Source organism: Chelmon rostratus, chromosome 22 (assembly GCF_017976325.1).
Source record: "Chelmon rostratus isolate fCheRos1 chromosome 22, fCheRos1.pri, whole genome shotgun sequence".
Taxonomy (NCBI): domain Eukaryota; kingdom Metazoa; phylum Chordata; class Actinopteri; order Chaetodontiformes; family Chaetodontidae; genus Chelmon; species Chelmon rostratus.
The window spans coordinates 10658289-10781832 of NC_055679.1; the positions used below are offsets into that span (position 1 = coordinate 10658289).

At 41.8% G+C, this 123544-nt stretch overlaps 5 protein-coding genes across 11 annotated transcripts in view; 3 read left to right on the forward strand and 2 right to left on the reverse strand.

The window, feature by feature from the left end:
• LOC121625933 (oocyte zinc finger protein XlCOF22-like) overlaps positions 1–624 on the reverse strand; it is a 5425-nt gene extending 4801 nt beyond the window's left edge. For all 3 annotated transcript variants that reach the window (XM_041964260.1, XM_041964261.1, XM_041964259.1), the window contains exon 1: positions 420–624. In XM_041964260.1, coding sequence (XP_041820194.1) covers positions 420–435 — 16 coding nt within the window. In that variant the 5' untranslated portion in view covers positions 436–624. The remainder of the gene's footprint in view (positions 1–419) is intronic.
• Positions 625–2299: 1675 nt separating this feature from the next.
• On the forward strand, positions 2300–18159 carry zgc:113263 (uncharacterized protein LOC503753 homolog). Of its 2 annotated transcripts, XM_041964169.1 has the most exons (24): positions 2301–2693; positions 4424–4626; positions 4847–4951; positions 5238–5333; positions 6683–6793; positions 7793–7916; positions 8253–8688; positions 9422–9489; positions 9579–9825; positions 10006–10184; positions 10487–10709; positions 10804–10952; positions 11945–12036; positions 12374–12531; positions 12621–12766; positions 13477–13729; positions 13830–13945; positions 14039–14270; positions 14377–14516; positions 15124–15373; positions 15615–15736; positions 16535–16778; positions 16983–17089; positions 17324–18159. In XM_041964169.1, exons 1-24 carry the CDS (start codon positions 2654–2656, stop codon positions 17329–17331), a joined length of 3849 nt encoding a protein of 1282 aa, XP_041820103.1. In that variant the 5' UTR covers positions 2301–2653; the 3' UTR covers positions 17332–18159. The 2 variants fall into 2 exon arrangements, with proteins under 2 accessions (XP_041820105.1, XP_041820103.1); XM_041964171.1 differs by lacking the exons at positions 16983–17089; positions 17324–18159 and adding an exon at positions 16146–16191 and having other exon boundaries at positions 2300–2693; positions 16535–16669.
• Positions 16148–23889, reverse strand: LOC121625870. 2 transcript variants are annotated; one of them, XM_041964175.1, is made up of 10 exons: positions 23695–23889; positions 22737–22820; positions 22250–22375; positions 22078–22152; positions 21772–21900; positions 21243–21335; positions 21057–21089; positions 20710–20781; positions 20426–20500; positions 16148–20336 (listed from the first exon to the last, which is right to left on the reverse strand). In XM_041964175.1, exons 1-10 carry the CDS (start codon positions 23785–23787, stop codon positions 19818–19820), a joined length of 1299 nt encoding a protein of 432 aa, XP_041820109.1. In that variant the 5' UTR covers positions 23788–23889; the 3' UTR covers positions 16148–19817. The 2 variants fall into 2 exon arrangements, with proteins under 2 accessions (XP_041820109.1, XP_041820110.1); XM_041964176.1 differs by having other exon boundaries at positions 23066–23854.
• Positions 23890–29981: 6092 nt separating this feature from the next.
• ptpn12 (protein tyrosine phosphatase non-receptor type 12) lies at positions 29982–73354 on the forward strand. 3 transcript variants are annotated; one of them, XM_041964173.1, is made up of 18 exons: positions 29982–30539; positions 45616–45724; positions 46696–46772; positions 46958–47053; positions 47584–47622; positions 48283–48354; positions 48525–48584; positions 48864–49006; positions 50354–50420; positions 50550–50627; positions 52294–52392; positions 55112–55197; positions 60599–60773; positions 61309–62269; positions 67704–67775; positions 68799–68852; positions 69859–69946; positions 70789–73354. In XM_041964173.1, the coding sequence occupies exons 1-18, from the start codon at positions 30438–30440 to the stop codon at positions 70796–70798; spliced, it is 2388 nt and encodes a 795-aa protein (XP_041820107.1). In that variant the 5' UTR covers positions 29982–30437; the 3' UTR covers positions 70799–73354. The 3 variants fall into 3 exon arrangements, with proteins under 3 accessions (XP_041820107.1, XP_041820106.1, XP_041820108.1); XM_041964172.1 differs by having other exon boundaries at positions 69859–69942; XM_041964174.1 differs by lacking the exon at positions 67704–67775 and having other exon boundaries at positions 69859–69942.
• A 4544-nt stretch (positions 73355–77898) lies between these two features.
• On the forward strand, positions 77899–120104 carry LOC121626004 (lysine-specific demethylase RSBN1L-like). Its single transcript, XM_041964345.1, has 9 exons — positions 77899–78567; positions 88891–89040; positions 94955–95520; positions 95614–95772; positions 106814–106951; positions 109629–109771; positions 115028–115198; positions 115296–115404; positions 116429–120104. Exons 1-9 carry the CDS (start codon positions 77922–77924, stop codon positions 118250–118252), a joined length of 3906 nt encoding a protein of 1301 aa, XP_041820279.1. The 5' UTR covers positions 77899–77921; the 3' UTR covers positions 118253–120104.
• Positions 120105–123544: the final 3440 nt, after the last annotated feature.

Sequence of the window (123544 nt, forward strand, 5' to 3'; positions counted from 1 at the left end):
CCGTTGCAACACAAAAAAATAAACAATAATAATAATTTTATCTATAAGGCAATAAGGTTCTACCCCTTCTGGATTTGAACCATAAAAATAATTGTTTTGCGTGCAGTGTAATTTAGTTTTATTAGACAGACAGGATTAATCAGTACTCCGAAGCAGAAGGTGGCGGTAATGAGCCTAATACACTGGTTGCCAATCGTGTGTCTTCCTGGCCAACAGGGGACGCTGTTAGCTTGAGGGGAACAGCTGTGACACAACCCCACCCCCTGTTTTTGAATTTAACGGTAGCTACGTTTCGACCTAATTCAGCTCTAGTTTACTGCTGCTAAGCAGAATTACTAACAACCTTTTAACGTTACTGAATGTACGACATGACCTTTCTCAGATACGCAAATACAAGCATACCCGGTATCGATACAGACCTGGACTTTCTGCCATTCCAGAAACGCGTTCGTTAGCTTAGCCTTGCTCACCGTTGCAGCAAGTTATTTAGCTAGTAGCACAGTTGCGAGCTTGTCAGTCAACTTGTTCGTTTTATTCATAAGACTATACATCCCTCCCAAATGGTTTTGAGGATAGTGAATCCAGGTTCACGTTTTAGGCAAAAACAAAGAGTCGTTAACTGGCACTTCCGGTTCCCTGTTTTCAAAATAAGAGGCTAAGTCAGTGAGCTTGTCACAAGTTTGCGTCTTGTTTTCCTGTCTTGAGGAGAATGGAGAGCGAGGGACTTCTTGGCAAGTAGTTACTTACATTTTTGTCAAGCATAACAACTTTAGATTTGTACACACACACACACACAGATAAGTGACAAATTAAAGAAAAAACATACAGTGTCTTGTCAGATAAGCAAGATGACACCTGACATCTGCTGAGGAAAACAGTTTTTGAATGACATCCTCCTTCAAAAATTTAATGAACAGGATTTTGTGCCGAATAAAAATCCTCATTTTATTTATTCATATATAAGTGCTTTTATAAGAAGCAGAACAGTGCTCCTTGTGCTCTCCAACGCTGATTTGGTATTTTGAGGCCCATAGCAGTTGATTCCCATCATTTTAATACTCCTCAAACCTTTCAGAGGCATCTTGTATGGGCTTGTTATTACTGCTGTAATTAACATCAGCAGTAATAAAACTCAAAGCCACTCTGGGCACATTTTAGGTGGAGAGAATGTGTTATGACAAAAGTCAAGCTAAACAGCAATGCTTTGATTGACCTCACAAATGGATAGGGGGTTCTCCATTGAGTCCCAGGTCAACCTGCACAGGTGTTTCAAATCAGTCATTTACTAAGATGAATGCAATTCTATGAATTGTTACATGTGAGCATGAACATGCAAAACAAATGTTGAGTAAACATTATAGGCTACAGTTTTTGTTTTTTTATTGTCTAAAAAGAAGTAACAGGTGCTAGGTAAAAATGAGAGAATAAAGAAAGACAAATGGGGTCATCTTTGACTTGCCATCCTGCTGTGAAGGGGAAAAGAAAATGAGCAGTTGTCACTTGTTCAAATATTTTTTAACAAAAAAAAAACAAGGAAAAGACATACAGCACTAACAAAGTATGCAACACATCAAGATAAATATTTAACAATTTAGACAATGAAATTTACAATGTGCAGGTATTTATGTTGACAGTAAGTGATGAATGTATGAGTTAACTGTGCATTATTGGATGATGAATGGCCAGTCAGTGGAAGTTTTTTTATAAATGGCCAGTCAGTGGATGTTTTTTGTGTCAGAGGGTTAGTGTCACTATATGTCTGCTATAGTATTATAGCTATAACAGCTTTACTTTTTTTTGTATCTGGTTGCTTTGGCAGTCAGTGGCACTGATTTTCTCAGGGGTCTTGATAGTACTTTGAGTGTGTTCTTGTCCTGTTTGGTGACAGCAGCTGTTGAGGCAGGTTAAACTTCCTGAGCTGATGCAGGAAGTACATCCTGTTTTGTACCTTCCTGACGATTGAGCCTGTGTTTGCAGTCCACCTTAGTTTCTGGGAGATGGTGTGTGTCCAGCTTGGTTATACAGGACTCTTCTGCAGTTCTCCTCCTTAGCCTGGCAATGCTGCCTGAGTTTAGCTTCCAGTCATGGTTTATTGTTGTGGTATGTGCAGAAGGTTTTAGTTGGTGCACACAAGTCCACACATTTTTCTGTTTGTCATTATGTGTATGTAAGTTAATTTTTGAATGCAGGACCTATACTTGTAATGCAGTATATTTTAAATTGTGGTATTGCAATACTTGCAACACTTCTCCCACCACAGCATGGATGTCATACACACAAACCTCACCTTTAGCTCGTCAGACCATTGTTGAATGTAAGACAATGGCGCCATCTAGTGTCGCGAGATCTGAATTGCCGGGTTGATCCGGTCTTCGTCAGCCAACCAGGAAAGAGGGCTTGCCGTGATCTGGACTGAGGCGGATGAGACCAGAACCCTTTGTTCTGTGTCTCCTCCCAGCGCAAGAATAAAATCCAGAGCCCGTGAATGCGTCTTTCGGAACCGCGTTTTGTGGGTTGGCGATCGACGATGGGTGTTGTATTGATAAGAAATTAGCAGAATTTATTTATCACGCTTTATCTATTTATTTTTATTTTCCCGATCGCTGCAACCCGAGAGAAACATCTGGACGTTTTTCTTTCTGTCGGCTGCTAAATGGAAGTGAAACGCGGGGCTGAAAGTGGAAGCAGTCGAGGTGCGTGTAAATCAGTCTTATAATCCCTGATCGCTGTGTTGACACCTGCGAGTTTACACTGACCTTAACACAGATCGAGGAGATTAATCGCTCATATTCTGCATAATATTCCTGCAGCGTTTCTGTGAGGACTAACTTGATTCATATTGGGTTTATCAGCATCTCAAGTGCTGGCTTTTCTCCATCACTCCATCAGGGGCTCGTTGATGTGGTAGATTAGTTTCTTTTTATTTATTATAGTTCCTTTTTTCCCCTGTAGCTTCCTCTATCCTGAGTCTGTCAAAAATCCGATAGGCTGCTCGGTTGTAGATGCGAGTTTGTTTGGAGTTTGATGGATGTTGTTGTTAGTGGAGAAGCCGGCAGCTTGCCACTATAAATCAAGCTCACTCATACATACTGAGCTCTCAGCCAGCATGTAAAGTGTCCGGTGGATGCCTCAGATTGCTTGTTGAAGTGATGATAAGTCATGTGAACATGCATAACCTTGTCTAAACAACAGAATTCATCTTATCTGTCTCTTCCCGGAACGGACTGTGGTGAAGAATCCTTTCAGACTTAAAGCAAAAACACACAGTATTAGCAAATCCAAAGATTGGTAGTAAGAACTACAAAACAACAAGCAGGACATATTTTAAAGCAGGTCCATTTTTTGGACAGATGCTGTACATGTTTTCTTTCTGCCCCAGTATAATAATCAAAGCAAACACCTGAAAACTCATGTGCATGTTAGAGAAGCTACATTATTTAGCCATCACTCTTCATGGGAGTACCATTGGATTTGATATTTTCTTGAAATAGTTTTTCACATTGATGTATAGTGGGGCAATCGCAAATGTCTACCTATATTACTGATGAGGGGCTAACTGGTGAGACACAGACACACAGAGGCAGGTATGAGATTTGGGGGGCTAAACTGGGGTCTGGGCCGGGGCAGGGCAGCCATAATTGCAGGGAGAGGACAAAAAGGGTTAGTCAGACAGTAACTAGATGCAGAATGACAATACCGGTAAATAGCTGGCTCAAAGCACAGCAACGGTAACTGGTAGCAGAGTCTAAGATGTGGCAGATCTGAGTCTTGGTTGGAGTCCTGATTACAGGAGAGGATGCAGCTGGAGAGGCTCTGCTCCGGCACACCTGTCTCCACTCAGGCAGTCACACACAGAGAGAGAAAGAGAAGGAGGGACACAGCAGGTGACTGCAGATCAGATCATAGTGTCAGGGGGAGGTTTGACAATCACACCGTATATAATTTTACTCTGCAATATTATTATATATTGTGATGCATTTCTGGAAAATCATTTGAGAAACTGGCTGACAAAACAGTCTCACCACAAGGGCCATTTATTAGCATTTCCAGGGCTGATACATTGATTCAAAAACTATATTAAGAAGCAATATTGCTAATTTTCCATAAAGCAGCCCCGCTCATTGATTTGCAAAATTGTGTCAAAGGGATAGCTATGATTGGCGCTGCAAAATCAATAGTGTTGGCTCTCAATTGAAAGGCTTTCCTTATGAAACTGTAATGCAGCCATTGGAGGTGTGAGCAGGTGTTTCATGAAACGGTTGGGTCGCCTGTCTTGGGCTGTTTGGAGTCATCAGATTGTCCATAATTTGAAACACGACCTGTTGGTGCGCGGTGATTCTCTGTGGAAAACAGGCCTGATCAAAGTGTTTTTAAGTGTCAGTCACATGAGACGTTACTCATACCTCGCTCACTTTGTCTACAGGTAATGTTCTTCCAGTCCACTATCTACGCCTCCTGGCCCCACCCTTGCAGCTTTTATCAGCTGCAGTGTGGCAAGTAGTGCAGCAGGGACTTGTGGATCACTATGGGATGCTGGAGGAGTTTGTTACCATGGTGACCGAGCTGGTCCCAGAGCTGATGAGCTACAGTCAGAGGGCTCAGCTCATCCTGGGACTCAGGGCCAGGGTGAGTAATATTCATTGTTTGAGGTGCTTTTTTTAGGTGTTTTTCTCTTTTTAGTAAAAACTAAATTAAAGAGGCAAATTTCGAATTAATAGACAATCTTAAGTAGCTAATAAGTAGATGGTAACCCCAGTGTTGCATCAGATTTGGGATGTATTCCCTCTCACTTCTTTCCGTGTGTGTGTGTGTGTGCGTGTGCGTGCGTGTGCGCCCACGCATTCAGCTGGTTCTGGAGATGTGTCGAGGTGAGCACCCAGTGGACATGCAGACCATTCAGCCACATCTGGACAGAATTAAAGCTCCAGTCAGCACTGCCAAGGATCACCATGTATGTAACCATGTCACCATGTTTCTTTGTGGTGTGGAAGTTCTCCGAGTCATTAGCAATTGTTGAAGTCTCGTGACTGTCGGGTCAAAATCTGTTTTTTTTAATGCAAAGAATACACTGTTGTTTTCTTGAATTTATCATCTCTAATAAAAGAGATAAAACAGATGTTATTATTTAGCCTTCTGTAAAATGTGGACTACAACACAGCACCCCTGTGCTCAAATGTTTGTTTTCCTCTCCCTTGATTTGAGCATTTTTGTACCCACATTGTGTGTGTGTGTAACAGGTAACCATTAACCAGGTGGAGGAATCTGAGGTGAACTTTGTGGAGTTGGTGCATTCATTACTGGAAGATCCTTCTGAGAGAAAATACTTTTTCCAGGTGATCCAGCACTCACTTCTTAATGTGTTGTTGTACTTTCCTCTAGCTGAGCAGGAAATGCTTTTTTTGGACTTCCATTATGATATGTCAGAACAAATTGAAATAACTAATTATTGTTAATACTACCATAAAAACAAAATTTATACAGACAAGGAAATCCATCAGTACTGCAATGTATTATATGTTTTATATACTCTATTATATTGTGTACTATCAGTACAAACAGTACAGAACATTCACCATTCATTCAAAGGGTTTCCTCTGATCTGATAATCATTCCAGTTGATGCCAGTTTTTAAAATGATGACTGATTTTGGCCTGGGGTTCTCTGTGGATTCAGAGAGGCTGATTTCAGAAGTTAAAGGTTTTGAAGCGTCTTGTGTATCCAAGACACACTATTAGTACTATAAGTACAGTGGTGCCTTTTCCTGTCACTAAAAAATATGAAGATGATGATTAGATTTTTTTCTGGGGTCTGTATCAAACTAGCATGTTCCCTTATGGATTGATGGTATGTATATATATATATATATATATATATATATATATATATATATATATATATATATACAACAGTATATGTATAGAATAACAATAATGTGTATATAATAATGATAGAAATATAACAGTAATAAAAATAACAGTAGCAGTGGGTGTAAAGTAGGGCCACGGCAGGAAGTGCAACCATAATCCACTATCCAGGCACCAGACATTCTGGATCAACTCCAAAGTCTTAAGCAAGTTATTGAGGAGACTTGATAATAAGGAATTGCAATAATCCAGCCTGGAAGTTTTTTCTGCATCAAATTAAAACAAGATTTTTTGCAATGATACGTTGGTTGAAAAATTCAGTCCTTGAAATTAGTTTTATGTGGGAGTTAAAGGACATATCCTGATCAAAGTTAACTCTCAGATTCCTTACAGTCACAGTCATATGCATAGCAATGAAAATTTATGGAGTTTCCTGATAATTTTCCCGAAAGGAAGGATATATAAGGTGAATAGAATCGGTCCAAGCACAGAACCTTGTGGAACTCCATGACTAATTTTGCCGTGCACGGAGGAATCATCATTAGCATGTACAAATTATATGTTAGAGAATTAAAGAATATGTTCGCTGAGTTGGCCTGGATGCACGTGACCACATAACATTTGTAGTCCTCTAGCTGAATTGATGTAGGCAGTGACAAAATCTGAACACAAGTGGTCAGCTGGACACCTTGGAGACGTATGATAGACACAGGTGTGAACAGCAATGTGTCTTGGCAGTCCACTTGTGATCGGATCACCCGAGGCGCATGTTGATGCCAGGTGTGAACAGGCTCTCTGTCTCTCTTTCTCATTTACAGGAAATCTTCCCTGTATATTTTGGCTCAAAATATGATGCAACACTTGAGATGCTGGTGTGGGAGTTCATATCAAGACTGGAGGAGCTGCTGCCAGTTCCAGACTTCACACAGGTGCCATGCTTCTTTGAGCTTAACACTTATTATCTGCCAATTACATAATAAGTTATAATGATAATAATATGCCTCCTTTCAATAATTTGTGTTACACGTTTGTAAACCGATGTAATTCCAATATGTTTATTGCTCTTAATTGTGGATCTGTTTATTTGAATGTCGCTACTATATCTGAGAAAGTAATGGCTGCATTGGCATGAAATATGTTGTGCACACTTGTGCGCACTGACAAAAGAAGCTGATTTTGGTGACCCAGTGAGTTTTCTCTCGTGCTGCTATCAAGGCATTTTCAAATGAGCATAGGTCCTTTCATAGCCACACTGCTGCTAACATTCATGCTTATGTAACAGGTCATGGTTTGGCTACCGTTCTGTACTGTTTTGTTAACCTGCCCACTGCAGTGTTGATGTGAGATGCGCTGCTACCTGGGGAGGTTATCAGGCCCTGTGGGAGGTCCGCACTTGTTTCGCCTCTGCCTTTTATCTCACGATTAAAATAAACCAAACGCAGCACAGACAAGTGTGTCGCCAGGAAATGGCTCTGCCATTATTCCAAACTGAACAGCTTTTTTCAGGCACACTGTGGCCCATAGGCTCAGTGCAGGGGCTCATCTGTCTGCACCACTGACCCAGAGACAGATATAGAGAGGGGGGGTTAACAGGGCACAGGTGCAACGCAGCATCCCAGTGGATTGCTTCCCCCTCCCCTCATTTTCTGTATCAAGCAGCAGCAGAATAGCAACAACAGTCAGACTATCACATACTATAAAATAAAAATGCTTGTTCAGCTACAAAGTTTTAATTTCCTTACACAGCTATTATGTTTCACATTATTTCTAATGTGGGTCAGCCTCATATTCTCATATTTCTGGAAGTAAACACAAACTAATGTATGCATGTGGAGGAGAACGCATGACCCCTCATCAAACTAATGTATTTTAATTTGAACTCACTGTGGGTCACTTGCTAAAGCCACAAACTTAATGTTTCTTCTCAGCTGGCAGCTTTGCTCAGAGACACGCCGTCATTCCTAGACGATTGTTTGCAATCCTTTTTCCCACCAGAGGACATGAAGGCTGTCCTTGAACACCACAGAAACCTTGGCCATTTTGAGGAGAAAGGTACTGTCAGCCCTCGATTGTGTACTTTAACATTGTAACCGCAAGTCAACAAAATGAAACAGAAGTCAAAACATAAAGCTGCAGATGCAGACACAGACACAGACAGAGTCAGGTTGTACAAGGTTAAGGGTGTATGTAGGGCAAAGGGACAGGATTTGAGTCAGGGTTGAGTTAAGCATTTCCCATTTTTTCTAAATAATGAGTCCCTAAGCAAAGATTATTTACCATAAGTAAGTTAAATCTAAGGTGACAGTTCAGAGAGAGCAGCCATTTTTGTTGTTACAGTTAGCTAAATTTAGCATTTTTCTAATTAATCATCTTTTTTCTCATTTGCAGATCCTAGATTATTACCCATGGATGACTGCATCCTCTCCTCCCTGTCTCTGCCTCCTGGGACCAAACTTGGCATGAACAACACCTCTTGCTCACCCGCTCTCAAAGATTCAAGCTCTCCAGAGCACAAAGGACGTCCCGACGCTCCCTTCAGCACGAGTGGCCTTGAGAGGGCGAGCAGGAGAAGCTCTGAGACGGCGAGACAAAGACCGGTTAGAGGTGGGACCGTTTCTCAGGAGAGGAAAGTGCAGAACGCAATTAGTGCACGGCCATGTGATGAAACCATAGACCTCACTGCATCTAATGAGACTGCGGACACAGACTCAGCAGCCGATGACGACAGCCAAAGCTTGAGGGGAGGGCGTGTGCTCAGGAAGAGAAGGCTGAGCGGAGGTGTGGACGTTCCCGCAAAGCAGCCTGCGGAGGCGACAGCTTTTTTGTAAGATTACCTGAAATGTTTTGTTCTTTTGTTAAACACAAAGACATAACATTCCCATCAATTCAGCGGGCAGGCAGCACTTAGTTTTTGATTCAGATATCCTTGATGTATTGCGACTAAATTTTTTTTACGGACATTCATTGTTTCCAGACAATTAAGCCCAATGACTTTGGTGATCCCCTGACTTCTATAAATGCTCTGTTATTTTATCTGACTTACGACATTCCCATCAGCCTCAGCTGTTCCTTGTGTTTCGGGGTAATCAGGAATTGTTGGCACGCTAACATACTGAAGATAAGATGGTGAACATGCTAAATATCTGACCTATTAAACAGCAGCTTGTTAGCAGCCTTGTCACTGTGAGCATGTTACATGCTGACGTTAGCATTTAGCTCCAGTAGTCTTGCGGACCTGCTCATTTCAATGTGCACAGGAAAAGTGACAAATTCTGCCTAAATCATTTTTTTAACCTGCTGAACATCAGCAAATTAGCATGCTGAAGTTAGTATTTAGCTCAGAGCACCACTGTGAAGCATGCTGTCCATGCTGTGAATATTTGTTGCAGTTCACATGTGTTACTTCTTGTCATTCAGTCTTCTGAAAATACTGTATACCAGATCCAGACACTTTTATGGGGATCACAATGTGAGAGAAATTACTTCAGTTAGGTTAAGAAAAGGTGTTTGAGGCAATCTATCAATTTTATCTATTAAATGTCTCTCCACCTTTGCAGAGATTCGTCCATGGATGATGAGAATTCAGGTGAATCTCCTCTAATCTCGATATGGGGAGAATATACAGGTTTGTACAGTTAATGCAAGGATCACTTGAAACTTGGGTCCATATGTCAAAGCTCAGGGCTTTGACTAACTCTATTGGTTTCATTTTAGACTCTCAGGAAGGTTCTTTCCCAGTTGTAACGGACACAAAAGTTCCCTGGTCGGACGAGGAGACACTCAATCTGCTCGACATCTGGGGGAAAGACTCAGTGCAGCGAGCTTTGAAGGGCTGCTTGAAAAACCGTCACATATTCACACAGATTGCACAGAAGATGGCAGAGAGAGGCTACATGAGAACAGTGGAACAGTGCCAGACCAGGATCAAACGACTGAAGAAATGCTTCCGCCAGAATAACAAGTGGGTATTAAACGAACCACTGTCTGTTCTCTCTGCTTGTCTTTCTGTCCAATCATCGCCGTCTGTCAGATAACTAGTATTTCCATCAGACCTTAGATGTCACAGCTGTAATTTGTGAAATAATAGAGATTTTTAAAAAATCAGCAAAATGCCTGTTTCCTTTTCCCTGATCGACACCAGAGGGAACTCCAGGCCGGAGTATAAATTTTACGAGCAGCTGGAGCGGGTGCTCGGCTCCTCAGCTCCTTCAGCCGTTCCTGAGGTCACCTATGACGTGGAAGAGGTCATCGATGAAGAAGAGTCCCAAGACGGCGACGAGGACCTGCAGTTTCTCGGCCAAACAAACCCTCTGGAAATCGGTACAGTGACGCATTTTCCACACAAGAAGAAGCTGCAAGCAGAGAATGTTTGCCGCTTTTGTGAGAGAAATGACGAGCAAAATGTCACATCTCCACAAACATCTTCAGAAACAGACATTTTCGATTCACCTAAAACAAACTAAACAAAAATCCAAGATGAGTAAATGCCAATGCAGCATTTCTGTTATTTTGTCTGTTAAATATGTATCCATATATGCGTCTCAAAGCATGAAAATGAATAGACATTAACTATGATATATGGTCAAACTTGACAAACAATGTGGTTGATGGTTTTGTTTAAGGAACTCGCAGCGTTCCGTGGACAGATTTTGAGACGTTGGCCCTCATCAACACGTGGGGTGAAGACAAGATGCAGCAGGAGCTGAGAGGAATGCACAGAACCGGACACATTTTCTCCGTCATATCCAACAAGATGGCTGCACAGGGCTTCTCCCGAACACCAGAGCAGTGCCAAACAAGGCTTAAAAGGGTGAAGTCAACCTTCAGGCAGTGCTACCAAAACAAGTATGTATGCTTACTGCAAGACAGAGTGAAAGGGAAAAAGTCGGGATGCTGTTGATTTAAAGTATTTGTCTGCCCTTCTTACTCCTCAATGTAGCATGAAGGGACGGGAGCAAGTCGAGTGCAAGTTTTACAACGAACTCGGACGAATTTTGGTGAAGGATTTCACTTTAGTGCCGCAGGTGGACGAAATGCCAGGAGAGCCTGAAGACAGCGACTTTCCCGCCTTCTCCCATCAGGACGTCGGTAAACTCAAATGTTCTCTACCGACTGCCAGAAGAGTGGGAATGTAGCTCAGATAACCAGCTGAGGTGTTTTTAAACAAACTGTGACACTCTGACACGTAATCCACTGAGTGATCCCCGATATCTGCTGACAAGAAATTCATTCAGCGATATTCTGTAAAACTAAACTTTGTGGAAATATATAGAAACATGAAGGTTTTCTGATGACGTCCCAAGTTATAGTCGGAGCCTTTAGTGAAAAAGTTTTTAGACCATGATTCAGTGGGTTTAATACACTGGTAAAATGTGTTTCTGAGCCCAATATGCAGCTAAGCAAGAAATCTGAATTAACAAAGCTTTAGGGCACACAGTCCTCAATCCTTGTTCCTCCTGTCAAGTTGCTGAGTTGGAGGTTTGGAAAGCTGAGCCAGAATTTTGTTGTTGTGGAGCAGGCAGAGAGAAGAGTAATAGGCTGGAAGGCAGACTGGCAAACACTGGCCAAAGCCGGCAGACAGAGACGGCAGAGGGACAATGAACCTGAAGCACAGGAAAACACAGAATTAAACAGGATTCAGGCAAACACAAGGAAAATACTGACCAGACTAAAACTTGGCCGTCGCGTCAGTATCATGTTTGCAAGCTGATAAAAGTGGGATCAAGTATTGTGATTCCTAAACTTTTGTGGCATGGAGTAAGTGTGCAGAATTGAGCGATGTGGCAAAGACTGGATATACTGGAAGTCGATTGGCCACAGGAGGGAAATGGATCATCAGACCACAACATTTTAATATCAAATTGACTGTCATCATAATAATAATAATTAATGATGTAACTTTAATGGCATGAAGAGAACAGGACACTTAAATTTATCTTTATTGTTCCAAAACTTTTTGGCTCCACATCACGGCATATTCAGAACAAAAACGGTCAAACGCAGCAGTAACGTAACAACAGTGAAGGCAGAATTCAATAAAGTAATCAAATATAAAGTGTCGTCTATTTGTGTTTCTTCAGAGTCTGCTGTGGGCATTCAGGAAGACAGGAAGAAAGTCCCCTGGTCGGACAAAGAGACCATCATCCTTCTGGAGATCTGGGGCGACCCGCAGGTAAAGGACAATACCATCATGGAAATTTTGCATTTTAATTATTCCGTTAACTTTCCTGAAAAATCCTAAATATGAGCAACAGTCCAGAATTCTTAAACCGTGATAATCTTACCTGCACACGTCCTTTAAAGATGAAAAGCTTTGTCTTCTGTTCTAAAGCAAAGTGAAACTCTTGAGTGTCTGCAGCAACAGAGAGCTCCAGGAGCACAAGTACCATTAAATCATCTTCACTGATAGATTTCTAGCCTGAGGAAACAAAGGGAATTACATGTTGGATGCAGGTGCAGGTCTTTTCTTTATATGGCCACCTTTTAATAAGAATTTCATCTATGTTTAGGTCCAGCAGAGCATGAGACGTTACCCGCACAACGGTCACATCTTCACCGAAATATCAGAGAAACTCGGCGCCAACGGCTACTCCCGCAGCGCAGAGCAGTGCCACACCAGGATCAAACGGCTGAAAGCCAACTACCGGCAGTGTCAGGAAAACATGAGGTAAAACCTGCACATGAATATTCAGCTTGTACGCTGTGCTTTTGGTGTGTGTGTGTGTGTGTTAATACAGCTGCCTTTACCGTCTGCAGCTCGAGTGGGACTGACAGAGTCGACTTTAAATTTTATGATCTGCTGGAACAAATCCTGGACAAGCAGCCGTCGACATCCTCCACTGTGGTCACGGACTCCATTGAAATATCAGAAGACTCCAATGGTGAATCGGTTACTGAAACAGGTAAATATCGCCTGAGCTTGTGGATACAACAATCATACAGGTTTATGTTATTGTGACTGATGTGCAGCATTCAAAATGGGTCCAAAAAACAACAAAAACTAAGAAGGCATTTCCTGCCAAGATGGTGTAAGTAGTAGATTAAATGTGGATAATAAATTAATTGTTAAAGTAATTTTTCAATCAAAAATGTGAAGCATTCTCTCGTTCCATCTCACCAAATATGATGATTTACTGTTTTTCTCTTTATTATATTTTTGTAAATCAAATATCTTTGGGTTTTGGACTGTTGGTCTGATGAAAGTAAGTAAGTTGGGTTTTAAAGCTTTAACACAGCTTATAACTTCCACTAATTTACTGTAAATGTCTTAATAACCATCCATAATTGTTAGCTAATGTTGGCTAGCTAGCAGTATCACTGTAAGATACTGGTCAGACCAGACCAAGGGAGGCTGTTGAAGTAGTGCTTAAAGTTAAGAAGATGCTTAACTTATTGATTTAAATTTACATTTGTAAGAGGAGGAATGTTTTGTTCCTCCTGCTTTAATAAATCATAGCACATACTTGTATGGTATATTTCCATGCTTGACTGTATAGGAATGTCCTGGATCACTGCAAATGTAACAGTATTGACCAATCAAATGTCCTGGCTGAAAGACCCAATCAACTAAATCCAGTGCTGACGATGTCAAGTGCTGTGTCTTTATTATAAGATGGAGAAACGAGCATGTCAGCAGAAAAACCTGCACCAGGCTCGTGGTCAGACGAGGAAACCCTGGCGCTTATGGAACTCTGGGGCGAGGAAGACGTCCAGAGGGCGCTGAGGGGTTTTGTCCACAACGGACACGTTTACGCCGAAATTTCGGAGAGAATGCAAGACCTCGGCTACTCAAAAACCCCGGAGCAGTGCCGCTGGAAAGTCAAATCGCTGAGGAACAACTTTCGACAGTGCTACGACAAGAAGAAGTGAGATCAGCCTTCCTGTCGCTATGCCTGTTTATCTGTTTCCAGAAATAATCCAGTATGGCAGTAATGGTTGATTTTTTTGTCTTTTTACGTCTTGTAGGAGTGGGAAAAGAGTAGATTATAGATTCTACAAGCAGCTGGAACAAATACTTGGACAGGAGGCAGTTTCTATTGATGAGTATGATGAAAGGGACGAACAAGCCGACCCGGATCCAGGTACAATCACTTCACTACTTCACACAGCAGTAGAAGAGATGCTCCGTTTGACAAACATTCAGTCAATCTGACTCCTGCATCCACCTGCAATAGGTACTGATGGCATGAACGCAGCGTGGACGGGGCAGGAGACGGTCGCTCTGGTTGAGGTGTGGGCGGCAGACGACGTGCAGCACAGCCTGAAAACCTGCGTCCGCAACGGGCACATATTTGCCGACATATCGCAGAAACTGGCCACCGTGGGATACCTGAGGACGGCGGAGCAGTGCCACTCCCGCATCAAAAGGCTGAAGAAGACTTACAGGCGATACTGCAACAGCCGGAGGTAAAGAAAATGGATGGCCAATGGTTTTTGTTCAGTGGTCGTCGGGTCCACCACTTCCACCTCAGCAGACGTGTTTCCCAGCTTGTCTTTGATTTCCGTTTTCCAGAAGCGGAGGAAGGCCCGCGGCGTTCCGATACTTCGACCTGCTGGCTCCGGTGCTCGGCGATAACTCGGTGTATGCTGACGTGGACAGCACCGCTGCTGATGCCACCCTGCAACCCATTATGGACGAGGATCCGGACATGTGTAAGTTTAAATATGATCAGTTTGTGCCATCGCACCTTGTACACTGAAGGTTATTAAGTTCTATTGTAGGGTTGCTGGGTTTATTAAAATGAGAAAACATGTTTGAACATAACCAGTTTGGGGGTCAGAAGGGCAGACAATTTATCAGACATAGCAGACGAGGATGTGGTAATAACAGATCTCCTGATTTGTAGGAAAACAGAACGGGTAAAAGTGAAACTGTCAACGTCTGTCAATGTGTAAAATAGGATGTATGTGGAGCAAGATGTATTTTAAAGCATAAAAAAGATAATCAATATATCAAAACAAGTCCTTATAAGGTGGTGAGCAGCCAGAGCGGGGAAGGCACACAAGGACAGTATAAGAAGATTGTATTCGCTTTTAATGTCAGATCCTCTGAGCAGTGTAATACTTAGATATTCTCTGTAAGGAGTGATCTCCGCTCTTTGCAAACAGCGTATTAAAGGCTTTTGATTCAACTATCGTCTTCTGAGTACTCTTTTCCGCATCAACCAACTCGGGGAAGCAACAAAACACTGCTTCAACAACACACTGTTACTGTGCTGATGCTACAACTCAACAATAAATCTGCTGCTCCTCCACTCAGACGAGCAGCCCTCATCCAACCACCTCCTGGCCGACCTGAGCAGGAAGATGCCCTGGTCGGAGCAGGAGACTCGCACCCTGCTGAAGATCTGGGGCGAAGACACCGTCCAGCTCACGCTGAAGGGCTGCCTGAAGAACCGCCACGTGTTTGAGTACATTTCTGAGAAGATGAGTGACAGAGGATTCATAAGGACCACGGAGCAGTGCTACTCCCGCATTAAGCGCCTTAAATATGGCTTCCTCCATGAAAAGTAAGTGGTGACGAAGCTGTGATTCTGTTGCTAGCTCATTATCTGTAGCCATGAGTAAATGAATGAATGATGATGTCTGAATTTGACCAGTTCTTCTCTTTGTTATTTAATTGTCGTGGACAACGCGGGATTCGGGTGGGATTAGCGTAGCCAGCTAATAACAGGCTACACATTTAAATGTAACTCTGTCTGCTGGTAACTAACCTGTCAGGTCTGTTTTTTTCTTCTCCTTTGAATTCAGGGAGGATTTTAAATTTTTCAGCGAGATGGATGAAATCTTCAGGAGGGAGCCCAGAGTGGACAGCTCAGTCCCAGACATGTCAGAGCCGGAGGACTACACCCCAGTGCCTGGTCCGATGAAAGGTGAAACATCAGGTTATAACACAGGACTGACCTGTGTGATTGGCTTTATTATAATGTGCTTCTTTGTGCGTCAATGTGAATGCAGAATATGTCTGACCTCATCACTCCCCACATGGAAGCACAAAGCTCAGCACAGCAGGGAGTGATGGAGTAAGGCAGAACCTACAGGTGGAGGCTGAGGTGGAGGTGCTCATATATGTATTCATGCTTCTGTGTTAATATGGAGCTGCAGACAGAAGGTAGTTATCTTAATTAGCCTAGCATAAAGACTGGAAACAGCCAGCCTGAGTGTCTAAATCTGCCTACCAGGGCCTCTAACACTCACTAATTGACACAAAAAACATGAAAATCTTTTGATTGATGTCCTGTTGTAGTATTTCTTTTTTTATTTTCAGTTTTTGTTTTACAGATTGAACAAGATATCACATATTAAAAAGGGAGCTTTAGAGGTGCTGGTAGGTGGATTTTGTTACTTTGCACAGACCCAGCCTAGCTATTTCCTGTGTGTATGCTAAGCTAAGCTAACCAGCTGCTGCTTCTACCTACACAGTTAGCATACAAACTTGACAGAGGCGTCGTGTAACTCTTGGAAAGAAAATATGCAATATTTTCTCTCAAAACGTCTAAATATTCTTTCATATTTTAGCTGAAAAAGTTTCAAAACTGAATGTAAGAAATTAAATTAGGTTGCGGACCAAAGTCAAAGTGTATACAATCGCCTGTACAGCTTTTCTCATTATTGTAATTACGCTACATAGTTTTTTCAATCTGAGACGTCCGCTCTGTTGTTGGCCTCAGGTAATCAGTGGGTGGCTGACAGCTCTAAGCTGCCTTGGAGCGACGGGGAGACCGAGGCCCTCCTGGACATATGGGGGAGCGAGGAGATCCAGGAGAACCTAAAGGGCTGCACCAAGAACAAACACATCTTCATCCAGATCTCTGAGGTCATGGCCAGTCAGGGCTACATGCGCACTTCCGAACAGTGTCAGACCAGGATAAAGAGACTGAGGGCTAATTTCCGACACTTCCTCGAAGGCAGAAGGTGATTCCCTCCGTTCGTTGTTTGGGGTTGAGCAGGCGAATAGATCATGCTGCAGGTCTTAACATCTACATTCTTTAAAGTTTTATTCTCCAAGGATGTTTTAAACCTCGTAACATTTGATCCATCGCTAATGTGCACATTGATTTGTGGCAAAACTTTCTGTCTCCTTCTAACAAACTCTGAAATTCTGCTTCCTGTTTCCAGAGGAGACAAACAGGAATGCAAGTTCTTTGACCAGATGGTGCAGATATTTGGCAACAAGTATGTAATAAACTCTGACCCCCTGGCCGACGATACAGCCGATGGCGTAGGTAAGAAGTCTCGTTGTTGTCGTTGTTGCCTGTATTGACATGTTTGTCATGTAAAAGGTCCTTCAGTTATTTTTAGTTTAAAACGTTAGAAGCCATGTCAGAGCTTTACTCTCTTTACTGAAGAGTAAAGATCACGAACTTGTTTGCCAAACCCACTGTTTGTTTTGAAAGTGCTGTACACACCATTTGTCAGTCATATTCATAATTTAATATCGACACTTTTGTCTGATGCAGAGACCTGAAACTGTCCGTCATCATAGAGTGAAATCAAGGAGACACAGCAGCCGCAGACTGACAGAGGACCATCCAGGAGCGGAACATGCAGAAACTGTGATATTAACGGCTGTGCTCTGCGGTAGTTTACAGATGACAGAGGAGCGCCTGTCCAGGCTCACTCAGATCTGCGTTTGCCTCTGTATATACTTCAGATACTTTTACATACTTTGTACACACAGGCCCGCTGCAGTTCTGTGTGTGTGAGTGTGTGTGTGCGAGCGTGTGTTTGTGTGTGCATGTGTGTGTTTGCGTTCCTCCACCAGAGTGTCTTCGGGATTATTACGATAGAGCCATGACACTAAAACCGGGAAGCTCAGGGCTCGATTGACAAAAAAAGGATCTCTGATCTCGACTTGGTGGGAGTCACAAAATGTCGTTCTCTGACAGAAACCGTGTTTTTACTCGTATTTAATTATTTTGTACTGGAACTGGAAAAGTGAGTGACTCAAAGCACACGCAAAAAGAAACACACACAATGCCTCTCTTACTGTAACCAGAGTGTACATTTGCTTTTTCGTCTTAATTCAGGCCTCACATGTTACATCTTCTGTTGCACTTTGTTTATAATGTTTGGAACCTGAATGGTGAAAGTTTAATTCATGAAGTTTAATCTTATTTTTTACATGGTATGAGTTGATCTTTTCCAGAATTGTATTTATTTAAATTATTATTTATGTGTTTACCAATTTACCTTAAATATGTCGCACTTCAACAAACTTCATTGAAGCACATTTTTCCAGAAATATGTAGGGATTTGTCACAGCCGATAAAAGAAACTTGAAATGTTTGATTGAGAATTTGTTCCCGCGGTTTGTTTTGTATTTTGTGTGTGTGTGTGTGTCGAAGATTGTCGACTGAACTCTAAAGCCTCAATGGAAATAAAATGATAATAAACACAAGTAAAATAACACAATCAGAGCATGAAATCAAAGCTATGGTACATTCAGTGTTTGATAGGAACCACAGAAGCAAACAAATTCACCATTTTATCATCCCTGCAGAACAGGCGAGAGGTACAAATCTGCACAAACTCTCTGAAACTGATCTCTATCTGAAAGTATATTGAACCTCTCTGCAGTAACCTGAGAGGTGATACAGGAGAGGAGCAACGGCACAAGCAGTTTCATCAAAGTGTTGTGTTTCCTTACAGAATCTTGGTGCTTTGACAGAATTAAGATCTAGATTAAATGACTTTTAAACTTGGATAAATGCTGCAAGTGAGGAGATCTGGATGATTTGTGGTTATATAATCCAGGCAGTGTGGTGGAAAGTAACTCAGTAATATACTCATGTACTGTAAAGTACACTATTTGACCTCAGTCCTACATTTATGTGACTTTATATGTCAGCTCCACTGCATTTTAGCAGGAAACTTTGTAATTCTTACACCACAACATTTAAACCATACGATAAAAGACAGAAAACTGCATAAAATATGCATAATAATATCAATACAGGCTGGACGGTTAAACTATCTGTCTCACCCACACAGACTTACTGATTTACTGCTGTTTACATTGACAGTCAGCCAGAGGTTCCTGCTCTGTTTGTATAAGATAAGTGGAAGTGTAATGAAGAGAAATCCGAGGGGGGGGTTGCCGGGAAACAACTTCTAAATACAGCACAGTTTCCCCTCACAAGGCCATGAGCTTGACGTAGTGTAATTTATTTTGCTGAGACGTGACAGTGTAACTGAAGCAGGAAAGTACAAGCTCTTCATTTACGACTTCACGGTCTGCAGGTTCATCCAGCTCAGAGAGGCGGAGCCGAGCTGGGTCCTGGTGGGAGTGTTACTTTCTGTTAGCCTGTGCTCCTCTTTTAAATTTAGTACAGACATTCATGGTCCCCTGAGGATGAAAATTCATTTCACCAGCAGGTCTAAGGTTTCACTGTGAAATATCTCAACATACATGAATGTATGTACGTATCCTAATGCATTAGACCAGATGAAGATTACAGGGATTGTAGTTTTTACAATCCTCTGGTGACCATGAATGTCTGCACCTAATTACGCAATAGTCCATCCGATAGCTTTTGAGATATTACCATGAAAAGTGTCAACCTCATTGTGCCAGTGGAGGAAAAAACCAGAGGATCACCAAAGTCAGCAGGATTCATCCTCTGGGCACCATGAATGTCTGTACAAAATATACTGGCGGGGCAGTCCAGTCCAGCAGGTGTTCAGATATTTCAGTCTGAAAGCTGTGGACGGACTGACTGACCAACAGGATGATACTGTCATCCCTACAATCATGGCGCTAGCAATTTATATTGAATTGAAAGACTTTTGCTTACAAATATCCGCACATAACTAAAATCAACCAGTGCCCCCAAGTTTTTTTCCAACATTTTAGAATAATTAACACTTCAAAAATCTTATTAGGTATGAATTGTGTGAGATTCAGTAAATGCATCATCTATTCTTCAGATTTGACAGTGCTGCGTACTGACGCTACAATAGTGGATCCCTCTCTCTCCCTCCTGGCCAAACAATATGTTCAAAACTAAAAATGTGTCCGTTTGCCCAGAAGGTCGGATCACTGTGTTTGTTGGGATCCACCAGCACGGCACCACTGGGCAGCAGCGGCGACCCTTCCTCCAGCTGGACGGTGTACAAGGTCTTGGGTTTACTGGGGAGAATGCACCAGCACCAGACCTGGTGTTGGACGGGGGGCGGGTTGAGCTCTTCCTGCAGCCTCCTCAGCTCTGACAGAGGAATAACTGTCACAGGGTTGACATTCAAGTCCTCCTTCGCCGCCTCTTTTCCCTCTCCCTCTGCATGTGTGCCTTCTACGTCTAAGACCACACCGCCATCCCCGCCGCTTTCTTTTGCTTCCTCGTCTTTCCCGTTTCCCTCCTCTGATTGGTTGTTATTGTTCTCTTTGATGAACAGCACCAGAACCATTTCCTCTCCCCCACGCAGTCTGTATATGCAAGCATTCAGCTTATAACAACACGTACTGATAATGTCCTGAAAACACAAGAAAAACATATTGCTTTGTTGGACGGTTGCTCATATGCGGTATGTTTATATGTGACAATAAATGTGACAGCACTCACCCAGTAATCACAAAGGAAACACAAGGCCATGATCCACAGCACCCAGACGGCAACGGGAACAACAATGATGGTGATCTGAAGAAATTAGAAAATAAGGACATAAACAAAACGGAAAATAACTTTTCAAACAATATGACGTTTATAGAAGACTTAAAGATATTTCTCCAGCACTGTGAGATATTTAGGCTAGAGAAACAAAGAAGGAAAGCATCCTGGATGACTTCATCAGGTCTTTAACGAGTATCTGAGCAAGTGAAATGATCTGTGACGTAATACTCACTTACCCAAACTATCATGACGGTCCGAAACGTGGAGCTGCGCTTTTCTACAAGGGATAAGACTGTAGGAAGACAAGGCTACACACACACACACACAAAATGTGTTATTGCCTGATTCAACCCAACTCAGCTCCACCCACGCTCCACCTCTTTGTCCATATTAGGACTGAAACCTTCCATGTTTTATACACTCCATGGTCCTCACCATATGGTCTGTGCACACCCGATTGTGTGACACAGCTCAATAAAAGTGAAAAACGTTTGTGTTGACGAAGCTGATTGAGAAAAAGCTTTTCGGGGCCTTTTATAAAGCCTTGCTGAGACATGAAAAATCTGATCTCAGTTCATTTTACCTTTTCGTGAACAAAGCCATTTCCAGCTCCAACCTGAAACAGAGGTAAACATCAAGCATCAGTTCCAGACGATGTCAAATAATGGAGGAATTTAAATTCTGAGCTACAGCTGTTTTATATCTCATCTCGAGATGTAAAACCAGCACAAGTGCAGTCGCGTGGCTGTTTAATGGGTGAACGACTCACACATCCAGAGCTGTTGTCCACTCCGTCGCACGAGCAGGAGTCTGGGATCGACGACTCCCAGTCTTGGTGGCCTTGGAGTCCACAACACTTAAACTGGACACAGCACATACTTAGAAATGTGCTGTGAAACATCAGTAGTTAACAACTGCCGCCTTTTAGGGCGATGTGACGAACTTGCGAGCAAACACTTGCACATTTCGACATCCAGCGACGTTAGCTTTCATTTCCAGAGCTGCTTTTAGCTCTGTTTTTGGTCCCTACCAACTTCTGAGAGAAAATATCTGACTGTTTAGCTGCTAAATGCTCCACTGTGCTCGCCAGCTAATCACTAGCTGCTGTTTGTTGATCAGCAGGAGCTGATCTGGAGCTTTTTCGCAGAAAACAGCTGCCTGCAGGTAGATTGTAGATTCATCACAATTATTGTTTTTCTGTTTTTGGAGCTGTCTGCTCTCGCTCCCTCACAGCACCACCACTGTCCACATTTATTTCTCTCGGTCCGGTCAGACAAAAGATTGATTTCCTGTCTCACCTCAGCCTGCCAGCGATGCACATTGTTGAGTGTATGGCAGGTTGTGTCAGTCAGCCAGTTTTCTGTGTTTCCTGGTGTATCCGTCAAAGGCAGCAGAGCCAGGTATCGCTCCTCAAACTCCTTTATCTCCTGGAGGCGAGCAGAAACAGGAAAAAACTGCAATCATTCTTCTGCTGCAGATCAATGACAGTCATGACGAAGACAAGGAACCCTGCTTTATTTCCACTGCTCCCATTTCAGACACATGCTCGGTTTGACAAAAAGAAACACGTTAACTCGAGGTGCACCTAAGTTGGATTTGCCCACCTGAGCCTCTTTTTTCTCCAGATGGCTGAAAGATACACACATAATCACCAACAGGACAGAGGTCGTACCCATTACCTGTGGAGAGACAAGAGAGGAGAAAGAGTTAAAGTTTGGCAGTTTTCCACATTAAACATATATATATATATAAATCACATCTCACACATCCACATACCACTTTTGCAAAGAAGCCCTCCTTTCTCCAAAATTCCAGCAGCAGCAAGGTACAGATCGGCAGGCTGAGCCCTGACCACAGATACACCAGGCGGGCCTCGTTCCTCAGCCTGGACGCGACAAGATCCTACAAGAATAATACCTCGCGGTCACATCGAGGTGGACTCAGCAGGGCTGAGCACTGAGTCCCAGCCAGAACCAAAGCTCAAATAGAATATCCATTTCCTGTTCTATATTCTGCAGATGACACTCTGATTTATTTGAGTTCTGGTTGTCATGTTCCTACTGATTGGTTGCCAGATGGTATGAGATCCAATGAGTTGCTTAGAGGCGTCATTTCACAGATTACATCTCTGTTTTTATGGGATTTTAAGATCATACTGACTCCTTTTAGAGCACACCCTACATTTAGACATACAACTGTGACCAAAAAGAGACTGAACATGCCATTTCTGTAGAGTGCTGAATGTATGATCGTGTAGTTTTACCTCCTCGCTGTTCCCACATTCGAGGCTCTGGCTGTTCAGAAGGTGTCCCGATGCCGTCAAGATGAGCAACAGCGCACACCAGACCTGCAAAGTAACACAAGCTTTGGTGCACAGCTGCAAGCGTCACTCTTTATACAAACCACAAGTGGTGGAAAGTACCTAAGTACATGTGAGCGCAAGCACAGTTGTACTAGTTAATAAAATGCAAAGCAGATCTAAATGTCACACCGTGGTGAGGTTTGTCTCGTCTTGGGTTTTTCTGTGTTGTCATCTATTATTATAAAGGTCTAACTCTCCTCTCGTGTCCCCGGTGTGTCCGCCCTTCTCACCTGTTGTTTCCACCTGTTCCCCATTACCTCCACGCGCTCAAATAGCCTGCTTCTCCCCTGTCTTGTGCCAGTGTGTCTTTGTCCTTTGGTCGATTCACCCGAGCCCGTCTTTGATCCTCGTCACAGCCGCAGTGTTCTTGTCATCGTCAGCCTTTGTTCCTCTTCGTGAGTGTTTTTTGTTTGTAACTTTTCATAGTCTAGTTTTGATCCTTCTGTCTTTATTTTCATAGCCGATTTAGAGTCCTCTCCTGGAGTGTGTTTTGTTTGTTAGATTTGGAGTATTTGTGATAGTATATCCTCCATGTTTTAGGAGCGAAGTTTATTTTGTTAACTAGCCTCGTGAGATTCTTTTGTTCTGTTGGTCAAATTTTATAGCCTTTATATTCTTTATATCCCTCGGGAGCGATTTCTGTTCACTAAGTTTTATAGCCTTGTTGATTTTCCTTATCCTCCCATTCGGAGCGTTTTCTGTTATTAGAGTTTTTCTTTACTTACTAGAGCGATATCTCTAGATAATTTCATAGCCAATTGTTTAAACGCTTGAATAAACTTGTGAACTTTGGATATCTGCATTTGAGTCTCGGCCTGACACTAAATTAACACCATCTAATCCTGAAATGAACACTTACTGCGTATATTATCACCACCGATGTTGCGGTCCACAGGAAGGAATTGGGCTTCCTGAAACATTTCCTTTTGTTGGCATCACTTTTAGCAACCATGTCTTCGCGATTTGACTTCTCCAGCTGCTTCAGGAGGAAAACCACCACAGAATGACAGCAAACAGATGTTTCATCGTGAGAACAGAGAGGAAGAGGAAACCGAGTGGCCTGACCGTCAAGACTCCGCCTCTGGACGGACGGGAAGTAATCTCAAGATTCAAGTGTTTTATTGGGGGGAGAGAAAGGTCAAGATTGTTCCTGCACTCCTCCGATAGGCCACTCTGCTCACAGTGTTTCTGCGCACTTCTTCACGGGTTTATGCATCTTAGCTGCTGTGTGCAAGTCAGGTTGTCCATCGGGTCTTCAGTAGCCCAGTCTTTTTACGGATGCGTGTTTGTCTCCCTCTAGTGGTTCGAAAATGCGTCGATCCGTTTTAAGATGCACCAGGCAGCCTGTTCATGACTCTCTTCATCTTGTTCTTAATTTAATTTCTTTGTGAATACTGGACTCTCAGATCACTTTGGATCATTCACCACACCATTATTTTGTCCTTTGTCTTAGGTTGTGTGAACTTTCACCAACACAATTCTTATCATACAGGCATCAAAACTCACCATGATCAAACCATGCCAATGGTGGTGAAGATTATGAGGTCAGGACTCGTCTAATGCCTACTCATGCATTGTGTTGTGTGAATTAGGACACATGACTTAAAGGTTTAATTATAACCATCCAGCCAGTTCTGGGGATGGACCCTGCTGTATTTCTGTCTCTGTCTTGCCATACAATATAAGCAAGACTTAATAGGTGAAATGTTCGTAATCCGCAAAAATATTGAGAAAATAATGACAGTAAAACAACCAATAATAAATAACTAATGTGAAGGAAACAAGTGTGTTCCATTTTACCCCAAAAAGGCACCTAATCAAAATGCAAATGTAATAAAGTATTAATTGATTATTAAAATTTTAAACATCAATCGGCAATCTATCAAGCAATACAGTAGATTCCTCATCTATAAAACAGCAATCTACTCTGTATTATTCTTTTCTTTGATGCACTATAGAATCCACAAAGTGGTCGCCCCATTTTTTGGGGCTCTACATGAAATAATAACAAAAATCAAACACAATTTCAAAGCTCATACTGCATCGACGACTCAGGGAAAAGGCAGAACAAGCAGGAAGTGAGTGAACTGCGAGAGAAATGACTTCATGCATAAGCAATAAAATGCAACAAAAAGAAAAGAAACAAGAATGAAAGCAAGGAAGATGTAACTATTCTATGATGTTTGATCAGATATTGTGATTGTGGTTCAGTCAAGGATAAATATTTGACCACTATGATACAGTATGTACCAGCAGGTTATGCTTGAACTCACTGAGCCAACTGATTTTCCCCTCAGTGCCCTCACATTTTCTTCATCAAAACATCAGTTCGAAGTGATGTTTGCGTCACAGCTTGCAAATGTTGTCCACTTGATGGCGCCAGTGGATAAGAAGCTACTCTGCAGCACCTGAAATCGCATTAAAACAGTGTTTCTAAGCCACACTGTCACATTTAAAGTCCTAATTTTAGAAATAGACGCTCACTTCAGAATGATTGAACATCTACAGTCTTTTCTCACTGTCCACCGTCTCTTTGGGCTGAGCATCAAGTCCTGCTGGCTACGATAACGAGTCAATATGCAAGAAGGGAAACTGCAGCGGTGTCACTGAAACAAACACACTCCGTGAAAAAAACACACGTTTAATACATTTAAATAGACACAGACACAGAGACAAACACACACACACAGCTCTCAAAAGCTAGGACAGTAATTACGTGTCTAAATCTGACAGAGCGTCCAACCACCAATGTCTGGCTGCCCGCCAGTGTGTGTGTGTGTGTGTGTGTGTGTGACATTGGTGAGGACAGAGACAGGCTGGCTGGAATCTGTTGAGGGAAGGGTTATAGTGAGGGTGTTGCTGCACTCAAGAACACACACACACACACAGGCACACAGGAAGGCTGAGCAGTGCCACATCACCCACCTCACCACTCGGTCCACTTTGCGTTTGCATACACTCTCACCCTCACACACTGTTTTATGACACCCACACACATAATAAGGCCAAGCTTTACCACTTCTGTGTGATACAGTTAAGTTATACATCTATATTTGTATATATCTGTGTATATTTATATATATATATAGGATAAAACCACGCCAGGTGTGTCAATAAGGCAAAGCAAAAGATGTCCAAGTCTCTGGATGACCACCATTCCCCCTTCCTTCATTAGGTGTATGGATGATGGATCCAAAGGCTGTTAGCATGTAGTATGTTGTCATGGCGCCTCACAGGGCATGCTAGGATGTTAATGTCACATGTATGGTGACATCTGCCTTGTTGATGCTTCCCCACTCTTTTATTCTGCTTCTTCTCTCTGTGTATGATTGAATTCTGAAGCCTGTAAGAGATAGAGGCACGGCGGGCTTGTGTAACTTACCACTGAGTCATTCCTGCACCCTGAGGGCAGACATTTTCACCCTACTTCATTACTGCAACAGGCAGGCTCACGTTCTATGTGTGTGTGTGTGTGTGTGTGTGTGTGCGTCCAGACCAGATAAACTCATCCTGCTGTGTTCTCAAACATGCAGCTTCATGCTCTGCCCTCCACTGCAGGAACACGCGTGTGAAAGACACGAACATGAGGGAGAGGAAGGAGGGAGCTCATCGCCTAGCAGCGAGGAGGAAAGTCAACGAGCAAACGTCATGAGGAGAAAGACAGTGTGTGTGTGTGTGTGTGTGTGTGCGTGGGGAGCCTCCCTCCCTTGGGGTTGTGCATGGGCTTGTTACAGCAGCATTCCTTCACTCAGCTGCTTCTGAGCAGCACATTCCAGAAAGGGAGAGATGGAAAGAGAAAAGAGAGTGAGTAGAAAGAGGAGAGACGGAGGAAGAGAAGGAGAGAGGAAGGTAAAAAATGGGGGCAGTAAGAAAAAAGAGGGAGAAAGAGAGCAGGAGAGGGGGAACAGAGGAGGTGGGAGGGACAGTAAATGATGGACGGCGCGAGTGCTTAAGGAGGAAAGAGGGAATATTAATGTGATATGTAATTGATCCCTGTTGTCTTCAGCAGACCTCCGGGTCTTCTCCACCGAGAGGTCAGAGGTCAGGGTCAGATACAGTGCAGAGAAACCAGAACCAGCGCTGAGAAAAGGAAGTGACTAAGAGAAGGGGGTGGAACTCAGGAGGCTGCAAAGCCTTTTTTAAATATTAATATTAATATTATCTCCCATGCAGCCATAACACACCCACACACACACACACGTCTTTCCATCACTTTTGGGGACAGTACATAGACTTACATTCATTTCCTGGAGACTAACCCTAACCATAACCATCACTCTAACCTTAAACCATATCTTCACCCTAAAATTTAAAGATTTACTTTATAAGGACTTTGAGGGTTTTTGTCCCATAAGGAAGGCGAGTCCCCACAATTTGACTGTGTAAACAGATTTATGTAACACACACACACACACACACACACACACACAGGCAGAGTCAAGTAGAGTACTCTTTGGTCTGGTCCAGTCTGCTTGACCTGTTTCCACTGAACTGCGGAAGAAAGAAACAAATCTCACCACAAACACAGACACACATAATGATTCAGCCACATGATTACACTCCTCTGTGCAGACACGGTGGAACAACACACACACACACACACACACACACACACACACACACAACAGATGCAGACGTAAATAATATTACTGAGCGACAGTTTCGGGGCAAATATGCAGCACAAGCCTCTAGTGCTAGAGAGTTTCAAAAACTGTAATTAATGGGATTTTAAAGAATTAAAGATCATTTAGATTGATGGATAATGAAAATCATGAGCAGCAGCCCTAATGCTACGCATATAACGAGCATATGTTCAATGCACAGCTAAGGGCTTGTTGACAGACTGCATGTTGCACTTTATCTTGAAGGACAGAAGAAATGCGAGTGGGACAGAAAAGAGAAAAGCAGTCACAAAGGCAGGACTCTGGTATCAGACGGGGAAAAATCGACTGTGTCTCCCATGTCTGGAAGATGAAGACGAGGGCAGGAAAAGAAACAAGCGAAGGAAGCATTAAATATTTACTGAGGATAACAAGCAAATAAGTTTAAAGACAAAAGCAACAAAAAGCAGTTTGTGTGTGAAGGCTTGCTGGCTCTGTGACAGCGTCCCCTCTCCCTCATGCTCAATAGACGGGTTTGTTTGTTGTCACTGGTAGAACGAAAGGAAAACAAAGTCACTCGATTCCCCTTCTCTCCGTGTGTGTGCTTATCGGAAGACAGTTAATCATGCATAAGTGTCTATTGAGTGCAACGACGGCTCTCTCCAGAATACCAATTTACCATTTGTTCCACCCTGTTCTTCTCTGCATCTCCGTTGCTCTCTCTCTCTCCCTGTTTCTCACCCGATTGTCAGTTGCATTAAATTTTAAATGAACATTATGCTTAAAATGAGCATTACTTAATATGTTATATAAGACGCGTGTAATCTAACCTCTGTGTAGCCGTTCCTAGCACAGCTGATGGGAAGGGGACTTACAAACGTGTGGCCATTAGTGGAGATGCTTCATGATAAATTTGTTTCTGTTTCTGGCTGCATCTTAATCCAGATTATGTATCTGACCCATTAATCTGTTGGCTGTTAGCTGCTTCTTCACTCTGGGCTTCACATAATCTGCCTCCCATCTATCTATCTATCCATCTATCCATCTATCTATCTATCCATCTATCCATCTATCTATCTATCTATCTATCTATCTATCTATCTATCTATCTAGATTAAAATCCAGTGCTTGCTGTGTGGTTGCACGACAGGATTATTAGAGCTTTTCACTGATTTCAAACCATGGAGTAGATCACTGTGGCCCGCTCTCACCTGTATCTTCTGATATGTGCATCCGGTTAACATGCATGTTGGTAGACAGTTGAGTAGGTCAGCAGCTCCCACATTGGATGGTATACATGTGATTCCCACTGCCACTGAAAACAGATGGAGGAATAGGGCAGAGCGCCACCTGGACTTCTTACAAATCAGACATACTGTGACATTAATGCATCAGCGGTCTAACTAAAGGGACCACCATTGTTAACTATTATACAGGCAAATTACTGTAAGGTATGTAAAATGCATGTGTAAACTCCCATGCACCCTTAAGAAATTGGTATTTATAAAAACCTACCTTAAATGACTGCTGGATATATTGTTATACGAAAAGTAAGATTTTACTCTGGAATATTTGCTGTAGACGCAGGGATGTGATGTATGTCATATGTAAGCAGGTATTTTGACAAATCAAGGTTAAAGATATAGCAAGAAGAAGTTAATCAGGAATCATTTGGATCTGAGGTTGATTTGAAAACTCATCCCCTTCACCACAACCGATCATAGCAAGACAATGTCACAGTTAAAACAATCATATTAAAGAAGGTGAGCTACTAGAGTTGTTATTACACATGCAGGGAAACAGATGCATTGTATGAATTCTGATGAGCAACTCTGAGCAAATTAGTTGGCTCCATAAGGGAACATGTTCATTGATCAATATCGGCGCTGCATTGACAGCAGCTAACTACCAATTCAAGCAGCCGTGGAAAATGATGGTCTTCCTACAATACACCTTACTGTAGAGGTTGGAAAAATAGCCACACCACACCAAAAATCTGTATAGGTTGGTATTACAGGAAATGCAAAAGATATACATTTTTATACTTGTGTAGAAATACTTCTGATTTAGCAAAAAATGCTATTTATGAAGTAAGTAGTTAATTATGCAAAACATTACATGATTTATACACACACATTCACAAAATATAAGAAAAACTCCTTTAGAAAAGAGATTACTGTTCATATTCATGTACAGAAACGCAAATAAATGACAACATAAGCTATATTTTAAAAAACATCAACACACATTACAGAATTACACTTAAATCATGGATTTTAAATGTTACATCTGTTATTTTGAGTTTAGTTTAAACGGTATTTGGTCATTCGTGATACCAATGATGATGACGGACCGAGTCAAGACGACAAACACACATTCAGTCCAATCAGAGCTTTCTCTTTGGTGGAGCTACATCCATATTCGCCAATGAGATTCTAGTTTTGTTGTAGAAAGTGTCCAATCACAGGCAGTGATATTGTGGAAGGGGCGGGTCGTTTTCTCCCTTGGCTTTGCCCAGTCCGGATGTTCCCCAGTAGCGAATAACGAGCAGCAGTGTGTGAATGTGGCAACCGAGGTAGACAGGGAGGGGTAGATAGACTGACCAGGCTAGGTTTTTTTTGTCTTTTGTCTTTATTTTTCTTTTCACACAGAACCAAGTGTTTACAGTCTACGTTACGCCACGGCGGTGAACTTGTTCGTGGAGCAGAAAACCCGGCCGCTGCTGCTTTTCTTTGGGACTAACCGTTGTCGTTGTAAAAACAGCCCAGAAGAAAGAAGGAAAGGCAGAAACAACATGGGGCGATAATAAAAAAAGAAGGTGTTGTGAACCGACGATGACTCTCTGGAGGATCCGTGAAGCTTATTTATTTTTATTTATTCCCTTTCCCTTGTGTCCCTTTTTTGTTTTATTTTTACATTTTCTCCCACCTAGCTACTTTGGGAGCTTGTTCTCTTTTTTTTAAGGAAAAGGCAACGGGATACGTTACAAGAGGACTGAAGGATGGACCAAGCCGGCATCCTGAGAAAGTTTATCCAGGGGGTGAAGGCCATGAGCGAGGGGGACGAGGAGAGGGGAGAGGACAACTTCGGCAGCGACTTTATGGTGGGTCAAAATTTACATGCCTCCTTTGCCTTACATCTATCTCAACCCGACCTCTCTCCCTTCATAATTTCCACCTTTTCCTCCGTACCGACCCTCCATACCCCCCCTCCTCCTTCCCGTCTCCTGGTTCCCTGTATCCCCCAGGAGGTGAGGCAGGGGCGGCCACACTGCCCTCTTCCTTTTCCTCCCGTTTCCAGGCTTTACATGGCGGCCTAGCATTGTCTCCCAAACCACAGAAACACCACCGGCTGCTGCTTCTTCAAAATACACAGACAACAACAAAACAGGGCACGTTCACGTCACTGTCCAGCCGCGGGCTATTTTTTACATGGCGTTGCTGGGATAGCTTAGCTTGGAGGTAAACGCCGGCCTTAAGTGCAGTCATGGTGGCTTGCTGTCTGCTAACCATGCCAGAATGTAAGGATACAGTAGTATGATTCATTGTCCTCTCTGATACTCAATATGCAGTGACTATCCACCAGGCAAACTCAGCTCAATGGTATGAATGATCTCCTATGGTGTACCTGTAGTATTCCTGCACATAGGTTTGTTATAGTCTATTGCTTAAGCTCTCTATGAAATATCTTTAGTAAGACTACAATTGCTTATTTAGTATGAGTTTTGGGCAGATGTGTACCGTAGTGGACATCTGCCATCGCAGTACATACTGTACTACAGTGCAGATAAAAGTACATATAATGAAATTTTAACCCAAAGACAGTTAAAGCAATACCTTTATTTGCTGAACAACATTTGCTCGAAGCACTCAGGCTATCCTATGCTCATTGATCTAAATAGGGTGGACAAAATATTAGAAACACGTGTAATGCAATGAAATTCAACAGCACCACTAACTACAGCCTCCAAAATAACCATGAAGGTGACTCAAGCCAGTTTGAACTAAAACTGAACATTATAGACTTAATGAAGGCTGGCTTGAGTGCAGGGGTGTTGTATTGGACTGTATTAGTTTTTGTGTACCTAATAAAGTGGCAACTGAGTGCATATATTCGCCCAGACTAATTTTACAGTATTTTGTTATACAGTCTTTCATGTGGAAAGGGTCTCTCTTGAAGTGAAAGAGAGACGCGCGTTGTTGAGGTGACATATTTTGATAGCATATTTTGTTTGCCTTATGGTGACCGCTGACCCGCAGTCATAAGTCTGCCCACACTGCATCACTGGATGTTATTGTGCTGCAACTCTGGACTCAAAATAGGACACGTTCCAGGCTTGTGAAATAGCTGCAATAGCCACAACAGGAATGGCACGTCTATAATACCACTTGTGTCATCTTGTGGTCATTTTAGCTAATAGCTGCGATTAAGATGCATTAGGAAATGTAGTGCTAACTGGAGGATACATGCACATTTCATTTGCAAGTGTAAGATTAATGCAACTATTAGTAAAGCCACTAAATGAACCAGATACAGTAGGCCTCAGTTACTGTTTTACCACTTGTGGCAGCAGAAGGTGGGTTTCAGTTTCTTTTATGATTCACATTATGTTCCAGGGAAGTTCAGTGTCTTGATTTATTGTTTTGCAGTTTGATTGTTTAGGAAAGAGACTAATTGGCATAAGAGCGGTTAACTTTTTCTCCTTTTGCCTACAGTTCCAAACACACACACACACGCACTCCATTCTCCTCACTTCCCTACTTCATGCAAGCTGCTTGCTGGAGCTTGCAACATTCTTTCTTGGCCCATTTCATAACATTTTGTCCTGGCTTTAAAGCTGGAGGTTTATCAACTCCTGGGCACACTTTGGATAAAAGCTGCACAGTTTGACAGGCCTCTCTCGCTGAAATTAGGTACATCTCAAATTCTGAAATAAGGAATACGCTGTGTATTTGTCCAATTGTGTGCTGATGACTTGGTCTGTCCTGTCCTGAGCATGTTTCAGAAAACAGGGAGGTAGCGGATGTTGCGCAAATCCAGACTACGAGGGGCGTTGGGCTGTGTGAGAGGCATTTAGGAAGTGCTTTATGGATGATAGGGCAAAAGGAGCTGGGCCTAGTCAGCCTTTGTCTTATTTATAGGGCATTCCTTTCATAATGCATGTCATCAGATGTAAAACAACAGGTTGGAATAACTGTCAAGTAGAATCTGTACTTTTTAAAAATTGTTGTTTTTTTATTGGCTGCTGGTTCCTCTTAATCTTAAAGTCTCCTTGTAGAGTTGACTGGGTAAATGTAGGTTCTTCTTTTAGCAACACCACACTTCTCATTCATAACTTTATACACATCCACGCCTTGTCAAACTGCCCCGCTACAACCGCAGTCCTCTGCTGCTGTACACTGGGAGGATCTGTAGGCGAGGGGGCCATAAAGCTTGTTGTTGAGGTAGAAAAGAGTCTTCCTTTATTAATTTTTATGACAAAACATCCCTCCAGCCCTTGTGGCTACAGAAAATGGCAGCCTGAAAACCCCCTTTAAAACAAGACATCACTGACTGCTTATCCGCCTTGATTATTCATGTGATATCTGTTCAGTTTCCTTTCAAATTAACTTAATTGCCAATAAACACGATTCGTTTCTGTAGTGAAACATATTTCCTGTTAGCCTTTTAGCTATCACACATCCCTCCACACAATAACTTGACTATCAAGCAGCTCATATAAACGTCACGTCTGGGCCGTGCAAGTGCTTTGATTTGAACGATTTCTTTATTCATAGTAATCAGGCAAACTTGCTGAATATCCGCTTTATGGCATTCGTGTAAATGGGGCTTCCAGCCAAATTTGCTGGCAACATCAGCCAGTGAATTAAGAGTTTCATCTAAATTATTCAGCAGACATACCAGCTTGTAGACAGGGTAACTTGTTCAGATTGAGCACGGGTGGGCTGTGTGCCAGTGCACCAAGCACAATTGAGACTCATCAGCCACAGCCAACATGTAAGTAAGTGCTTTAGCTGGTTGCTACTAGTCGGTTGTACTAGTTTCGAGCCTCTCACGAAGCTTTCAATTGCTGGGGTCATTCTCACAATACCACAAGTGCATGGGGTGTGCTCCTTTGCACACTGAGTCACCAGAACACCCTGACATAACACCCACTTTAACTGCCTATTGTTGTTTATATATAGAATGTGTTTTATAGGCATAATTACAGTGCTCTCATAGGGTAACGAGTCAGCGATTATATGCTTTGTTCAGTACTCCTTTTCAGCTGTTTGATGAAACAGAGGCACTTCGAATGTCCCCAAATGTGCGAAATGTCTTGTTCTGGTATTCTGTCGTGATCTTATCATGTCTGAACCCCCCATAAACATTTTTGTGATTCATTTTAGCTGTCAGAAATAGTACAGGGCGGTGATAATTTTAGGCATTTCATTTAGCGGCATTCATATGGAGACACATCAACAACTGATCTAATTACACGGCACATACTGGTGCACATGGCACGAGTACATCAGGGCCTCCCATGAAGTGCAAAGAGACAGGGCAGCACAGTCCAGAGTCTGGAGTTAAAGGTGTAAATTGGGCACATTTTTGTCATAATCCTAGTGCCATAGTAATCAAAGAGGTAGATTACATGCTACTATCTACTCTCACAAACATACAGCATTATAGCCAGTATGCCTATAATTTCTTCCTTGACCCTCCGCCTTTTTCTGGTGAGTATATGACAGAGCATGTTTTAAAGCTGAACTTAACAGCTCTGCATGTTGGTTAAAGCCAAATGGCAGTGAGAACTCTGGTTAACTATTCAAAAGATTAAAGCTTCAGCAGTGATATCATGCAGCATGTCATCAGTAAAAGGCACACAGTGTGATCATTTTAACCAATCTGGTCTGATGATGATGCCTTAACTCAAAGGGATACAAATGGGATGAAAGGCAAAATATGTACTGCTGAGTCCTGGATTCTGCCTCATGACGCAGGTTCTGCAAAATTGGGGCATCTGTGCAGTCCCTGGTTCCACAAAAACCAAACAATGGCAATCTTACTTGTTTCACAAGGGTGGTTATCAACTGACTCTGTCAACCCACGACTTTCCAAACCAGCTATTAGCGTGCTTATGTAAGAGGATCAGAGTTTTTATAACAAATAGCCTGTTACAGAGGCAACATTATGGACAAATTCAGAGAAGATTTAAGAGAAGATGAGGCATTTGGGAAAAAAATGTCCATTGCAGTGTAAGAGGTAATATGATTTGAAGATAAAAAGAAACTGTATAAACACATTATACTAAAATTGGCAAAGGAAGTCATCCAAAAGGTTGTCAGTAAAAAGAAGAAATGTACTGAGTGTCTGTCTGGTGGAAAGAAAAAAGTGTATTTTTTAGGAAATGAAGAGTTTAAGTAAACCTGAATTTATTGTAGAATATAAGGCAACCCTAAATATCAGATGGCACCAGCTACATTATTAGCTAGCAAGCTAGTCAGCGTTACAAAAAAAAGCACATTTAAGAGCACACAGTGCCATCTACAGAGTCCTGTATCATGACAGACAACAAACCATCCTGCAATCCTTTGACATTGTCCTTTTTATTTTACCAGAGAAGAATTGTATGAAATGAACGATAGCTTCTTTGTGTTAGACCCTGCAGCGTGTCAGCGTGTAGTTGGACATGGACGCTCAGCGTGGGTTTACTTTGCTGCCTTGAGAGAATCATCCGATCTTGACATTTCCATTCAAATAAATTGAACGAGGCACAAATTTTTTGTCCAGACCCTTCCAAAGTTATACAGCTGAATCACAAATCTGGCTTCATGGAACAAGCATAACTGTTCTATGGGCGGAGCACTGACTCGGAGACAGCATTGTGCGCTTCAGTTTTGATGTGTCACTTCCTGTGGGCAGAGAGAGTGTCTGTACTCAACACAGACTTTCATTTCGGCAAAGAGAGAGAAGAGTACAGAGTTTCTCTGGTTTAGCAATGTAGAGATCCTCTTCTTTATGCAGACACGCCTTCTCAATTTGATTAGGACTTGACCTGAGTTTAACTTAAGAAGCACATGCAGTACTGTAATAGTATGTAGGTGACAGTTGTACTAGCGCATTAAGTGACATGGAAAGAGTATAGAGTTGAGCTCAAGGTCAGGTTGATTGAAGACACAGCTGTTGATAGACATACAAGCTTTGGGGATTGAGCTTGTGACCTCTGTGTTATGGGAAACCTTCTGTAACTAGCAGGCCACCACACGTCCTGAAAAAAACATGCTATTACTGAAGACTTTTACCCGAAATACCTCACAGTGTTGTACATTTTTGCAGGCTTGTCCCTCGTAGCAGTGGATCTCCAAACTCTGGCAGTGTGACGATAGAGTTGCAGAGGACATGAAATTTAACTTGTTCAAAGTCTAGCTTGTTGACGAATATGCAGCTTAGAACAAATTTCTTTAAACACATTGCAATTTTGGTGTCTGTTCATATGCCAGGTTGCCCCCATGGGGCACCTGAACAGACGTCTGTATACGAACAGATGCCTGGATATTATGGGATACGGGCCAGGTATGATATGAGACGAGACACTTTAAGTGTCTTTTATGGAGGTGTAAAAACCAATTCACAGGTTCAGCAAATGTAGCTACAAAGTGGCTTAAGTTGGAAATGAGGAGATGTAAAAGGAGCATGATGTAAAGACAGGAAATAAAGCACGCAGCTGGAAACAAAATGAAAAATCTGTGTGATCTGTTACCTCTGTGGCGTGTTGACTCTGTCATCGCACCAACTTTCGTATTGTTTCTGTACCTGCTTTTGGGAACACCGAGCTCAGCGCTGTAGTCTAGACAGGGTTTAGAAATAAGAGATCAGCCTCTTTGTACGTGTGTGTTCCTGCCCCACCTTTGCAAGTAGATTACTCTGGAGCAGCACATCAAAGAAAGCGAAAAAGTGCAAACACACAAGCTTCTCTAAACACGTGTCCTGTCGGGCAGACATAAAACACTCAGAGGGGAGGCAAGAAAATGAGATGTGACAATTTCTAACATGCTTGTGTGTGTGTGTGTGTTCTTGTGGCTTTGTGTTGGTGTGTAGTAACAGTTTCCACTGTCACCAGGGGGCTTCCCCTTCTCCTTTCTGAGTTTTGTACGCGCTTGCATGTTAGTGCCTGCACACACACACACACACACACACACACACACACACACACACACACACACACATCTGAGCCTGCAGCACATTATCTGGAAGCCTTTATGTCTTATGTATTATGCAAGTCCACACACACACAAACATACACACAAACACCTCACTGGTCAGGGATGCAAGGACCCCGCATGGTAAGCTAGTGCCAGCACATAGAGTGTGTGTTTTCCAGAGGAAGGTGGACTTGTGTGTTTCAGGAACTTCATGCAGAAATTGTTCAGAGCTGTCCCAGATTAACTCGGCTAAGACAGTCACACTGATGGAAGGGTAGGAGAGTTGTGACCAGATAAACTTTGTTCATAATTGCAAAAATGGTGAACGTACAGCCCAGGTTTTAAGACTGAGCCTGAGTATGTTAATATGCACAGCATGCATGTATTTTCTGTACAGTCAGTGATGCCACATGCACATAAAGTTGAATTTTGAAAAAACATATAAGACTCTTCCTCTTTCAGGTGTGGAAGTGAGCCCTTATTATCTCTCATTTCATGAAATATTGCAACACCTCTTCTCATTTCCAAACTGCTTGGATCTTGTGCTGTTGTTTGTGGTATGTTTGTCCTGCTTTCAGTCTAAGCTGCACAAATTTCAAGATGAAGTTCTATCGGCTTGGCTAGCGTTTGCAATAAAGTATTAATCGTTTCCATATTAAAATGCATGACTTTTGCTACTTTCACGTCTAGTGTCCACACTACGTTTTTAAAATAGAGACATTGGGAAAATGCTGCTGACCCAGTTTTAGTTTGAAAACTTTGGCATTGTGTTGTAGTCTGGACTGGTGGAAATGGAGTCTTTTGGGAATGCTGACGCGCACGTATGTTTGGCTTCCTGATTGGGTCTTATCAGTGATGATTCGCCCATCCCTGATTCGTCATGACCCTCTTCTGGAAGAAACTGAACGACATCAACCGATATATACACATCTATGAGCCTTGACTACTGATGTTTAATCCAACATGATTAATGAATTACAGGTGTTGCTGACTTTGTCTCTGCTGGCAGCTGTTGTGCAGTTTAAGTCTTCATTATATCATGCTACTACTGCCGACATGAGCAAGAGGCAATCAATGAACGCCCGCATGTGCATGCTCAGTGTACGTTAATGGTCTTGTGATGCGTGCTTTCAGGCATGTTAGTCTGGACAGAGATTATTTTTGATGCAGTGCTAAAACCATGTTCTGGATGAAGATCCTTTTTGTTCTAAAATGAAAATGTATTGGTGTGGATGTAGCCTGGGGAAAGTAATACACTAGTTTTGTAATGGGGTTTAGTTTCTGGTAAAATCTGCCATGATGGTTCTCTTCTGCGCCATCTTCCGCTGGTTAAAAAAATGTGTGTTTGTGCTGCTGTGTGCTTTTATTAGCTTGTTTGTGTGCGTGGGTGCAGCGGGGTACACTGCAGGGGTCGGCTGCTGTTTTTGTGACTGTGTGTGGCAACCACTGTAAGCCCGCCTCGTGTTACTGTAACAAGACTTCCCAATTTCTTTTGGTGTCACAAGCTTCCTTCTTTCTCACCGCCCCCTCCCATGGCTTAACCCAGATACCAGCCTCTTGCCCCTAAGCCGGGTGTTTCTCAGAAGAGACACAACAGAGTATTTCCGCTCTGAAGTTTGTGTGTGTTTGTGTGGAGGACTAATCTTGACTCTGGCCACTCACAAACATCATGCTCGCATTCATGTACACACACACACACACACACACACACACACACACACACACACACACACAAACCTGTTAGCAGCATCCATCCTGCTGAACTGTCTTTGAGGTAGACAGGTACCAAGGAAGAAAAATAGCTCTTGGGACCAGTGGTGTATTAAATTATTAGAATGTCAGTAAACGCACACAAAGATGTTCAGATTTGGGGTCGAGTGAGAGAATCAGGCTTGTGAACACAACGTCACCAGTTTGACCCACCATATGAGCTGTGAATATCTGAGCAGGGAAGTGATTAATACACACACACACACTACACTACTAAGCACGCACTAAACACACAATGAGCTCCTGTCCCAGATGATTGGGATTATATGCAGTTTGTTCACATCTGCTTCCTGCTGCAGGCCTCAATCCAGAGGGGGATATTACCACCAGGCAAATACCGGTAAATGTTAACTGTGTTTGCTTGGTGTGGCGGTGAAGTCAACAATTTTAACTGAAATTCAAACATGTCAAACTTCTCAGGTTGAGCGTTTTGGCTCCAGAAATGTACCCGGCACGCTGTGTTTTTCTGTGTTTTCTGATGTCCAGAGTATATTTTTTTAGAGGGTGTTTGTGATTTCAAGCTCATTTCAGAGATGCAGATGATAGTATGGAGAGAGGGGATGTGATCCTCACAGGCAGACACTTTTGAAACCCTGATTGAAAGTTGCACAACTGATAGCCCAATATGCTCTGTGTTTTTGGATCCCTTTTTACAAGACATAATTTGAAGCTTATACTGGCCATTGTGTTATTGTTTTAGTGTCCATTCATTGGCATTTTTTGTATCATACAATATGATATCCTGTCGTACTTTCTCAGTTGAATTTCATACCACTCTACAATCGTTGTTCCATCTAGATGTAGTGCAAATTTTAACTGAATTCCCAGGAAATCAGCAAAGAAGAATATCCAAATTGATGTGTTTTCCATATGTGTTATACTAGTTCTAGTAATGCAATTAGGCACTTTTAGGTAAACAAAAACAGGACTAATTCTCCAGTGTGCTTAAACCATTAAAGTAGAAGAGGGCGCAGCAAGGTTATGTAAGGAAAATGGTGCCAGTCACACCTCAAACCATGGTATTTCATTAATGTTTGGCATTTTGTCTCTCCAGTGGGGTGGAGGCTTCCCAACATTTGCACTCTGGGCTTTTTTTTATGAAAACAGGTGGAGGAAACACACTTATTGTCTCGGATAACTTCACACACCTCAGCTGATCTTCTGAGACTGGAGCCTGAAGACGGTCTTCTGGTTGTCTTCTACTTACTTAACTCTGATCTGTTTCTCTAGTTGTCTGTCTGTCTCCTTTTCCACCACACTCTCCTGCTTTTATTCTCTCTGTCCGCTTTGTTTTGTCTTCTGTGAAGGCATAAACACACTGACTCATTATCCAAAGGAAGCTGTACGAATAGTTTTTTGTGTGTCAGTCTTTGTAAGTCCACGGCATACTGTACGGGTCTGTGTACTGTACATGCAGGGCTGAGATTCTGGGTGAAAAAGGAAGTGGGAACCCAGAATGTTGGTGGTTTTAAATGGCTGGTTGAAGAGGGTGCTGTCGCCTCAGGCCAGGTGTTTCCTGGGGTCTGTGTGACTGAATCTCCAACCACATACAAACAAGATGCATGCACAGCCACAAACACAGGCGGGTCAGGGGCTCATGCATGCACTCGCTGCGTACACACTTCTGTGTTAATGAGTAACTACCCTGCAGTTGAAATCTTTCTAGAATTTCAGCATTTTCAGGGACGATTGAGTTTCCCCTATTTTTAACATTACGCTCTGCTTTTTGTGCCATCACATTCACATGTGGAACTGCCGCCTGTGTGACTTGCACAACAGAATAATTCCGTCAGATGGTTTAGGAATTGAAAATGAAAGAGTGACAGACACAGAGAGAGAGGGAAGCCTGATGGCTAATTACAGGAAAGCACATTCTGCTTTGTGCCAGCGAATCATGCCCTGTTGCACCCCTACATGTGTGTGCCTTTGTGTTTGTGTGTGTGTTCATGCTGCTCATGCTATCAGTGGTCCACTGACCTATAATGGCCACGAGCCATAAAGTGGAATTGATTGCACAATGTGCGAGTGTGTGCATGTTTGCACGTGTGTACACAGCTTGCCAACTGATGCTAATCGGCGGAGGTTATCTTTGTTAGGAACTTAAGCTAATGAGGGGATCTGACGCACACACACACACTCACACTCACACTCACACTCACACACACCCACTCCCAACCCCTGACTCATGCTAGTGGTCAGGGTGGGGTTTCATATTATTTCCTTGGTGATTGAGCTTGATTAGTTATCTCTGCTACCTGATATTGTGACCTGTTCTCTGAATTTTTTTTTTTTTTTTTAACTTTGTCAAGAATGCACTTAATGGAAAAGTCAACATTTTGGAAATTGTTCTTATTTACTTAATTGCTCTCTATTACTGAACAATTTCCCAGAATGTCAAATTATGACTTTAATGCTGCTGCTGTTCAATGCTGATGTTTTTAAATAACCCCGTCCTTTTAAAGCTACACATTTTTTTCAGTCACTTGATCAATATATAATGCATTCAAAGCGTTTGGTGCAGTCACGTTTAGCTGTAGAACTAAATATGACTTTGCACTTTGCAGCTTTTTTTTGCTGATCTCGGACTTCAATGCCACAGAGAGAGAAAGTGAGGCAGCGAGAACGTCAATCAGGCTTATTGAATCGACAGAGGGAGAGCAGCAGAGTGACAGACTCATGCAGACCCTTTTAGTCTCCGTTCTGTAGCAGTGCATCTTTTTCCCCCGCATGCTTGCAGCGCGAGAGATGGATTTTTCTGAGAGCATTGTAAGGGGTGACCTATTTTAGCTTGTGTGTGTGTCTGCGTGGAGGTGACCGACAGTGCAACCTCTCTGCCACTAGCGCTCGACACCCCCACTTCCTGGCCACACACACACACACACACACACTAACCTTTTTTCCCAATGCTTCTGCAGGAAGAGCATATTTTCTGCCAATCAGTGCTCACTGCTCAGTTCAAGAAAGAGAATGTGTTTCTCTCTATGTGTGTGTTTGTATGTGTGTGTGTGTGAATTATTCAGTGTGCCAGGGAAGTACAGCAATGCTGACTTATTCAGCCAGGAGACAGAAAGTAGGTTAGACCCTCCAACAACTACATCTCTCGTTTTACCTCTCTCTACCCACATCTACCTCTCTAGCGCTCTTTCTAACCCTGTTGGCAAAATTTAATTTTCTTTTTCTCCTTTCTAATCTCCTTTTTCCACTGTCTCTCCATCTGCTTCTCTGCCCAGTAACTGCCCTGGCATCCCCGAGTAATTTTAGGCCAAGTCATTGTGAAGAAATGTGTTTGTGAGCACACAGGACTCGGTCGCACCCTTAAGGGGGTCTGTGAAGTCGGCACTGGGCTTCAAGGCGGCAACGCCCTGTGTGTGTGTGTCTGTGTGGCAGTGGAAGTCAAGGGTTCACAGGAAGCTGGGCAACTCAGTCATGCTGTTTGACTCCTCTGACTGATAGGAAGCAAGGAACCAAAGGGAATAGAAAGGTAGAAATAGAATGTGGAAGTAACGGGAGCAATGTGAGAAGGACTTTCTGTTATTTTTATCATTTTTAATTCTGATGCCAAATGAGATATTAAAGCACTGGAGTGAGGTACTGTAAAGTGTCATTTGCGATACATCAAAAACAGATCAAATCCAGTGTTATTCAATAAAACCAGCGTGGACAGATGCAACTGTGGCGCATGAAAACTCTGCAACCCCGTCTGTCCAACTAGTTGAACTTTTGACAAAGGCACAAGTGAACCTCACCTACTAACAGCTGTCCATCAGCTGTTAAAATTTGAGTAATACGCTTCACACGTTTTGTCGACACGACCACAACAGTGCAGCGTAGGTGGTTTCAGTGCATTCTTGTCTTTAAATGTGTGAAAACCGTAAAAAACCCTTTGAGAGTTTTCTAGTGTTTCAGTCACTTCCCTTTCCTGTGAAGAGGTGTGTTTCCTGTGATGTTTTCTACCTTTACTTTTGTGCTTAGGTTTTGATTACAGGTAGAACCACCTCATTGAATAATCCTCTTTAAAATTTGCTCCACCACTTGTTTTGCAGTTATTGATAAACTGGTAACTGATGTATAACAGATAAGATATGAATAGAGTACACTTGAGTAATGATAGAAACAAGCCCCCCCCCACTTCAGGATAGAGGCTAGTGCGAAGCGACAGAGTGTGTAATGGGAGCGTGTGAATGAACGGCAGAAACAAGGAATAAAAGAACCCATTAGCTTAGTTACCAAGAGCCTCTTAAAAGCCTTGGCTCTCCCTCCTTCCTGCGCTCCCCCTTTCTCTCTCCCTGTTCGCCTCGCCTTTGCTTTTTTCCCCCCTTTCTCCAAACACCCACATCTCCTCTCCTCCACTTCTTTCCTCTCTTTTTTTCCTCTTTGCCTTATACTCCACCTCTCTCGTCGGTTTGTTTAGCAGAGGTAGCAGCAGGCGAGGACACTCTCCCCCTCCTCTTTCTTTCTTTTGCATCCTCCGGGCATGCCCATTTTGTGTGTGTATGTGTGTGTATGTGTGTGTATGTGTGTGTATGTGTGTGTTTTACGTAACAGACAGAGGAAGTAAGAGTAATTAGAAACAGGGTCCGTCTGTGGGACCATGAGAAGTAAAGAGAAAAAGGGGCGAGACAGACAGTAGCTGGGTCTGCATCCAAGTTTTTTCTTATTTGTAATGATATATCAAATTATAAAAGCTGAACTGTTCGTGTGTGAGGTGTATTTTCATTTTTGATAATTTAATTGTCCGGCAAGTAGTAGTAGATATATTTTGCTCAGGTAGGCTATCAGCCTGTTGAGTGGTAAAATTTACTATCAATGGTAGTTCAAGAGTATTTTTGGACATTTTGAACTGGTGTACCTAAAATATCCGTTCACCACTGCCTCTCAGGAATGTCCCATCCACAGTTCTACTATTACACTAGAAATCAGACATTGCTTGCCCTCATTCAAGTGATGGCAAAACACACCCAACCTCCATTTAATTATTCAGTGCTTAAAATGGAATGCTTAAGACGTTTGCATACAACTCACTAGGATGTCTTAAAATAGCATGACAGCGTAGCCTCTATACTTAACTGCAGCCACAGGGTTGCACTGATGCAATTATTGACACAAATACTAATCTCCTTGTGTCAACTGTTTCCATATGCATTTTGGCTGCTGTACAAGTGGAGGTACAAAACACGCCAAGCCTGTCACAATTTTATTCTTTGAGCAGCCATTGTACTCTGTAATCTGTTGGTGATTTGTACAGTTGTGACATACTCCTAAAAATATACTAAAAAATGCTTCTTCTACAAACAAGAGGCATTTGTTTAACTCTGTAAGTGTTCGGATTGAGAGGGAGGGGTAAACCTGGAATTACAAGTGCTGAAATGTCTTTGAGCAAGGTAGGGATTTCGTTATTTTCAGGGCTTTATTCCTGTGGCTAATCTCTTGCAATTTGGTCTCATAATTATCCAAGTTGTGCTCTTGTAAAAACATGAAATCCTTTCCTAACTGGCAGCTGACATAGTCTGTCTTGTATAGATTAAAACAAGCGATGCAGAGCCAAAACAAATTATTGATTCGGTGCTACAAAATGTCAAAATGCATAGGCTTTAATGAGCAAATCGATTTGTACTTCCCCAGTTTGCTGTAAATGAAGTGAAATAGGCTATAAAGGGAAAATGCTTGTCATCATTACAGTGTTAGAGGGCACTTTTTCGTTCATGTTTGTTCCCACATAATGTGTTTTGTGAGTTGGGGGAATCACAAAACCATTACAAATCACTGTAGCCTGCCTACTCATTGCTGCTCATTGCTCATTGTGTGTCTTAAGTGTGTGTGTGTGAGTGCGTGCGTGTGCGCTCGCCCCTTCCTGGGCTCTGGCCCAGCACAGAAGCAGACCTCCGTTAGAAATGTAATTCACATGAGGCCAGAGGAGCTCTAATGATATTACCACACACACACACACAGACACAAATGAACACACACAAGCACATCTGTGTTGCCGCCCACAATCTCTGCATGCACCTCCTTTTCTCTCCCTTGTTTCCTCTCCCTCGCTTTCTGTCTGTCGATGTGTTTCACAAAGACGAGCGATGCAAAATGAATGCTGAAAAACTCTTTCTGGCTTTAGGGTGCTGCTAGTGTTAAGTGTTTATGTGTGTGTGCATCAGCAGTGTATTTAGTGAGTACAACAGTCAGCTCATCAGTTTATTAAACTGCCGAAGGCTTGGATCAAAACGGCGGCTTTCAGTTGTTGTAAATGTCTCTGCAGCAGAACGGAAGTGATGTTATGACAGGAGTGAAAAGAGAAGCAGGGACAGGAAGAAAAGTGTTGAGGCTTGAGAGTCTCAGGAAATCAGGATGTACAGTATTTGTCCCTGTCACAGTAACACGAGGAAAGCCTGCAGTCATTGCCAGAGAGAAGAGGTGGGACCATTTTTCACACGAGGCTCCAGCAGCCCGAACGCCCACGCTGACTTTCTCAGAGTCAGCGAGAGAGAAAGGGGAATTAGAGAGGCAAAAAGAGTGGAGTGATGTCTAGTTTACTCACTGTCTCAGAAAGAGTGAGCAAAGTGATTGAACCAACTGAGGGAATAAAAAAATAAGGCCTTTGAGAGCGATATCATGTGAATGCTATCAGAGTCGAGCAGCAGGAGTTTTTTTTAGGGCACAAAAGTCTTCGCTGTTCTTTTGAAGGTCCTTCAGAAGTTTCGCTGTGGCACTCGAGACCACAGCGAGTCGTGGATGCAAACGAGTCGCGCAGTGAAATTCACCTGTATCGCCCGTGAAGAACTTCTTTTCTGGACCGCAGTGTCTGAGGACCGCTAGCTGAGCTTTAACCTGCCGTCAGACCAGAGGCCGTGTAATTGTTCTCTTCCCATTAACTGAGTGTGTCTTCATCAGTGTCAGCTACTATTAGATTTGGCCACACTTAACTTCATGCACTTCACGCTAAGAGGAGCAGTGTGTGAGGAGGGTGCTGTGGAAGTAGTAGTGGTGTGAATGTTGAAGGATGAGTAATGTGTGTGCGTGTGCGTGGAAACCACTGTTTCCTGCACTTATGTAAGTGAGTAAATATATGATTAAAAAAAGCTCAATTTTTCATTGTGTGTGTGCTGTCAAAGAAAAGTACTCCCATCATGAGTGTAACCCGTGTTGCTTTTCCTCTGTTTGTAGGTCCATTTATACTTAAAAGCGATGCCATAAACATAAACATATCTCCTGTCATGTTGTTTATTCCAGCGGTTACGGCGGTTATCAACTAAATACCGGACGGAGAAGATCTACCCCACCAACGTAGGAGAGAGGGAGGAGAATGTCAAGAAGAACAGATATAAAGACATACTGCCATGTAAGTCCGGCACATTGCACAGACAGTCTTTTCCTCACAACGGACATTTTGACTTATCAAAGACAGGGGTATCCAACAACATGAACGATGGCTGCAAAACATTTATACGTGCATGCTTGCTCACTTTCAGGGCGTCCTTGCGAACTTACATTTAATGGAGCCATCGTTAATGATACGACCTGCACACACCTGTGCTGTTTCTGCTGTGACAGCAGTAGAAAAGCCGGACATATAAACACTGATCTGCCTGATCTGTTAGAGGGACGTGGGGATGTAATTTACAATTTTATGCTGATGATGGCATACTTTATGTCATGCTCCACATTAAAGTAGGCTCCTACTGGATTGGGGCGTCAAACTTCAAACACAAACAGAACTATACGATCACATCCTTTCTTTTTTTAACCATTTCACCATTCAGTTGAAGGCAGGATTTCTTTAGACTGCCTGGTTAAATATTAAAAACAGAGTAAAGCAGAGGATGCTGGGTAGAGACAGACAGTATGTTGTAGCAGGTCATTTAATGGTTTGTGCCTCACATACACACAGAGCTCTCGCTGTGCTTAATGACCTCAGGGGCAGCTTACATGACCCAACATCTGTCCTATTTTTTTTTATACCTTTATCCTCTTTTTCTCCTCTGTCCATGCATCCGTCAATCCATTCATTCATTAAGGCTTTTAGTGAATGAGCTGCTCATAAGGCAAAGGGAGAACTGGTTCATCTCTAACATATGTGCACTCATGCATGCACATACTTAGGAATGAGGATATTGCTGTGTGTACATTGACCTCATTACGTCCCATTTCTCTAGTTTATCCTCGTGTGGCCTCTCGTTTGTTTCTGTCTATATTCCATTCTATCCATTTTCCCTACACACACTACACCCATTCTATTTATCCAACTGTTTCTGAAAGTAGAAGCTGTTTAAAATGCAAAGTAAACATTTCTCCCCCCTGTTTTCTCCCCAGTTGATCACAGCAGGGTTAAGCTGGCATTAAAAACGACCAATCAGGACACAGATTACGTCAATGCTAACTTCATCAAGGTAAATAGCCGCTGAAATTGTTGTAGTTGTCTGTAGTTTGATTATAGTGTTATTCATATAAATATAGTCACGCTTATATAATCCTGAGATACAACTGTGAATCCTTCTGTGTGCATTCATTAATGTTGAGACTGATCTGACTCCACGGATTTGTGATCTCGCTGTCTCCCCATCTCTCCTTTCAGGGTATGGATGGCCCAGAGGCCTATATTGCAACTCAGGGCCCACTGCCGAACACTGTCATCGACTTCTGGAGGATGAACTGGGAGTACAATGTAGCTGTGAGTACGGCTCATTGGTGGAAAAGCAGGAGATGGATTGATAGAGAGCAAAAATGCATATAGAAAGCTGTTACTTAATGCACTTGTTTTTACAGAAGTGGGTGTAATAATTAAAGTAATTGAAATAAATATTTAATATGGTTGTCAGGTATTAAGAGCCATATGGGGAGTGCTTATGCTTGAACAGACAGATGTGTAGGGGGGGAACAGTGGGAGCTGGTATTAGGTTGAACCAGAACTCTTGAAGAACGCTTGAGATTGCAGCTTTGATAATTACCCCTGAAGGATCAAACAGAATGATGCCAGATATCGATGTGAGAGTGAAATGTATGATCAAAAATGACGTGAAGTCGAGCCAAGATTTTCCTACTCTGCAGGGTACTCCTCTGAGTCTCTGGATCTCATTTTGGCAACTACAGCCTTACACAAACAGAACATATAGGAATGAGTGTATTTGGAGATGTCAGATTTAGCTTTGAGAGGCTGCGTGTAAATGTTGATTGTAATCCTTCCTGTTTGTGTCTCTGCAGGTTATTGTAATGGCTTGTCGAGAGTTTGAGATGGGCAGGGTAAGGCTGTGATATTTAATCCCCTTGTGTATGTTGGAGTGTCGTGTCAGTGCATGCATGCAAGTGCATATATGTGTATGTGCGCACATCTGTGCTTCATTATTTCCACCAAGGTCGGAGTTTGTTCTCTGTCCTGTCGACCCGTTGGTCTGTTTGAATATCTACAAAATGTTTTTGCTCAGTAAAATTAAAGAGAAGAAGTGAATAATTTTTTTCTAAATTTTTTAGTCTGACATTTAAAGTGACAAATTTAGATGTCTGTCCAGCCTTGGTGGAGGTATTTCTCCTATTTTATGTGTTTTTCTTGCCTGTCTAAGTGTGCTTGCATATTTGTGTTTATGAAAAGACTGAGAGGTCGCTAAAGGCAGTTACCGAAGCCTTGAGTCAATTTGAACTGAGGTAATATAGTAGTAATGTGTGACTGATAGCTCAGATAACTTGCATATGTGCCTGTAAATGTGTGTTTTGCACATACGGGTATATAAAGTTCAGTATGTGTGTATTTTTAATCTGTCTTTTTCGGTAAACGTCACTGTCGACGCTCCACGTGTCACATTAATGTCTTATTTCAAGAGAGAAAGTGTGTGTGCACAGGAAGCTGTGGTATTTGTCTGGTATTTTGTTCTCAGCCAAAGCTAACTCCTGTTCTTCTCTGTTTAGAAAAAGTGTGAGCGGTATTTCCCGCTGCTTGGGGAGGAGCCCATGAGTTTTGGCCCTTTCAGAATCTCCTGTGTAAGTAGACAAATCTCTAATATCACAGCTGTGTGTGTGCAAAGAGTGTGTAAGGAGAGTGCTGGTGGTGGGGGGTCTTGTTTTTATGGCTCCCGCATTTCTCACATTTTGTTCTAATGACCATTCTAGTCGAGGATTGTGTAAATGTTCTCCCTTTCCCTGTTTTCTAGGAATCAGAGCAGGCCAGAACAGACTATTTTATCAGGACTTTGATGGTGGAGTACGACAATGTAAGTTCTGACTAATTGCTCAGTCTGTTTTATCCTCAAAAGCCCACGTTATTTAACCTTTTACTGCTTGTATTTGAGACGTTGAGATGAGAATTGATCATTGCTGCTGGGTGAGAAAAATATAATGCATCCCCTGAGATTAATCGATTACTTTTGAAATGATAATATTAAAATATCGCCCACACATTCACTTTCTACTCTTGGCCTGCTGATTCAATCTGCCAACCTTGCATCGACCCTCCACCTTGTAAAGATATTCCCCCGTGTGTCTCCCTGCAGGAGACTCGGAGGATAACACAGTTCCATTATATGAACTGGCCAGATCATGACGTCCCCTCATCGTTTGACTCCATACTTGATATGATCGGACTAATGAGGGAATACCAAGAGAATGATGATGTCCCCATATGTGTGCACTGCAGGTAGGCACAGCACAGACATACCGTGCAGAGACACCAACACCAATCCACCCATGTGTGCATGCACTGTAACTACGGCAACGTTTAAAAAAAGATTGCAGATCAAGTAATTAAGTAATATAAGCAGTATAAGGACAAAATGAATTGAGAGTCCTGAATCACATTCTTATCTTAATTTTGCTCTTCAATTGACTCATGATGATGAATGATTCATGAGATTACCAGGGGTTTTCTGTGAAGAGGCAGTAAAAATGCGCAACAGGTGGCTGGCATGAGTTTGTGTGTTTTGAAGTCAAGTTTCAGCACAGCAGAGAAAAATTGCAGTAGTGCTGAACCCGCTGTACAAACACACATCTAATCCTGGCAAAAGCTAGATTTTACATTTTAGATCCAGCTTCTGTGTACTGTAGATTAGGTTGACTTGTTTTATTTGACATTGCATTGTTTCTCTTGACTAATCTTGTTGAAAACTATAATATATAGAAAATATATTATATAGAAATGTAATCTAAATTTAAAAAATGTAATATGGGAGAAAAATGAACATTGGTGTGTCTTTGAGTGTTGCCACCTCTGAGGAAAATGGTATCTGTGACAGCTCCAGATTGTTTTACAGTGGATTCCTTCAGCAGCTATATCATAATGTAACCCGTCTAATTACAGCTTTGGTGATTAGATAAGATTGCTGTAGGCTGACAATTTAAACATTATTTGTCTCAGAGATGACCGCACCATTACCTCCAATAAAGAACTTATAATGGTGAAGTAGTAACCAAGAAAACAAACAACACGCTTACTGGTGAGGCTGTAGATTCGGATCCTCTGCTGCACACATGCATGGGTATACACATAGTACACACACACACACACACACACACACACACACACACTGTCTCCATGTGTGTGTAATCAGGTATAATGAGCAGCCTGAGGACATTTCCTGGTTCCTCCGTTACACAGCAGGACTTAAAGCTGTGTCTCTATGTCTGTAAGGATGCCTTTTGTGGGCGGATGTGCACTGTCCTGCATGTGTGTGGAGAAACTGTGCTTGTTAGAGCAGCAGAGGCTCTCTGACAGCATGAGATAAAGTTTTATGATTTGATGTGTCAGACGTGATGCCACATAGTCTCAGCGTTTGCATAGCTCCCGTCTCCATCCTGTCTGGACAAGGGGTTGTTGCTTACAAACATACATGTGGTTGAGAGTTTGTCCCCTCAAGAGTAGAAATCCAGAGCTGATATTTGTGAGGAGCTTGTTTTTTTTTAGTGGATTTATGTTTGGTATGAAAAAGTGTGTGTCTGTGTTTTAATGCATGTGTTGAATCTAATCTGTATGACTGTGATTGAACAGTGCAGGCTGTGGGAGAACGGGTGCTATCTGTGCTATTGACTACACATGGAACCTCCTCAAAGCTGGGGTATGTGAACACATAGATGCTCCCACACATACCTAAAAAATATTTGTACAAATACACACACTTTTCACACCCTAAATGACAAGATTCAAGTGAGATTTAACCCCTTTGTTGTGTTGTGTGCTTTGAAAGAAAATACCAGAAGATTTTAATGTTTTTCGGTTGATCCAAGAGATGAGGACGCAACGACACTCTGCTGTTCAGACCAAGGTTTGTTTTTGTTTGCACACAGAAAACTGCATTGCATTCATACTGCTCTGAGGTCTGTTAAAGCTAACTGAAAAGCAACATTTAATACAAAGTTATTGGAGGAACATGCAGAGGATATGAAACATGCTAATGTGTAAAGCCACCTTTTCCATGCCTTAATACAAAGAACCTGGGAGCTGAGGTTAACATAATGTGATATTTCTCCAGTTTTCAGATGAATTATGAAAAAAAAATGTTTTAGTCAAAAAAGAAAAAAAGAACACTAAGTTCCTTCCTCCTGAGGTCCAAATTTGGTTTTGGAAATGAAGTAAGTAGGTTTAAGTAATACTAAACCTGCAAGGTCCTTACATATATTGCATGACAAGCATTTCCTAACCAGCTGCATCATGAAAACACATGATCGAATCTGTAGTTTGGGCTCATTTTGTCCGGACTGAGGGATAAAAATGATAGAAAAAGGAAGTGTAAATAGGACCAGAACTTAACTGCAACAAACAAGCCAAGAGGAGAAAACAGGAAGTCACACAGAGTGACAGGTCACTCATTCATTAGACAGTTTTGGCCATTTTCATCTTGCATCATCAGCGCTACGTGGACCCATGTGGGGGAATCAAATTCTGTTAACTGACAGCAAGTCACACAGCACTTTGATGCTTCTAATGTGAATATCTACATTTATTTCTGTTCTCTCGAGTCACATAAAACCCACAAACAAAAGCTGATTGTGAGCATTATTAGTATTATTGGACTGCATGTTATGAATAATGAAAAACAGGAAGAGACAGGATGAGAAAGAGGTGTCTTGTGCAGCAATATTACAACTGGGATTCCTGTGGGATCAGTATCCCACTTTTTGAAACACACAAGGGTTTGTTTTAACTGAACCAATCAGTTTAGGCGTGAGAGTACCCTAAGGATTTATTAGTGTTTGTGTCTTTCGGGTTAAATCAACGGTACTTGGGAGGTACCTTAGAAAAAGAGTTATTCTGTTATAGCTGCGTTTTCTCAGTCACGCAGCCTGTTAAGTCGCCTCACACATGGCTGAAAAGTGGTCTTGGCCTGTTTAGCAGAAGTTGACACAACCTCGCCATTTTTTATAACTAGTTCAGGTTGTTTTGCCATATTATTGACGGGTGTTTGCATGTTTTTTGTGGAGTTCGCCGTGATGGATAAATGATCCTCAGCTTTGTATCTTTTAAGCGAGATTCAAAATAACAAGAGCTTCTCAGCCTAACAAAGCACCCAGCATCCTCTGCCGTTTTCTCCCTCATTTATGTTGCTCCCTCTCATGCACATGTGCTAACATTGAGGTGGAAAATGAGCCCTGTTAGATAAATTGTAGAATTGCCTTGATGCACACTGACACAGGATTGAATTTAATGTCTCAGACCAGAGTTCTGCTGGAAGCCAGTAACTGTAATGTCATTTGTGGAGCAGCACACTTTACTGCCTTACCGGGAAAGTAATGAGATGAAATCAGTGTGCATCGGTGAAGGTCCTGCTATTGTTCTATTGTCACTCAGGTTGTATTTCATAGCCTTGTAAATTGATGTTTTTGAGTGGATGAGGATGTTTATATTTTTCTATTAATTTGCTGAAAGCCTTTCTTTGCTTTTTCTCTCCTCTCCCTCTACTTCATCTCTCCTCTCTGTCTTTCTCTCACTAGGAGCAGTATGAGTTAGTTCATAAAGCGATCGCTCAGCTCTTTGAGAAACAGCTGCAGCTACTGGAGAGCCCCACCAGCACGCAGATACACGATGGCATGGTATGACACAGACACACACACACACACACACACACACACACACATTGGGCATGCTGTCTGGTGTTCAAGAAAGACAGGATGTCGCTGAGTAACACACTCGGAGTGGGAAAAAAAACACAAATAATTAGTCACAGGGGAGGGAGAGGGTAGGAGGAATAGATGAGAGTGGAAGAGAGGCCTTCAGAAAACTTAACACAGACAGTTACAGAGTTTGTGCCAAAAAGAGAGAGAGGTCTCTCCTCTACACGGTAGTCTCAGAGGACTGCAACAGTTAGACCTAGTTAAAAGAGCTAGAAAACAAAGCTTTGCTCTGTCACTCACCACTGGCCTCATTCTAGTTTACTTCACACTGTCCCCCAGTGCCCACAAACACACACATCAACAAACACACCACATACGAACTGTCCTTAATTGTCCCTGGTCCTCCTCTCATCGCACCAGAAGTCCAACCAAACCAGAAGGTTCACTCACGTGACAAAAACAACATGTTTAGAAAATCAAAGACGCTGTAACAAATCAGCAGCTTTTCTTATAAGTAACGCATTTAATGAGTACATTCTTTGAAATCCAATCTGGTGTTGGAACACTGCAGGCAGACAGATGAAAAAATGACTCCAGAAAACACTAATCCATAGCCCCCATCCGTCCCTCATCATTAGAGAAGATACTTTTAGCAACATCTCAGCAATTTGTGAGCTTTTTAATCTTATGTGATTATAAAAAGTAGCTACTCTACCCCACTCCTGCTGGAAAATGTAGTTGCTAACGAGGTTGCTCCCCCACACTGCTATGTACAGTAGATATGTGAAGATGAAGAGCCAGACAGCCAGAGGAAAGAAGGATCTGTGTGCCACACTGACAAACCTAAAGACACTAAGGACACAGGGACGACGGGAGCGTGCATTGGCATGGATCCAGGAGTTAACTTCCTGCTTAGGAAGCTCTGGTGACATCATCCCTCTCCCATAATGCACTTTGAGTCTGAGAATAGACATCCGTTAGGAAAGGGAGACCCCTGCGATTGAATTTCACATGAACACATGCAACCATGTTTACATTAGAAAAGACTCTGACACACCTTTTAACCCCTAACCTAAAACCCTAAAATATCTTTCACTATCTCTAGAATGGGGACAGGTTAGTCCACCTCCTGAACTGTACTGAACTGTACTGTACTTTACTGTACTACACTTCTAGAAACTTTGGGCTATTAATCATTTGTCAAGAAGAGGAGTGGCATTTATGGAGGAAGACGACAACTCCAGCAAAAGTTTGCTGCTACCGATTATCTAACAAAGTTACAAGTCCAAGAGTACACTGTGCACACACACATTCACATGCACACATCGGGTCAGCAAATCATTATGTGCTGTACTGACTCAGTCCATACACACATTGACTCATGTCCAGTCAGCCATTGTTAGTGACTAAAACACCCACATAGGTGCTCTCAATGGCAGTATGAACAATAAGCCTACACATGCACACATCCCACGCATGTTTTTCTGCTCACACGCAGCCGCCATTGTTTGCGAGAAGTATTCCTACCAAAGTGATTCTCACAACGCGCACGGACGCTCTTGCACAGCCAAATGAGATACGATCGGATCCTCTGTCTTTACTGTACGTACACTGAATCAAGTTCAGACAGATGCACAGAGCTGAAGTGGCCTGACTTGCCCCTCCGTCTTTGAGTCTATGGCGATTGAAGTTGTCCCGTCATCTTCTCATTATCAGAGTGGAGAGAGAGAGTCAAATTAATGAGTCACGGGGGAAGAGAGGGGAGGAGGAGGAAGAAGGAGAGCGATAGTCAGGAGGAGGAGGGCTTCTTTCAGAAGCGATTTTGATCCTTCAGTGAGGCAATTTCGTCGCAAATTTTCTCTGTTACGGAATCACGTAGGTGAGAAGAAAAAGTTAGAGGAGAGAAGTACGAGAGAGAGGTGCTTTACATTTTATCAGTGATTATCAAAACTACAGTGTGCACTGAAACTGGCTTGTGGGTTATGCAGTCTCGCCAAAAATTAAGCTAATTGAAAAACAAGAATAATCATCAGTATAGTGGCATCATGTAGATGATTTGACAATTATCAAGGTCAGTTCCAGCAAGAGTGTGTCTTCATATGTCTCCCAATTATACATGCATGCACAGAAACACATAGAGACTCTCAGGCCTGCAGTACGTGCATAACAAAATCACATTTTGAGTGCTAATGTATCAGGAAGTCGCAAGTCTGTGTGAAAATCTGAATACTTTTGGTACGCATTTTGGCACGCACTGCAGAGTACACAGATGTGAGGCTACTTTTAGGTGATAAAAAGGCCATTTTGTCCGTGAGAACATGGCTTCATATGCGGCATGCAGACTGTTTTTTTACATGGCGTTACTTTAAAGAGTACTGAGCAGTAGAGCCTGACCAAATCTGATAACAATACATAAATATACAACACAAACAAACATTGTTTCCCTTAACCCTTAAATTTGGTTATTAAGGAACTGTGACCAACAGTTGAAACATAAGCTTGCTGTCTAGAGGACAAATTATGTAATTGACCCACTGTTTCTAAACTACCTCTTTGTCATTTCTGTAGTGCAATTTCTGTTTCACATGGCGGCTGAGCGGAGCAGTGTAGCAGGCTCCTTGCATATCAAGCCCTGGCTTGAAGTTTAAACTCAAAAGTGTGTGTTTGTATATTTTGTTTGTGTGTGTTGATTGTCCAGGATGAAAGCAGTCCGGATAAAGCAGGCCACCAGCCGGATGATGAAAGATGGGACACACCACCTCCAAAACCTCCCCGCATACGCAGGTGAGACACATTTCATGTTTGGGCTTTTTCACACTTTTTAGCTCATGATCTCATAAAGTTCACAAAACGCTTGCAATCCAAACTTGCACAACAGATGTAGCTGAAGAATGAAATAACCCGCACTTCATACCCTGAAGACTCTCCACACGGATGAATGAACAGGCTCATGCAGAAGTGAGCAGTGGGTGTGAAGTGGGTGTCATGCTTTGTAGGAGGGACGCAAAAAAAAAAAAAAATCACAGCACAACAGTTTGTATGAAGCGCACAATGAAAACATATTAGACTAACCAAACAGAAGCAGCAGGCGTTGTTTTCCACCTCAAACGAACCGCAGCTTTCTGACACATGAGTTCCCCGTCGGCCCACAGATGCACCCGGCCTCCACTTTCCTGAAGTTAACTTCTCTTTAGCTGTTAGCAAACTGTTGTGGCCTGAGGAGGAGCTGTATTTATAGATCATTTTGCAACACTTACCAACACTCTGCAGCACTACACAGTGTTGCATTTACCACAACCCCAGGGCTACTTGAAGTAGATCTGCTATATCTTTCATCTTCTTCTTCTCTGAGAACGAAAGCACGCTTTTTCACACTTGGATATGGTTTCAGCCACGTACAGTCTTGTATCTGTTATATACATTAATACATATATAAGATGCCCCCTCTTTCTTTTGACAAATTTTCATTCTCTCTCATCTCTCTACTTGCTTCTCTCCCCCCTCTGCTCCCCTCTCCTCTGATTTTGCTGGATGTGCCCAGCAGGGGTTGTGCTCCACTTTCTCTCCGCCAGTTCATCTTCAGTCCCTCTGTCCGGCTTCTTATGATTTATCCACAGGAGGCTGTTAGTGCAGCGATACGTACAACTTTTTAAACAAACCAACAAGATAGAGGCTCATAGAGTTGCCTCAGTACTGTTGCTTTAATGCCACAGAGGACATCTTGTTGCCTGGAGACTGTTTCACTTAATTACCTGTTGCTAGAAGCATTGTCTAAAAATGTCCAGTTTGACAGCGTTTTGTGCGTCCGTGTGAATCATTTGCTCTGTGCTTGTCCATGTGATTTAATTCATACCTTTTCATTCTTTACTCTGGACCGAGCTTCATTTTAATCCAATCTTCGTTCTCTTGCTGCTAAAATTGACGTGCTGTTGGTGTGCTTAATTTGTCGACTGCACCAGCCGGTTTGATGGGAAAGCAAACATTTTTCGAGGTCCTAATTTTGGGATGTTGCTGCAAGTGATCTGTTTACTGAAAAGTGTCTTTCCTGCTCTAAGTAAAACATCTAAATTTGATCTGTTGCCATAATAGGAAGCTTTCCTGGAAGTGGGACAGCCCCCGACTGTAAGGAGTACGTGGGTTTCTCTCTCTGTTTGACTCTTAAATCTCACACTCAGTATGTGTCTTTCTGTCTTTGTGTCATCCCCCGGTTTCCTAAAGAAAAAAATGTCAAGGCCTAGTTTAAGCCTCAGAGTATTCTAGTGATAGTGAGAGCTATTTTTACCAACATAGTCCACATTCTGTCGGCCACACTCCCCCTGGGTCACTTCAGGAGTTTAAGTGTGTGTGTGGGAAATTTTTGTTGCGTGTGTTAGAGAACGAAGCATACTGCAGAAACTCCAGTGAGGCTGGCATCAAGGTCACAGACACTGAGTCATGGCTTTTACATACATGCACACATACACAGCCACACCCTAAGGACTCATATCCTGCCTGTGGCGTCTCAAACATTGAAAACTGTCCAGTACCAAAAGCTGGCATGTGATGTTTTGTCAAAGTCTTAGTCTTGTGGGCTTACTGAAAACCCTTGAAAACAAATAGTTCCACAGTAGAAACATGCTAGAAATGTTAGAAAAGGAGGGCCAAAGGACCATTCAAACAAAAGCAGAGTAGTATTAAGTATTAAAATGACATTAAAATTAGAATGATGTTAATTGATGTAATATTAATGTAAGATTATTAAGGAAAATAAAGCTTGTTAACATAAATTCATATGTTATGAAGGTTTTTTCCAAGTGCTGTGCAGTGTGATTCTTTGCTAAGGAGAATCTGATCTCCTGCAGAGAAACCTAAGGCCTTATTTTTGGACCCGGTACATGTCTCCTGTGGCAAATTTGCAATGCTTCACTGTTAATTCTTATCATTTTGGCAAATATTGATAATCATCTGCTCCAGCAAGCTGACACACACTTTTGTTTAATCAATGGTCTAAATCTGTGTGGTCTGAGTGTGTGCGGCTCTCTATTTTTCTTGGTTGTCCGTATGAATCTACCCGGAGAACAACCTGAAACCAGGAAGTGTCTCTTTAAGCTCTGTCACCTCCTAGCACTACTGTGAACCAACACTCTGATTAAAAATGCAGCATCTTACCTCTGGAGTACATGCGTGTGGAGGCCACAGTGTGCTGGCTGTGTGTGTGTTTGTGCATTTATGCGAGTGTAGGTGGTGTTGGTGCGTGCATTTGAAGTTCTTGCGAGGCTGGAAATCTGTGTGCTCACACGCATGGGTGTGTGTCTGTACATACATGTGTGCGTAATGTTTGTGTGGCCAAGGTTTGCTCTTCAGTGTGTCACCAGCATGCCAGCGCAGTGTGGATGCTTGTTGTGTTTTTATGCTTCAGGGTAAATGTGGAAGAATTTGGAGTGCATTGTGGGTGTGGTGTGTATGATGCTCTTTGAAGCATGTTTAAGGTCGTCAAAGTGGTCACAGATTCTTAGAAATCCTGTCTTTTACACACAGAAGCTTTTCACATATTTCAGGATAAATCTGGCTCTGTACTGCAGGAATATTGAGTAACACTTTAAGTCCCAGCATTTAGCTTTTACAAGCAGCATATAAACATTTAATAATTTTTTTCACACACTATAATAAAGTCATAGATTTAGGTGTGTCAGTGTATAATATATTTCAACCATTAAAACTTCTCCTTTAATGACATTTAATATTAAAACTGTCTTTTACTATATTGCCATTCCTTTCCTGTTTATTCCCCAATATCCGCTTACAGCTACAGTAGAAAGTGTACTTTTGCACCCAGAGAAGCAATGAATATAAACATTTTCCAGCTCTAAAATAGATGTAGGAGGAGCAGTTTATTTTTTATGTGTCTGTCCACAAAGCTAAAGTTGAGGGGATCAGTGTGAAAAATGGCAGGCGTGATGTGGACGACTTGTTTCCAACAAGCCAAGTAATTCTGGTCATGTGGTAAAACGGTAGACCATGAACATCCAGCGCTCGGTGAAGTGGTTGTGTCATAGGAGAGCGGATGTTTTTGGCAAAGGTTGGAGAAAGTTGAATGCTAGTGTTGTTTGTCAGTTGTGGCCGCTGATGCACAGATGCAGGTTTTACAGTTAATTAGCGCAAAAGCCATTGACGTTTGCTCATTTTCCACAGTTGCACAGATTTGTGTTTGTTAGCGAAAGCTACTCACTACTGCTGCTTTTCATTTATCCACTTGACGCAAAGCCTCGTGATATTTAATACGTACTTGCATTTTTCATGGGTGTCCTCTGATTTGAGCCTGTGACCTCAATTTCCGTCATTCTTGTTGCTGCAGCTTATTTTCTTTTGCTGCGAATTATTAGTGTTTGCTCCTGTAATAGCTCCGCTCCCCCGTAGGGATCATTTAAGTTTCATCTTATCTTATCTCAGAGGGACACAGGGCCTGAATAAACTCTGTGCATCTGAATGATTCATATCCCCATGGAAACAGTCAGCACCAGTGGGAATCATCTCTGTTGTTATTATTAAACGTATCTTATGCTTGCTCAGGCAATGAAGATGATATGGAAGACGAAAAGCTCATGGATCATTTATTTTTTCATTAAAGAGAGCTCCAGAGGAATAATGGTGTTCTTGCTTAGATAATGTTTAACCTGGAGGCAAGAAATGACCAGTAAGTGTCCCATAAGAGATAACTTTACGTTATGTATACTGCGATGCTGAGGCTTTTTTGATTAAACCTTTTACTGTATGACTGCAACTCCGAAGCTGATTAAGAAAAGGAAATCCCCATTCTTCTAGCTTGCAACTTCTCTCAGTGTCCTCACACACACACACACACACACACACACACACACACACACACACACAGCATCATGTGCAGTCCTATGTTAGCTCTTGCTTCAGTCATGTGCTTTTGTCTTAGCGCACCACCACATCCTTGCTTTTTTGTTTCTTTCTGCGTGTATATTTGCATGCATATGTAAATGTATACTCTATAGAGTGGAAGGTAATCGTATTGTGTAACTTTCCATTGCTGTGTGGCTGGTTTGTCACAACCTCAATATCCTGTATATGATTCATAAACCTACACTGCGTTTATCTATAGGTGTTTATAAGTCAATATGTGCATTACCAGAACACACGGTACTGTACTGTGTGTGTGTGGAGACACTGTACAGCAGAAGTCACTATTCTGTATTGTAGATACCACACTATGCTTCACTAACTCATACATTCACTAATTAGCTGGTAGATGATGTCATAATTCATGTTCTTGTACATGAATTATGATCTTAAAACCTAACCCTTAATAGCCCTAACCCCCCCAGAATAAGGCATTAATAAGTGTTTTATAATTACTAATAATGAACCAATATGCTACTAATATAAATGACAAGTTAATGGTGAATATTTGTACCATAATGTAAAGTTTTACCAAATATGGGGTAAACTATGTGGTGGTGATCTAGTTTGTTTTCAGTTTGCTTGACATCGACAGATCATGTCCACCTTAAATCCACAACCCTACAGTAACATCGCAGGACCTGCACGTTGTCTCAGATATACCATGAGCATGTTGTTAGTTTTTTAAATCCTGCCATCTAGTGGTGGAATTCTAGCTGGACAAAATGAACAGAAACTCACTTTTAGTACCAAATAAATTCAGTAAGTTCATTTCATCATCTTACTTTCATCATTTCTTGTTAGACAGAGAATAATTTAAACTTGGATGTCCGAATGTCTGGAAGTTGTCTGAACGGTATGATGAAATTCTTGCCTTTTTATCATTTGAACCACGGACTTTAAAACTTCACTTTAAGGCACCACCAGTTTCTTTTTTTCTGAAGCAAACAGGCTTGTACTTTAACATTCAAACAGCTTGTAATAAAGTGTAAATGCCAAATATTTTGACATGCAAATGAGAATTTTCCCTCCCAGTCTTATTCTCTGTGAATGTACAAATCTGGCTTTGAGTTTGGTGTTTTAATTATAGTGTCTGTAACATTTTGGGCTCTGTGAGATGGAGATGTCTTATTAGAGAACATCAAAAGTCTGTCTTAGCACATAATATCATTCAATGAAAAGCTTGTCTGATATCTCGTCTTTTTTTGATGTTAACTGTCACTCTCTCTCTTTCTCTCTCTCTCTCTCTCTCTCTCTCTCTCTCTCTCTCTGTCTTTAGTTCCCAGGCAGAAGGTGACGTGAAGGAGGAGATACTCCAGCCCCCAGAGCCTCATCCCGTACCCCCCATTCTGACCCCGTCTCCCCCGTCAGCGTTCCCCACCGTCACCAACGTACGGCAGGACAACGACCGCTACCACCCCAAACCCGTCATACATGTCCTGGCTACCGCACAGGTGAGCAGCAGCTTGTACTGTGTGAAAATGTATCGCATGAAGCTGACTTTTATTCTTTCTGGGTGTAAGAAATGGGGCCGCAACCAACTATTTATATTACCGATTAATCTGTTGATTATTTCCTTGATTAATTGTTTGGTCTATGAAATGTCAGAAAATGGTAAAATATGTAAATCAGTGTTTTCCAAAACTCAAGTTGACTTCCTCAAATGTCTTGTTTTGTTCACAACCCAATGTTATTCAGTTTGTAGTGATAGATGCACAAAGAACCAGAAAATATTCAAGTTTAAGAGGTTGGAATCAGAGAATTTTGACAGTTTTTCTTGCTCTTACTCAGACGGTTTTATCAATGGTCAAAATAGTTGCAGATTGATTTAATAGTTGACAATTAATTGATTAATCGTTGCCACTCTAATAAGGAATTGCTGGATCAACTTGCCCTAAATACTGACTATGGTTCCCTTTCAGACACATGGATGATTTCTTTTTTTTTTTTTGAGGTGATGTCTCATTTTTTATTTCCTCTTCCTTTCAGAATAAAGACGTGGACAAGCAGCAGAATCAGTCAGATCCCAGTCCCAACATGCAGACGAGTCCCTCAGAGCAGAAAGACCAAGATCTACTAAGTCGAAAACAGCAGACTCAGGTCTCAAATCTAGATCTCAATGAGAATTACAACAACAAATTGTCTTCAGCGTCGACAAAGTCAGAATCGGGCCAAAGCCAGACTCCAACGTCGCCCCTCTCCCCTGCTGTTGAATGTTCTGGTGTTCCTCGGATCGAGAGGAAGCTGAGCATTGAGATCAAAAAGGTGCCATTACAGGAAGGACCTCGTAGTTTTGACACTTCCTCCTCCGTTGGAGTAGCAGGCGGAGTCAGCAGCAGTTCAGGCAACAGCACGGTAGTGCTGCAACGAAGCCACGCCTTCAAAGCCCGCACTGGCCAATCCCTGCTGACATCGAGCTCCTCGCTCTCAGAGGACTCGGGCACGGAGGGAGGAGGAGGAGCAGGATGTGGGGAGAGCCAGACAGACGGAGGCGTCCTAGCCAGGCCAAACCACCTCCCTGTGAAGAGCGAGAAGGGGGAGACACCGGGAGGAGAGAAAGCGGAGGCGAAGGCTGGCCATGCAGCGTGGGCTCAGGCCTGCAGCAGCCCGGAAAAACAGTTCCCCAAAACCTCCTCCTCTTCCTCCTCCTCAGACCGCGTCGGCCCATCCTCCTCCTCCTCCTCCCACCTCTCCTCCTCCTCTTCCTCCTCTTCCTCCACTCCCGTTAGGACTGCCCTGAGTTTCACCAACCCCCTACACTCCGACAACTCGGATGAGGAGGGGGACGGAGAGATGTCCGGAGGAAAGGAGGGTTATCGTACTAGCGTGTCCACGGCGACGGCCATGGTAACCGCATCCCCTCACCACGGAGACCAGCAGCCAGTCCGGAAGGTGTTGCCCATGTCGATCGCAGGGCAGGGCTCTCCGTCACCCTCTGCAACCACAGCAAGTATGTCAATCAGCTGCCTTTATTTAATGAGTGAAACTAATTCCTTTAACTAACAGGCAATTAACAGCTATAAAGTCACATAAATAGACATCTGGATTAACTACAGGACCAGTAGGACACACCTTCTCATTCAATTCATTGGTTTTTATTTAATTTTATTATTTTTTACACTGTTGATTAATACCGAAGACATCAGAACTATGAAAGAACACACATGAAATTATACAGTAAGCAAAAAAGTATATTTTATAAATATAATATTTAAGATTCTTTGAAGTAGACACCTTTCATTCTCTCAACCAGCTTCAAGAGGTATCTACCTGCAATGCTTTTCTAAAAGTCTTGAAGAAGTTTCCTTCACTCTGTGATCCAGCCCGTCCCAAACCATCTCAGTTGGGTTCAGGTCGGGTGATTGCGAAGGCCAGGTCATCTGATTAATTAACACTGGTTAAGTGAGCCTTGAATTTTTAATAAATTGTCAACAGGGTCACCAGCAAATTACCCCCACACCATCACAGCTCCTCCTTAATGCTTCATGCCAGGAACCACACATGCAGATACCATCTGTTGGTCCCAGATATGACATTGCTCTCAAATTCTGACTCATCAGACCAAAGTGCAGATTTCCACTGGTCTAATGTCCATTCCTTGTGTTTCTTGGCCCAAGCAGGTCCCTTCTTGTTGTTGTCTCCCTCAGTAGTGATTTCTTTGCAACAGCTGGACCCTGAAGGCCTGATTCACACAGCCCTCTTAACAGCTGATGTTGAGAGGTGCCTGCTATTGCAACTCTGTGAAGCGTTTATGTGGGCTCTAATCTGTGGTTAATTGGTAATTTCTGATGCTGGTAACTATACTCTTGGTTTTCCTGTCCTGAGGCGGTCCTCATTAGAGCCAGTTTAATCATAGTGTTTGATGGTTTTTGCGAATGCAGTTGAAGATGTATTCAAAGTTTAAGAATTTTTCCAGATTGACTGACCTTCATGTCTTAAAGTAATGATGAACTGTCATTTCTTTTTACCTAGGAGAGCAGTTCTTGCCATAATATGCAATACTGCAACACTACCTCTGCACAACGCAGCTGGTCTCAAACGGATTAAGAAAGAAAGAGATTCCACTAATGAACTTTTAACAAGGCACACCTGTTTATTGAAAACCATTCCAGGTGACGACCTCATGAACGGTGTGCAAACAGTGGCCACACTGAAGAATCTGAAATATAAAACATGTTACTTTGTTCGTTTCTGTTTACTGTATAATTCTGTATGTGTTCTTTCATATTTTTGATGTTTTCACTATCAATCTAAAATGTAGAAAATGATAAAAAATTAAGGCAAAACAGTGAATGAGAGGGTGTGTCCAAACCTTTGACTGGTACTGTAACTGGTTCATTTTAGCTCATTTTTGAGTCTAGTTCTTCTTCCTAAAACTCCTGTAAAGGCACTGAGAGTAGCTCTGACAACCCATTGTCATCATTCATGCACACATACGCTCAGGGAAACCTCACAGTAGAGTCATTTTCTGGGTCAATAAGGAGACACGTCTCTGACAGACCACATGCTAATGACATGTTCGTATCTGTCACCACACGCTGTGTTATACCGCTCTTACTGCTGGGTAAGGACAGAGGCATGGTGAGACAAACAGGAGACATGGAAGAAAGGAAGGATAAGAAAAACACAAACAAACAGTGAGATTGTTCCAGTCTCATATGAAGCATGGCTGTATGACTAATTGGTTGGTTTGCGAGGAATGCTGCAAATGTTAACAGGCAAACATCTGTCAAAACAACTCGACTCTTTCTCTTTCAGCTTGTGTGTGTTTGTCTAAGTGAGTGGATTTGGGAGAGCGAGGGAGAGCGAATGAAATCCTGTTTTTGTGTGTTTGTGTTTCAGTGCAGTTGTGTGTGTCTGTGTGTGTATGCAGAGAGCTGTGTGTGCATGTTGGATGGTGAAGGATCAACACTGCATGATGCTGATAAATACACCAACTCTGTGTGCACGTTGGGTTGAAAGGAACAGCGTCACACTTGTCTGTGCATCGGTATGGCCTCACTGTCATGATTGCAACGATGAGATGTGGTTTTAATCTTCTGGGGACTGAGATCGCTCCTTCTTCTTTGTTGATTTCAAAATCATGAGATTCTGAAATCTGATTCTTGCTGTGATCGTAGCTGACATGGAATGTGGAATGGTTTGAACTGGACTGTGGCTTGGAACGGTTTTGATCTTGAATGGGTTCAAAGCTTGATGAAATAAGACTCACCTGCATTTTTAAATACTTGGATTTCACTGTTAGGGTGCATGATGTCAATCAATCAGCAGCAATATAAACTAATGTATGTTTTAATTAAAAATAAAAATAGAATCTCATGGAACAGGAAGATGTAGATAGGGACAGGAGCAACAAAAGACTGGGAAAGTTGTGGAACGCTCCAAAAACACCTGTTTGGAACATTCCACAGGTAAACAGGTTGATTGGTAACAGGTGATAGTATCATGATTGGGTATGAAAGGAGCATCCTTGATGTTGACTGCTTTGTGAACACATGATTGTATAATGATATTACTACATGAGCTCAGGAACACAGGTAAAACTGTAAACACAGTTAGTTTGCAAATGAATGCATTCGGTTTTTATTTGTTTTATATTGCATCCCAACTTTTTTGGAATTGGGGTTTTACTAAGGAATTCAAAGCCACAAGATAAACTTAATTTGAAGTTTGAGAAGAAGTTTTTCACAACAAAGTAACACGTTTCTGTTGAATAATCACATTACATTCAAAAGTTATTTTAGCCATTTTAATCTGTCATCATGCACTCCTGAAGTATTTCCAATGTTTAAAACGAAATGCAGAAATATTTGCCTCACAGTCCTGAAGTGGACTGTCTTGCGTTCTGGTGCTGCTTGGCTTTCTGGCACATTATTTATTTGGGCTGCTGTAGCGCTTTGTTATTGGTTATGAAACGCTGATGGCTGCTGTTTGATTGGTTGCAAGGATCTAACGACTGCTTGTTGATAAGTTGATTGAGCAAATTGCTGCTTTGTGGTTGGTCAAGAGGAAGCTGGTGGCTGCTTGTTTTGCTCAAAACGACTTACCAGTCATTGGAAAACAATTACAAGACATTTAAACTGTTAAAAACTGGGTAGCCAATGCATGCAAAGTCTGAGGTAAATGTTGCAATTAAATATGTAAAACATTACAAATATACAAAGCTAAAAAATTTAAATTTCATGATGAATAACATTCTACCTGTCCCATGTGAAACTCTAATAGAAATGATAAGAATACAAACAACATTAAACACAACAATGAAATAGACAATGAAAATGTCAAAAGATATGCTTTGCTATCAGTGGAATTACTATTTTGAGAATCAGTATTCAATAACTATTAGGTAGCTGAACACTTAAACTTGATAGCACTTCCACTGTTGTCATGTTAGTGAAACTCTTTAGGCCAGTTCAGTTTCTCTTTGAAATACAAGAAGCAGGTGAATTCTCATGAGTTCCCTCTGTGAGATATTAACTGCCTCAAACCATCTTTTTTTTATTCCACAATCTTTGGCTTTGAAGCTGGAGTTTGTAATTGCATCGTTAACAGCACCTCAGTTAAATCTTAAACAGCGATATCATGTTGTCTTCATTGGCTGTGGCCCTCATCGCTTGTGGCGACATTAACCTGCTGTACAATCACTTAATGTTTTCCTGAAAATGGTGCAAGGCAAAGATGAACTAGCATCTAACTGCGGCCTTCATTAAGACTAATTTCACACTAATGGATGCTGATTTATGGGCTTTCCTAGGGCAGTCTTAAATGCAGTAGGAAGAACACTCAGCTTCAAATGAGTAATTCCCAGTGGTCGGGACCTCTTTAGACATGCAGTTAAAAATGGTTTTCATAAAAAGGGGTAGCTGTTGGGGGAGAAAGTGTTTTTATGTCTAGCAATTTGAGTTGGTAGAGTTCAGTTAAGACCACGAAATAAGACACAGTGCTGTAAGATGAAAGCAAGTCAGTCACGGATGATCTACGCTCAGTTGCCAGTTTATTAGGTACACCCAATCAACTCTAATACAGTTGAGTGTAACAGTCCTCTAACAATTCAGCCTGATGATCAATTTAGAGATGGTCCTGATGAACTGTATTGCATCATACTGACAGGTGCTTCTGTTATTTTAGGCTAAATTACAGAAGCACTAAACTTCTTGCAGAACTGTTGTATTAGACTGCATTCGTTTTACCTAGGTGCACCTAATAAATTGGTTGCTGAATGAACATATCCTGTATATTTAAATCACACAATCAGATACAACCAGCACAGTGTGAATGACTGACTCCCCCTCCAGATGATTGAGCGAAAATATGATTAAGGGGTGAGGCTTCCTTCAGAGTCTAGCCAGGTCTCAGCAGGAAAGACACACTCACGATCTGTAATAAGGTCATTAATACAAAATAAATTAAAAAGAGCCATGTTTATTTTAGCTGGACAGTAGATTAAAAGTAGCTTCCTGTCAAGGAGATCAGGCCCCATAAAGGTTCTGCTATCAGTGCTGCTGTGTTGGGCGGAGAAAATTGATTTTGCAAACAATTAACAGTCGTTCAGTTTCTTAAGGCGAACAGTCATGATCAGAGTGAGTGTCCTCACACTCTCTACAGACACCCTGTACACCCGGCCTGATACTTTTAATAACATGTGGTGAGAGGTAATAAACACCCTCCGCTGTGAGTCTGTGGTTCCTCACAATTAATGAAAAGGTTGATGGAAATCCAGATCGGCATGCCTGGTGTCTGAGTGCATCTTGTCAAATTCAAAGGGCTTTATTGGCATATTCAGACACAGCACTGCCAGAGCAATGAATCTGACATTAACGTATGATATATTCACAACACTGATAATGAATAAAAACAGTACATGTATGTAATATTTAACAAAATCTGAATATCTAAGTGCTTTTGAAACGTCAATGCAACAGCAGATTTAGACTTTCTTTGTTGAAAACCGTATAAACATAAAAATTCTCATGCAACATATGCTTTTTAATCATTTACTGCTGACAGATTTATGAATAAGTACTCCCATCAGTACCATGCATTGGCTAACTCACTTAATTAGGTGCTCTGTACTTTCATCATAAAACCCATTATAACTTTATATTAAACAACAGTATATCATTAGTCATGATGAAATCTGTCCATCTTTGTTTTAACTTTTAAGCTGTGAGAGGTGACTAAGCAGATTTACTCACAACTGAGCTTCCTTTAGTAATCAATCAGTTTGTGGGCCTAATATGCTGCTATCATCAAGAAGGATTCGAGGAAGCACTCAAGCTTTTCTCTGCATTGTTTACATTTGACTGCCGACTGCCTTTCTTGTCTCTGTACTCGGCCACTTATTAACGTTGCTTTTTATGTGACCTCTGACCTTTTTAACCCAGACTGCTGGGACAGCGATGACTCCCCTCCCCCCCTCCCTGCGAGAACCCCTGAGTCCTTCATACTGGCCACAGGTGCGTTTGCATTGGTCAAGATTCACAGGTGTGTTCGCTGTGGATTCACTGGGTCCCCTCCTGGATACACGCGCTGGTGTTTTGTTGTTATGGCTGGTCAAGAAGGTGGTGGATCGATGAGTATGAGCATTGGGTAATAGGTACTACTAATAGTGCTGACAGTGGTTTGATTGAAGCCATCATTAGCGGTTGTTGCTACAGTTGGCATCCTCTGATATGAGTGGAAAAAGAGATTTGTTTTGTGAGTTTCTATCAGTTTCATAACACTAGGGGGCAGTATTGGTACTACTTCAGACCTGCACTGGTTTTGGAAAGGCCATCTTTGACAGAGACTATGGTCAGTCACAAGCTGTGTCCCAATCCTTCCTACATGCGGGTGGTGGTGAAACAGCTGCAGAAACACATCAGAAATTATTACATTTTTGGAAAATAATTTCCACTCTTGTCATGGGCAGTGAGATTCTAAAGGTGCAGTACTGTATCATTTCCTGTTAGTATAAAACAGCTGATTTCTCAAAAAACATTAGTATGTAGTGCACACTGTATGCAGTTTGTGTGTTGTGTGGGATTGAGACAGAGCAACACTTAATTGCTTTTCTAGTGGTTTAGAAGCGGGTGCATACAGACATACTGCATTAAATGCACAGCGACATGGTAGGAAGTGAGACCAGCGTCATATCTTAACCTCATTGTCATCGTCTGTTTATGATCGGTGAAGGATCCTAGCTTTCAATCGTGTCCAGTGGTTCAGTCTAATATACAGGTGAGCATAAAGCTTTAGTGCACCTTTTGCCCCAAGTGTCCTCAGTGTGAGGCTGAACTATGGAGGGAAAGTGTGGTTTTAATGGAGGTGACCGAACAAGGAAGTAAAACGGAGGGATTCAGTGAAGGATAGTGAGTTTGAAAGGGACATAAAGCGTATAATCGTGTGGGAACGTGTGTGGATTTTGCTGAAAGTTTTTGTTCATTTCTCATCAGCTGTTCCTTTGTTAAACTCCCTCTGTCTGTTGCCCTCTCTGTCAGACCCTCTGGAGATGAAAACGTCAGCCTCAGCTGAATGGAGCGGTTCACATAAAGGTATGAACACACACATCTTTCTGTTTATCTGTGTACCGGTGAGTCTCTGCGCTTTTGTTTCCCCGTGTGTCCGTGCTTAATGCGTCTTCACAGCAGTTAGCCGGCAGAGCAGAGCAGGAAACAGTTCTTCAGTGTTTTACAAATTAGCCTGCATGCGATAAGACTGACAGCATTTGTCAAAAGGGCAGCTGTGAGAGCAGGAGAGCGAGTAATAACGAGAACGAAAGAGATACAGAAAGAGAGAGAAAAGGGGGAAACGATAAAAACGTGTATGTAGAGAGGCGAAATGAAAAATGTGTGCGTACGCTGATCCACGCTGAGTGATGATGGTTACTGCCAATTTACCGCTTCAGGAGTTTCAGTGCATGTGTGTTTGAGACAGACGAAATAATCGAAAGGGAATAACTGTTAACTTGAATTCTGCAATGCTTTTTTTTACTAGCTATGAGTATAACTCAATAGGAGCATTTAGAAAGAACGAACAGTTTGGTTTCATTTACGCTCGTGCTGATAGCAGGACTTTAAATGTCATGAATGATGAACATGCAAACGCAAGTTCCTTGGCAGAATTTTTTTTGAGCGGTTGTAAAATTTCACATATATTAATGTGTGTATTCCTCCTATGTGGCTGGTATAGCCTGAGGCCTACATGCATTAGATCAGCCAGCTGCCGCAAATGTATCATAATAATACACTAAGAGATGTCAAGTCAAACCTGATTCTTAAATGAGCTGTAAGAAGAAAACTTATTTGATCTTGTGTTAAACACTTTCAGTAGGCTTGAAGTTAAATGCTAGTGATAAGATACTACTACTATAATACATTGGAAATAATTACAATTGTAGCAATATAAGTCCTCTCTCAGGGAAGCTAATGTAGTTTAAATAGGTCTTATATCACTAAAGTTATTATACAACACCACTGATATCCACACAGTGCTTCCAGCCCATTAATCTATGTGTGTGTGTGTGCGTGTGTGCATGTGCGTGTGCTTGCCTGCGTGTAGATATGTCAGAGTGCATTAAGAAGACATCTCCAGCTGACCCTGCATCTGCTGGCACCACAGCAACAGACAGCAAGGCAGACCTGGGTGGGTAAGTCTGCTGTCTTCCTTCTTATACATGTTTTTTTTTCCCTGTGACTGGACGCAGTCATCAGGTTTCCACCAGGTGACAGATATAACCCAGATTCCTATAAGTTGTGACGCTGTGTAAAACAGAATGCAATCATTTGCAAACTGTGTATACTAACAACGGTTTTATGAAGTGCTCCTCAACCCATGCAGTAATCTCCTTTGTACAATCATGTGTTCACAAAGTGTTGAACCTCGCTCCATCCTCGCTTGTGAACGACTGAGCCTTTCCAGGATGCTCCTTTCATACCCAATCATGATACTATCACCTGTGACCAATCAACCTGTTTACCTGTGGAATGTTCCAAACAGGTGTTTTTGGAGCGTTCCACAACTTTGCCAGTCTTTTGTTGCTCCTGTCCCAACTTGTTTGAAACATGGTGCTGCATCACAATCTTAATACTTATAATATTATAAATATGTTGTCTTAATGCTGTTTTCAGTTGAGTATATGTTAAAAAAGGATTAGCAAGTTGTCACATTCTGTTTCATCGATGTTTCACTCACCTTTTTGGAATCTTGGTTGCATTATTTGCTAAAGTGATGATTTTATTTTTTAGTCTGTGCAGAAATTTTTGCTGACAAACACGGTTTCTATTAATGTCATCATTTTTGTGATGTGTGGCATTGCTTTTGCTGATTAGAAACGTAGCTTTGGGCTATGTGCAGAAAATGTGTGATTGTTTTGAGACCAGGCTTGAATTGAAGGCACGTTTCCCTCCATAGGAAGACACTTCTGGATGTTTTATTCACTTTAAAGCAAAACAAACCCAGCTAAGAGCTTTTTTTCCCCTCTCGTGTCAGGGTTCGGTAACCGCTGCATTCAGCCCAAAGGCCCTCGGGAACCCCCCCTGGAGTGGACATGATGGAACGATCCATCTGCCCGTCCGCCAACAGTGTTGTCAGGAGATGGACTCTACCGATCTCACCTGGCTGGTCCAAAAACCAAGTTGATAGATGCTACACAGACTGACAGCACAATTTTACACAGAAACACCTTCTGTGTAACTCTGTGCCAACACCTTCTCCAGACTGAGCTCCTCCTCCTCTTCCTCAGACCTTCCCTCAAAGTGCCACTGTGCAAAGCAGAAGAACACTTACCGGTCAAGTGGCTTGTCCATTTTAGAACAAAGCCCATGTTTTCCTGCTCAGCTTGCTGATGTTAGAGGTTTTGACTGTAGACGCTGACCTGGGATCAGTCTGGTTACTTTCCTGTTCATGGTTAAAGGATAATTCCTGTTTTTCCCCTGTTTTTGGTGACTTGAGAGTTGATTAAGATTGTTTTTCCTCTCTGAGCTGTAGACACATCATGGAAATTTGTCCATTCTGAGGCTAAACGGCAGAAGGATGTAGGTGTACTTGTTAAATATTAAAAAAGTAGATAAAAAGTGTTAAATTATCAGGAAGAACATTTTCTTTCGTACCAAATGAAACAAAGTTTTTTTTTATGATGAATCAGGAATTATTTTTAATCAGCAAAGCTACTGTGGGAAGCTGATTCCTGAGGTTTAACTGAACTCCCAGAAGGTGTCTGCTTCCTCCTACTGAATGAACAACAATCTTCAAAGCTAGATAATCTGTTACCCATGATGCAACCTTTTCTGTTGGGTATGTACAGGTTGCCTGGGTGCTCTCTCTTTCTCTCTTTTTCTCTTTCTTCCTCTCTCCCTCTTTCTGTGTGCTGGTGCTACATTACAAAGGTTCGGCATAGAAACAGAGGCCGTGGAGCACCTGTGCTAGCTGCAGTCATGTCAGCTCTCGGACTTCATGTTTCTATGCTGACCTCCCTGTTTACTGGAGTCACAGGCTGACGTAGTTCGGTCATTACAGTGGTCACCGGGAGTCTGTGGATGCTTATATTGTTTTAGGAAATCAGCTTACTTTCCTGCAGGGAGTTGAGAGGTTTCATACCACTCACCTGTCTGTACGCTAAATGTGGAGCTGGAGCCAGAAGCAGCTTAGCTTATCTTAGCATAAAGACTGGAAACAGATAGCCTGGCTCAGTCCAAAGGTGACAGAATCTGCCTAGCAGCACCTGGAAAGCTCATTAATTGACACGTTGTATCTCATTTGTTTAATCTGCACAAATACCAAAAGGAAATAACAAGTTTAGGTTTTACAGTGGGTTATAAATTAGAGCTGGACGACATGGAAACACAAAACAAATTCTGTAAAGCGATTCTTTTGACAGATACTGCGATTAGTGATATGAGTCACAGTCTTAGTGGTCATTTTTGCATTTTATTTAAAAAAAAAAAAAAAAGTAAAAATGGTAACGTGATTTTTGCTGTACCAAAGAAGCATATCCCCTCACGTCTGGAGGATATGATTAGTAGGCTGTGGCATCTGTGTAGCACCACAATGCTTTCAGTCATTCAGCCCTATTATGTGCTAGACTTACTGGCTGGGAGCGGTGACTTTTGGCACATAAATCCCAGTTTGCTCTGATTAAGAAATGAGATGAAGTGCAGGTTGTTGAGACGTGGGTCTGCAGACTTCACCCCCCTTGCCAGTCTTTATTCTAAGCTAAGCTAACCCACTGCTTGCAGCTCCTTTCACATACAGACATGAGAGCAGTTTCAATTTTCTTACCCGACTCTCGGCAAGAAGCCAAACTAGCAAATATCAAACTCCTCCTTTAAACCTCATTTCGTAGCAGTGGACAATAATAATCACGTTGACACCATTGGAAGGCAAAGCTGAATGCAGAGATGCGGTTGTTGAGACTAAGGAGTGAAAGGTGAGATAGTACGGCGAGACTGTGTAAGTAGTTGTAGGGTAGGATTTTCTAGGATGTTATTGATGGAATGGCTTTAGCAAAACAGTCTGTGTTGACCTTGAAACACATCAGCAAAGGCCAAACTCACCATCTCTGTGACTCTGGCTCTCACTGCTGGGACCATGAGCCTGCCTTAGTCTGCCTGTCAGAGAAGATAGCCTCCTTCACTTGGCTTCTCTCTTCAGTTCCCGTCTCCCTCTCTCTCTCTCTGTTTTTGGCTTCTCTTCGTCTTTACTTGGGACACAAATTTGCTGTTTATTTCCTGTTTCTTCTCCTTTTTTTTTTTATTCCTGTTGTTGTACCCTTGCTTTCTTGCTCTCGTTCTCCTTGTGAGGCCCCGAGATGAACAACCCTGCAAGTCAGTTTACTCCCAGTAAACTCAGTGTTTCGTAGCAGGAGCGCTCAACATCACCTGCAACTCCTCCGGGATTTGACAGATTCATATCAAATCTGGCTTCCCAAAACCAGAAATCGAGCTTGTACGGTTTCTCATCTGACAGCCGAGTAAAAAAAGGAAAAAAAAAAAAATCATACTGTACCTCCTTCTGTATGTGCGAGACAAAGATCCAACAAGACAACAGCAGCTGTGGACCCGGGACTACTGTTCTCTCCTGATTTTTCTTGTTCTCTGCTAACTTCTCCTTCATTAGCTACCATAACTACACAGTATATGCATTGTTTTATAAAGATAAAGAACTGTACAGGGCAGTTTAGGTATATAATATTTCAGATTGTTTTTGTTATCTCTTAAATATTCTTATTAACAGAAGATGTAAGAAAGTCAGTGCATGATGATGATGACGATGATGATGATGATGATGATTCCTCCCCTACACATTGTTTCCCTTCAAACTGTAAATTATTCTGCTCCCCTTTTGTTTTTGCTTCTGGCAAATATTTCAGGGTTTGTTTTTATTTTTTTATTTTTATGTTCGAATTCTGTGCTTAAAAAGATTCAACTTTTTTTTTGTTTTTTTTGGTTTTGTTTTAATTGGACGGCAGAGTAAAAAGCATTGAGTAAAGCCCCCCCCCTTTCAGATAGCTACAGCGGGCTTCGAATAAGATTGTAATAATAATATTAATGATGATAATAATAATAATGGTCGTTTTTTGTAAATGGTATTTTAAAAGTTATTTTTGTATACGCGGTTGTTTGTTGCGTCACAAGTCCGCTGCTCCCCGCCCAAACCTCCACTTCTCTCTCCTCCTCTCACATGCTCTGTCTCCATCTTTTTATCTGTCACCCAGTTTCTTCACACTTTTTGGTTTTTGCCCGTCTCTCAGAGTGCTCTTTTACTGTTAAACATGCAGCGGAGATGGATCTCCTGCTCTGGACAAGGAGCATCTCATTATTTTTGTCCTCTTTCGCTTCCTTTGTACTTCCCCTGCTGTTTTTTCTCTCTTTTATCCCGCTGCCATTCCACCCTCGTCTCTGCTCTTTTTTCATTTTTAAAAGGCCGTCATTTTCAACACGCCTGCATGTATCAGTTCACATTAGCGAAGCATCTCTAACATGTCGGTGCTTCCAGGAACAAAATTTACCAGTAAACTAACAGACGTGTTGACGGTCTTTTAAACTTTTTCCATTTGTTTCTGTTTATCCAGCACATCTACCTACCTGAAACCCCTTCACATGCACACAAGCCTCGATCTCAGAAAAGAGCCCACCTGTGCCTTTAAGTGAGAGCCCGCCCTTTTCCCCTCTCTCCTCCAATCATCATTAGCGGCTTGAGCGTGAGCGATGTGATTCGCTGCTGCTTGCTCATTGCCTCCGGTAGGACTCTCGTTCAGCCCGCCCCCCTCACACACACACATACACATAAACACACACACACCCAAAATGTTTGTATGTTGCAGAAATCAATCAGTAAAAATGAACATTAAGTAAAGACACGCCCCTTTGTTTTTATTTGTTAAATAATGTAGCAAAAAAGTGTGTGCGCAGGTTGTGTTTGATGGAGTGTGTGTACGTACAGACAACTTTAATTTGCAATATAGAACAGTTAAGTGGTTAATAAATCACTGACTTGTCTTAAGAAATGAAATAATTTGTGTCTCCTACTGGCTAACAGCTCGGCACATATAATCCAATAATGTCAATCATCCTGTGTGTGTGTCTGTGTGTGCGTGTGTTTGTGCGCGCATGGGCTCACAGCAGGAGATCCTCTCTCACACCTGGAAGATCTGCCGAGACGAATGTACACACACACATACTAATATGGCGATTAATTAATCGCGGCAGGTGGTATAAACACGGTCGCTCGCCGTCTTGCACAGAAACCTTGAGGGTTGCACATTTGTATTCACCTTACGCACATAGAGAGGCGCAGCAGGTGGGAAGCCATACTGTGATTATTTGCTTCTGTTTACATGTAGCCAATGCTCATTTCAGATTACTTATACAGTACATTACAATACAGTTAAACTGCTGCAGCGGAGGTGGTTTAGGTAGCCCCGTCTTTGGTGTCACGTCAGTCCTCTTTGGCCATAATCACTGATGAAAGCACCTGTTCCAGCAATGTGGTCTAAAAACCTGTTTTAGATCCTATTGTCGTGTCTTATTAGCTGTAACAGTGGGAAACATCACATGAAGCTTTGATGAAAGAATATTGATACAAAAACTTGTTTTTATTGATTGCTTTTAATAAAAGTTTGGCACATGCCAGAAAGTAGTATTTCAGGGCTACAGGAGTGGATGTTGTTACAAGATGTGAAGAAAGACGTGAGGAAGTCAGCAAGGCATGCAGATTTATATGCATGCCCAAAAGAGGAAGAAGCATCATCCTCTAAACTTTGTTTTAGTCTGCTGAGCGTTGCACGGTACCCTTCTTCAAGTTATTGTTGTTGCACAATTACCATTTAGCTCATCCTGTAGGGCACATCACCCCGATTTCACTCCACGTCTTGAGAAATATGTGGCAAATAAATGCTTGAATCTTGAGATCTACTACTGCATTTTGCAATCTTTCAAATCTGAAACTGCAGCTATTTTCCAATGCCTCAGAAATCATTCTAGGAGGCCGTAATCGAACCCATGATAACAAAGTGTTTTAGGTCTGTCCCTTAATAAACATAAATCAGGAGTCAGAGATTGCTTAACTATCCACCCTGGACTTCCATAACTTTGAGCCAAAATGGTCTTTTTTTTTATTACTAAATACTCTATTACACTGCTTCATAATACTCTTATGAATGAATGAATATAAATTACAGTCATTAAAAATACATATGGTGCATCGGAAGGCAGGATCCAGTACAATCATTACACAGGCCTCTCACCAGTTCCTCCTATTTATATTAGTCTTTGCCTTTTCTGAGCTACACACCTGATAATCAATACAGTGTTTATGTTTTGTCTGTGTAGCACACTCACCCAGGGCAGCAAAATATGAATACACACTCTGTTTCACACACACACACACACACACACACACACACTCTCTCTCTCTCTCTCTCCCTGCTTTGTATAAATTAAGCCAGGTTGCTATCTTAACTGGGTCACCTCAGTTTTCCCATGGAGCAGTTTAACATGTTATGTAATGGCTTATTTATATAGCCAATCAGTGTTCAGTGTATGTGAGCGGTAGCAGCAGGCTGCACTGCCATCTGAAGAAAGTGAACTGTGTCAGCTCTGTTTTAAAGCCTGGAATATGCAGTTTAATGTGTTCGACCTGATTATTTTTAGGTGTATTAGTCACATACAGTGGATGCTGGAGGAATCTGACTTGCTCACTCTTACTTTGTGGTGCTCTTCCGGACTGGGATGACACACACACACACAGACGTCAGATTTGCACTTGTGGCTTGCATCATGTGCAATGTGGCCCCCAGATATTTTTCATGGGGGTGATCAGGTGGGGCCACTGCAAATCTCAGGCTGGCACACACAGAGCAGGGGGGTCACTGGTGATTGAGCAGCACCTGAGAAGCTTATTATGCAGTGCCGGCAGTTGTGTCAGGGTGGGCATGCCCCCCCCTTAGTGGCACCCCTGATCACATGACAGTCTTGTTGCAATGTTTATGGCCACTTGTAACTTTACACCCCGCCTCGTGCAGCCGGTAATCATGTTTAGTATTCACGCCTGGCTGTCACACACTGACAGGGCCTGGTACTGAGAGCTCCACCAATCAGTCTGAGTGAAGAAAATGTTTTCATCTCAATAAATCAAAGTGTAAACAGCGCCGGAGGACTCATGGCACTGTATAATGATGTGTTCTGTGTGTGATAAACTCATCCAGCTGTGAAGATTGGACGAAAGACTGCAAGTTTATTTCATCATAGAACATTTACATTTTAACAAACTAGCATACACGCACCACCTCGCTTCCACACGTCCTTTCAGTCAGCTTTGGGGCAGCGTCCTGTCTCATAGGGGCTGTGCTCTGGAGAGGAAATGCCAAGGCAGATCAGACGAACAGGTGAAAGTGGATGTCCCCCTCAGACTGGACACCCTAGAGAAAACGGCAGCAGAAAGGACAAGAGCTAAAGTGTGAAGTCCACCCCATGCACCACCTCTCACCATGTGGGGTTAATGCACTTCAGAATCATTTCCAGCCTCAGCTGAAGCACTGCAGACACTCTTTTGACAGCTGTCAAGTGTCAAATAGAAAAAAGAAAACTAGAAAACTAAACCTAATAAAACTGAATAGGATGGAGTGCAATGTGGGGTGTAAGGCTTTATGAATTATTTCTGTTTTGTATAATTACAGATTACATTTCTTTGGGTTTTCGACTTTTAGTCAGTCTAAATAAGCAATGTGAAGGCATCACCCTGGGATCTGGGATTTTTTTTATAATTTCCTAAAATTTCCAGACAAAAAAAGATAAATTAATCAATAATAACTGACACATTAATTGATCATGATAATATTTAGATGCACTACTGAACGATTCTTAACCTATAATATTCTGTGACTTTGCTTAAAGTCTTGCTCCTCATTATTATTTTTATGAAAATAACAGTACCTGCGCATGCTAAACCCCGCCCCTAGTTTTTCCCTCTCTGTCCGTCAGTCAAGTCTTAATCCCGCCCCCTCTCCGCTTGCCTGTCAATCAAGCATCTGCCCCGCCCCTTCACTGCCTGCTTGCACGTCGCGCAGAAAACACAGCAGCGGCGGCCGTTGGGGAAAGAGAGTAAATAGAGAGAGAAGCCTCAAGATGGCTGACTCGCTGGGCTCCGCTCACCTCACCGGAGCTGCCGCTGCTGCTACTGCGGTAGCCCCGGCGGTCGCCTCCGTCAAAAGCCCGCTCGTCAAGCCGACCGAGGCGAAGGGAGCTCCCGACAACCGCTCTCAGTCTTCCCGGGATTTCAACCCGCCGCCGCCCAAGAAGGTCCGAGTCGAGGAGAGAAGCGTTAAACCCAAGAAACTCAGCAGGGAAGGAGGAGTGGGAGGCAACGTTAGCGGCAAAGAGAAACTCCAGCAGCCCACGAAGCAGCAGAGTTACGGCGGCAGCACGGGTTTGTGGAGCTTCAGCCCGGTTAAGACGAGCAGCAACAACCCCCCGGTGCCTGCTACCGGTGGATCCCAGCCACCGACAAACACACACAAAGTCTTCAAACAGAGCGATTTCTTCCTCCACAAAGCGCCTTCCTCCTCCAAAGCCAAGAAACCGAATAAAGATAAACAGCGGGAGAAAGAGAGGGAGAAGGGAAAAGGAGGCGGAGAGGAGAAAAAGAAACATAAACTGTTAGTGACCTCCGGACCCGGGAGTAATGTTAGTAACAACAGCAACGATATCAGCAGAATTAATAACTCTTCTGCGGCCAAGAGAGAAAATGGGGAGGTCATGTTGCCACCCAAAGGTAGGCCATCATATTATATTTTGTTTCGTTAAATTGTGCTTGAAGCGAATTCATAAAGTTTGTGTTTATCACAAGTATGCTAGAGTTTTGCCCTTTTATAGTTACTTGGCTCATCGTAGGTTCAGCCACTTGGGATATGTACATGTGGCCCGGACTGTGCAGTTGCCTGCCTCCTAATTTGTCTGGACAGTCCCGTTTTTGGACTAGCTACTGCTGAAAAGGCGCCCGTGAACGTTCAATGGGGACCCGTAGACTGCTCGAGGGTTACTCAAATTTATAACTGGACGTTAAAAGGGATGTTTACGTCGAGTTCAGCGGCTAGAAAGCCTAGTTTGGTCGATGTTTCTACGGGCTATGGCTGCCAGCTTTCGTCGCTTGTTCACCCGCTCGTGAACCCTCTAGCTCCACAACAGCGTTCCAGGGCAGTAGTCGCGCGACCTGGTTCTTACATTGTAACCAGCTGCTCTCGTGCTGCTGCGGAATTGTTACGTAGTTACGTCGTATTGACAAAACACAACCTGTTTTATTCATATACGTTGAACAGTAATGCAATGGAGTCGAACTAAGATGTTCTAAACGTCATAAACAAGCTATTACCCCGATCGTGTCAGGCTAACGATTGATGTTAATTGTTAGTTATTCTGTCATACCAATACGCATACATGTTTTTTTATTTTCTTTGGAGCGGTGTTGTATTAAAACTGCACGCTGCTGTCATAACAATATGACAGCCGCCCGCCATTATAGGGTAAGTGTTGTTTTGGTAGAGCACCACGCCCCCCTCTGTAACCTCAGGCTGTATGGGAAACACAGCTCCACAGCTTTTTGTTACTCCATGTTCTACAGTTGTACAAGCAGAGCATGATGCATTCACCCCACCACCCCATTTACTTGTTTTACCACTGAAACCGTTATTATTGCACTGAAGTAATTACGCTTGGCAAGTATTATGACCGCTGTGACTCCGTACCTCCACATTCAGTTTTGTTTTCAGTATGAACACTGGTGTTGCATGTCATTCAAACCGGCTAAGGGGAAAAACAGAATAGTTTCACTCAAGTAGAAGAATCAGGTAAACAGTTGTTGTCAGGTTGCTCTAATGCGCCCTTTAATAACAGAAAAGACAGCATTTAACATTTAATCATGCAGAGATATGAAACACTAACCATCTCTTAATGGTTTGTTTTTCATTATCTAGTCTAATGACATCATGTTACTACAAACAATACACATAGGCTACATGAATACTTAATATGATACATACGTAATGTGAGCTAAATGTTTATGGATTACATATTTTTATTTTGCATTATAAAATAGAGGAATGCTGTATATGAAACATGTGGATCAATATTGTACTTTTCCATCATAGACATAATTAACATCAGGCCATTAAAAAAATTATAAGTATGTTCTAGGATGCCGCATTCTTTTTTAAATATATTAATTTTATCAGTAACTGGGGAGGGATTCATATATTCAATAGGCTGATTTGGTCACTGCTGAATCCACAAAAAATGTCTATTTTATCATCACCTCATTAATGGACCTTGTGTTTTGTTTTTTTGTTTTTTTTAAAATATTATCTGTTTTTCTGGGTGTTTTTGTCATTGTCACACCAAAGCACTGTCTCAAAATCCCTTTATGTGTGCATTTGTGTTTGCCGGCGAGTGTAAATGTTATTTGTGTGTGAGCGTTTAGACACTAGCGGGAGGACTGAGTGGACACATGCAAGTGTGCGAGTGCATGATGTCACCCTTTTCCAGTTGGGTAGTTTAAGAGGTCATGACATGCTCTGAACAGCCACTGCAGTCAGTATGAACGCTAGGACGAGACGTGTTGTTGGCCCGTAGCCCTAACCGAAACACAGACTTGTAAACAGGCTGTGTTGGATGTGCTTGCATGCTTTATAAGGATGTCAGAACTGATAGAGGCTGGTGTTAGTCATTACACAGATCAGAACACAAAAGTGGGATTTAAAAAAAAGAATGTGTCTCTTTTAACTCAATAGTGAGTACATTTTATTGAGAAATCACAAGACTAGAAGTGAATTATTGTAGTTTTATTAGTGGTGTAAGAGGTACACTTTAATATGTGTACTATTTTCAATTTAAAACTGTTAATGCTGTCTGCAGCCGTGTTCAGAATATTTTTAAACACACTGCAGTGCTTATGATTTGGGCTGCAACATTTTCATCTCTGGGTCTGACTTTGAACATTTAAATGCAGCTGTAACTAACAGTAAATAATAACACTCCTTCAACACTTTCACTGAGGTGCTCTTGAGCAAAGCACTGCATCTCTAATTGCTGTAGTGAGCTGTTCAACGGCCAGTAGCAGGAGACTGTAATTATTTTGAGTGGCTTCAAATATGAAGATGAAGAAGAGTATGGAAGTGGAGCAGAGTGTTGTTGGAAAACATGAGTCCTGACTGAGCAAAATGTTTTCAGAGATTAAAATGCTGCATTCTGAATTAAAACGGGTGATAGCGTGTCAGTCAGCTTTCTGGACACTGTGACGGAGCTGCAGTCAACACAGTCTTAAGATGTCACTGAAAAAACACAGCTTGAATTGTGTTTTTGTAATATGTGTTGAGTGGCAGGCCGGCCCAGTGGTTAGATATAGTTTTGTTCAACAGGATGGCACGACTGTGACTCTTTCAGCCAGAGTGCAAGTCCTGCCAGCTTCAGGAGCGCCGCTCTGAGGCCGATTGTGCTCTGACCTTCCTGGAAGGGAAGAATTTTCCTCCAGGGATCAAGAGAGTATCACATCATCATAATAATATTATTAGTGGTGGGTTTGCTGTTGGAGGGAGAACTAAGGGCAGCTGCCAGGGAGCAGTGACTCCTGGTCACACTTGGTATTAAAATAAGAGACACGAGCCTCGATGAAAAGTTCATTTAGTGTCAGTGTGTGTACCATATTTCATAGTAAGCCACCAAATAGCTGTGAAGACATTTCACCCAAAACCACAAATGATGACCTCATGGTGGAGAAATATTAAGAGGGTCCAGGGTCATTATGATTGATCCTCTGGGCACCATGGACATCTTTACTGGCTATGGCCATCCAGCAAATTGTTGTCAAGTCACATAAAAAAACAAAAATTTCAACCTCATTATGCCACGGGAAGAAAAGTCATAGTGTCATCAAAGGCATTAGAGTTCATCCTCTGGGGATCATAAATGCCTGTGCCAAATTTCATGGCAAACTGCAGGGTTTGTACAAGATGCCTGAGGGACTTGAAGTACTTGAATTTGGCACTCAATAATTTCAACAGTGGAATACCTTGATAATCACATTTTAAGATTTTTAACTTCTGAGGAGAACAGAATGATAAATTATTTTTATGAAATGTATTACTTGCCATTTACTGTTACATTTACTGTGCTTGCAAGTTAAGGGCAGACAGATTTGTTGACAGTTGTGTTGAAGAACAGTCTTGACAACTTGAGGTACCACTTATGTTTTAGCTGCAGTGTGAAGGCTAACAGCTAACGGTACGCTCGCGTAGTCAGTGAGAGGGTGAGTGCATTGATTGGCACGAAGCTGGGCGAGCTGTTTAAACTGTGAATGTAGCCGCACAAGTTTATTATGAGCCACAATTTGCGATTCATGTGGATAATAAACATAAACAACGAAGTATCAGTGGCTTTCAAAATGTATATTCTAATGGGAGTTTTTCTTTTACGATTATTTATTCAACTGACATTCTGTACAGAAGCAGTCTGACTTGAATAAATTTAACCAGCACTTTGGCTCTATGGCACACTCAGGACACTCACACCTCCCTCTCCTTTGTGTCACTGTTGGACTGATTTATATATCCTGTCATATATTTCTGTTTATTTTGTTCTATATTATACTATACTTTTTTATTTACTGTAAAATATGATACTACACCATACACATACTATACAGTGTGTAATACCAGTGGTTTTTCAAACTTTTCACCTTGTACTGTATCTTATATCCCATACTATATTGGATGGACATGAATGGACTGCATTTATATAGCACTTTTCTAGTCTACCCCTTCGAAGCATTTTTTAAACACATGCAGCATTCACTCATTTACACACTCACACACCGATGGCACAGCCAGTGGCAGCAATTTGGGGTTCAGTATCTTGCCCAAGGACACTTCTGGATCGAACAAGATTGTAATTGTAGTCCATCTTGGCCGTCTTTTAGCATTGCACATTTGGCCCTCATCCTGTGTTCTTCCGCAAGTTTTTCAGTCAACTCCTGCTGCTGTCTTCGTAGGTTAATGTTGCGTTGGCTTGAGGCTCGATTCTCCTGCTTTGTTTTATATTTCTCTTCCAGGTGATGTTGCCTGGAGATTTTCTGCAGGAGGTCCTGAACCTTCTGCTGCAGCACATTACTTTGCTGGCTCAAGGTCTTATTTTCAGTATTCATTATCCTGTATTCATCCTCCAATTCTTCGTAGTCCTTTGCCTGTGTAACACCACTATTTCTTGCTGGTGAATGCAGTTATTTTGGATGATGTTTTGCCTTTCTTCATGAGCAGACCTACATTTTTCCTCCTCGGCAATGGAGTTTAATGTTCACGTTTTGCACTTGCTTTTCAAGGTGTTTGTTCAATGGCTGCTTTTCTGGCAGCCTATAACCCTTTACATTTCTCTTTTCAGCCAGTTATATTTCTCTTGTAAGTCTTGCCTATTTACAAGCTTGAGCTCATCTGTTTGTGGAATCAAGAAGGCATTCTATTTCCTCTAACTGAGCAGATGTTGTGAATAAATTTTTTTGTCCTCTTTTCATTCAAAAACTTTTAGTATTTGTATTCTTCTGTATACCACTGTATATAACATGGTCTATACAGCAAGCTGGGTGGCAAGTAGAGTATTAAAGAGAAAATACGCTATGCAGTGAAATATATCATAAAGTGATATCACATTCTAGAAGAAAATGTCAGCTCTGCCCAGAAATTGGAAGATCAGAATTTGATGAATGTGAGGCTGCACCCACTCTCACATTGTCTGGGGCCTTTTAAATGGGAGTTCCACTGATTTTAGGTCAGCTGGCATCTTCTGTGACTCTGGAGGAACTTCCTAAAGTCTGGGAAAGCCAAATGCTGGTAAAATTGGTTCAAGATTTCAAATGCAAAATAATAACCCCAATAAGCCCACCCAAATGCAGTGGACTCAAAATTATCTTCGAGTTGGCTCTGCAGGGAGTATGAAGGAAGAAATTATGGAAGGCAATGTCAGAAGGTCGGTCAGTCCACCACTTTGGTCCACACTGAAATATCTCCAGAATGAAAATGAGTTATAGGTCTACATCCACGTGGAAGAAGTAGCCTGCCCGATAATGTAGGTTAATTACTGAATGTGATCTAATTAATTATCAGAGTTTGACAACGGGTAGGATTAGGCATCTTAGCAGCATTTATTTGGCAGAAAACCCAAAGTATATTATGTAAGTATAACAGTCAGTGTACCACGGGGCATGTCTATCAAGTACATTTACATACAGCAGCAGACACACATACTGACACTGCATGCAGCAGAGGGGGCTTTCCTGTAACAACAAAAACAGCTCAGCTTGTGTTGCAGCGTGAAGCGTGGAGATAACGTTAGCTCTGGCCATGTGAGACGACATAAAAAGCAATGTGGAAAAAAAAAACGTTTCCCACATTCAACCTACTACTCTGCTTATTTAACTGGCTTCAGATGAGGCTCAACGCTCACACAGTGTCTCTTGCATGCAAGCCTTGCTCCAGCCTGTGGGTCTACAATGGATGCTGCTAGCAACATTAGCCATGGAAAATGCAAACATCAAATTCTTACTTAGTGTTAGCTTGCTGATATTAGCATTTAGGTCAAAGCACTGTGTGCCGTAATACAGCCTCCCAGACAGGCTAGCATAACTGTAGACTTTTTTATTTTACTAATTTTTTTAATTTACCCCATTAACTCTGGCTCTGAATGAACACATAATAACATTCAGCGTAGCAGGTTAGTTATACATGCATCCATATCGATTCAGTTTCTCTATCACAGTGTGTGTTAATGTCGGTAACAGCCTACACGTAGTGATGAACAACATCTCCGGGCTCCTAACAAGAACCAGCAGTGGAATTAATGTCTGGCTACAAGTCAAACAATGGCAATTTCATCTTATTGCTATACTATATTTTCCAGCTACTGTGATTATGCTCTGATGTATATTCACAGTAATTTGCCATCTCACTATCCTTTTGAACAGAATAATCCTGAAATTCACAGTTGGTCTGAAGAAGCTAAATCAGAGGTTATTGCTAACAACATAAAGCTGATTTAATATTCTTCGATCAAGTGGTCTATTGTTGTGGACCTTTCAAAAGAAATAGCATCACTGAAGCTGAGTTTTGTTGGCTACAGAGAGGATACTGTCTGTTTTGCCTCTGCAATCCACTCATGGCATATAATATTCAGTACGGCATCTCTGTTTACATTAAAGTCTTTAATTAGGTATAATTCAAGCCTACCATCCTTAAAAGGGGTTAATTTAATGGCTTAACCGTTTCATTAAATTTAATTAATCACGGCTGTATGCTTAGTGCCGGCATGTAGCCTCACTGTGGTAAGACTTGTAGTCCTGCCATAAGAAAGGTCATGAAACAAAAGGTCATAGGTTTTCATAAACAGCAGGGTTTGTGAGATATTGTTTGTGCTGAATCCATGCTTGCTCCCTCATTGTATGGCTGTGTTACAGTGTCAACTTAAACCTCTAAACTGTTAAACAAGGCTTCTTTTATTCACCTGTTGTTATCAGGATATGGTCTGTGGTGGTGTTGGACAGAGCTGCACTGGTGAGTGTTGTGTCAATGCAACAGTACAGTCTGTTATAGTACAATAAAATAATTAGTGCCGTGAACAAGCACGCCAAGACAGGTAAAACATTGCTGCATTGGGCAGGCTGATCCACTGCGAAAGAACGTGTTGTTCAACTCAAACTGTAGTATTCAGCTGTGTGACCTGTTGTTGACACCTAGTGTATTTACATGCAGTCTGATATTATAATTCTATTACAGAATGAAGTTCACTTCAAGATTATTCTCACATTTCGGTTAAATTCAGACAGATCATAACTGAATAATAAAGCTGAAATACAGTCCTAGAAAAACAAACAAACAAACAAACTGAGTGGTTTGTTTTTGGTTGTAGCTTTCAAGCCGTTTGTAGCCATCTGGACCTCTCATGAGGGTACATTTTAAACATATCAACTTGCATAACTGTGAGCACCCATGAACTGTCTGTGGTGATTCTCATTAGGAGCACCAATGAAATTTTCTGATTGTTCGGCTTTCCAGTTTCCTGTTGGCCCGTATTTCAAGTCATGTAAACCGGTGTTATTGGGGAAGTTGGGTTGTTGTGAATCTTGCAAATGTCTGAATTTGCACTAATTAGGTTTTTTGTGTGCATGTAAATGCACCACGCTGACAGAATCCATGGCTGTGTCTGGGACTGCTCCTGTGTGGCTGTGTACAGCGAGGGGAGAAGGGAGAAAAAAAATGGAGCTCAGCTGCAATCAGCGCCCAATTAAATTACTGTCGGCTGGGTCATTTGCTCAGTCCCAAAAATTACAAGACACTTGACTGTGCACGTGCAATAGCAGTTCAACACAGTGACTGTATGAACCTTGTTGCTAATTTATTTTGAGAGGAGCTTGAATAGTGAAGCTTGGATTTGCCATACCAGCAGGGGTGGACTGGCCATCTGGAGTAGCAGGATTTTCCTGGAGGGCAGGTTTACCTGTAGTTTTACAGTCCAACAACACTGTTCCAGGAAGATCTGAAAATATTTCGTGCTTCGGTTGTCATGACTGGCTGGCCAGCTCCATCTTTCCTTCCCCATCAGCTTTAGGTTAATGTTTGCTGAGCTGCTGATGACAGACTGATGCTGTATGTCTTATGTCTGTTTTGATTTTTATTTTAACCATTTTCACGCTATGCACATGCACATTGGAGGCCGGGGTGCCTTTTTCTGGCTTTCTTTCATCCCAGTCTGTCACAGCATGCCACAGTGAGTCAATTTACTGCTGAAATTATTTGCTTACTAGTCCAGCTTTTTGTTCTTGATATTCAAAGTGGTGAGCCTTGAGAGTTTGTCAGTAATAAAACCTAATTCTCACATAGTAGGAATGAGCATTAAGAAGTTAAATGATATTAAACACCAGCGTTTGTATGTTTAATGTTTCATCTATTTTTGTACAGGTCATGCTGGGCAGGTCGCCAGGCTTATCACATTGCTAACACGCATTCAAACCTGGCTGTGCAACAGTGGTAAATACTATGCTTCAGGTTGATAGAAGTTGAATGTTTACATTAAAATAAATAATTTAATTTTAAGGACTTAAAAATGTGGACACCCAAATTGACTGTCAGCTTTTCTGATTCTGCTCTCCAACTCTAAGAAGTTGGAGAGCAGTGGGTGCTGCTGTGGTAGTAGCTACAATCTGCCTGCCTCTGGCCTTGTGTCTTTCAAAGTACTTTCTCTTCTGTGATCATCCAAACAGTGAAAGCCACCTGCTGTGTTCCCCTTCAAACCGTCTCCTGCAAGAAAAGTCAGAAAACAAAACAAACAAACAAACACAAAAAAAAACAGATAAGAGGCTTCACTTTTATTGATCCCATTCATTTGTGATTCATTTATGATTCTAGTTCGGTGCTGCGCTGCCCGTACAAACTATGTCTACATTTTATTTATTGACCAGTTTGAACTTGATGACCGTCAAGCCATGGTCTCCTCTTTATTTTAAGGGGGAGGGGGGTCTTCTCTCAAGCTGTGATAAATCTGTATGTTCTCAAGTGATTTTAAGGCCCAGCCAGCCACATGGGCTGATTTATCTTCCATTGCCCTTAAATTTAAAGTTTTTGAATGTTATCACTCCAGCATGGCCTGACATGTTTTTAGAAATCTGGCAGTCGATCTGAGTCAGCCCTCCTTTGTAGTCAGCTTCCTGTGGAGCTAAATTGATGTTTTGGAACGTGCTGTGTTTTTTCCTTCACCAGGCAGCTTACAGTGTCAGGTAATTTTATAGCATGTAGTTTCTTAAAATGGTTTGTTAACGTTCTTGGCATTTCTCTTATTAACCACAGGGTATGAGGGGCATGACTACCTGCACATTAACTTAAGAAAAATGACCCACTGCACATTAAAATGCCAAGGTATTAATTTAAATGCAATCATTAACAAGAGTGTATCGATGTACCTCTAATTCTCCTACTGCTCCTTTAAGCCTTTTTACTTTCAAAGCATTTTCTCCTTTGATCCCACAAACAGCGAGCCCAAACCCACTGTGTTCATTTTCCCACTCCCCATGTCCACTGGAGAGTGAACAGTCTGAAAACACAGCTTCCTTTTAAAGACGGATCTGACTGAGTTCAAAGAATAAAGTTCTTTGCAAAGGGAAAGAAAGAAAGAAAGAATCGGCAAAAGAACTAATGTGGAAAAAAATAAAGGAGTTTTTTTTTTCTTTATGGGGAAATGAAAGGAAATAAAGAATCAAAGGAGGAGCGTGATAAAAGATTTGATAAAATGAAAGATATTTTCAGAAAGGTGAGGTTTTCTTAGCTTGGCTGGAGGTGAGAGATGCTGTTGTACACCCCTCCACACTTGGACATGCTTTGCCTTTCTTAAAGCACTCCAACGACTGAAGAGGTGTGTGTGATGTTATGATGTTTACATTTTAAACTGATTCTCTCATCCAGAGTGATTAGCGATGAGTGCAACATTAGAGCGCGCTCCGGTTCCTTGATCTAGTATCCCCTCAACACTCACACAGTTCTGTTGGATGGAGAAGTGCTGGAAAAGGAAGTGAAATGAGTCCAAAAGCAACTGAGGATTTTAGGACTTTCAGAGCGGAGCATATTGATGCCAGTAGAAGCAGAACATGGGGCAGGGTAGAGTTTGGAGGTAGAAACTTGAGTTTAATCCTAATGAGATGTACCTATAAGGTTCTGATCGAAGTTGCAGAGTGGCCGGTGCAGTCTGAAAGGGAATTGGAAGATAATTACAGTGCTGGGGAGACATAAGAGGTAAGAGCAGAGGATTGGTGGAGAGGTGAACTTGTTGCAGCAGGAAAGGAAAAGCCAAACATTTTGTAGAAGAAAGACCAACAAGATAAAGGAGAAGTGAAGGGTGATGGCCCAGGTGAAGCGCTTGACACAAGTTCAGTCAAGGTGTTGGAGAAAAAAATCCAAGTGAATGGAGTGTATGTGTGTGGGTGTGAGTGTGTGTTTGTGAGCGAGTACATAAATCCGACCACTGATGTGTTTTGTACATCGAGACCTGAAGATCTTCCTCCTCCCTTCCACAGAGCACTCCAACAAGGACAAGGCAAAAGAGAGAGACAGAGAGGAGAGGGAGAAGAAGGTCAAAGACCGAGAAAGAGAAAGGGAGAAGAAGAAGCACAAAGTGGTAAACGAGATCAAGAGGGAGAACGGAGAAGTCAAGCAGCCCATTAAAGGTTAGTGGAAACACAGATATGCATGTGTAATTCAGAAAATTCAAAGTCAGAATAAGCAGATATTTTTTTCTCAAGACATCAAAATTGTTATAAATGTATTTTCTGTTGATATTGACTCCTTGATTAACTAATTGATTCAGCACTAGATGTATGTGAATCCCCTAAATTAAATTACAATTACATTTGTATAAAAGTGAGCTATAAAAGATGTTTAGCATGATTTGGAAACTTTATGAGCATCATTATATCAGGGTGCCTGCAGGTCTTGAGAATTCTGTTCCCTCAAATAAATACCTTGAAAGGTATTAAAAAGTCTTACATGCCTCTTTTTCTGCCATGAGCAGTAACATTAGTTGTAAAATGTTTTTATGTCCCATTGTGGGCTGCGTGTGACGTCTCACACCTATGAACTAAAGTGGGATTTTTGTGACAGTGGGTTGTTTGTGCAGGAGAGTGTGAAATGCTTTCAGTCAGCACCATCAGGTCTAAAGCAAGTACTGTGACTGCTGCTAGGAAGCTCTTCCACTCATAACAGGAAAATGCTGATTTTAGCAAGAACAAGCAAGTCACTTTTGATTGGTTAATCTGTCCATTTTATGCCACATACCTGGATGCAGGTCATATTAATTTGATTAATTAAACTTATAGCAATTATTATTGTATACTATAAGGAAGTACTTAAATGTGATATTATTATAGTAATGAATTCTGTACCATCCCTACTGGTCTTCCATCATACTTTCATATTTTGGCCAGTATGCGTGTGAAACTGGTGTTAAATAGCATTCCATGTGGTATTAGAAACATCTTAAAAAGTCTTAAATTTACGTATAATACAAATATAAATGTGATACAATAATATATAATATTGATTTATGGCTATCATGTACAGTAGATTTTGTTTAATGCTTGTTGACTTATTCATTTGTTAGCAGAAATACGCTGTCGTCATTTTTCTTGTCAACATTGTTATTGTTTGGACAGTCTGGTGTGAGAGTGAGGACAAAATCCAATGTGTTGCTATGTTCTGGTGGCTCAGTTGGCTAAGCCACACACACCACAAGTTACTTGTTGTTCCTCTCTTTTCTGTCACTTTTCACGGTTGGCAGTAAAAGAAGATGAAAGAAATGGCTTGATGATAATGCTAAAAATGAAAATGTGTTGAGTAGAGTGAAACTGAGTCATATCTCTCAGAAACCAGGTATCAGTACACAGCAAACACTGGTAGTTTCCCAGCATTTGGCGCTGGCCCACTTTCACCGGTTGCTATATCGTTCTGGTTGTAACACACAAGCAGGAGACTCAACGGCTCAGCACCCCAGTAGGTGTAAAAATGCTAATACTGTGGGGTCGTCACAAAAGGCCTTGTATAGCGCTGCGTGACAGTGGTTGTAACGGTTTCATTTTATCTTTGAGAATGTGATCCCTGGCATTAGGTCGACCTTTGCCCTGTGCTGGTCCTCACATGGAGAATTTGTGCTTCGGGTTTATTTAGTCTGACCTATTAGCTGGGATTGTAACAGGAGAAGCTGAGAGATGAGCCAAGCAGAGAAGCTTTCCCATGTGTTCAGAGCCAGTCTCTCTGTGGGTCAGTGTCTGCTTCACTCTGTCGCTGCTTCATTTGCCCGCTCTGCTTTGCTGTTTTTCTATCTTTCTCTTGTTGTCTGTCTGCCCTCCATTTTTCTCTCCCCCTTGTTGTCTTTATTTGTGTCTCGCTCCCCTTCAAATGTTCACGCTTTAGTTCAGGAAAATGTTAATAATGTGATTCTTATCCAAATAAATGTATGAATAACAGGAGGAGTCAGTTATTGATTAGTGGATAGACAGACCATCACATTTAAGTTATTTATCAAAAAAGAAGCCAAACATGTGCTGGTCCAAGCTTTGTGAGCCTTTTTGGACGAAAACAATTTTGAAGACCTCACATAATAATGATTAAGAAAATAAACAACACATTATGTCAATAGTTTGTATAGTTTGCAACTATAAAATTGACTGTCTTTACTGTCTTTATATTTTCTCTCTCCTACAGTATGTATTTAGTGAAAGAATCGTGACAAACATACAAAATGTTCTGAGGCAGGATGTTTTACTGTTTACAACTTAACTAAACAGTACTGTATATAAAATAAAGTAAACTCCATTGTAAGTCAAAATCATAGATAATAACCAAATACAATAGAGATTTTTAAACACTGAATTTAGAAAGGCAGGTCACATACTGTAATTTCTGTGTGCAGACCTGCCAGCTTGTACATAGATAAATAAAAATGTGAAATCTGCAGTCTGCCCACAGGTGCATCAGCCTGACTGTTTTGTGTACACGTCTGTGCACACTTTATGAACACGGTGGCGAGCCTCATTGTTAACCTTTTGTGCAGAGCGTGGTGACGTAATGTCCGTCTCTCTCTCTCTGTACTTGACTCAACCTTTTTTTTTTTTTGACATTTTATTCTGATTGATTTGATTTGTCCTAAAGCTGTGGTCAGACTCTCACTGTCTCCGTGCTGGTATGCTATGACCACACTGTGACATTTGAAGGACTCTGTGGCTTTGGCCACATACCATAGCCAGCGGCTGCAGATGAAAATCACAGATGGATAATTTAGCTCACCCTTTCAATCTTCATACTGCCCGTGGAATGGACAGGCGGCCCTATAATGTCGGTTCGTCTCTCAGTATGAGTGTAGCATTAGCAAGAATTGTAAAGGTGAATTGAGAGAGAGGGAGAGGATGATAAAAAGAGTCAGAAAGTAAGTCTGCAGTCATCCTGCCAGAGAGCCAGGTATTTAATCATGTGTGTTTGCAATAATAGAGACACGCTGGGATACAGGGTGGGATATTGAGTCAGAGTCAAGAGAGAAATGAGGAGGACGCTCTCCTCACCAGAGAGTAGGTTTTCAGCAAGAGTATTTAATCAAAGAGTGTTAAGTTTGCAAATGTTGGGAGTGACAGAGTGAGAGAGGGGAAGGTAGAAATTTAATCAGTGAGAGAGTGTTAAGTTTACAATTGAAAAGGGCGACGGAGAGAGAGGCAGCCAGAGGAAGCATTTATAGGAAATCAATAAGCTGCAAACAGCTATTCTGACAGTAAAGCTGCTTTACTACCACCGAGGCTATTTGTTTGTGTGTCCCACAGTATGTGTGTTTGTTTGTGTGTGTGTGTGTGTGTGTCTGTTTGTTTGACTGGGAACTTATCCGACCTCAAACTGATAGTGACCGTCTAACCAAGTGGCTCCTCTCCCACGAATGTGTTTATGTGACGGAGATCCCGGCTTGTGCACACTTGGGTGTTGTGTTTTTTTTTTTAAATGCGAGAGGACAATCATCCATAATTGTGGACATTTTTTCAATATGTGCAACCCTAATGGAGGAAATTTTATTAATGTCAGATCTTGGGTCATAAATCAACATGTTTTTTTAGAGCAGCTAACAGCGAACAGGTAGGGATTCACTGTCAGAGGCTCTACAACAGGCTCATGAAAGCTTTGATGAGAGCAGAAATGATTAGGCAGTCATTTTAGTCGACCAACAAAAACATTAAAAATGGATTAATCAGGTAAACGATTTTTTAAGTAATAATGAGAAAATGTTTGCTGGTTGCAGCTTTTCAAATATGAGGATTTGTTGCTTTTCCCTCTTTAGTATTATTGTGAATTAAACACTGTTGGGTTTTGGGCTATTAGTCTTTTGTAAATTTTGCATTTTCCTTTTTTTCTGATATTTTAAAGACCAAAAGATTAATAAAGAAAATATTTGGCAGATTAATCGATTCTGAAAATAATCACAAAGCCACTGTTGTTTTGTAAGCTTTTATACATAAATTTGATTCAACGTTGGCTTCAGTAATTATTTTCAAATTGAGTCAAGTGTGAATCATTGTTGTGGATCTGTCAGTAAACACTTTGTAAGTGCTGCTATATAAGAACGACAGTGATTCATAAACTTGCTCTCACGAGAGCTGCAATGAAGTTTATTTCTTTTGTGCGCTGTTTCAGTTGGATCGTGACAAAAAATTTACAATCATTGGCTTAGACCATCTTTTATTGAGGAGGGCGTAATCACTCAAACACTTGCAAGTGTTCCCCAAGTGGAAGTTTCAAGTGGAACACAGAAGGAACACAGACTTGAACATAAAGCATAATGCGATACATAAAACAAATCAAAGAATAATAGATATGCTAAAGCCCACAGTTAAAGTCTTTCAGCCACCTGGAATCTGCCCACAATGCACCATGAAGGAAGGAGCCACTGCTGGTCTGGCTTTTATTATACAGCAGCTGCACACAGCACACTCAAATATTCGGCGTAGTCGACAACACTGAGCAGTTGCTTTATAGTTTAGTGTCAATCTGTATTTGTACATTAATACTGCTTTTTGGTGCTTGGAAATTATCAGAATATTGGATAAGTGGAATACACTTATCATTTCAATCAGAAAGCAATTTTTGAAATGGTATTTTAGTACTTAAAAGGACAGATTTACAGTTTAGTATTTATATTTGAAGTTTGCACGAGCATGACAGAATGAAATCGCCTACTTAGATCTGTTATTACATTTCACATCACCGTCGCGATATCCGAGACATGTATCACACTTCACATATTTTCTCCATAACGCTGCGTGTGTGTGTGTGTGTGTGTGTGTGTGTGTGTGTGTGTGTGTGTGTGTGTGTGTGTGTGTGTGTGTGTGTGTGTGTGTGTGTGTGTGTGTGTACATGTAGACAGAATTGGGGGAGGGGTGACTTGTGGTTTAAAGAGCTTTTGGATTAGTAGATTGGGTATTGGACTGCAAATACGTTCTTGCTGTTGCTCTCTTTATTGCTCTCAGACACACATTATGTTACTCTCTCTCTCTCTCTGCTGTTTTTTATTCTGTCTCATTCCTGCCTTATCTGGCGTTGAACGTGTGCAGGGTATGAACTAGACTGTGTGTGCGTGTGTGTGCGTGTGTGTGTGAATACGATGATAGCTGATATTTGAATTGTGCTGAGGCAGCAGCACCTCTATCAAAGTAACTCACATGTGCACACACACATGCACAGTAAATGTATACATGTCCACAACCGCTGGGCAAGAATGAAACAGCCCGCACCACGTTTGCAAATAAATGTGAGCAGCTCTGGCACACACACACACACAATTACATACAGTAGCACTGTGCAGAAATTTGCATGTTCCACTTTGTCCCGCCTCAGGCGTTCAAGACACACTCTACCATGTTCAGTGTTATCTCTGTTCAGATATGCTACTCGAAAGCTTGTTCCCTGGCTTAGTCATATCTGCTTTACTCAAGGGATTCCATTTCAGGGCTCTTCAATTTATTTTACGTATGCACCCCAGGAGATGCACACCATCTGGGAACAGCTATGAGTCATCTGTCTACACTTACTTAAAACAGTTAGGACTCATTAATTTCAGTTTTATTGTTTTTTAAAGAGGGAATTTATCAGGTATCAGTTTGTTTTGATTATTAAAAACTGTTAAAACGAAGAATACAATGATATGGCTGAGAGTGCTGTATTTTACTGCATGTTCTCTCATCTTTTCCTTCCCCTCCCTGGGTTTAATCAGCACCTCATCAGCAATTTTCTATCATTGGAAGTTTTTCTGAGCTTTCGTCAATGCAAGAGGAGCTGATTCACTGAAGTACAGTGACAAGTGTCGTCTTACAGCGGGGGAATGAAAAGGGCTGAGGATTGGTTTGTTGATCCATCATACATCAGACAGCAGACTTGAATAGATTTTTTTTTAACAAAGCTTGCATGAATGATGTGTCTCCCTACTCGCTTCAAGCCTCAAAATTAGATTTTTTTCATGTTTTTGTGTTTATCTTTTTAAGCATGTCCTCTCCTATGAAGTCTATTCCCTCTAAGTAATAATCTTTCTCTCTCTGTCTCTCCCTCTCTCTCCAGATGAGAAAGAGAAAGCCAAGATCAACTCAGAGGAGCTGCAAATCAAAAAAGTGAAGAAAAAAAAGAAGAAGAAACACAAAGAGGGGGAGAAGCACAAACGAGTGAAGATGTACCACCGCTCTTGCCAAACCGTGTGCGCTGGCCTCCTTCTTCTCCCTTCCTCCACCTCTTCACCTCCATCCTCCAATCCGGCTCACAACTCCTCCCTGTCTCCATTTAAGTCCCCTCTACCAGTTTACCCCTCACCTAACAACAAAACTGCACACCTCCTGCCTTCCTCCCTTCCTCTCGCCTCCAAATCGCTCTTTAACTCCTCTCTCCACAACACTCCGTCGTCCTCCATCAAGACGGCGCAACCTTCCCCAACCAAACACCAGCCGCAGTGCATCTATCCTGGCATGGCGGGCCTGGAGTTTGCCCCATACATCCACATAGAGAACCAGCCTAATGGAGGGGCCCTGGTGGCCCATGCCTACACATCCCAGCTCTCTTCTCTCTCGACGGGCCAGAGGCAGAGATTCGCCCAGGAGTTTGTCACCTTGGCTTTCAGTGAGGACTCATCCCAGGTAAGGCACAGATATTGATCAGATTGACACATGGAGGTTGCCAGTTCCAATATGTAAAAGTACTCAAATTGCACTTCTCACCATGTTTTCCAGGCAGCTCACTATGTCATGGGAATTGTCCATGGAGAAGCCACCTACCTGCCTGACTTCTTGGACTACTTCTCAAATAAGTTCCCTTCAGTTCCAGTCAAAATGGAAATACTAGGAAAGAAGGACATAGAAACTACCACAATGGCTAATTTCTACTCTCAGGTCAGTCAGACACAATCACGCGCACGCATGTGCATGGAAGTATTGAGAATATGTGTTGTCCTGCAACTGCACTGGCATATCAGTCATCTGAAAGTGGATTTGCACAGTTTTTGTCTTTGTTAGTTAAAGTTGAAAAAGCAAAGGTCTGAAGTCCAAAATAGGAAGGGCCAAGCATTTCCAAGCCTCTTATTTTTCTTTCCTCTGTGTATTATCTATTTGGCTAAATATCAGGCTGAGTATCACAACTGTCCAAAAACACAGGACCTTTTGACCTGTTATGTGATTCATGCAATAGGGGATTGCCTGATGAGAAAGTCCCAAAAGTTTATTGTGTTGTGATGAAGCTGCGTGATGCAGGAAGTGTAATTTGAGGTTATGTGATGGAGGGCACCCAATGTAGGTTGGGTGGAACAGGAAAAGATGACGGCCACTGTCTACACAGCATTTTTTCGTTTTTGAACTTTCCCACACATGCAGGCACACACACTGGAAGAGATGGAGGCCCACCAAGAACCATTAAATCTTTTTTCTGTTGCACAGTCACAGACAGATGCGCACACATACAGTAGCTTCTGTCTAAATTGTGTCATTTTGCTGACTCCGGTGTGGTGCAGGGAAAAAGTCTGGTTCAAGTCTCTGTAGCTCTGTGCCTGTTGTGTGCTTCCTTAGTTTTTATTAGAGATCGACTGATTATTGGTCGGGCTGATTATCGGCACTGATATTTGGAGTTTTGACGTATATCGGTACCAGCCTTTTTTAAATCTGACGAGCCGATATCAAGAAATCAAATAAAAACTGGGTTATTTCGGCTCAGATGCAGCTGCCCTCTCTCTCTCTCCTGCCACTTTTGTCTCCAGCATTGTTCTGCCCCATGGCACCATCTGATTGGTTAAGTAAGCCATAGTATGCATAAGTGACACACATGGCGGAGAGGGAGCTCCCCAGAGCTTTTCCACACAAGAAGTTTTCCCACACGAGCGGCAGCTTTGCTAGCTCGTAGTACCTCCACGAGAAATTTTCTCGTGTGGAGAAGCTCCAGAGAGCAAAACCATGAGTCGAAGGTAAACGCAGAAAACTCTCCCGAAATTCCATCCCAGCGCTCTACATCTCACAACTACTACTAACGTTACAGTGTGCAGCAGAATAGCGTAAGAGCGGAGTAAACATTAGTGGCAGCTCTGCTAGCACATAGTACCTCCCGGCATGTCTGTGAAGTTGTTGAAAAAAGGCTGCTGATAATATCGACAGTCAAACAGTCCGTGATAGTAAAAGCATGTGTGTGTAATTGAGAGAGAGCATGTAAAAAAACTCAATTTACTTGTTTTATTGTAGGGAAGCACGCAAAGGTGGAGGCTGACTAGTTTTTGCTTTGCTAGCTTGTAGTACCTCCCAATATGTCTGTGAATCATTTAAAACAATGCTGTTGGTAATATCGATGTAGTAACAGTCTGTGGTAGTAGAAGCCTGTGTGTGATTGTGAGAGAGAGTAAGTAATTCAATTCAGTCTTGTTTTGTTACAGGGAAGTATCCTGAGATGAAGGCTGACTAGCTTTTAGCATAACATTAGCTCGCCGGTCCTGCTCTAAACGCTCAGCAGACTCAATGGGAGACTGTCTGTTATGTAGAGAATACTGTTAGTTTGTGTGAAAGACACATGAAAAACTTTACAACTCACATCTACTAACGTTGCTGTGAGCTTTCTGGTCCTATGTGAAGATGAGATGCCACAGGCTATTTAGTGTTCAACAGTTGGTCTAATCTCTTGCAACAAGGCTGCTGATGATATAGATATGAAAATAGTGATAGTAGTAAGAAGTGTGTGTGTGAGAGTAAAATTCAGGAGTGATTTATCTGAAAGTCATTTCAGTTATTGTGACATTTTACTTTATTTACTGTGTATAAAATTCAGGGAGCTTTTATCTAAGTTGTTATTTAACTTTACAAGAGTTGCTGCTGAGCTTGTTAACTCAATGTACGTTTTGATGTGTTTGAACTTAAAACAAACAGTGATATTTAAATGTTACTTTATTAACTGTGGAAACATTTCAGGTAGCTATTTATTTAAGTTTTTATTCAACTTTATAAGAGATGCTTCTGAGTCTAGGAACTCCATGCACTTCTGGAGCTATTTATTTGCTATTTGTTTGCTTAAATAAACATGCTTTATGCATTTAAACGAAGTTAAGTGTTTGTATTATTCAACATTTTGACGCCAAAGTTTGCACTGCAAATGAATATCGGCTCCAAATATGGGTTGTCGGCCTCCTTAACCACTAGTAATCGGTATCGGTATAGGCTCATATCGGTCGATCTCTAGTTTTTATGAATTCAGCTTGCACGTGTGTGTGAGACTTCAAGATTTGCAGATCTTGCTGGCATGTGATTTCTCTGTTACTGCACACCATGTGAACAGAAAATGTGTTCCGTTTATGAATGGCTTGAGGTGAGCAAGGCTCAAGAAAAATAGTAGATGAGTACAGTGAATGTATGTCACCCAGTTTTTCTTCTTTTATTTTTTGCAAGGCTTGCAGGTGTACATCAACAAGTAACCTCTGTCAAAACATAGCATATAGGTATACCAGGGCATTCACAGACAGATAAACGAATAAAACTAATAAAACTAAAACTATACTAAAAATATGTTTAAGTCTGAATAAAGCCATACAATTATGATGAAGACAGTGAAAGATACAAAAAAGCAATAAAAAGCATACACCTGCAGCACTGATTGCTCCTTAGCCCTGACCTACCCTTTCCCATGGGACTTCCTCTAAATTGAACTATATAGGCAGAATATTTCAGAACAGTGCATTGCAATGTAAATAAGGAACCAAAATAAAAATAAGAATTTGTTTCATGGTTCTATCTGCAATGAGTGCTTCCTTCTTGGCCTCGAGTTCAATCCATAAACTCGATTCCACTGAATGATGAATAGAAAGAGTGTGAGGTGGTTGCCACCTTAACGCCAACATCTTTTAACAGCAGTGCATGCTGATAGCCACAACTGTCTATGAGTATGGTTAAGATTCTGCTAGGAATCATTATTTGACAGCATACACTCCGGAGAGCAACCGATCTTTAAACCGAGTGTTCCAAGTAGGCGTTTTGTTATTTGTTCCCAGAAACTTCTGACTGATTGAAGTTGATTCTAACTCCTACGTGATTTATAAAAATGTACCCATTTGGTTCAGATCACATAGGGTACAGTGTGGTGAAGTAGTTATATTCATCCTAAAATGCTGCCTTGGTGCCAAATAAGTTTGATATATAAAGTTCAGGCTTGTTAGTTTATAAATTGGATTTGGTGAAGGACAAAAGGCATTCCTCCAAACTCTGGCTCAGTCTATAGCTGATGTAGAGTAGTTTTTATTCTGTATTCTTATCATTTCTAATGGATTCTGTGTATGTTCTAGCAAAGTGTTACATATTAAAGAGACATGTCATTCAGTTAATCCTGATGGCTTCTCAATCAATTACTGCATGACAGGTTACCTGTATCATCCAGTTTTATCTTTGTATGGCATACATACTCTGCATTAAAGGTTTTATACGAAACAGCATTGCATATATCCAGTATACACTATACTTAGCAGAAAGTGAGAATACTGGCAACCAGCACTTTTTATCCTTAAAAACAAAGACTAATGAAGAAGGGAGACTGATGAAAGGAGAAAGACTGGAAAACGAGAGGACAAGAAACTCAGGACATGAATGGAGAGATGGGTGGAAGATTTAGATGCAGTACATTTGGAGGAAGAGGATGAAGGGATGCTGGGAGAAGCATGTGAGATCGATTGAAACAAAGACCGGATGACTGCTGTATGAGGATGAAGAAGTTGTATTGTCAAGGTTTTAACCATCTGCTTGAAGCATCTGCCTCCATCTGTCCAGCATGAAACAGCTTTTGGCATTTATGCCGATGTCTGATTTCTGATTAAACTACAATGTTAACAACTTCGGCAGAGTTGTATGCAGCACACAGGTTGGGGCTGCTCTCAAGAGGGGAAATAGAAATGAAAAAGCAAGAAAATCAGAGAGTGAAAAGAAGAGAAAAGTCATACAAGATACAAGGGGGGACAGCAAAAGCAAAGAACCTAAATAAAAAAAAATGAAAAAGATGAAAGGCAGAGTTTCATATAAGAATAGGAAAGTGGCAGAAAAGGAAGCAGGAAGTGAAAATATAGACTGTGAGAGATGAGCGCTGTCAGGCAGGCTAGAAAAGGTGTTTATCTTCTTTTTTCTTTTCAAAAAGCGCAAGTATGAATGCACCTGTAGTTGGACACAACCCTTTGAGGACAACTGAAAAAGCAAGAAGTGTGTGTGCGTGTGGGTGTTGCTGGTGGTATCTGTCTGGATTGTCTCCTCTGAGCACAGCGACACAGCTAGACCTCTTCATTTACAGTTGTCCCATGTCTATAGTTCACTAATGAAAAGCCTTTTGTTGCCTCAAACCTCCTGAGTGCCTTTGTATAGAGATACTGCCTGCTCTTTTTCAATGAGATCGCAGGCAGCACCAGCTAGCACACTGTGTGAGTGTCTGCGTGTGTGGTACTACAGGGGGTAGAGCAGTTTATGCTCTCTATCGCTCTCCTTCTGGCTATTTTTTCTTCCTATGAAATATTCATAATGTTATTCCATGTGTTTGTTTCAGTTTTGGCCAGTTCCGCTTCAACAAACACATCCTTGAACTCTGCGTGCTTCCGAATAAACTCAATCCGGATAATGAATGAATTAAACATCTAAATGGTCCATTGTTGAACCTGAGTTTCCCCTGCAGAAACCTGTCCCGAACTGTCCCTTTAAGAGTAGTGTTCCTTGCAGGGCTAACGTCATTGTCCACTGGTCTTGTTAATTTTTTTCCCCCTCCCTCCCAGCTCTCAGCAGTGACCTTGGGAGGTAGACATACAGTCCACACACACAGATGTGAGCATGTCGCTGATATATACACTGCACAGGTACACACACATACACACATAGATTAATGATTTCTCTTCACACAGTTCTTCTCTGCCTTTCTTTCTTGTCAGCTCTCCTCTCTCACCCTTTTTTGTGTCTCCCTCCCTCTGTGTTAGGCTGTCACTCTCTCTCTTTCATCCCTCCACTCTTTATGTTGCTGCTCTGTTGTTTGCTTCCAGTTGCAAATAACTGGACGGCTTGCCTTTGTAGCGTGTTTGTGTATGTATGCTGTGCACTTGCATTTGCAACGACTGGCAGTGTTTTTGTGTGTGTGTGTTTGTGTCTGATGTGCATGTCGATTTGCTTAGTTGATTCTCCGCATCACACATCTCATGTGGGCTGCTGGAATATGAGACACAATCACCAACGCACCTCTCTGTGTTTAACTTGCGTACATTGCAGTTGATAATCAGCCGCGTGTGTGAGGCATGCTGTTCGAATTTGACTGCAGGTATAAAAGTTGCTTTGCTGCTGCTCAGGCTGCGTGTGAGTATTTTGTATTCAGTACCTGACTGAAGGCATTTTCAGTGGCGCTAAGGATTATAGAAGATTACAGCACTCTATTTTCTCAGGGCAAGTATAGCCCGACAGTCAATACACGACGTGCTTCGACAGTGAGGTAATTTAGTCTGTCTTGTTGAGTCACTGAGTGTAATAATATCGGAAGATTAATACAAAGCACAGAACAGAGTGCAGCTTTTTAATGTTATATTAATCTGGGCTCATGTGCTCATAGCTGTATTAGAGCATTCACAACAGAGCCCCACATGCAAACCAGTTAGCAGCTAGCATGTTTAGGAGCATGACTGGACAACGGAATATGGTTTATAACTCATTTGATGGAGAAATTTAAAAATGTAGAGAATTCTGTGGCACGTGTAATTGTAACTGTTCTGTCACATAATGTAATAAAGCTATAAAGGTCATTCCAGTTCCCCTTGGAACAATGATTCAACAGGTTTTGGTGTGTTCTAGTATTGTTTCAGATATGAGACCAGACTGTAGTGGAGATATTAACCAGTGCACCAAGCAGTTCACTGATAAATTTATTCAACATGTTTTATCAACAGAATATTATGTTAATCAGTTGAAAAGAAAATATATTTTACAAGGATAAGAAAACAATATTTGTCTTATCCAATTTCACCCACAGCCACAGAGTTATACTTTGAAACCTTGATAAACATTCATCCATTCAGTGAATTCTTGCATAATAGCATTCACAAAGGACAAAAATATGGATTTTGTTGGGTAAACATCTTTTTCATAGATGTAATGGTTTAGCCCCAAATTAACAAATGGAAGAATGAACTACATCTGTTTGCAAAATACCAGCTAGCATGCTGATTTTATTAAGCGTTAGGCTGTCACAAGGACAAAGCATGACTAAAGGTGGTGCCATTACCACCTCTTTGTCTGCGGGAAATCCCTTTTGAATTTCTGGTGCTCTCCATTTGAAAACACAAGTTTCATTGTACATCGGTTGACAGTTCACGGTTTCGGGGTTAAACATCATCACAGCCACCTTCAGCTTGTTGGCTCTAGCTCTGCACCACTTTAGGCATCCTGCTTCTACACTTTTCATACACTGTAAACTGGAGGCAGCACTGTCACACTCAGCCTCCAAACCGTCTCCAACACAGTGTTTACAAAACAAGTCTGGACTTTGTGTCTCACACTGCGGCATTTAAAACAGTGCTTAAGGTTGGACACAGTCCTGGTGGCCATTTAAATGAAGGTGGAAAGCAACCGTTACATTATATTAATTCAAAGCGCGTGTTTGTTCAGTCACATGCCTGCTTTGTGTGGGTAAGCCGAGGGAGAGATTACGTAAGTAAAGTTTTGAAAAGCAATTGTGTATGAGGCACCAGACAGTAGCCAGAGGCTCTGTTGTGACGCAGGCACAGTAATAGACTAAGAGACTTAGCACTGTCGAGACTGACTGGACATAATGATCTAGAAAGAGTAACTCAGACAGCTGGGGAAAGAGAGGAAGACAGGCTTACAGAGGTCAGGGAGAGGTCAGATAGAGTAGTGAGATGATGCCCTGACATGAACTCTGCCGGAGAGAGTGAAAGATGTGTTGAGAAGATGAGGGCAAGTTGTGATAGAATTAACACATGGTTACAGCTGCTGAACCAGAGACAGAAAGGAGACCAGGAAAGAGAGAGAGGCTTGATCTAATAGGCTTCCCACCGGGGACGTGGTATTATGAGGGGCAGAGGCGGAGATGGAGAGGCTGACACAGACCAGGGAAAGATAGATCATCTGAGTAAAACAGCAAGAGGAAAGTAGATGATCTGTTAGACTTAAAGATAAGTGACGGCAGTGGAGAAATGACAGTGATGATAATTATGTATAATAATGCCATCTTTTTAATCCTGAGAAGCTGCAGACCTGGAGTACCAAATGAGATGCAGTAAATTTAGATAATGGTCCAGGGGGAAGACAGAAATGATTTGTCTCTTTTCTTCTTTTTGTGTTTTTTTCCTAGCTGTGCCTTCTTTTAAATGAACCTTATTATCAAGTTTAACATTAAAAGAAACACGTAAATATGATGTTGGTCATTTCAACCGATCGAGTGTGTTAACACGTGTACAGAGGCCAGGAAGGACAAAAGCATCTTAAACAGTGTCACTCAGAGGAAGTCTGTCACATTTCCTGTTTCCTTCTGTATGCCTTCAATTATTACAGACAAGCTGTGTGTGTTTGAGTGTGTGAGTGAATCACAGACTGTTAAATTTATCCGTTCAGTCGAGGCAGAGGAAGTGTTTCTTAATGCCCCTCCTGTGATAGTGAGAGACTGTTCTCTTTGTTGACAGCACGGGGGTTATTCCACTGGTAAATTATGCGTTGTGTAAACACACACACTCACGGGCACAAACACACACACGCAGAAAATAGACACACATTAGTACACACAATTATAAGTGTGCAGGAAGATGAATGCGTGCAGGCATACTGGCAGAGAAACATTGTGTGCACACATGGATTCAAATGCCTTCATGCTTATAAGCGTTTGTGTGCTTCCACAAACACACTTTCCTCTCAGTATCTAGGTCATTGACTCAGTGAGACTATTTAAAGTTGTGATGTGTTTACGTGTGCGAGTGAGTATTTCAAGCTTTTAGTCATCATCATCTTATGAGGATATCACACAGTGTCGGGGCACAGATGCAGTGAAATGAAGTGAATAGATCAAGCAAACTCAATAGGCAGTTATTTGATGCATGTAATTAGACCAATTTGCAAGCGAACATGCTGTCGCTCAGGAGCTTAGTCAAGGGTTGGGGTTTTTTTTTTAAACAAAACACATTTCCGCAGATGAGACAACAAGCTGAGTTAAGTCAACTGACAGGAAATTTTGATAATCTGTCATCTATCTGTCAAGTCATACTGTATGTCAAACAAAAATGCCAGACTTTTTTGGTTCCAGCTTCGGAGCGGATTGCTGCTTTTTTGTTTTATATCGCTTTAAATTCAATATATTTTGGTTTTAAACTGTCATTTAAATAAAACAGCAATCTTTGGGCTATATTTTGTGACATTTTATATACTAAACAGTCCATTAATTGATCATAAAAAATAATTGAAATATTAATTAGTGATGAAAACAATCCTTAGTTGTATAATTATAAATACAAGTCAAGACATCTTATGGTTGGTCTCAACTACAACCAGACTGATAAATCAGCCAATATTAACCTATTGTAGGTATGTATCCAGGTACTGTATGTGTTGCTGCCAATAAGTGACAGTAAATGGCAATACAGTAATATCAATTTAGAAAAAGTGTCTCTTGTTACATTGTTTGATCGCTGGAGAGCACAATGTGTCACCCAGTATCTGAATAAGATATCAAGATTGTTTGTTTACCTTGTGTATCATTAAAAAACAAACAAACAAAAACAATCAGCCATTATATTGATTTTATTTAAACTCTCAAATATCAGTATTTGGCTTAATAATCCATATCTGATGCGTATAGTCTCAACAAATGTTGAAATATTCTAATGTTTACTCAACATGCCAGTGATTAAAGCTGATTATGAGGAACTGCAGTTAGCTGTGTCACTTAATCCTGTCTGTTGTGGTGAACTGTGGTTTTGATCTCAATTTGTCACTGTCATTGACCCCATAATCCAGGTTTTATGGCCGGTCTCCACTGATTAGCCAGCCTGCATAAATAGTCTGGACCAACAGCATTTCCTTATTAAAGCAACACCAATTGGCGGACACACACAAACAAACACACACACACCCGAGAGCTGCCGTGATCTACAGATGGTACGCGATTGGCCTCTGAGCAGCCGTTTTGGGGATTTCGTGCCTTGCTCAAGGAGACACCAGGGAGCCGCGCAGCATCTTCCCCTTCAGTCTTTTTCCAACTCATTGTTTCCATCTTCATTACTTCACCTCCCTCCTCCCATCCTTTCTAACCTGCCCTCACATCTCCTCCTTCCTTCCTCCACTCCCTCTCTTTTGTCTCTTTAACAGCTTTGCCTTTTCCTTCATCTTATCTGATATCTCCTACTCTAATGTTCCCCTTTCTCCTTCACCCCCTTTTCTGGCCTTTCTCTCTTTTACCCTCCAAAAAATCATGTTATCTCCATTCTCACCTACCTACCCTCTTCCCTCCTCACTCCCCTTTGAATTTTTTCCATTCACCCCTCCACTTTTTGTCTATATTTGTCTTCTCTGTCTCCCTGCATTATTTTTGTCCCTTTTACAGCTTTTTTCCCCTAAACTTTCTTCTTCTCTTCTTCCTCTCACCACTTCTCTCCATCTGTCTCTCTTCCCCTCATTCTTTCCCTCATTCTCTCTGCGAGTCCTCGCTCTCTCCTCCCTCTGGCCCGTCGCTCTTCCCCTCTCTCTCTTTATCTCTGCCTTGTTGTCAAGTGGTGACTCACTAGAGGCGAGCAGCCAAGGATCTGGCTAACACACACACACACACACACACACACACACACACGTACATCCTGATCAGCCAAGAGTACAGCATGCAGGCCACATGCTGCACGTATTGCACACACACACACACACACACACACACACACACACAAAGAGACTGTTGAGGGCCAAGGGTATGAGCGACAGGTTAGACACACACACACAGACACACTACGCTCTGTCGCCCAAGTGAAGAGCAGCAAACAGTCTGTTGAGTCACACTGGTGGAGCAGAAACATCAAGCGAAACCGCCAGCACACACACTCACACACACATGCACGGTGCCTGTTTTGACACCCAGTAGCGATTAGAATCTTCCATGTCAGTGTTCGGTTTTGTGTTCCCCTGTTGTATTATCAAATAATATTGAATGCACATATGTTGTGCGAACACTGCAGCCTGCCGGTCAAGCCTGTGAAGGTTACACACCTACCAACCCAGTGTAATGGATTTTTAATAAACGTTTACTTCTAAAATGACAGTAATGCTTCCTATTTGTTCCACAAGATAGGCTTGCATGTGTGAATCCAACAAGTAACTGTTATCCCTTATTGATTTCACTCATTAATACCATCATATAGATAAAAAAGAAGGCCTCCATAGAAACATTTGAAGAGATTAAAAAGGAAGAACAGGCCCTTCATTAAATGTAAAATACATCTTATATATGGCCAGAACAATAGTTCCCAACCTGAAAATCTGAGGGTTGCTGGCAAAACACAGATTTCTCCTACACCAAATTATGTTGACTTTGTCGACTTTGTCCTTTTTTATTTTTGGGTATTTCATTCCTTTTTTCTTGTTGTATTATTGTAAATTGTCCTCTCACAATATCTGAGCAATAGTTGGTGTAACTCAATCTTCTAGTTGTATAAAAACATAGTGTTTATTGACAAAGCTGGATTTGAAACCTGAATTTGAATTATTATAATGTATTTATGTGTGAGCTTTTCATTAAAGAACATTAAAATACCGGCATCTGTATGCTTTAATCTTAACACTGAGGAAAAAACTGAATAAAAACCTGTTTTTGTTAAGAACTGAGCCGAGTGATTGATCTCACCCACCTGCGGCGTGTTGAAATAAAATTATAATGTCATCATCTGATGGCGTGTTTCCCCTGTGTTTTCTACAGGTGAAGAGAACATACAGTAATGGTACATACAGAGCCGGGGCCATGAGGCAGATCAGCCTGGTGGGAGCCGTGGACGAGGAGGTCGGGGATTATTTCCCAGAATTCCTCGGCATGCTGGAGGAGTCGCCCTTCCTGAAGGTGAGTCAGGACAGGATGAATGTCAGCAATGCTAATCAGCTACAGAATGCGTGGATACAGAGTGAATGAGAAAGTGATAGAGGTATTCAGATTCAGGCATTATATGGAAGAACAAAATAATCTACAGTGATCTACACTCATAATTCCTAACACATGAAGAAGCTACAATGTAGAATCTGTGGCAGGTGTAAATGTGCAACAGCAGAAGCTGAAGGAAAGCTGTTGCACTTGAACTTTAATGCTAATTTTTCTTGTTATTGTCAGCAAATCAGGCGAAAAGACCGAAACTGACATTTTGACTTCCTGTCTGTGGCCCTCAGCCGCAAGCCCATTTGTTTCTACTGAAGATGTGTTGGGCACTAGTTTTTATTATTATTCTCAACACATATTAGGAGCTATTTTCAGCATGGGATTTATACTCATTCTGTGGACTAATGAGTATACATTACAGTAATCATGTTCATGGTAATGGAGGAAGAAGTCAGCCAGTTCAACATTGAGGCTCATTGTGATGTTTTTAATAGTTTTTGCAGTGGTGCTCTGTGCTATATCAGTCTTTTGGATACACACATCCATGCATACATATACACATACATCAAAACTTTTAGAAACATAATTAATGATTAAGAACAGAAGTACACAATTCAGTAATCATCCTATTCTCTCTCCGCTTCACAACCATAGTACTCTAGCTGTGGGGGTGTAAGAAAAGAGTCCACATCTTCAAACATTACCTCTTATGTTATGTAAGTAAGTCATTCTAATCAGACAGCAAGACATCGCTTTAATCCATTGTCTAGAATTAGGCCTCTGAATATCCTTCCATTTTAAAGCTATTACATGCTTGCCTCGCAACAGACAGAAATGAATTAGCTTGCGTCTCCTTACGTTTGCCAGAAAATCTTCAGCGTATGTGTGTAATAAATGTAGAATGATAAACATAAACAATGTACTTAATGCATTTGTCAGGAATATTTGGATTAAAATGGTGTAATCGAGCAGGTGTAACATAAGTCCTGATCAATCATTTGTACTGTGACAGTTTGCATCTGGTGTTTATAGTTTGTGTTTGGGCCAGAGGACATGTCTTCTCCCAGTCCTGTACAGAGATTCTTTGGGACCTGCTGATAATATATCATAAAACAAGGACAACTGACCTCTGTCATGTAAATGGTTTACTGTGAGTTGTTCTATGGTAAATGAGATTTTCAAGGTAGTTTTAATTTGGGAATATATAAAGCTCCTAATTTGCAAGTTCTCAAATAAGTGTTCCCCAGGGAGGTCGAATTTATCTGTTAATTGTTGGAATAGCATTCAAGTACCTTCATAATACAGGTATTTTATTTTGACCTTTAGTGACCTAGTTTGTGATGAATAAAGGTACAGGTACACTGGAAGTTCTAGTGCACTATCTTCTATCTCTACCCCAGCCAGAACCTCTGTGGAGATAAATTAGTGCATGTCAGCACAAAGCTGGAAACGCACAATACTTAAATTCATTGTCTGTGTTGTTTTTTTTTATGGGATTTGTTTACAATAACAAGAATACTTAAGACTTACCCTTAAATGTGTACTTGAGTGAAAAAGTGTTATTTAGTCAGACACAAAATGTGGCAGCTTGACATCCAAAATGTCAGTTTAGCATTGTTTGAGTGTTTTTGCCACATGTGTTCATAGCTGTAATTGGATGTGGGATTATTCTGTGAGGGGAAGAAAAAGCTCCATACATCTCCTCGGTTCTGTGCTGAGAGAACAATGAGAGAAGCGTGGTTTGTATATTCTCCTCGAAGTTGAACTTACATTTCCTTTTACTCCAAAACATAAAGTTTCACTGTGTGCTAATATTTGATTCAAGGAATCTAAGCAAAGCTCAGCTGGGCTTCCTCTCTGATATTGTAATCACGCACTGTCGGGGGATTGGTCTAGAGATGACAGTGTTCAGTTGGCTGATACTGTGTCATACAGCACCTTCTCACTGAAATATAAAGTAGACTTTGGTTACTTCAGTCACAATTTACTTGCTTGTAACTCATAAATAGTCAGTTTATTCTAAATGTCCAGTAATGCAGCTATAAACTAGATATTCCCAAATATTTTGCGGAATTTACACCACTTATGATTTGAAAATGCCATAAACTGAGCACATGGAGAGACCGCGAGACACAAACATCAACAACACACCTAATATTCTCAGTGGTGGCTGGCAAAGAAAAGGCGTTAAGTGGCGTGTCAGAGTGATTAGTCGCAGCTTCCAGCTTCAGTTCAGTTCGTGTTGGCTCTTTTTTTTTAATGTGTCTGCATGGGAACGGACCACCAAAACACCGTCTTAACCGCCGTCCCTGTAATGCTGGAATGACAAGCTTTTCTTCTGTTTGCTATTCTGTGTTGACACTTCAAATCTCCTGCATGCCAGTGTGGAGGAGTGGCGTCGTATACTGAATATCAAAAGACGCACATCCTCTGGCGCTTCCGATCTGTCGAGGGCTTTGGCTCTGATTCTGCGCCCTCTGAAGCATCTCAGGCGCCAGTGACAAGTTTTCTCACGCATGAGATTTCTTTTTGGGAATCTGTGGAATAAATAAGATACTTGATGAACAGCTGAAAAAGTCAGGGATGTGCCAACACACCGCTTTGAGTATTTTCCCTCATGTTGTCTCTACTGTCTGTCTGGCTGCAGCGGACTCTTCCGTGGGGAACATTTTCCAGTCTGAGGCTGATGAATCCCACAGAGAGCGACGACGGTCCGATAATGTGGGTCAGACCGGGAGAACAGATGATACCTGTAGCTGATATACCAAAGTCCCCTTTTAAAAGAAAACGGTGAGTCCAGCAGCAAATAATACACAAAGACACACACACAAAATGATGACAGCCAATATTTTGGATCCTCCTTAAGCACTGGTATGAGACAGCGGCAGAATTAGCAGGGATTTTGGTCTCTGTGAATGTTAGTTTCATTGGCTGCAAGGCTCAGTGGTGTGTGTGTGTGTGTGTGTGTGTGTGTGTGTGTGTGTGTGTGTGTGTGTGTGTGTGTGTGTGTGTGTGTGTGTGTGTGTGTGTGTGTGTGTGTGTCCCTTACTGAGCCAGCTGTAAGGCCCATGAGGACCGATTATGAAAAAACAGCACCAAAACACACTCACACATTTGAAGCAGCAGCCGTGGTAACAGCATGAAGCTTTGTTGTAGCCGAGCAGCGCCGGATGAGGCAATTACACCCTCTCTGTTTGTCTCTGTCACAGTGTCATTGTTGCTTACACATAAGCTCTGTCTCACACATACACACACACACACACACACACATGATTTCCGTGAGGGAGACTGTTGGAGAGAATGTATGTGTGTGGCGTGTGTGTGGCTCTCCACTCAGATGAGATCATCATTATGTTAATAGAGTCTACCTCAGATGTTACTTCACGTGGCAGCCGACCAAGCACGGACGACACACACCGCACACACTCCCTCCATTTATTACTCTCTTGTCTCAATAGGAAGATTGTTTGTTTGTTTGTTTTATTCTAAATTCTGATTTTGGATCTGAAACGATCAGTCGATCAGCAGAGAGATTAACAATCTTGTCAATCAAGTGAAGTCATTTTTCTAGCAAAATTACCTACTCCCTGCCTCCAGCTTCTAAATAGTAAGGATTTGCCGCCTTTCTCTAATTTTTAGCATTGTTAGCACATTATCTTTGGGGTTTGACCTGTTTTGTTGCATGTATCTGTTACGCTTCGGCTGGTGAAGGGTGTCTCGACAGTGTTTGAAGGGGACGGTTTGTTTGTGTGTATGTATGTGTGTGCTGTCTCGTCTAACAGCTGGTGCTGAAAGAATCTGTTTTTATGGAGACATGGATGGATAGATAGAAAGAGAGAGAGAGATGGTTAAACTATTCCCTCCACTTCGTTGTTCGCGTCCCGTCTCATCCCATCACTCATAAATTACTATGAGATATGGATACAAAGTGACATCTACAAACCAAGGTGTACTTCTCTTATACGTTTCCCCTTTTGGCTCCCAAACGTCTACTCAATCTGTCATTCCCCTCCTCATCCAAACTCTCTTTTCCTTTTCTTTCCTCCACTCCTCCCGCTTCCTCATTTATCTGCCCTTATCCTCCTGCTACCTCGTAATATCTGCCCTGTCTCTCTCTCTCCATTTTTCTTACGATCTGTCTTCCGTTTCCTCCTCTTGACCTCTCTTTCCTGCTTTAAGATGATTTATTGCAGCGTTACTGTGCTGTTATTTTCAGGAACCGTGAGAGTGTGTTTAAAGAAAGCACATATATTAAATATGCCAGGGCGGTCCAAGTGTTTTTCTTTATGTCTGGCTGTGTGTATAAAGAAAAAGACATAAAACCAGTGTGAGAGAGAGAAGGACGAGACCTTGTCTGTCTGTAGTTTGGCCGTATCTCTTTGCATCACCCAGCCTCTTTTTCTTGGTGGTTTCAGTGAAAGGGTCAAGCTGTTATGCATTTCTGACAGCAGTGAGACTCTCAGTCTGAGAATTCAGCTTGATTATAGTGGTCAGATGATGAAAATAAACCAAAATATTTCAGCTTTTACTCAAGGAGCGCCATGCTGCCAGAGATTTACAATAATTGCATAGTAACGGCAGCAGCCTTGGCCTGCAGCAGTCGCCAGCAGGACAGAGGCCTGACGCTGAACATGCCGTTCCTGTTTAGATACAAATTGCATGACGGATGACAGCCGAGTCCATCAGGAGCCGCGTGGCTGTCAGCCTGCTCAGTCTCAACTAAGAGTTTAAACGATGAGTCGATTAATCAGTCGACAGATTAATGAGCAGCTATTTTGTTTAGCAGTTAATCATTTGAGTTGCTTTTTAACCAAAAACTCAAAGAATTTTGATTGCAGCTTCCCAATGTGAGGATTTGCTGCTTTTCTCTATTCAACATAATTGCAATTTGAACATCTTTGGGTTTTGGATTGTTGTATGGCTTTTGATTATGTTTTGCTCCTTGTTACTTCACTTTGGATGTTTGAGGGAAAACTTCTCTGTGCTCACCTTAAATCTTAGTTTTAAACGAGACCATGTGAGTGTGATTTTTTTGATCGCACAAATCACAAGTTTGGAGCTAATAGAGTGCTGCAGGGATGACATATTTTTGTATTCCAGCCTAGAGATTAGCATCGCCCTGGTTCCCTCCACAAAAGGACAATGGCATTTTCTTATAGGATTTTGGATTATTGCAGAAAATAAGATCTTTGGCAAACAGAAGTTTAGGATTCTTGCACATGTTGTTTAGCATGATAATCCTCACAAATTAATACTACTAGTAGGTAGGACTAGTAAGTAGATGAGTTTGCATTTTTGGGTGATGACGTTTAATTCCCCCTACAACCTCTGTTTTCTCATTTAGCCACTTGTTAGCAACTGCCTTTTCAAAGACACGTAAAAGCTTCAAAATTGGGAAATTTACTTATGCATTTTGTGTCCTTATTTCAATCAGTTTATCAAAAACCCTTTGAAAACCCCACTGACCCCAAGACAAGTGAACTGGAAGTGCAACAATGCCAACTCAGTTCTGGAGTTTAAACATTCACTGAGAATTTTTTAATGAGGTCGTTGAGCTTTTATGTGAAAACAAAAACATGTCAGGCACAAATTATTATTCAAACCAAATATTTAATGTGTCTTTAAACATGCTGAGGGATCTTTCAAGAAATCACTCTGGGCTGTGGGAAGTGGTGACGGATTTTTTTTTCACATACATATGTCATATACCCTAAACAAATAATCAGTTAACAGAGGTAACAGTTGGCAAATTAAACCGTAATAAACGCTAATTGCAGCTTTAGTCACAAGTGCATCGGTGTGTGAAACGGGAAACATGACGCACAACCTTTTTTTAGGAGCGCGTGCTGCAGCTTTAAGATGTACATTAATGGTGATTGTCGTCAGAGATCGTGGTTCCCTCTGTCTCCCTTTTCTCCCTCTGCTTTACGCTTCTTTTTATTCCTGCCTTATCCATCTACTCCCCTCCTCTCTCCTCCTGTTTCCCTCCTTTATCTCTTCTCTCTCTCTCTCTCTCCCCGCCAGTCCTCTCCCACTCATCCCTTCCTCTCGGTCTCCTCTCCTATTCTGCCTCCCTCCCACTTTTTTTGCCCATAAATGCACAGGAATCTGTCCTGACGACTTGGTGCAGTACAGTCACCAACACACTGTATACTGACATACATGGTGCCAGAACAACAGGACCTCACGCATGGAGGATGGTTAAAGATGGTAGACTTGAAATATCACTCTGGATGTGCTCGTTCAGCACTCCTCCCTTTACACTCTCTTCTTTTCAGTGTTTCACTTTCCAGATTCCTGGTTTTACATTCATTACTGTCAGCCTGCAGTCAGCTCAGACACACTGAGCTGTGTGTGTATGTGTGTGTGTGTGTGTGTGTGTGTGTGTGTGTGTGTTTTCATTTCCCCTCTACTCTCTGTACTATTTTCCTCTGCTTATTTCTTCCTCTTCCACCAGCTCCTGCCTCTCTCCTCTTATCTCCGAATGAATGAATGCACAATTAAGTGTTGAGCACAAGTAGTCTCGCTGCTGTTCTGTCTTATGTGTGTGTGTGTGTGTGTGTGTGTCTGTGTCTGTGTCTGTGTGTGTCTGTGTTACGCTCTCGAAGGAATCTCTCCCAGACTCTGTGTGTGTGTGTGTGTTTATACTCTTGTTTGAATCTGACTGCAGCTCCAGTGTGAGTCACTGATCCAGTAGTGAGCTGACTGCAGTACTTCTATTGTTTGGCAGCATGGCTTCATGCACACAGAAGCTGAGCGGTAAAAGCATAAAAATGAGTGTGTCCGCTTATGTACCTGTTAACTCCATTTTTACTTGTTTCCATTATTTAACATGCAATTGAATTTCTTTTACACAACACATGCAAAGGTTTCTAAGATGATATTACCAATTTAGAATGTTTTATTCTCCTTTTCCTGTTAGCAGTGTTTTGAATTTAGATGCCATATTGATCATGCAATGAAAGTCATTTTTGCCAAGAGCAAACGCAAAAAAGCAAAAAAAAAAAAGATTTGCATGGGAGGAAAAAGATATTGTGCTCTGGTGTGATTTTCATATGTGCATACAATAACTATGATTTTACAGTGTGAAACATTCGCACTTGATCATTTATTACAAGTGAGAAAAAGATACCTGTTTTTTTTTCCCAAAACCTAAGGATATATCTTCAGTTCACCTTTTTTATCACAAAACGTAAATATATTCACTATACAGTGGCAACAAATGACTTTTGAGCTTGATAAATAGCACAAATAGATAATCAAAACAGCTGCTGATTTTCTAACTACCGACTAGTCAGTTAATCAGTTAGTCAAGTAGAGGTGAAACAGTCAATTAGCCGATGAGATGATCAACAGGAAGTTAATCAGGGACTATTTGGATAATTGATTAATCGTAGTTATGTAATGTTACAAGTAAAATGATAAACCGTTCTCCTACTCCATCTTATAAAATGTGAGTACTTGCTGATTTTCTTAGTTTTCTAGTGAACATTTTTGAGTTTTGGCATGTTAATTGGGCAAAAATAGATATTTGTATATGCCAACTAGGGCCTTGGGAAATTATGATATATTATTTGCTGAAATGTAAAGATCCAACCATTAATGAATAGGAAGAATTAGTAAGAATCACCGTTAGTTGCAGTCCTTCTCAGGATGCTGTAACGCTTCCTGAATACACAAAAAGAGTGTTTTATCACATCCATACTAATGCAGATTTTCATCCTCTCTCACATCCTTTCTGCTCCACATGTCACACTGTGGTGTCTGGATTACATCAATGTCAACCAAGATAACAACAATACCAACAGATAAAGCCGGTCTGGTACTTTTATTTTACCACAGCAGACAGGAAACAAAGCAATAAACAAAGCTGGGAAGCAGTGAGCTGCCCACTCGCCTTTAGACATTTTTCTTCTTTATTTAGACAGCAGGGAAGCAGAGACGGGGGAGAAATCTCTTTGTAGAACTGCGTGGACACATTTTGTGTGTCTTTCTACTTCTCACTTCACTGTTTCTAGAGATGTTTTTATTTCTGTCACGTTGTAGCTCCACCAATGAGGTGAAGAACCTGCTGCAGTCGCTGCCCAGGACCAGCGAGCCCAGAGAGATGCTGTTTGAGGATCGCACTCGGGCCCACGCTGACCACATCGGTCAGGGCTTTGAACGTCAAACCACAGCAGCCGTGGGGGTGCTGAAGGCTGTACGGTCTGGAGAAAGGTAGGCAGTCAAGCACAGTATGATGTGTTTAGAAGCAACGCGCGCTTACTGACAGATATCGTGTAACCTTTCTCACTCCGTCCTCCCTTGCTTTCAGCTCGGAGCCTCCTCGTGTAACCAAAGACGTCGTGTGTTTCCATGCTGGTGATTTCCCTCATGTAGTTCAGAGGCTGCAGTTGGACCTCCACGAACCTCCACTATCTCAGGTTTTACATTACGCACACACATACAGGAAGCTCAGCTCACACATTAGATTCACCCCAGTAAAATCATCCTTACTATGCAAGACTTCCTTGTCAGTGTTACATTAATATAACACTTACCATAACACCTCACCCAGTGTTAGATAGTGCTATAACCTCTAGCACAGCTAGTCCAAATAGTCTAATGTTGGGATGCTGCCACCTGGTGGAGGAAAGATTGAACTGCAGCAAGTTAGGGAAACTGTCTGGAGTAAAGACAGTAAACTATTTTTTGTCTAGTTTACTTACAGCCAGGACAATGCACTCAGTATCAATACTCCTGGATATATATGTTAAAAACAAACAATAATGTGTCCAGATTTCAGTTCCCATTCAAATTGTGTACAGCTGCTGCAGCTGATTCCTGATAGTGGCACCATAATGCATGTTTGTATGGACTGTAGGGATATCCCGGAGATGTGAGTCGCATATTTCCAAGGGAAAATGTATCAGAGTGTATTTGTTTTTTAGTACACACATTCTGATCTCTTTTCCACATTAATACTTTCAGCAGGTGATCACTGGTAGCAAAGACCAATTCAGAAATGATGATACGCACATCCAGACCGTTCTCTTCTGATCTTTTTTTGATCATTTTTTATGATTTATTTAAGCTGTGCAGCTCTTCTACGTTGAGTTAAAGAGACTTTTTACAGTGTGGAGAGTGTACCAGCACAAAAATAGCTACACAGAGCAGCTCTCTCTGCCCTGGAAAAGATCAAAAGGAATTTCCCGAGACCTTCAGATTACAACACATTAACTTTTACAAAAAGGCCTTTCTGGCAACTTCTCTTCTACAAAGTTACTGTTTGCAATAACTAGATCACACTAGTTAGCATTTGCATTTCATATTGTGTCATTTTACTTTAACATAATCTTAGTTGTTTGTTATAATAGAGCCTTTTGGCTCTCAGGAAAGGAGGTTTCATTTTGGAGTTAACCTGCTCATTTCTTCTAATCTAAACCCCCCTCCCCTCTGTCTTTGCAGTGTGTGCAGTGGGTGGATGATGCCAAACTGAACCAGCTGCGTCGCGAGGGCATCCGCTACGCTCGCATCCGCCTCTGCCACGATGACATCTATTTCATCCCTCGCAACGTGGTCCACCAGTTCAAGACCGTGTCGTCTGTCTGCAGCCTGGCGTGGCACGTCCGCTTAAAACAATACCACCACGGAGAGGGAGACGAGGAGGAGGAGGAGGTGAAGGAGGAGGAGGAGAAGGATGAGTTGAAGGAGAAGGAGACAGTGAAGGAAAAAGAGGAGGAGGAGGGGAGGAGAGAAAAGAAGGGTGAGAAAGAAGAGGAGGAGAGGATAAAGGAGGAGGACGAGGAGGTTGATATGGCAGGAAACAGGACGTTGCCGGCTGTCAAAAATGAGGAACAGCATCCACCTTTGTCATCTCCGCCTGCTCCTTCAATAGACTCGAATGTGAGCAGTGCTGGAGTCAAAGAGGAGGAGAGGGAAGAAAATGGAGAGAAGCGCAAGCAGCAGGTTTCAACTCCTGCCAAGGTGAAAGCAGAGCTTCCAGCGCCTTCTCTCTGTAAGAGCAAATCCCCTTCACCTCTTCGTCCGACCTCTCATCCTCCTCATCAGGACACGAGACCCAAAGCGGCGCCATCAAAGCACCTTCATCACCACCACCATCACCATCATTCGGACAGCAGAACAACGTCTTCCAGTTCGAGTTCCTCCTCTTCAGCTCCTAAATCACCCATCTCAAAGTCTTCCTCTTCTTCATCGCCTTCAACTGTGATTCCTCCTCCATCTCCTGTTCTGTCCACATCTTCCTCCACCTCAACCTCCGCTACATCTTCCCTGACCAGTCCCAAACCTGCGGTGGACTCTTTGTCCACGCTCCTTCCTCCTGCCGTGTCTTCGAGGTCCCAGCTGCCTTCCTCCTCTAAGTCAGACCAACTGAAGGACAAAGACTCGCTTCACCTAAAGACGGATGTCCCTGCAAACGCTCGGACACGGGCGCCATTGCAGGTTCGGGCGTCACACGGGTCACCTGCTGCGGATGTACAGACACACACCGCGGCGAGCTCACAAGCTGACACACGGACACAAGCGGGAGCTCGAACGCCGACAGACTCGTGGACGCTCCAAGAGAAATGGACTCGCGGTGCGGACTCCAGGATGTCTGTGGACCCACAGATACTCCCCCCACCGGACGCTGGGAGGCAAGGGATTTACATGCAGCAATACGCCCCCCAGCACCTCCCACCTCCTCACCTCCCTCACATGCTTCCCCCCTCTTTCCCGCCTCTCCTGCCACACTCCCATCTTCCTCACAGGCCTCAAGTCCTCCCCCCGAGTCCCTCTCTCCCCGCCCAAACTCTGAACTCTTTCCTCAGCCAGAAAGCGCCGCCGCATTCGGTTCACGTAGGCCAGCTTCACCTGCATCCGCCGCACCAACCAAACATCAACACGCAGTCTCAGCCGTATTACCAGCCGCCCCGAATCGCCTGCCCGTCTCAACCAAACACTCCCCCCAGCAGCTCGCAGTCTCTCCCTCCTCACCTGTCTCACCACCACCAGTACATCGCCCCACATGCCAAAACCTTCTTCCCCCCTCAGCATCCCCACTTCCCCTCTCACCACTTCCTTCCTCCTCAGTCCTTCCTCGCTCAACCGCCCAGCTCTTACCCGCAATATCAAACCTCAGCACCACCTTTCCCCCATCCCCCGCCCCCTCCTTCCTCCTCGCCGCCTCCCCCTCCTCCTTCTCTACCGCCGCCTCCTCCTCCTCAGCCTTCACATTCTCTCCTCTCCCTTCCCCCAAAGCATGAAGAGGAGCAGAAACAGATTTTATAGTAGTTTTTGTACATAGGATGCTGTTTTTAAACGACTGTATATGTACATGGTTTGATTTTGGTTGTGTTGTTGTAAAACGATGTAAAAAGGAAAGACGGAGGGGGCAGACGGTGGAGCGTATCGCTTTGAACACAGTAGTTTATAAAGCAGAGTTGGACTTTATTGACCCCAGACCTCTTGACTGGACTCATTTAGATTGTACTGATGCTTTGGTTGTGCTTGGGTTCAAAAATATTGACGATTGATTATTGTTTTTTGTTGTGTTTGTTTTGTTTTGGTTCAGATACGACTTTAAAGACGATATTATTCAGCCTCAAGATTTGAACGAGCTCCCTTGTCTGAGACAACTGCTGTCTGGTTGTGCTTTTTTGAAGTGAGCATAACCCTCAACTATCAGAATATCTGTGAGCCATCAGACGTAGGAAGGAGAAAAAAGGTTTCTGCAGACGTTGTGTCTCATATTTATATGAAAAAGGTCATGATGATGACCTTTTTGTGAAACTTGCAGCTAATGCTTCCATTTTTTGTGGCTTTTTAGTGTATTCTTTGTGCCCAAGACTGTTTCTGGAATAATGATGGGTGAAATCGTGATATTATACAATACGCGATTGCATTGGCGTAATATTTCCTCTACTATATTGTATCGATACACCTTAATCAATACAGTATATCGCAGTACTTTTCCCTAATATTGTATTTTGAGCAATAATGCTCTGCAATAATCTGCTGAATTTAAAAAGAAATGCATTTCCCCATTAATCATACGGTGACAGAAGTATCAGTATTTTTATTCTGATTTCAAAAGTCTATTGAATCATGTTCACTGAGGGTGCTTACATGTAATTAACAGGTATCTGATTTTTCTAAAGAGTTCCAGTGTTTTATTGCCCAAGAAGAATATTAGTGCAGTTTTTAGTGCCACTAAAAAAGGAAACGCCCATGTCAAATCCAGATCAGTATAGTAAACCACAGGACACAGCAAAGAGAGTCACAAATTACAGAATGGTTTGACGTTTTGGGGAATGCATGAATGTCTGTATGGTAAATATAAAGCCACAGCTAGCAGCCGGTTAGCTTAGCGTAGCTTTAAGACTGGAAACACTGGAGTCTTGCCATCTCTGTGAGCAGACAGGCAACCAGCAGAGACTCAGAAGATACTGCAGCTCGTCAGAAATAGTCCCCTGTAAAACGGATGTTAATTAGTGGGCTTTAGAGGTGCTGGGGAGGCTAGCAGCTCCCACCTGTCTCCTGACCTGCCAGTAGCTTCATATTAACCATACAGACCTGAGAATGGCAACAATAAGCATCTTTTCCCAAAATATCGAACTGTTCCTTTAAAGTATTGCTATTAGCTTGTAGCCCTCAGCACCAGTGGCAGAGCTCTTAGTGTGATTTTGCTGTGTATTTCAGTGTCTGTTGGATGTGTACCAGGGTCTCCTAATTTTGGAAACCAAGCACTTGCTGGTCAGCCAAGGAAGAATTCGACCCAGCCAAGGCCCCTACACAGAGCCTTTCAGAGTCTCAGGAAAAAGAAAACATTCAGGACACATCCACAAATATATTGGTCTCATAGAGAAAACAAAAACCTGACATCTCAGTTACCTCCTAACACCTGATTCTAGTGGACTGTGAAGACTTCTAGGTTCAGGGTAATCGAAATATTCTTCACTCTGTAACATTATATTAGTGCTTTTGCAGCGACATTAAGACTCCCCATGAGTTAACTTCAGCATCTGAATACGAAGTATAGCAATATCATACAGATGCTGGAGGTCAGCACTTCCCAAACGTGACTCATTACCGCACTTTGTAACTATATATATATATATATATATATATATATATATATATATATATATATATATATATATACCAACTGCTGTTTAAATGCAGCTAATATTACTATTTATGAATCCCAGATTATGTCAGATTATTCATATTTTCAGGTTCTTCCAAGACTATTTTATGAGTCATTCAGGCCTCAGCATTTCTATGATAGAAGTTTTTTTTTTTTATTCTTTATGGAGACACACTCCAAGACAAACCGAAGGTACACTGTCGAGAGTTCATTCCCAAAGCACTATTTATCTCTTTACCTGAAGTCCAGTTTCTCTACAGTGTGGAGCATCCTGTTTCTTAACATGTTTTATTTATCAAGCAGGGACTGGAGTGACCTCTTGTGTTTTAAAAGTACAATAAATTATTAACTATGAAGAGTATATGTATGTTTCTCCAAATGGTGAATATCTGATTTTTTGAGTCAAACTCTTCTGTCTCAGTGCTCGTCCCACAAGTGTGGAACTTTGATGTTGAGAAGATCTATGTCTTGATTTCATTGTCGATATTGGAGTACAGCCCACTTGCTAATGTAGCCCACAACGTTTCCCCAGTGCCTGTCCTTAACTGTGAACTACTAAATGGTCCAGAGCCATAGAGGGAGAAGGAGTTCTGTCCTTTCATGGAGTTTTCAGGAGTCCCGGTTTTAAATTCTTCCTGGAAAATGAGAGCGAAGCCTTAAATTAGTATCTCAAGCTGCTGAATATCTGCGGTGTAAGCTTGGGGTGAGACAAACTTTGTGGCTCAAAGCAGGGTTGTGCTCATCGCCAGCCTGAGAAACGTAAGAGCTTCAGCTCTCTTCAGGACAGAACTCCTCACTCTGTGGCTTTGGGGAGAAGGAGATGATAATTAAGCACTTGATGCCAGTTGCAAGGCACCCTGCAGCTCTTTTTATGCTTTTGGGTTTCAGATGTTACAAAATAAAAAAAAACTGACAGGAATTAAAAACTGACAGGAACTTATATATTTTTTGTACAAATGTGACAAAATTATGGTTGAAAACAAAACAAGTCTTCCGGGGCTGGCATTGTTTTCACACAGTTTATTTATCTCAAGGTTTTGGTCTGTTTTTTGTTTTTGTTTTTTTCTATTTTGTTGCTGTGATTTTTAACTGTCAGCACTGTAGTGTACATAAGAAGTTTTGTAAAGAGGAAAAACTTGTAGTGTGGTTTCTACTTTAAATATGAGCCTAGCTAATAAAAGGTTCAGTGTATGGAAAATATTGAGTTGATTTTTCCTGGTCTGCTGGTTGAAAAATTTAAAAGCTTTAAAGAATTAAGAAAATTATTATTATTATTATTATGTGTGTCTTGTTAAATATATTTTCTACATGTGGGAAACGTTGGAGGTTTAAAGATGCTCTGTGGGGTTTTTTGACCACTAGAGGTGCTATGGAGCAGTGTTTTCATGAGTGGGTCCTTGTTTTGTTTGTGAGAGCAGTGAACAGTCGGGGGCGTTAACGTGCCAACAAATGCAGTGAAGAAGGAGACTGTAGCCAGAAAACATGATAATGTTATACAAATTGACTTCAGGAACACACACAACACGTTTTGGCAAGAGACGCTGAAAGTTAGCATAATTTCTGTTTGTTTACAGGGAAACTCCCTAGAGCAGCTTTAACCATGGCAGATTTTGACCACTTGGGGGCACCATTTCTACTGAAAACATTTGCCTGCCATTGCCAAAGTGACGCTCTGAAAGACGCTTTAAAGCTGCAGAGCTGAGGGAAGCTGTATCATCAAGTGATAATTTTCTGTGGGTCCATGGCTGCATATACAATCAGTCATGTGAGCTGCTGTTAATATAAAACATTGATTGCTGTAAGGTGTAAGATTTAAGGCCTGTTAATACCATTCGCCATTTGGCACCAACCTCAGGAGCACATAAAATCTGTACCTCTCTGTTTGGAGATGTGGGTGGTTAAAGACCAAAGAAACTATACCTCCTCCTTTGTCTGATGTATACCTGCATTTGTTTTCTCTCTCTGTGTTGCTCTTATGCAAGCCACCCACTCACTGCAGTCTGCAGCAATGAGCTCAGCAGTTTTTACCAGGCGAGATCTGAGCAGACAACTCGCACACACCACAATGCAGTAGCCCCATAATTCAGGGCCGGCGTTTATCAGGTCAAATACACCTCACAACAGCCTTTTTCCTCCCTTTTCATCCTTTCGTGCACAGCAGGAACGCCAGGGGAGCTCAGCTGACCTTCACAGAGAGTGGGAGTGAGGCAGGAAGTTGGAACAGAGACAAAGAAAGGGTTTTGGAGGGAATACTCGGAAAAACCTCACTGGACTGTGTGAGTGTGTTCGCACACACTGTACAGTCTCGTCTCAAGGTCGATGTTCTATAATAACACTGATGTAGAAACGGCACTCGTCATTAGGTAGGCTGTGAAATTAATGCAGGTTTTACGACTTTTCCAGCAGTGGTGGCAGGAGTAGCCTATTCAGATCAGTGAAAGTTCCAATAGAGTAATGTAAAAATACATTTAATTCCTAATTAAGTACAATTACAGAAGTATTATCAGCAAAATGTACTAGAAATAGCAAAAGTACTTCTGCCTATGATATTATAGTACTAGATCATTAATACAGATGTATCAGTGTGCACTTTAAGTAACATTTTAATAGTTTGGAGCTAGTATTACTATTTATATATGTATATTCTATATACTTATATATGCAATTAGGTAGTTCAGTGGTTCTCAAGGCGTAACATGACGCAATGTTGAAAAAAAAGGTCATTTTTAGGAGCTTTGCTCAAAACGGCCATGTTTCCCTGAATTTGTGCCTTGTAAAACATTTTAAATCCTGCATTAACTTTTCAAATGGGAATTTTCAGACAGGCTTATGTATAAATTTCTTGAAGAGTGCAACCTGCAGTCTGCCCTTTCAGAAAATGCATTTGAATAAATATACTTAAGTCACTTTCACTGCTGCATAGGACAGGTTTTTGTGGAATGAGTGCCAGCTGAAGTAAGTTTACAATTGCAGCTAGCATGTGTTGAGGAATTCCACGCATGCCTGCATGCTCAATAATCCATAGCACTGTAAGCACACTGTTGTTCCACAGAGCTTTGTTTAAAGACAAACTTGCTTTTATTTCCTCTCTTTTTGCTTTTTCTGCAGAGCGACCAACTTATCCAGCTCGCCCACCCTGTTTCAGTCGCTTCTGTTTCTGCACATACATGCACAGAATACTCACATGTCTCTCTGATGATGGCCAGTGTTAAAGGATTGTGTCTGATTCAAGCGGTTTCCACCGTGGAAGCTGGCTGCAGGCTGCCTGAAGCCTTCTGGCAGAGAGTCTACTATTGTGCCTTTGTAAATCATTTCTGTCCATACATCAGGACAGTGTCAGGACAGCTGGAGCTCTGTGGACACAAAGATTGTAAACTGGAAACATTAATCCTATATGGTTAAATATCCGAACATTTAAATTCTGTAGAGTTATT

Excerpts from the sequence above, each read along its gene's own strand:
- zgc:113263 (XM_041964169.1), top strand. The coding sequence starts at position 2,654 with ATGGAAGTGAAACGCGGGGCTGAAAGTGGAAGCAGTCGAG. Across the intron at positions 14,271-14,376 it reads CGATACTGCAACAGCCGGAG|AAGCGGAGGAAGGCCCGCGG; the intron begins GTAAAGAAAATG and ends TCCGTTTTCCAG. Across the intron at positions 14,517-15,123 it reads GGACGAGGATCCGGACATGT|ACGAGCAGCCCTCATCCAAC; the intron begins GTAAGTTTAAAT and ends TCCTCCACTCAG.
- LOC121625870 (XM_041964175.1), bottom strand. The coding sequence starts at position 23,787 with ATGGTTGCTAAAAGTGATGCCAACAAAAGGAAATGTTTCAGGAAGCCC. Across the intron at positions 21,901-22,077 it reads TGGAGAAAAAAGAGGCTCAG|GAGATAAAGGAGTTTGAGGA; the intron begins GTGGGCAAATCC and ends GCTCGCCTCCAG. Across the intron at positions 21,090-21,242 it reads TGGACAACAGCTCTGGATGT|GTTGGAGCTGGAAATGGCTT; the intron begins GTGAGTCGTTCA and ends CCTCTGTTTCAG.
- LOC121626004 (XM_041964345.1), top strand. The coding sequence starts at position 77,922 with ATGGCTGACTCGCTGGGCTCCGCTCACCTCACCGGAGCTGCCGCTGCT. Across the intron at positions 106,952-109,628 it reads AGGAGTCGCCCTTCCTGAAG|CGGACTCTTCCGTGGGGAAC; the intron begins GTGAGTCAGGAC and ends GTCTGGCTGCAG. Across the intron at positions 115,405-116,428 it reads ACGAACCTCCACTATCTCAG|TGTGTGCAGTGGGTGGATGA; the intron begins GTTTTACATTAC and ends CTGTCTTTGCAG.
- ptpn12 (XM_041964172.1), top strand. The coding sequence starts at position 30,438 with ATGGACCAAGCCGGCATCCTGAGAAAGTTTATCCAGGGGGTGAAGGCC. Across the intron at positions 45,725-46,695 it reads ATATAAAGACATACTGCCAT|TTGATCACAGCAGGGTTAAG; the intron begins GTAAGTCCGGCA and ends TTTTCTCCCCAG. Across the intron at positions 46,773-46,957 it reads TCAATGCTAACTTCATCAAG|GGTATGGATGGCCCAGAGGC; the intron begins GTAAATAGCCGC and ends CTCTCCTTTCAG.